General features: G+C 41.0%; 1 protein-coding gene across 1 annotated transcript; it reads right to left on the bottom strand.

Moving 5' to 3' along the window:
• Positions 1 to 31,405: 31,405 nt before the first annotated feature.
• On the bottom strand, positions 31,406 to 141,091 carry LOC121951323 (cadherin-12-like). The gene is made up of 12 exons (XM_042497600.1): positions 140,786 to 141,091; positions 124,378 to 124,502; positions 115,301 to 115,470; positions 105,099 to 105,218; positions 94,193 to 94,360; positions 93,850 to 94,037; positions 74,824 to 75,077; positions 70,306 to 70,442; positions 60,432 to 60,553; positions 60,181 to 60,295; positions 54,095 to 54,346; positions 31,406 to 32,019 (listed from the first exon to the last, which is right to left on the bottom strand). Exons 1-12 carry the CDS (start codon positions 141,089 to 141,091, stop codon positions 31,406 to 31,408), a joined length of 2,571 nt encoding a protein of 856 aa, XP_042353534.1.
• Between the last annotated feature and the right edge of the window lie 3,088 nt (positions 141,092 to 144,179).

Raw genomic sequence — 144,179 nt, 5'->3', positions numbered from 1 at the left:
TTATCTGGTTTCATAGATAGATATAATTGTGTATAGTCAGCATAACAATGGAAATTTATAGAGTGTTTTTTAATTATGTTGCCTAGAGGAAGCATATATAAAGTAAAAAGGATTGGTCCAAGCACAGAACCCTGTGGCACTCCGAAGCAGACCTTTGTATGTGCAGAGGGTTGATCGTTGATGTGAACAAATTGGGAACGATCTGATAAGTATGACTTAAACCACTAGTGCCATTCCTTTAAGGCCAATTAAGTTTTCCAGTCTGTGCAGTAAGATTTGATGGTCAATGGTGTCAAATGCAGCACTGAGATCTAATAGGATTAAAACAGAGACCAGACCTGTGTCAGAAGCGATAAATAAGTCGTTATTAATTTTTGCTCGTGCCGTCTCTGTACTATGATGAACTCTGAAGCCTGACTGAAAGTCCTCAAATAAACTATTATCGTGGAGAAAGTCACAGAGTTGATGAGCAACGTTTCTCTCAAGGATTTTAGAAATAAAGGGGAGATTAGATATCGGTCTATAGTTAGCTAAAACCTCAGGATCAAGACTGGGCTTCTTTAGAAGAGTTTTAATGACAGCTACTTTAAAGGATTGTGGTACATAGCCTGTTAATAAAGACACATTGATTATATCTAATAAAAAGTTGTCTAATAAGGGCAAAACTTCCTTAAGAAGCTTAGTTGGGATGGGGTCTAGCAGGCATGTTGATGGCTTAGATGCAGGAATCAAAGTGTAGAGTCGATGAAGGTCAATGGGGGAGAAATGGTCCAAATAAATTTCAGGCCTTGCTGCCATATCCAGGCTATCTGTGTCCGGAGCCAAGTCAGGTAAGGGCAAGAGGTGATCGATTTTATATCGAATTGTTATAATTTTATCATTAAAGAAAGTCATAAAGTCGTCAGTGCTTAGGGCCGAAGGAATACAAGGCTCTATGGAGCTGTGACTCTGAGTCAGCCTGGCTACAGTATTGAAAAGAAACCTGGGATTGTTTTTGTTTTCCTCAGGTTATGATGAGTAATAGTTTGCCCTGGCATGGCGGAGGGCCTTCTTTTACACTTTAAGACTGTCCAGCCAGACTAAACGGGACTCTTCCAGGTTGTTTGAATGCCAGTGTCTTTCAAATTTTCGCGATTTTATTTCAATTTGCAGATCTGGAGGTTAAACCATGGAGCTAATTTTCTTTGTATTATTATTTTCTTCTTGAAGGGTGCAACAGTGTCGAGAGCTGATTGCAGTGAGCTAGTAGCATTATCGACGAGACAATCAATTTGAGAATGACTTAAGTTAGTAAGAGTATTCTCAGTCGCTGTAAGACATGGTAATGATATCAATGCAGAAGGAATCAGTTTCTTAAATTTAGCCACTGCTGAATCAGATAGACATCTAGAATAATAACTCTTACTGAAAGGCTTGTAGTTGAGTAATAAAAAATTGAAAGTTATTAAATAATGGTCTGACAGAGCAGGAATCTCAGGAAAGACTGATAAATCTTCAATATCGATGCCGTATGCAAGGACAAGATCAAGGGTGTGGTTGTGGTGGTGGGTGGGTTTATGTACACACTGACTGAAGCCAATTTAATCCAAAAGTGTGGAGAAAGCAGAACTAAGGCTATCACTATTAACATCCATGTGAATGTTAAAATCCCCTACGATAATAATTTTGTCTGATTTAAGCACTAAACTTGATATAAGCTCAGAGAATTCAGATAGAAATTCAGAGTATGGGCCGGGGGCGCGGTACACTATAACAAATAGTTGTTAATTAAATTAATTAATAATTGGCTGTAGAGTTTTCAAAGATGGGTGAGAAAGACTAAGAAAAAGGCTTTCAAATGAACTATAGTTTAGCTTAGCCTTAGTGTGAATTGCTAAGCTTGAATCAAAAATAGCAGCGACTCCCCCTCCTCGGCCAGTGTCCTGCGTAACGTGACAGACACGTTGACATCAGCGAAGAGGGATGATCCATTTATCCGGTCTGCAGGGAGGGCATAATTGTTTTAAAGAAATTTAGGAAGAAGAAGGAAGAACTAGACTGCAAAATATGAAAAGGCTTGTACGCAGAAGACTCTGCTCGTGTAACATGGATAAAGTGACTCCAATTTGTTTGCAAGTGGGGGTATCAATAAAGTTATTGATCAGAAGCCTCCACACCTCTCCCTTCGAAATGCTCACCTTTGAGGCGCAGCATCAGTCTCAGTGCAAGATGTTATCCAGTATGTATCCAGTGTTTTTTCTTTCATACTTTAAATTTTTTTCCCAAATATTTTGCTTAACTTTGTTTTACAGTTTTAGGGTTATTTTCTTTTTAGACAACCGTGAATACTTCCTGCAAGATAGATCATCACAAGTCATGCTGAGTGAGTCCAAGGTCTCTGCAAATGTATTTGTTTAAGAATTTAAATGTAATTTATGTAATGATACACTTCACTGCTTCAGATTGTATATGCTGTGATTATAACTACATAACGCTTTTATTGCATTGCAGGCACACCAGTTGTGCACCCCAGTCAGCCGGTTGAATACCATAAGTCTAAATATTTGTTATTAAACCAATATGTTTTTATTGTGTTCTTTTACTCTTGTGTGTCAATCACCTTTTATCTGCTGTATTGACATTTTGTCTTATTGTCTTATTATTTGTCTAAAGGATCTCAAGAGACTTTTGAGTGGAGTCAAAAGTGGGAATTTGAAGGTAAACTACATTCTTCATTTTTTACAGGGTTTCAAACGTGCAAGACTTTTTTTTTAACCATGCGAGACCCTGCAAGATCTTAGCGTCCTTATGGCTGAGGTTATCAGAAACAGTCTCAGTTCACAGACTGCAGTAGGCACTCTTTTGGTTTGTTTTATTTAGGCTTGGAAGAAGCTGAAGTAATAGATTATATTACATTGAGTTCTGATTTAGAGGAAACTGCATTTTGCAGCAGATGAAACAGCAGGTGAGCTTTAATATTTTTATTCCTTATTCCTTTATTTTTTAATTTTGTTTTGTAATAATATATATTTATTGCATGTCTAAGATGTATAGTTTGTATTTATAGTTTAAATGTTACCTTTTCTTAATTATTTTTCAAGAGGCTCGAGTGGAACTGTAAATAGGAGCAGACGCAGTGGTAGAGTCATTTGTGACAAAGGCAGAGCCTATTGTGGTGGAGGGTTCGGAAAACTGTGAATTTTGCAGCAGGTGAAACAGCAGGTGAGCTTTAATATTTTTTTTATTTCTTATTTTTATTTCTTAATGTTTGTAATAGTATATATATATTACATGTCTGAGATGTATAGTTTAAAATCTGACCTTTTCTTAATGATTTCTAAAATTATTTTTTAGGGGCTCCTGTGGAACCTGGGAGAGGGGCAGAAACAGAGGCAGAGAGAGGTGGGAACAGTGACTAAATCGCAACCAGACATCAGAGGGAAATTCAGTGGACTGGAGGATTTGGATTAGGTTTTAATCGCTGGTGAGTATCTTTTTTGTTTGTTTTTAATTTATTTGACTATCATTATTTTAAAAATGACTTCTTTTTTTCATCAGAAGAAGAAGTAGACGCACCACCAGCAGAAGGAGAAGAAGAAGGAGGAGAACAGGACAACTCTTTGCCAGCCTTTGACCTATTGTAAGTGAAGAGTTAACTGAATTTTGTGCATGATATACTGTAGCTCCAGCAAAATATTTCATGCAAAATTAATAAAGAGTCGGATGGGCATTTGAAAATTAGCTTGGTCACAGGGTTTTATTTTTGTTAATCATTGGTGAAAATAACCAAGGGGCTCCGCTCTCTGATCTTCAACATCTAGATAATTTGGAAGAGGCTTTAAATGTCCTGGCACAGCCCTCTACCAGTCAGCCTTGTGTTCAGTTCCTTCAATCGGTAATTGATGCTCTGATGCATGATATTGTTAGACAAAATGATCCAGACTCTGCTCTCATTTTGCCTGAACCCTACAAATTACAAACCCAAAGTGAAACAAACGCAACCCACAATAACCCCTTTCCGATCTTCAGCATCTAGAAAATTTGGTAGAGGCTTTAAAAGTCTTGGCGCAACCCTCTTTCAATCGAAATAGCCTCTTAGTCAATTTAGACTGAAATGACCAACAACCTGGGCCATGCTCCACCTACGCTTAGAATCAATTGCAGAAATAATTTTAACAACATTAAAATTAGACAGTTACTTAATGTTCTCTCCCCACATCCTGTGCCAGATTATGCAGAGTTTTACAATAATGTTATGGGCTCTGCACAAGAGGCAGTGAATAGAGCCTTATTGCATGCAAGGCAGGGGGATGTGGTGCAGCTAAAATTAAGGGGAAAAAGTCTTCAAAATGATGTCTCTGTTATCGTTAATCAAGACAGAGACATGACTCTAAATGAATTTCAAAATCTTCTAGAGCAGGTTGTGCAGGTGGTGCGTAGTCCTCGTGGTGGCACAAAAAGAAAACTCGAACATATTTCAGACAGTAATATTGTTAAGAAGAAAATGCGCTATCTGCATATAGTCAACAATGCTGATAATCAGTTATGCTTTACCATTAACCTAGCGCTTTTGCTGTATCCCAATTTAAACCTGGATGAGGCTACTGTAAGAGCCTGCAAAATACAGAATCAGATTGGATTATCTCCCCATACTCCTGTGTCATTTAACAATATTACTACATTTTAGCAGACCCTTGACTGTAAAAGTAATAGTAGTGTTTTAGAGAGCAGAGGGTGAGAGACATTTTCAGTTTACACTAAAACAGTTTTTCTCTTCCTTTTCAAAAACCACTACTATGGCATAACCTGTCTGAAAGCATTCCTGGGTACAAACCATGTCTTTTAATATTGCTACACAGGTTATGGCCTCCACATGAGGCACCACTGCGCAGGTCGTTGCTTTGTGTGTCATACACCCGACTGCGTAAAACAAAAAGACAAAAAAACAATCATGTGCAGCGACTGTAATAACACCTGCTTTTCTACTCACTGCTTTAATGCACACAAATCATCTAAATATCACCCTAAAGCTGATAAGTGGCTTAGTGAATGTGATACCAGTAAAAAGTATCTGAAGTGCAAATTGACATATTACAAGCCTATCACACTCGAAGTGGCTGTGCACAAGTGTGCCTAAAAAGTGCGCTTTATGCGGCAAGCAAATTGCAGAGGATGACGACAGTCACTTGTGTTACATGCAACCGTTGAAACCAGAAGAAAAGCCTTCTGACAAGTATGTGTTTTACGATTTCGAAACATATGTTAATGGTTCAGGCGACCACATTCCCTTATATGTCAGCACAGAAACTTTGAAAGGCGAGAAATGGGGTTCTTGGGGTGCGATTGTGTTAAACAAATTTTCCAATAATTCAGAAGAAAAAAATATGCCAAATATGTTTTCATTGGTCACAATGCCAAAGCTTTTGATGGTTATCTGCTTCTCAATTATTTAGTTCCTCGTGGTATAACCCCTGCCATAATAATGCCAGACAGTCCATTGAATTTACTTTGACTCTAATTTTTTAAACTGCGTCTATCTCAGATGCCAAAAGCCTTGGGGTTTGCCTCTGAACTAAAAAGTGCTGAGGAAAGTTTAAGTAAAGGTTACTTCCCCAAGTTTTCAGCTCTGAATTGCATTTAAATTATGTAGCCTCCTACCCACCCCCTGAAGCCTACGGTGTAGAACGCATGTCAGAGATTGAAAAGCAAGAATTTGACGCATGGTACGTGACAAAAAAACAGCAGAATTTTTGATTTAAAAAAGAAGCTATAGCTTATTGCAATAATGCCAACAAAATTTTGGCCACAGCATGTTCAAAGTTTTGCAGCAAGTTCATTGCAGAGTGTTAATCCTTTTAGCTGTATAGGGATCACCTCAGCGTGCATGAAAGTTTTTAAGTCAAATTTCCTCCCGGCCAACACATTCCCTCACCTGACAATTACCGTCGGCAAACTAAGAGGTATTCAGACACAGGCATCCAGTGGTTAGAATGGGTGTCACACAACAAAAACTTTCTCATTCAACATGCTGTAAACTTCGGGGAGAAAAAGCTAGGGTGGTACATTAAAAGAGTGTGAGAATTTTTCAGTAGCTTCTATCATGGGTGCCTGCAATGATTCTCCCCTGTCAAAGTCAACCCACTAACAGGCACCACTTTTGAAGTGCTGCGCTCCGCCTGTCAGGAAAAACTGCAAAACTTACAATCAATGGAAATTGTTCTGGTCGAGTTCATCTGGGAGCATGATTGGATTTGAATAAAAAATTCTGATCAGTGTTTGAAAGATTTCTTCAGCAGCCGCACACCTCAGCCTTTGATAACCCGCGATACTGTGTTTGGCTGTAGGACCTGTCCTGCTCGTCTTAGGTACACCGTTGGCACAGATGAGCAGATTCGCGACGTAGATGTTACATTGCTCTACCCTTACATCAACGCCAGCTTTGTTTACCTTATTGGTCACACTGAGCTAATTTCAGACCTGCGATTGTACTTTGGTGTGATTAAAGCCGTTGTGCATCCACCCTGAGGGCTTCATCTGCCAATTTTACTTTACAGAACTAGACACGGAAAATTAGTCTTTACCCTCTGTCGTACATGCTCAGACAAAAACAACCAGAGTGGTCCCTGCATACACAGTGATGATGAGAGGGCCTTATTTTTGATGAGTTTTTGATGGCTCTAGATAGAGGATACAGAATGGGTGAAATTTCTTAAGTTTGGCATTTTGAGCAAAAAAGCAGTTCTATCTTAACATTTTTAAAGACGGAAACAAGAGGCATCTGGCTACCCAACAGATGCCCTAGATGAGTGCAGAGAAAAATATATTGCAGATTACCTTGCTAACCAGGGCATTCAGTTAGATCGCAAACAAATCTGTCCCAACCCTCCCAAAAGACAAATGTCTCAATTCTGTCTCAACAGTTTCTGGAGTAACTTTGCCCAGAGAACCAACCTAAGGCGAGCCACCCTTGTCAAAAAAACTATTTTTGAGTCTTTAAAGTTCTTCTTCCCAGAGCAGTACAACGTCAAATACTTTGCATTTCTGAACGACAAGGTAGCTATGGTGCAGTGGCAACACACAGACAGGTACGTAGTACCTTCTGGCAAAGTGCATAATGTTTTCATGCATCTCCTTACATGGAGATGGTGGCCGCTCCCGAGCAAATTCTGTCCTATGATACCGATTCTCTAATTTACCTGCTCAGACAGGGTGAGACTCTCTTCAAACAGGTAACAACTAAGGACAGCTGACCGATGAGTTGATTATATTACAGAGTTTGCAGCTGCAGGACCCAAGTCTTATGCCTATAAAACAAAATCAGGTAAAGCTGTGCTGTGTGTTAAGGGAATCACACAGACCCATAACAGCTGCGAAAAGATCAACTCTGACAGCGTTAAACAAATGGTAGAGGGTTACATACAATATCCAACCAGAGGCACCTCGGCAAAACATTGTCAGGGATAAAAAAGGCTTCAAATTGGACAATTCATCATTTCAGAAAAAGTTTTAGTTTTAGTAGCGTTTGACAAAAGACACCTCTTGCCAGACAGTCACACTTTTAAGCGGTTGCTCCTCAGATCTTCTTCAGTCTTTGTCCGAGATTGCTCCATATCTTTTGAAAGGAAACATTCCCCTCTCTCGCCAACAGTACCAAAACCTCAAAAGACAAAAAAAATTGATCAGGTTTCTGGTTGACAAAAATATCAGTCTGAAGCATAAACGGGGTGCATTGCAGCAAACAGGGGGATTTCTCCTTCCTCTGCTTACAGCAGCAGTTCCCATAATAGGACAGTTAATAGGAGAACTGACCAGAAAATCAGATTAACCTTGACAGAAGATGGCTCTCAAGACAGTGCAGAAAATGTTTTTGGTTTCGCCTCAGTTAAACCGCCTGACTCAAACTGCCTCAGCAATGAGCAGCAGCAACAGCAGCAACATCATCAGACAAACTGCTGTAGCAGTTATTAATAACTACGTTAAAATTTGGATTTTGCACTCGTTAAAGTAAAAGGGGCACCATTCTCCATTCAGGAGAAAATTAAATCTTAAATTGTGACAGTGTTAAGACATGTCATTACTTTAATCAATCTCATAATCTGTACCGTTTATTCTGTATACATTGATCTTGTTTCTCTCATGAAATAATATCCACAGACAACGACTTGGCGATAAATGAGGATAATTTATTTAGACTAATAAAATGAAGAGTAAATAGATGAAATAGTATGACATATAAAAGGACAGTGAACACATAAAAGGGAACCTACGTGATGTAAATTCAGGTGATGTAAATAATTAATTATGGATGATAGTGGAGGAAATACGTGACCGTCTAAAGCGTGGATGCGCACTGAACGGTGACGTAGAATTTAGAAATTTGGCATTAAAGCTTCGCTATACGACATCAAGTCTGATCACTAGAAAATGTTATTCTGCCTACTTTTGTCGACTTGATTAGACTTCTCCGGGGAGGTCCAGGTCCTCGCGTCACTCCAGGGGAGAGCTGCGGCGCGTCTTCCAGATGAGGTGACCCGCTGAAAGGCGGCGGCGGCCGGGCAGGTGGAGTCGGTGTGCGGCGGTCTTTAACTGGCCTCGGTGTTCGCCTCAGCGAACCGGTAAAAGTCTTTAAACAAAAGTGTCTTTACTGACCAAAAACTGGTATAAAGAAAAGAGTCAAAGAGATTTAAAAGAAAAAGGCTTCAAAAGTTTAAGTTCAGCAAAGCTCTGGTGAGCTGTTGCGGCTCCGCTTATAAAATTGAAGAAAAGAAAAGTTGCGAGCGCGGATGCACGAGACGCACCGCGGTAAAAAGGAGCGAAGAAAAACTTCAGAAGAGAGAAGAGGAGAAGCCTTGAGAAGAGAGAGCTTAGAGAGAGAGAGCGAGCTAGAGAGTCACTCAGTTTTTATCTTTCGATTTGGGGGTGCGGATGGAAGGCGGAGTTAGCGAACTTTTGCACCGAGCGATCGCACATCTGGTATAAGTTTCTAAAAGACCTAATGTAATTTAGGAGACATTTATGTCTCTGAACTTTATGACGAATTACGCGATCTAACCCGTGGTGTATAAATTCACGTATCTCCTCACCACTATAGTCTCATCACAGTAACTTCAAATGCATGTTAGGAGACCTAAAAGTAATTTATAACGTTACACATGATTCTGAAGATCCTTTGCTCAATTTTGTGAAATGACCACGCATAACATAACATTGTACCATGGATCCTAAGAAACTTGGTGATTACTTAGATATAGGATTACTTTTAACATTATACAATGAATTCAAAATACGATGTAACTACAAAGTTGGTTACGAGCTTACTAATAACTAAGACCACTAGATGGCAGTATAGCTCCATTATAACAAAGGGGAATAAAACATACTTCTGTCTATCTGTTTACTGAAGCAGGGAGACAACCTCACCCCCAGTCACAAAGATTAGGGAAGAAAGGGAAATTTTAACTTACAACCTTGGTCCAAGTCATTCTGTCAGATGTTTATCACAACACAGGGTTATATAATGGCTTTACCCAATGTTCGACCTTTTGTTATCTCAGCAGGGGAGGCAATACGATGGTTGCTTGGTATTGCCTGGGTGACCCCAGGAGGTCATTCAGACGCCCTACATCCTGTGATATGCTGATGGGGCCTTCGGAGTGCTTTACCTTCCACCATATGTCAGGATGGAGGGTGTCAGATACTGACACTTTCCCGTGGCTTAAAAAGGCAGAGCGTGTTTGCAGACATCCCCAGGGAGTATAAGTTAAGTTAATTAACAACCCCCTGTTGGATGTTTTGGGTTCGTAAAACAGTGTCTCTTGACGTGTCCCCCACTTGCCCAGGGGACATTGAGCTCAAGAGTTCCTCAGAGGGACAAATGTAATGACCACGCCAAGGCAGTCCACTACACTGCCGAACACAATTTAAATTTGAAGATGAAAGAAATATTAGAGGAGCGAGGACTCAGTCCTTGTGAAAAGATGAAAAAGTACAACGCTCCACTGCGGCGTTACCTTAATCTCATCAAACAAGGGCAGAATGAAGTACACCGCTTGACCTTGACTCTACCGCAAGATGAATTAAACACACTGAATCCGAGGAGATAAAACAACCTAGCGAAGGGGAAGCGGCTGTACAGGAGATATTGAAAAACCTTCCTGTTTGTGATCATGTGATCATCATCAAAATGCAGAGTATGTATTGAATAAACTACCAGAAGCTCAGAGCGGGTGGACTCCCAGAGGAGAGTTTATTTACAGAGGTAGAGCACTAAGAGGTTCCCATATGATCAACCTGATCAAACATCTAACCGGTTCCTATAAGAAATCCAGCGCCCCCTCACCCCAAGGCTGGAACAATTTAGAAAACTAAAATACCAAGAACAATTGCTCACGGAGGATGATGATGAGCTTCCCTCCTCACAAAAACACTTTAGCAAAAAGAAGAAAAAAAGAAAGGTGTCCATTGTGCCGTGTTTAGGGTTTTCCCCATAATATTGCATGATTGAAGCAATGTATTATTATTATAAAGACTCTGTAACGTCTGTTGATGTTTTTTTCTGTATGATTTTATTAAATTCAATAAAACACAATTAAACAGATACATGTTTTGGCTTTTTTTTTCAACAGTCTTTGACAGTCTATGACAATCAATGACAATCTTTAAACAGATGTAATGAACAGGACAGTTTGTCACAAGACCTAATGCAGGGAGGTTAAATACAACGTTGGTATTTTTCAACAAAGTCTGACACCATCACATAATTTTTTATCACGTTGTGTGAGTAGTGAGATATGACATCTCTATAGGATAAATCCACAGGGTCTCTGACATAAGTATTGCACATGCTACAGTGTTGCCTACATATGGTGGATAGTTCATGTTGAAGTTGACGGTTATAGTAAAACATGTCCTGATGATTTTTGAGGAAAGAGAGGATGCTTTTAGGGTAATAGTCAAATTCAGGGCTAAATCCAAAAGAGTCAAAGAAGGTTGTCTTTTCCCCTTCTTCCAGAGTGATAGCCAGCCAGTGTTCATCCAAAGCCCAAACACTGCAGAATATGAGTGTCCTAGGAGTGTTTCAAGTTCACCAGTGTTCATCTTTTCAGTAATACTCCACCAGAACTTCTCGCTTTTTAATTTTCAGTATTTAAATTAAAAACAAAAAGGCCGTAACCCTGCTCAAAATCTTATCTATCGATACACAGAGATAAATCTTTGAGATGTCTTTCAGTGGCTGTGAAGATGTTGTAAAACTCTCTGACATAAATTGAGGTTGGAAGGCTCTTGATGGAATCTGTCTATGGCCTTGACAGAGAGCCAAATACTCCTCATTGTAGTGTGTAAAGTTGAAAGGTCAAAGATGTCTTCTACCCAAAAATGCGTTATTATTTACAAGAGTGATGACCAAATATTTTGGCAACAAGTCTGAAATGACATTATCTTGGTTAAATATTCTGGAAATTTTTAGGGATGGAGTAGGTTTTCACATTTATTCTAGATAACGGGTAGAGCGCGTTGTCCTTCAGCAGGGCTGCTGAATGGCGCATACGCACAGCTGGGGAAACGGCAACCTTTTTCACAAAAAGAGAAAAGAGTGTCCCTTTGAACAAAATGCATCACTGACTCTGGTCAGCTTGATTCGTAGGTCTAAGTTGTTTAAAGTAGTAGTCAGTCGCAAAGGAAGATGTGCAAATTAATGGACCAAAAACGTGAAACTCGCTCGATGTTTCGCAAAAGTGAGCCCTCTGAACAAACCCTCTGTTGGGACCATCTGCCACAACAACAGTAGAGCCCATAGCTCCGGCTGTGTCTTAGTAAAACAGACCCACTGTGTATTGACTTTTCAGCGAATCATCAGAAAAATTTAACAAAGTCTCAATCATGGCTGTAGGGGTGGATGGCGCTTGATTGAGAAATCAGCCTGTCGCCTAGGGTTACATCCACCTGTGAGAAGATTGTATTAACTGGATAGTTTATCACCCACAGCTGGCATCCTGTGCCAAGTTTGTTCCGTCACCGTTGACAATTTGCAAATGCAGATGAAGCAGAGTGTTACTGAGATCCACATAGCGACCGCCTTGACCATGAAGCACAAATTCCAAGGGTGAAAAGTCAGTGATGTTACTTTGACATGCTGACTTTGTTTGATAGAGAGCTGAGTGGGCGGGGCCGCAAATAAGTCCAGCTCCGACATGCTGCATTCTGGAGATTTATGGTGTAGAGGAGCCATCACAATATTTTCAAGTCAAGAGAATATATTGCTGGACCTCCTTCTCGTGGCACGTCTTTTCTGTGCTGATTTGCTCTTAACGTTGGTCTTGCGCTTTTTTATGAGCCCCTACATGACGCCCTGGGGGTCTTTTTCCAGGTCTTCAAGCTAGAAGCCTAAGACTCACGCCATTTTGATCTTCCGCAACTGGAGCTTGTTTTTGAGTCACTCGCCTTTCGACTCTGTTGACTACATCCAACGCAATATTTTGCGCAGCGCTTTAAAGATGAGGCTTAGCAATGGCGAAACCTTTTGTAAGCATCAGTGTAACAAAGCAAAATCATTTTGAAAATATGGATCCCACTCCCTTGCTGTACATCATAGGAGCCCCATGGAACCCAGGCATTCCATTTCCCACTTGATTTTCATAATAACGTACAAATCGATGAAGATCAGGGTGAAGTTCTACTTGCACCATCTTTTAATTATTTTTAGCAAGCTTCAGCATTTTAACAGGCTTAAAATGTAATGTCAAAAACACTTTTCCGTATGTGAAATTTACCGGCTGATTTTGATCCATCTTTATTTCTACACCAAAGTTTTGAATATGTGTTTGTGCTACTGGTAACTACTAAGCCAGGTTAAAGGTTTTAGTGACTATGTCGCCAAATTTCTCCTCTATTTGAACCATTTGTAAAAGTGGAGCTTATGAGTCTCCCACCATTTGTGGCGGCACCAGATCACAGTAACAGAAGAATTGGTACCTCCCGGCTTTTATATCAGACGGATGAGGAGAGTTTTTAGGGCCAGGACTGCATGTGAACCACTCACTTAAACCCAAAATGTATGCCATTGGTGGAAAAAAATGCACTTCATAGCGACTGCTCGCCGTCCATTGAAACACGTTTTAAGGGGACATACATAAGAGTGACTTCAGATTGAATTCTTTTAAGCAACACATTTATTTGTCTCAAAATGATTTCTTTATCATCGTAATAGCCTTCTTCAAATCTTTCCCTGTGGATGGTTAATTTGCTATCGTAATATGTACATTTTTGGGGTATCTCTCTGGAACTCTGTGTTCCCAAGTGTCTATCCATTGAAAAATTGCCTCCTTAGCGCTAACATTATTAAAAGTGTGAGGGTATGAAAATTCTGTAAAAGGTACTTACCAGGGACCCTCCAGGTAAAGATGCTGGGCTAAAGCCACTCAAAAGTCAGAATTGTTGTTTCCTGTATACATGCTGAGTCTGGCGTGAGGCAGACTCACATAAAATTCTTCAGACTTTGCGTCCATGGCTCTTTGTGATTTGTATCAAAAGCTGTGTGCTGCCTCGGCCCAACTATTGAATTACTCTTGCCAATTTTAACAACGCACCAGGACCTACTTTTTACCGTGTTTATTATGCTTGGTAAGAATCTCTTCCACTTACACGGGGAGCTGACGTGGTATACACTCTCACACTGTAAACAGCTCGTCCCTGTAACTTTGCTCGTATTTTTTAGCAAATACTCCTCTGAGTTTGGATAATCTAACAACATCACCTTCCTTTAAATTAATCTTTAATCTGTTTTTGTGACGAAGGGGAAATGTCCCATACAAGTTTTGAAATACCTACGGTTTGTTTTCACAAGTGACTTTGTTCGGTTTCATTTTTATGTTTTGATGATAGCTGTCATTATAAGTTTTTAAGAGATCCTGTAATACATCTACGTAACGATGTGTATTTTTAGCTGTAAAGTATCACCACATTCTAGTCTTTAGTGTACGGTTAAACCTCTCAACCCCGGAAGCTTTCAGAGATCAAGTTGAAAATGGTTTAGGGGTCGTGGTACAAATACTCTATTTCTGAGAAAATGTATCCTGGCAGGTTTATGTAAGGTATACATATCTTGATCTGATAGAAATTTTTTCACCCCATGTACTTTGACTTTACTTCCCGTTTCATCCTGCATTGCCCTGTGAAGACAGTCCACTCCCCCCAAACTGCCAGGATGGGAGGGATTGTAATTTTTTTTTTTCATCAAACTCTTGAATTTCTTTTCCATCTTTCTGCAAGCTGCGTCAATAAAAGAATGACAAGCATCACGTAATACTGCTTCTTTTTATATTTTTTCATTATTTTGTTTACAGTGTTTTCAGTGGCCTGATGTAAAGGAACCGAAAGCTCAAAATTGATGTACCATTCTATCACAGCTTGAAAACAGTTCTCTCAAACAATTTCCCATGGTACAATTGTCTACAATAGCTATATATATATATATATATATATATATATGTGGGATTTTTGGGAACATGTGTGGCAGAAGGAACATTATACGGAACATAGCCATGGACGCAAAGTCTGAAGAAGGATTTTATGTGATTCTGTCTTCCAACGCCAGTCTCGGCGTGTATACAGGAAACACCATTTCCGACTTCCGAGTGGCTTTAGCCCAGCATCTTCACTTAGAGGGTCTCTGGCATGTAGCTTTAACAGAGATTTCATACGCTCACACTTTTTATAATGTTAGAGCTAAGGAGGCAATTTTTGAATGGATAGACACTTGGGAGCACAGAGTTCCAGAGTTTGATGAACACTTAGCCTAAAAATGTACCTATTACGACAGCAAATTAACCATCCACAGGGAAAGATTTGACGAAGGCTATTACGATGATAAAGAAATCATTTTGAGACAAATAAATGTGTTTGCTTAAAAGGATGAACTCTGAAGTCACTCTTAGGTATGTCCCCTTAAAACGTGTTTCAGTGGATGGGTAGCGGTCCCTTTCAAGTGCTTTTTTTCCCCCCCAGTGGCATACATTTTAGGTTAAAACGCTGGTGAATGGTTCACGTGCAGTCCCGGCCCCAAAAACTCTCCTCATCCGTCTGATATAAAAGCCGGGAAGTACCAGTTCCTCTGTTTATGCTATCTGGTGCCGCCGCAAGTGGTTGGAGATTCATACGCTCCGCTTCTACGAATGGTTCAAATAGAGGGGAAATTTGGCAACATAGTCATTAAAACCTTTAACCCGGCTTTCTACTTACCGGTGGCACAGGCACATATTGAAAACGCTGGTGTAGAAATAAAGACGGATCAAAACCAGTCGGTAAATTTCACCTACGGAAAAATGGTTTTGACATTACATTTTAAGCCTCTTAAAACACTGAAGCTTGCCGAAAATAATTAAAGGATGGTGCAAGCAGAACCTCACCCCGATCTATATCAATTTGTAATTTATTATGAAAATCAAGTGGGGAATGGGATGCCTGGGTTCCATGGGGCTCCTATGATGTATAGCAAGGGACTGGGATCCATATTTTCAAAATTATTTCACTTTGTTACACCGATGCTTACAAAAGGTTTTGCGATTGCTAAGCCTCATCTGAAAAACGCTGCGCAAAATATTGCGTCGGCCGGAGTCAACAGAGTCATCAGGCGAGTGACTCAAAAATAGGCTCCAGTCACAGAAGATCAAGATGGTGTGGGTCTAATGCTTCTAGCTCGAAGACTCAGAAAAAGACCCCCAGGGCATCGTGTAGGGGGTCATGAAAAGCACAAGACCAAAGAGGATGAATTGAGCACCCTGCAACCCCTACCTCGCTACCTGCTTACTATATTAACAAACACTCACCCTCGACACTGGTTGGCTATCACTCTGGAAGAAGGGGGAAAGGCTACCTTCTTTGACTCTTTTGGATTTAGCCCTATTCTTTTTTTCCTGGAAAATCATCGCAGGATAAAGAACATTTTTTATCATAACCATCAACTTCGACATGAACTATCCACCGTATGTGGGCAACACTACGCAGTGTTGCCCACATACGGTGTATTACTTATGTATTACTTACGGTGTATTACTTATGTCAGAGAGCCTGTGGGTTATCCTACAGAGATGTCATATCTCGCTACTCAGACAACGTGATAAAAAATGATGTGATGGTGTCAGTTTGTTGAATCAGCGTTGTACTTCACCTCCCTGCACGAGTCTTGTGACCAACTGTCATGTTCATTACATCTGTTTAAAGATTGTCATAGACTGGAATAGACTGTCATAGGCAGTCATAGAATGCGAGATGTAGAAAAAAAAAAAGCCAAAACCATGTATCTGTTTAATCATGTTTTATTGAATTTAATAAAATCATACAGAATAAAAAAACATCACCCGACGTTACGTTACGAGTCTTTTTAATAATAATACAATGCTTCAGTCATGCAATATTATGGGGAAAACCCTAGCCATGGCACACTGGACATCTTTCTTTTCTTTTTCTTTTTTCTATGTTGTTTCTGTGAGGAGGGAAGCTCAACCTCATCCTGAGCATTAGTCCTTGGTATTTTAATTTTCTAAATTGTTCGCGAGCATGTGGGTTAGAAAAAGAGGTCTCTGGAATATTCAATTCAGATAGAGTTTCAAGAAACGGGGTCCAGTCTCTGGGTGAGGGGGTGTTGGATTTCTTATAGGAACTGGGTACTTGTACTTTTTCATCTTTTCATGAGGACTGAGACCTTGCTCCTCTAATATTTTTTTCATCTTCAAATCTAAATCGCGATTGGCAGTTTATCTGATGTTGTTGTTGCTGGTCTTTGCTGAGGCAGTTTGAGTCAGACGGTTTAACTGCTGAGGTGAAACCAAAAACATTTTCTGCGCTGTCTTGAGAGCCATCTTCTGTCGAGGTTAATCTGATTTTCTGACCACTTCTTGGGCGTGGCGTGAGCTAAAACTTTAAGAAAGGGGACATTTTTCTTCATGCGTGTGTTTGTCATGATGATTAGGATTTGAGCAGATACACAGCAGGCCACTCACCAGGTAGTATCCCTGTTCTCAGTCTGAACCAGTCTGGACATTGAGGAGACAAAGTCCATCAATAAAGAAGAGTGCAGTTTCCTAATAGTGTCCTCAAAAATTTCTAAAAACCAGTTTTTATCTAGAGGGAAACATTTGTTGTGCTAGAATATTCATTAGCATTTTATTTCGCAGATATTTTGACAGCACCAGGTTGTTACAATTCAGACTAATGGTGCAACTAAACTCGCAAAGGTCGGTAAATTGCTGGATTTTGAGTTTTCTGCTATTGAAATGCCATATACATCTTAACAGTGGGTCAAGTGTGTGTTTGTCTTACTCCTTCTTTAGACAGAGCTAAAAAAAAAAAAAAAAAAGCTCAAGTGATTGTGCTCGTGAAGGCCAAAAGCAGCTTGCTGCTGATTGTGGCTTTGATTTTCAGCATGGAGATGGTTCATCCTAATTGCCGAAAGTGGGCTTAAACCTGCATATTAACGCTTGCGGCTATATTTATTATTACTACTATTGATATAATAATAGTTAGTAATATTGTTGAATGATATAAATTACATTATTGGATTAATTATTGATGCATTAATGTGCACATCACTGTAATATTGCAGCTGTACTTTATGTACTGCTGGGTTGTTAACGTCTATAATGATAATTCAGTTTGTTTACATTTTGTGTTGACAATCTGATTCTTATGACTAGTGACTTGAGTTGTCACATAATTGTAGTGAATAAAAAGTACAATATTTACCTCCTGAAATGTAGAGGAGTAGAAGTCCTGAGCAGAAGCCCTCTAAATTGGGCTTAAGTAGTACAGGTTGTGAGTACATTTATAAGTTACATTAAAGTGTTTTCTTTTTCAGCTTTGGTCAAAAAATGCTTAATGATAACAGGTCGGATGTTCTTCTCTACTCAATACCAATACTAACTAACACCTACTAATATTCTTAACATCACAATTAAATAATGCTTTTTAGGCAGGCCTACATATTTCAATTTTTTATTGATTATGACTTGTACTGCTGTACTACATGATCAGTTAAGAACCATTCCCAGGACAGGCTCCCAAATGTCCTCAAACCCTATAACACTCCTGCTGAACTCCCACTACAAGCTGCATACTTTTTTTAAACCCTCCTTTTCTGTGTCTTTGTCTCTCACTCCCTCTTACTGTGTATGTGCTTTCAGAACTCAGCTGTATCCCACAGATCGGAATCTGTTAAGACCTCCATTCAGGTTACATGGAAATTGGAAGCATCAGGAGAAACAAAACCCATTCATTTCCGGTAAGATTGAATTAAGCAATTTTGTTAATGTTTTTTTCCCATTTTTTGGCAAGGAACCTATTTTAAACAAGTACACTGCATGTGACCTGCGAACTTGACAGCATCACACAGATTAAATTCAAACAATTTACTTTTCACATGAAGTCACAATATGACTTTCATTAGTTTGAGGACACGCTTACTGTATATTGTCTAGTCCTGCTGCTGTCTTCGTGGTCACACACGGTATGCACCCTCCCATTTACCTCTGCTTTAGCTGTTTATCTTGTTAACTACAGATGGCCTCAAAACAGGCGAAGAAATTGTTAAGCTTACCTGCTAAAGACATTTTACAAGGATGGGGTTGGGCTGTTATATTCCTTAGACCTTGCTACATGCTTCTGGGATTGACTTCCTGGAACTGTAGATGGCAGATGTGCCAGTCACTGAGATTATAAATGTTTTATGTCAAATTAAGTCAATTTTAAGTCACAGTTTGCATCAGAGGGCTTTACAGCATACGACATCCCTCATGTGGACTAAATGGTAGAAACCTCAGGAAGAGCGACTGAGGAGGGATCCCTCTTCCAGGATGGATAGACGTGCAATGGATGTCGTAAATAACATTTAAATTACAGTATTGTCATAAGAGAAAGAAAAAGAGAGAGAGAGAGAGGGAGGAAGAGAGAGGTGGAGAGATGAACAGAAATAATGGTAACAATAGCCTAACATATAACAATATTGATAGACATAATATTAATAAATGCAATTTATGATAGCATGTGATGTTACATAAATATCCTAGGTGTTGATGACAGTCCAATGTGTATATTAATAGTGGAGGCATGACTAATAATAATGGCAGTAGAAGCTGGCGTCAAACAGGATCACGGCATTGGCACAACCAAGGCCCACGATACAGGTGCAGCAACAAACAGGATCACAGCAACAGCACAGTCATGACCACGATCCAGGTACAGCATCAGTGCAGCCACAGAACAAGCACGGCCACAGACATCACCATGATCCAGATCGCAGCCAAGATCTGGGAAAACTACGAAACAAGGGAGCACAAATGCTCCGCGGAAGAAGCCTATATATATATATATATATATATATATATATATATATATATGGGACTCTTCGATTTGACAGAAAGTGGGTTCTTTACTTTGTTATTGTGTAACACTGCGATAGGTTCTGTTTGGCTGTGTTTTCACCTGAAGCCGTCCAGTGGCTTTTGGCATCACATATTATATCAAAAGTACTGTCAACGCAGCGCTACTTTACAAGCTCTGAATGAGAACGGGGTGAAAGATCAGTTATCCTCAAATATTGGCTAAAACCATACAAAAACTGTGACTCAAATTATTGTGCAGTTCTCCATACGTAAATCCCATAACAAAAAAACATGAGTGATGAGAATGTATTACAGTCCCTTTGTTATTTTAATTAATGGAGTGCACAATCCAACATGGCGCCCTGCTGCTGAATACTGTCAACAGTAACAACTAAAAAATAAAAAGCCAAGGACTTAAAAGTGTATAAAACTGGAGGAACTACGAACGACCTGCTCCACACGATGGGTAGAAAGGACAAGAAGAGTCCCACCAGCTCGACTCCCACTGTGAAACGAGCCCAATCCCCGGACCCCCTCAAGGACTCAGCCACCCAGACCGACACATCAAACTGCTTTTCTGAGGGCAGTGGCACACTCACATCCATCAATCAAAAACTCTCCTCCATGGACGTTAGGATATCACTTATCGAATTGCTACACAAGTCAAGTCAAGTCAAGTCAGTTTTATTTATAGAGCCCATTATCACAAAACATGGTTTGCCTCAGAGGGCTTTACAGTGTACGATATCCCTCTGCCCATAGACCCTCACATCACCCAAGGAAAAACTCCCGAAAAAGAACCCCTGTAACGGGGAAAAAAAAAAGGAAGAAACCTCAGAAAAAGCGGCAGAGGAGGATGAGGGATCCCTCTTCCAGGACGGACAGACGTGCAATAGATGTCGTAAATAACAAATGAAATACAGTTGTGGCAAAAAGGAAAGAGAAAGAGAGAGGGGGGAGGGGGAAATAGGCACAGCAATAACGGAAACAGACGCATGTCACATTACAATAACGATGATGATATTGTGGGTGTTGATAAAAGTCTTATGCATATATTGATAGGGAGGTGTCCAAAGGCATGATAGCAAGGAATTTCAGGGTTTAAAACAAAGCCTGGTGTTTAGTCAGGTACACATCATCACTCTCACTACAGAAAACAAACAGTTAAAACAGCATTCAACACTCTCACAACTGAACTGGCTTCTTTTTCTAATAGGACAATAAACAGTTAAAAGACACTGTACTGTACCTTCAAGTGCGATCCATGCAAGATAACCTAATTTTTTCCAGCATCCCCGAGTCCTCTGATCATCCATCACCCCACCCAGAAAACACTACATGATGGCTACTAAACTCAAGATCCAACCTGATGCGCTTAAACACATCACATTTCACCATGTCCACCGCCTCAGAGCTGCAAAAAAGGACCAGAAGTGCCTCAGACCGATAATTGCCAAATTCAAACACTTTTAACACAAAGAGCTGGCCAAGAAGCAGGGCAAGGAACTGAAAGGCTCAAACTTTAGCATGAATGACCAATTTGAAAATGAAATTGATGAAAGAAGGAAGATCCTTTTTCCTGTGAGGAAACAATTTCCCAACCAACGAAGGAAGGCTGTAATCTCAGCGGATAAACTTTTCGTAGATGGGCAGCAGACTCCTTGGCTCTACTAAAACTGACAAATAGATGTCCCCACTTTCTCTTTTCTTTCCCCACTGACACATGTACACTCACACTCATACACCACACGCATGCAAGCCGAATGCACGCACGCGCGCGCGCACACACACACACACACACACACACACCTAATCAACTATTCCAACAACCCCATACTGCTCATTAGTCATGACCATGATCAAATTTATTTAAATGGAACATTTGTGGTATGGGAAATCAGGCAAAACAGTAAAAAATCATGAACTAGCTCCATACAACAAAAACAGATATATGTCTATTACAAGAAACCCATTTAATTGATTCAAGACGCACTATTTTAAAATCTTCACAATTCCCACATATATTCACAGCCAATTACAACTCAAAGCAAAGCGGAGTTGCAATTCTGATCAACAATAAAATCAATTTCAGACATAACATCACTATCTTAGATCTGGAAGGCTGATTTATCATCATCAACATTTCCATTGAAAACCAGCATTTAACAATAGTTAATCTCTATGCCCCTAATAATGACGACCCTTCTTTCTTTCACAACCTGTTCTCAACCCTCAACAACCTACCCAGCAGTGATTTTATCATAGGAGGAGACTTCAACACAGTACTTGACCCATCAACAGATAAATCAACCATGACAGGGCATATTGAAACTCGGCAATAGAAAGAAACTTTAAAACAATATATGGAGGATTGTGGTCTTGGCGATAGTTCGAGGTTAAACCACCCTGATAACAGAGAATATACCCACCTTTCCAGAATTGATTTCTTTATCAATAGCAACTCCCTACACTCTGATATAGAAACTCAAAGTCACCCAAGCGCTGCCATCGACCATTCACCAGTATCATTTAAACTCAACATCAGTACCCTCCCAAAGACAACTTTCAGATGGAGGTTTAACACATCTCTGCTGAAAGACCAAGAATTTGACAGTTATTTTAAGAGAGAACATAGGACACACTTCATAGAAACATATGACTCTCCGAACACCACTGCATCACTTCTTTGGGGTACTGGGACAGTTGTTGGGCATGATAATTTCATACTCATCATACATACGATAAATTGGAACTAAATGATCTTATAAACAAATAACACAATTCCTCATACAAAGACTTAAACCGGATAAATATTACCACAAAAGCAACTCAAGTAAACACCTAGCAAATTTAATGAAACAAAACGAAAAATCAACAATAACAGTCATTAAGGACTCAGCAGGGAAACCTCACCAAGACCCTAAGATATTAATAATGTTTTCAAGAATTTCTATAAAGACTTATACACATCCAACCATTATCCAAACCCTCAAGACATCCATCCAGCATTCGATCGGGTCAACAGGAACTTTTTTTTCCACAACGTTACATAAGTTTGGGCTCGGAGAGTCATTCATTAATTGGATAAGGGCACTACACAACTCACCTATGGCCACTGTCACTACTAACGGTTTGATTTCACAAGACGTCACACTTCACAACGGCACCAGGCAAGGATGTCCACTCTCTCCATCACTTTTTGCATTACTCATAGAACCAATTGCTGCAGCCATAAGACAAAATAATAACATTAAATGTATTAAAACATCATCTACTAAACACAAAATAATTCTGTATGCAGACAATGTGTTACTCCTCCTTCAGGTAGCCTGCTCATCTGAAAGGATGAGTTTTCTATGATGCCTCTTATTCAGCAGTGAGATACTGGTTGATGGTTCAATCAGGAAACGTTAAATACGAGCGCTCAGGTCAGCACAGCAGCATGGACAGAAGTGTGTGACCAAGACCAAACCTAAAATAATGGATACTACTAGTACTAACAGTTCCCCCTTTTTCTTTTTAGCTTTTTTTTTTTTAATACCATAACACCCTTCTCCTAAATGAACCATTACATTGGTGCACTATGGTAACCATTAAATTAGGAAAAACGGACGCACATGAAATGTGTCATTATACGTAACATTAGTCTAAGCCAAATAGGTATCAATCATCATTCAGTCCATATCACTAATAGCATTGCCAGATTATGCAGATGACATTGATGATGATGCGCAGGTTGAGATAGATGTTGATGTTCTTGACCACATCCAGTTGTGCAGTTCCACTGATATTGGCTCCCCTTCTGTAGTTGAATCTCCTTCAGCGTGGCTTTGCTCAGGGACACTCACATGCTCTCAGGGTAGACCGCTTACTGGAACATAGAATTACGCCGCCAATATGATGTGCACACAACACTGGAAAAGAGCGCACCACAGGCAGAGCTCCTCACTCTGCCGCTGTGTGTACTTTGCGTCGCAACACTCTGGATTTCCTTTTCCCAAAGGCTGGTCACTACTAATTGAATCCAGCTGCTACCTGCTGCTGTCCAAAGGGAGGGGTGTTTGTCTCTGGGTCTGAGGTTGTAGGTTGGGAGGAGCTGTAAGTATAAGGTTGCATAGCTACTCCCATTGCTTGCTATTCATCCCACATCCTCAAATTACAGTATCTGGCCCAATGTCCAGGTCTAAAGCAATAATAACATCTGTTTTGTTTCCCACTTCGCTAGGGGGCTGATTACATTCATATCCATGAGCATACGCAGACCTATCTTTGACCTGTGGCGCTATATTCTCTATTGACATCCCTGCCTCTTGCCGGGATTTGCTGAACAGCTACAATTTGCTCTTCACTGGGAAAGTTTGCATTTGAGGGTTATTTGATGTAAATATTCCTATAGCATCTAATTGTCTCATATTTTTTAATAAAGCATTTGGGTTTAGAGAGTATATATTAGGTGTGGACAGTTTTAAGGTATAGCTTGCTTGTTGATCCAAGCCATTTAGAAACATGGATATGAAAAATGGGTCCTCATTCTCAGTGATGTCTAATTTAGCCTGTTCTTTCCAACATTTTTGGAATCTTGTTGCATACTCTGAAATTGGTTCCTCCGCTCTACGTTTACAATTTAGGACTTGAGTTAGATTTCTCTCTTGCGCTGCATTTTTCTTTAAAAACTCATTCAGCTGTTCAATATATAATTCCTTATGTCTTCTATCTATCCATGGAAATTTACGTTCTAAACGTGATTCCCTCTTAACAGGACCGTCATTATCATGATGTCATGTCACATTCTATAATCAACAGGTCAAGTTTAACATTAAGGCATTAGTGTTGTCAAAATGTAATGTACGTCTTTGCCAGACATCAAACTATGCATTAAAGCTGTTGTTCACCAATTCATAAATCCTGTCGGATTAGTCAGTGGCAGAGGAGCATCTTGTATTATTTTGGAAATTTCTACCAGGGTTAATCGTTTTTCCATGACTCTATCAATTGTAAATAATGGTGTCACAAGATTTACACTACGCTCTTTTGACAAAGGAAACACTTCTCTGTTTTTCTGTTCATGAGTAAATTGTTTGGTAATGTCATCAGCTTGATATGCTGGTGGTGGAACAACATTATCTAATTCTGGATGTAAGGATTGCAAATTATCATCTGTTTGCGCTTGCTCAGTTTTCACGGTGGTCTTTGGCAGAAATAGGGTCAGGGTAGATTTTTTACTTCTTCCCTTTTTCTCTGACCTTTGACTGTTTCCAGGCCACTGTTTGCTCATCAATTCCCAAGCTTTGAATGCATCAATCATATAGTCTCTATCCCAATTTGGATTTGGCACTGCAGTAATATCAATAATATATCTGTGAATTGAATCTAATTTAGCTTTGTCAAAACTGCCCTCTTTTTGGAATTGCTGATCAGTCCACTCTGAAATGTCTGTCAAAAAGGGTTCAACAGCCTATTTTATTCCTAATCTACTCTCTCATTTGGTCTACCGGTTTAGTCAGAATATTCTTTAAATAAGGATTTGTCTTTAATGGTTTCTTCATAGCCTTCCTCTCCTTTTTAGGCAAATTATGTTCCATCTTATTTTTAATATTAACAGTTTGTTTGCATTTCCCTGTCTGACTGGTTTGTGACCCCATAATTCAATGTACTACACTTGAAATTTAACACACATATATTTTCCACACACAGACAAGATAAAAATATGATACAAGATAGATACTTACGAGTCCTGATCAAAGCTTTGTAGGTTTTAATGAATACTATTATAAATTTAGGTATGGAATGGGTTACTATGAGTTACTGTGTATCACCGCAGCTTGATTGATCAAGACTCAAGCTTAGTTGCTTTAGGTCAACGATAATGTTATCTAATGCCTGATATCTCCACAAAAGATACTCATTCTATATCTCATAATAATAACAACACAAAGTCACAAGGAGGATTACAGGCACCAAATCTTGAACTCTATTACATATCCAATCAACTTAAGTATTTAAAATAATGGCCCTCTGAACTGGACTCACACTGGATAGAAACAGAACAGACACTATGCAATAATATCAACCCATCAGATCTCCCATACATCAGTCAATCAATCAAATATCACTTGTCACTATTTCCAAAATATTACCACAGCAGCAGCTCTGACAGCTTGGTGGAGAGCTCTTAAAATCACTGGCTCCACTGTCACACTATCCACCCACTCACCAATCTGAAACAACAACCGACATCATTATCAATTATATAAACCACTAAACTTCACCACATGGAAAGAAAAATGTATCACATATATCGGTCATATCATATCCAATTTTGTCAGTTTTTAGCATCTTATCCAGCATTTTGACATTCAGGACAACCAGTATCTCCAGTACATGCAGTTAAAATCCACTATCCTCTCAAAACTGAATAATACCACCAACAGTAACGCTCAATCCACCCCTATAGAATCATTTGTGCAAATATCTGGACCTTCTTTCCTAGATTGTCAATTTACTGCTTTTTATAATGTCTGAATTCCTCGCATCTACCTTCATTGTAAAGCACATCTACTGTTATATCACATTTTGGTCACAAATTTGTTCAAATCACTGTTAGTAATCCATCAACCTAACAGGTGGACAGGTGTGGCATACCAACATGCTGATTGATGGCTCTCTTTTATGTTCTTTATCTGTGTTTTGGAATTCCCCCACTAAGGATCTACAACGCATTGTATTATGTTATTACAGTCATGTTTTCTAGCTAAAAGGGGTGTCCAGATCAAGTTATACCCATGTTTTTAACCATCTTAAAATAGTCAAGGTGTTTTTTTCAGCAGGAATGTAACGATCTGATATTTTCCGCTCTATTTTCCTAATACAGCTGTACATTGCACACTAATGATGTGTTCAAACTGAACGCAATGTAAGAGTTTTGCGTGGCAAGTTTACATACCGAGTCAATGCAAAGATGTGAGTAGACACAATTTCATGCAGCGCGCTGCGATGGATGTGAAGCCTATCAGTGTTGAGATCTAGTTGAGATTCTCTTGACATTACTGAGATTGAGATATAAAGGATAATCTGTGTCACTGACTGTGGTTTTACTGTGTTACACATGGTAATTTACTGCACAGAAACAGAACAAATAAGGATTTGGAGGGTTTAGAGATTTGTGAGCAAAGCTATAAAGTTACATGTTAATCTCTGAAAATATATATCTGTCTTATGTCTTGCGTAAGCTATTTTGTTTAGTTGTTTCATAGCAAAATGTTCTGAGTAATAAGCTGGTCTTTTATTGTGGAAAGTCAAAACAAAGAAGGGTGTGTAAGGTGCTATTGTGAAAGTCTGACAACTAAAAAAGACTGTTAGCATTTTGGTTCACTCTGCTTCAGAGCACAGAGATGCCATGTTTACATCCAGTCTTCTGTTGTATTTTACTGAAAAGCAAGTTAGCTGTTAGCCGCCTCTCCTAGCTAACACAACCACAGCTGTTGAAAATTTTAACCACATTTGGTGTGAACAAAGCATTAGAGTAGACTTTTTTTCTTTTTTTAAATTACAATCATCCAGTGTTTATGCCTGGTAATTGTGTACCTCTGCAATGCATTGCAAAGGTCTCATAATGTATGTGAGTCATTGTTGACTTACAATTTTCAGTGTTTAGGATGTTTAAAGCTGCTGGCTGCAGGCCTGCAGTGGTCTTAATAGCAGCTCCCTGCTGCTGCTGGAAACAAGGATGATGAAAACACTGAGAGACCAGAATGGCTGCAGAACGTAAGAGTTAGTGTTGATTTTCTGCGTGTTCATCAGTATGAGTGACACCTTTCAAATTACACATAGCTGCTTTGAAACTAACTAACTACTAACATACTGCAAGTACAGCATCCTCTATAAACATCATGAAGGCCCTGCTCTGTATGCTGGGCAGAGTGAATCTAATGGGTCATTTCCACTACATGGTACTTGCTCTACTCTAATCCACTCTGCTCGCCTTTTTATGGTTTTCAATTAGGACAAAGTACCTGGTACCTGGTACCACCTTTTTTGGTACCTGCTCTCCTGGGGTTCCAAAAAAAGCCGACCGGGTACTATTTGGTGACTTGAAACACTGCAGACTACTGATTGGTCAGACAGAATCGTCACTGTGTCATTGCGTCATCGCCCACGAAATACCCTGAACAGCACTAACAGCAAAGCTATCGTTGTCACGATCCCTGCTCCTCTCCCCCTTCTCAGTACTTTTCCATTCACTCTCCCTCTGCTCCCTCTACCTGCTGACCACGCCCACTCTGCCTGCTCTGCTCACTCACCTCCAGCTGCAGCTCATCAGTAATCAACCCTGTATATAAGCCTCCCTCACACACACACTCGTTGCCAGATTGTTCTTTCGCGTCATGCAAGACTCATTCTCCTGCCAGATCTTTGAAAGCCGACCCTGCCTGTTCCCGACCTGCTCTCTTCGCCTGATCCCCGGTAAACCTACCTGCCTTCTGTCCCCGACCACGAGTTCTGTTTTGGCGTTCCTGATCTGCTCTGCTGGTAAAGACTTCTCCGCCTGTCCCGACGATCCTCCTGGTCCATCCCCATCGGTACCGCTGCATCATCGGACTGCTCACTTGGTTTCGAAACCTCCGCCTGCTCCCGACCACGCTTCCGCCTTCTCCTCGACGGTATCTCCACACGTGCTGTTGAGCTGTTGGGCTACGGGGTTTCCTCCGCATCCACGCCGAGTGACGTAAGCTTCGGTTCTTCGCTTCGATCTCCCTCCAGAGACTTTGTTGTGGGTTCCGACCCGAAGAACGAACTGTGTGCAGAATTACTTCATCTTGCTTCGTGTTTGATTTGTGCTGGGCTGAATAAAAGTCATTACCAACTAATCCTATTTACCGGTGTACTGCATCTGGGTTCATACAACACCCGTTACAATCGTGGCAGCCACAGTTTGTGTTATTTTTTTTACTTTCCCAAAATGGTTACCAGAAAGATCACACTGTGGTTGCTCAAGGAGGTGCAAACGTTCCTCACATTGCTGGCCGATGAGCGTATCCAGCGAGTGCGTGTCTGTGTGGATGAATTGTTCGAATTATGGGGGAGCTAAGGGGAGCTCAGATCACCTGAAAGCCTCCCTTGAGATGTTCAGGGGGGAGCTCTAAAAAACTGTTCTCTTTTGTGTTGTAGATTATGTTTTCTGCACAGAAAGTTCCTGAAATTATAAAAAAAAAAAATTATAGAAGTAATATGTAAATGTGTGTTTATTCGCTCGTTATATTCCTTTTTCGAACATCTGTCTCCACTATATATCTTCTGTGTCTCTCCCTGCTGCGGCCATCTGTGCGTGAAGCGGTGCTGCACTCAAATTCCCACATTTACGTAGCCACATGAACTCCTCACGTGCTGCCGCAAACTTTATGAATGTGACATGTTGTAGTAGTGGTGTGCACTTGAAAATGGGGCTCTCCTGAAAGCCACTGTGTAATTCGAACCCTGTGCGTATGTGTGTGCAGTGTTGAAACTGACATCATGGCAGTGTCACATGGCTACACTGAGGCGGTACTATCTTCTAATGGAAAACGACCCCCAGACAAGTACCCGATACCAAAGGCGAGTAGAGTAGAGCTGGTACCATGTAGTGGAAATGCGCCATTAATGAAGCATATACAAAAAAGGACACAAAGGTAATTTTTTTTCAACTGATCGGATCAAATCAAAGCCATAGGCTATGGGTAAATGTCACTTTTATCATTGTATGGCATGTGTGCTGTGGCTCAAGTAGCAGAGTGGGTTGTCTAGTAATTGGATGGTTGGTTGTTCAATCCCATGTTCCAAGCTACTGAACCCCAAATTTCTCCTGGTGGCTGTTACATCAGTGTGTGAGTGCATGCCAATAGTAGAAAACTGAGTAGCAGATTACACCTTGTATGGTATCCTCGGCCACCACTGTGTGAATGTGTGTAAATGGGTGAATGTGACTCTTAGCATAAAAGTGCTTTGAGTGGTCGAATGACTAGAAGAGCTCTATACAAGTGCAGTTCCATGTATCAGTGCATGGACAGTGTTACAAGAATATTCTTAAATGTTTGAAACTCATTCCTACACTTGACTCAGCATTTTGACTGATGTGAACAAACAGGATCAATTAGTTCTGACATGCTCATGAATTCTCTGCCCGTGTCATCCCCCAATCTGAATTCACCTGTCAGACTGATGTAATAAAATCAGGTCCATCTGTTTTTATTTTCATTCTTAATCTGTGACCAGCTTTGTCTGGTGATGCTATTTCAAAATATTGGCTCAGCTTCCAAAGCGAATGCAGAACAAATAAAGTGTATAAGCTATGGCTCACAGAAAATAAGTTCCAGAGTTTTCAGTGTATAAAAACTGATACCAAATTTTATCCATGAAAAAAAACATTTTTCAAAATGAATCTTTGAATCTTAAACTGTCGTGAAATAAGAAACTGGACAACACAATTCCATAGCCAAGCAGCTCGGAGGCTGAACTTTAAGCCAAGTGCTAACATCAGCATGTTAAAGGATCATTTTGGATTTTTGGAGTGGGGCTGGGTGTTGGCGTGTTCCCTGTTTGCAGAGACAGATGGGACTACCACCCCACAGCTCAGCATTGTGATGCTGGATAGAGGGGTGGACAATAAAACATAGTCACTTAAAAAAAAAGCATACCTAAAAAATGCAATATCTGTCTAAGTAGACACTGTATTTACAGTGTTTTCACAGCTTTACTTTGCCATCACACAGCCCTTTCCTTTGGCACTATATTTTCTCAACAGCTTAGCAGCGGATTAATATGGTGAAAAGTGGGGCCTCTGCGTAGGAATACAGAAGTTATGCAGTTGAGATAATGTAGTGCTAGAGAAAAGTGCTGTGTGATGGCGAGATAAAGCAGTAAAAAATCTTTAATGTGGGGTGGGAGCCTTGTCAGCTGCTGTATGTAAGACACTAACTATACATAAGTATCTCATACAGCCAAAATCCTTTACGATTCCTGTAACATTGTGACAATGACAGTACTAACATACGGATGTTTCCCATGGTCACCACCTTAGTTTAGCATAATAGCATGATAACATTTGCTAATTAAAAGTAAACACAATGTCCAGCTGAAGCTGATGACATTAGTTTTGCAGGTATTTGGTCAAATAAACTAAATTTAATTGCAAACCAAATTGCAATAAAAAAAAGACCTGGTGATGGTGTTGGATGTAAAGTTCAGGAATCACCATCCTGATGGGGAGATGGATGTCTTAAAACAAATTCTAGGGCAGAAGCTGCTTGAGACATTTTACTCTGAACCAAAAATGAAAAACACATGGATGGAGGTGCAGGAGGAAGTTCAGGGATGGCCAAAGTTATTTGGAGTCATACTCTGGTAATATACTTACTGGTATTGCAAAGAAAACAGCATTTGATTAAATGTTTTGATTAGACTTAACCCTTTGAAACTTGGATTCTGAACAAAATATTAGAAGTCTATGAGCAACTGAAAATGGCCATCCAAATTACCAATAATTTAGTAAAATAAATACATAAATGAAATAGAAAAATAAATAATACAGAAATAAAAAAGTTACAGGAAAATAAGCCAAAGGAAAAGAAAAGTAAGTTTTTTAAAGTTTTTTTTCTCCAGACATTTCTTGCCAAGTTACTCATTGCCTTTCTTTTTCTATGTTATCAAAAGAAATCAAACCAATTTTCTCAGGCTTTATAGATTTACACTGATGTTGATCCAGGTTCTAAAGGGTTAAGGATGACATGTTGAAACCACGTTAGATGGATACATTTTTATTAGTAACATGAATTACAATACATGTAAACATATAGTACCTCAGGCACTTTGAGGAGCTATCAAGTTTACGTCTTCGCACAGCTGTAGCTATATTCTCTGCTCTGTAGCTAACCAGTCCACATCTCTACCTCACATGGACAGCTTTCTAAAACATCCTTACACCATTCTAGCCAGTGCCTGTCACAGTAAAAAAACATGTCTAGAAAAGTAAACTAATTCCCACATGGCCTCCTGAAGTCCCTCCGCTGTCCAGTTTCCTCTCAGCTCTCCTCGCTCAGAGTCGGCGGCTGTCTGTCCAGAATGCTCGCCAGTGTTTTGAAGGGCTGTCCCCAGTCACCAAGGGAGCTAAAGTCTCCTGAATCGTCAATGACCCATGACTCCTCTATGGAGCTGAGTGAGCCAGCCACAGAACCATCACCCTCGTAGGCGTACGTCGCCAGAGAATCATAGGGTGGGGCAGCATAACCCTGCTGAGTGTCCTCCAGTCGCTGGGCGATGAACTCCTTGACCATCTTAGCATCACCCTCAGTCACTCTGTTGCGGGATGGCAGCGAGGACTTGTTGTTGACGGCAGTGATAACGCTGGCCGTTTGACGATGGATGTCAGGTGAGCGGACGTCACTGCAGCGGCTGCTGAGATGCAGCAGGACCCCGTCTCCGTAGCCATTCTTCTCCTTCTTGGAGGTGGTGCTGTGGGTACTGGTGCGCTGTGAGTGTGTGTGGCGCAGAGTGCCCATGTCGAAGGCGTGAGTGTCAGCCTCCCCTCCGCCCTCGTCGTCATAGTGAATGACATTATCACGGATGTCCTCTTTTGATGTCATCAGGGTGTCCTTCTCTTTGTGGCGCCTCTGGCCCATGTATAAAGCTGCCATGACTGCAAGACACACAGAGAAAAGGTGATGGGTTAGTGGAAAATATCTAAATGTGTCCATGACACTTTGTCACTATTTTCTCTATCTTCTGCATTTTTAATGAAAAATCAATCTTTCTGAAATTTTATTTTATTATTTTTTTGTTTGTTTATGTGTTTTATAATGTTGTGTCTTGTATATGCAGGCCTAAGGGTGTGTATTGTGAGTATTGCACTGTTTTATATATTGTTTTATGTATTGGTATGTTTTTCAAAACCCAATACATAAAACAATATATAAAACAGTGCAAATTATTATTATTATTATTATTATTATTATTATTATTATTATTATTATTATTATTATTATATTGTTTTCACTTAGACTTATCACTGAGTCAGGTACTACTTGATGTTACTGAAAAACTGTATGTGTAAAGTTTTTGTGATTAATATATATTTTATATTATTCTGAGAATGACGGTTTTGATTGTTTGGATTTTTCTTTCATATCATGTCATTTAGTTATTTTTTATCCAGCTTTTCTATCTGTGTTTGTTTGTCAGCAGACAAATAAAAAAGCTAAGGTGTCACAGTGTAAATTATGCTGATGGTGAGGTCTCACAGGAGGACACTTTACTCGTGGGTGAGATCCGGGCTAATCTGCTCTGCTCTCAGTTGGACTTCATATGTGAGACATACAAACTGCCAAACAGTTAGAGGGAGCCCTGCTGCTCAATCAACTCTCACAATTCCTCTCAAAACATTGTTTACACATTTGTCCTGGGCTTTTCTCTAAAATGATGCTGTGTTTCTTGTCTTGTAGATGCACACTCTCACATTTTGACATGAATATACAACCTTACAAACAATATAAGGGGGTGTATTGTAGGATGCAATATTTATTTTCCAATAGTTCTGATGACTTGAATTCTTTCGGTCTTGGCATGACAGAGAAAAATCTGCTACTGCAGTCATGCTGAGGTATATCTGTGGAGTGCTACTCCACAGATATACCTATATAAAAAACATTATCTTGTACCCCACCTGGTTTTGTTCCAATGTATATCTTATGTTTCCTCTCATGTCCTCAATACCAACTCTGCTGACATCTGCCAAAATGCTTTCACTACTGCACAACCAAATATGTCCAAAGATGATGTTTGTAAAGAACTTCAACAATGCATGTTGAAAGCTGTGCTTGATTCTTAACCACCAACAAACATCAGGAAAGTCAAACCAACTTGCAAAGAGTTAAATAAAAACACTGCAGAGAAATGAACATAAATGGAAAAAGGACTGTCTGGTGGTGTAAAATAAAATTCTAAAAGTCCACTTAATGCAAACAGTAAAAGAAGCTGTGGTCCTTCAATATCTCCAAGATAATTACTCTATAATTGTGATGACCCCGGAGTCGTGCTCCTGATCATTTAAGCCATGCTGTGGATAGTCCAGTTGTTGCTTCTTCCTCGCAGTCAGCTAGCCTCACCACCTTGCACCATTTTTACTTTTATTCTCTTTGCACCTACAACATGCACCACACTTAGTCACAGCACCCACTCACCTGCAGACACCACTGATGCACACATTCACATCCCATTACCTTTTCCTAATTTTTATTAATAAATATTGGTCGGTTTGCCTTACTTTTGAGCGCACCTCTTGTATTTGCTGCGGTTTGCTAGCCAGCCATAACAATAATAAACCCCCCTCCTTACACACAAACTGGAGCCTTCTTCAGGATTTGTTTTTTCTTTCTTTCTTTCTTTCTTTCTTTCTTTCTTTCTTTCTTTTCTTTCTTCACCAACAAAATATTCGAGATTAATCTCCATATTGGTTATGTCAGTGGTGACCTCAGCCCCTCTGCCTCGCTCAGTAAATCTGGGGGCCTTTCAGTAGAGCTGAGGGAAAATGCACCACTGGTCACAATGATCTAATCATTGTTAATCACTGTGAGCACCGCCTCTCACATCACATGGTATCAGTTGATCAGCTGTTGCAAAATAATATTCAATACAGCTTTAAATAGTTAGGAAATGCGCTGTCATTACAAAAAAAAAACAAACAAACAAAGAAAAAAAAACGTTTATAGTATCTCCTAATCAGTAGTGCAAATAGTGAGGTCTAAATCAGTCTTTGCTATCCTGGAAAACACTAATCTCTTGGAAGACTTAAATTATTGTATCTGGCACATGGTAGGTAGAGGGTTAAGCTTAAAGATGTGGAAACTGATTGGTGCTTTGTTGGGAAGTTGCTGTCCTTGTGCACGGTGAGCAATGAAACTGTATAACACCAACACTTGTGCTTTGCTTTGCACAGTATTTTCCATTGCAGAAAAACACAAACAAGCCTCTGTGTGTTGAGGCTGATATTTGAAGCAGCCACTAAGGAAAAGCCAAAGAATGGATTAGTGAGAACAGAAGGTGACTTTAGAATGTGTCAGATGCACAACACAGACCAAGACAATGCTATGGATGAGTTTCTAAATTTGGGCTCATTCAGCATCAGTGACCAGTCTTGTTCAGAAAGCCAGTGCTGCCTGAATTTAAAGCCGTGTATTAGAGGATACAGTGAGGCACATCTGTTATTCAGCCTTCCCTCACCATTATAATTGGAGTGGATGGAATAATAGAGATGCCTGTCTACGTGAAACAATTCAGCAACACCACAGTCTCCATCCTCCAGAACTGACCATACAGCGGAATCAGTACCTCTGAAGCAATTCAACAAAAACAAAAACATAACATTATAACCTTTATGAAGGTAGGTTTTTTTGAATAATGTTTTATTTAGCTGTGTAATAATTTGGTAACTGAGTGCAAATGAGGGCAAAATACAATAAATTCCAGTGTATTGTAATACAACTCCAATTCCAAAAATGTTAGGGTGCTGCATAAAATGTAAATAAAAAATGGATCTGTAAGTATTTTTTGACCAATAATAAAATAAATACAGTACAGAAACAAATATTGAATGTGTCTCTTTGTCTTATTGGAATAAGCTGAAATGTCCCTGAAAAAGACATTGTTTCGATGGTAGTTGCTCCAAAACCTGTATGTACCTTCCAACATGCATGGTGCCTATGCCATGGGCACTAACACTAACACTCGATCCAACTTTTTTGGAACATGCTTCAGGCATCAAATTCAGATTAACTATAAAACCACAAAGCTTGACAGTTTGAACATTCAATATATTGTCTTTGTGCTGTAGTCAACTGGATAAAGGTTGAAAAAGATTTGCAAATCATTGTGGTGGGAAAAAAAAACAACAACAGATCTCTCAAAAACTAGAACTAATAGTTAAAATAATTATAACTGGAGGGTATAGGAGTAACCTTATGATCAGACGCCAACCTCTATTTTCTCTCAAGTAAGTCACTGGCAGCCCTCCATGCAGATATGTTATGTTATGTCATTCTTACGTTGAATCTGCTTCCCCCATCTCCCTCCATTAGAAAACCAATCATCTGATCCGTGAAGCAGATCAGTGCACAAAGAGGAAATTCACAGAGAAGGAAGCACAACATACCCTTGGGGCATGTGCTACAGAAACTAAACAAGGTCACACTGTCAACTGGGAGCTGGGTTAATGGAGGCTGCTGGTATTTACTACAGTATCTTGATGTTTCAGCATGTTCAACTCTGTGGGAGACTTAATAGAAAAAGAGCTTTTGACTGCATCAGGGGCTTTCTTGTGAACTGCTGGCTGCTGGAGGAAATAAAAATCTTATAATACAACTGAGGATTGTAAAGAGGAACTAATGCTGTTCCAGAAATAATCAAAGAGGCACAACAATAGGGGACAAAGTGTGCAAACTGCTTGCCAAAAATCAGCCTGTTCCTATTCTGAACTTGTTAGATACTGCTGTTTTGATAGTGCTTTCGGCTAACGATCCCGGTGCAAATAGGCACCTGCCTTTCATGTCTGCATGATACATCCCTGGACGATATCTGTTGAGAACAAGGCCGAACAGATCCACTTGCGGTGTCATAATTCACCACCAGACAGCAAATGCCACATCAGCTATAGATATGCATGATATGCCACAGAATGGTGTCAGGTTTTATGGCTGCCAATCACAACGTAATGTGAGGGTGCCTATAGAGCAGATGGGAGGGGTGGTGGATGGTCCAACAAACAACTGACCTTCATGCAAGAGTTCAGTGTTCTCTTTGCATCTGAATGTGATGTTTGTTTCTACACCTTACCGTGTGCCTCTTGGTTGCCATGTACTTTGGTTGCCATGTACTTTTGTTGTCTGAACATAACAATGTGCAGCATCATCCCACCGGGACCACGTGCTGACGTACTGTGGGTAAGCGTGATACCTCACTTGCATGAGGTGCATCTTTGTCTGTGCCTCTGGTAGCGTCTCTGTGCTACTCCTATGAGCGATTCCCAGCTAATCTTCTAACTTGTTCCTTACTTTGGCTGCTTTGTATTTGTCTGTGACTGAAAACTCACAGCTGTCTTCTCCTTGCAGAGGTTTTTTGTATTCTGTTTAATCACACAGCCGCTCACTCACTGTTAGCCCGTTAGCTACTTTAGCATGAGCTCTGGTTAGCGATGGCTTCTCCCTGCTCCTCTCCCTCTTCTGCTCTCTCCTGCTCAGTGTGTCAGATGTTTAGTTACTCCTCTGTCTCCTTCAGTGATAGTGGTACCTGTAACAAGTGTAGTTTATTTGCTGCACTGGAGGCGAGGCTTAGCAATCTGGAAGCACGGCTCCCCACCATGGAAAAATCCCGCTTTAGCTGCGGTGGTTAGCAAGCCCCCTGTAGCCGGTGAGGACCGACATAGCATAGCCTCTGCTAGCCGTCCCCCGGCAACCTCCATGCAGCTGGGAGGCTGGGTGATTGTCCGATAGTAAGCCGAAGCCCACAGTACACCACCCACCCCCCCCCTCCCGTTTCAAATAAGTACTCCCTGCTCAGCGAGACACCCGCTGAGGACACAACCCTGGTCATTGGTAGCTCTGTTTTGCGAAATGTGAAGTTAGTGACACCAGCGGCCATAGTCAAATGTATCCCTGGGGCCAGAGCGGGCGACGTCGAATCAAATTTGAAGCTACTGGCTAAGGCTAAGTGTAAATACAGTATTATTCACGTCGGCGGCAATCGAAGGTCACTAAAATTAACGTAGAGTCGGTGTGTGAGTACGCAAAGATGATGTCAGACACTGTAATCTTCTCTGGACCCCTCCCCAATGTGACCAGTGATGACATGTTTAGCCGCATGTCATCACTCAACCGCTGGTTGTCGTGGTGGTGTCCAGCAAATGATGTGGGCTTTGTTAATAATTGGCTCTCTTTTTGGGGTAAACCTGTTCTTATCCAGAGGGATGCAATCCATCCCACTTTGGATGGAGCCACTCTTCTCTCTAGGAATCTGGCTGAGTTTATTAGAGGCCCAAAGCCATGACATCCCAGAGTTGGGACCAGGGTGCAGAGTCGTAGTCCAACACGCTTCTCTGAGCTTCGAACACAGTCAGACACCCATAATGTAAATGTTATAAAAACAGTGTCTTTCCCCCGACCACTTCATTTGTTTAAAGCTAAAATAAATAAAAGGGGAGTTGTACAAGAAAATCTCATAAAAATTATTAATACATCTCCTGCCAAGGAGCATTATAACAGGAGAATTAAATGCGGACTCTTGAACGTTAGATCCCTATCAACCATGGCTAATTTAGTCACTGATTTAATATTGGATAACCATATTGATTTATTATGCCTCACCGAGACCTGGCTTTGTCCTGATGAGTACATTAGCCTGAATGAATCCACTCCTCCTGGTCATATAAACGTTGCGTGGGGCACTGGCCGAGGAGGGGGAATCACTGCTATTTTTGATTCAAGCTTAGCAATTCACACTAAGGCTAAGCTAAACTATAGTTCATTTGAAAGCATTTTTCTTAGTCTTTCTCACCCATCCTGGAAAACTCTACAGCCAATTCTATTTGTTATAGTGTACCGCGCCCCCGGCCCATACTCTGAATTTCTATCTGAATTCTCTGAGCTTATATCAAGTTTAGTGCTTAAATCAGACAAAATTATTAGCATAGGGGATTTTAACATTCACATGGATATTAATAATGATAGCCTTAGTTCTGCTTTCTCCACACTTTTGGATTCAGTTGGCTTCAGTCAGTGTGTACATAAACCCACCCACCACTACAACCACACCCTTGATCTTGTCCTTGCATACAGCATCGGTATTGAAGATTTATTAGTCTTTCCTGAGATTCCTGCTCTGTCAGACCATTGTTTAATAACTTTCAATTCTAGATGTCTATCTGATTCAGCAGTGGCTAAATTTAAGAAATTAATACCTTCTGCATTAACCTCATTTCCATGTCTCACAGTGACTGAGAATACTCTTACTAATTTAAGTCATTCTAAAATTGACTGTCTCGTTTATAACGCTACTGCCACACTGCGATCAGCTCTCGACTCTGTTGCTCCCTGAAACAAACATTGCGAAAATTTGAAAAAAAACGGCGTTCAACCAACCTGGAAGAGACCCGTTTAGTCTGGCTGGATAGTCTTAAAATGTATAAGAAGGCCCTCCGCCATGCCAGGGCAAACTATTACTCATCATTAATTGAGGAAAATAAAAACAATCCCAGGTTTCTTTTCAACGCTGTAGCCAGGCTGACTCAGAGTCACAGCTCTGTAGAGCCTTGTATTCCTTCAACCCTAAGCAGTGACAAATTTATGAGTTTCTTTAATGATGAAATTATAACTATTCAAGATAAAGTCAATCACCTCTTGCCCTTAACTGACCAGACCCTGGACACAGGTAGCCTGGGTATGGCAGCAAGGCCTGAAATTGATTTGGACCATTTTAGCTGTAGACAGATATCTAATCTCCCCTTTTTTTCTAAAATTCTTGAGAGAGTGTTCGCTCATCAACTCTGTGGCTTTCTCCAAGATAAAAATTTATTCAAGGGCTTTCAGTCAGGCTTCAGAGTCATAGTACAGAGATGGCACTAGCAAAAATTAATAACAACTTATTGATTACTTCTGATACAGGTCTGGTCTCTGTTTTAATCCTATTAGATCATTAGATGCTGCATTTGACACCATTGACCTTCAAATCTTACTGCACAGATTGGAACAGTTAATTGGCCTTAAAGGAATGGCACTAGCCTGGTTTAAATCATACTTATCAGATTGTTCCCAATTTGTTCACATCAATGATCAATCCTCTGTGTATACTAAGGTCTGCTTCGGAGTGCCACAGGGTTTTGTGCTTGGACCAATCCTTTTTACTTTATATATGCTTCCTCTTGGCAACATAATTAGAAAACACTATATAAATTATCTTTGTTATGCTGATAACATGCAATTATGTCTATCTATGAAACCAGATGAAACTGATCAGCTATCTAAACTTCAAACATGTCTGAAGGACGTAAAAGCCTGGATGAGCCATAATTTCCTGATGTTGAATTCAGACAAAACGTAACAAAGTAATTGTTCTTGGCACAAATCACCTCAGAAGCTCCGATGTAATTTCTCTAGATGGCATTACCTTGGCCTCTAGCACAACTGTAAGGAACCTCAGAGTTTTATTTGATCAAGATTTATCTTTTGGCTCCCATATAAAGGACTGCTTTCATTCACTTGCGTAACATCGCAAAAATTAGACATATCCTGTCCCAAACAGATGCTGAAAAATAAGTGCGCACATTTGTTACTTCTAAGCTGGATTACCGTAACTCCCTATTATCTGGTTGCCCCAGCAAATCTATGAAGTCTCTTCAACTGGTGCAGAATGCTGGTGCACTTGTACTAATGGGAACCAAGAAAAGGGACCATATTTCTCCTATTTTAGCTTCTTTGCACTGACACCGTTTCCACTTTTAAGGGTAAACTTAAGACCTTCTTTGATAAAGCTTATAATTAGGGCTGGCTCAGGTTGCCTGGACCAGCCCATAGTTAGGCTGACATAGATTTAATCTGCCGGGGGACTTCCTATGATACGCTGAGCTCCTTTTATTTCTCTTACTCCCACCATCTGAAAATCATGCATGTCTGTTTACTGCATTACCCTTACTGCTAAGCTTCGCCTTATATCTGTGACAGCCGTTTGCAAGCTTAGCTTAGCCTCAGTAGTTTAGCTTAGCCTTGCATCTGTGACAGCCATGTGGTACTGTCACTACCTGGGGCTCGCCATTATGTAGCCTGGGTCTGTTTAACTGCACTACGCTAATCCCATAGCATTCCTGCTCCCTTGTTTCCTAGTTTTCCTGGATCCTGGCCATAACCTTGGCTGTGCCTGATCATGGTGATAGCTGTGCTGGCGCTGTGACCCTGCCTTTGGTTGTGCTCGGGCTGTGGCTGCACTGATACTGTACCCCTGCTCGCCCTGATCGTGGTCTGGTCATGGTTGCGCCAATGCCGTGATCTTGCTTTTGGACACCTCTCTATCAATATACACAAGACTCTTATCATCACTCTCAACATCATCATAGAGTGCATTTACTAATTTCACACCTATCGTTATTGTAATATGACATGCGTCTGTTTCCATTATTGCTGTGCCTCTCTCCCCCTCTCTCCCCTCTCTCTTTCTCTTTCCTTTTTGCCACGTTATTTACGACATCTATTGCACGTCTGTCCGTCCTGAAAGAGGGATCCCTCATCATCCTCTACCGCTCTTCCTGAGGTTTCTTCCTTTTTTTTCCCTGTTACAGGGGTTTTTTTTTGGGAGGTTTTTTTTGGGTGATGTGAGGGTCTATGGGCCGAGGGATGTTGTACACTGTAAAGCCCTCTGAGGCAAACCATGTTTTGTGATAATGGGCTCTATAAATAAAATCGACTTGACTGAACCATGTGCCTGTGTTGATATCATGGTCGCGGCATCCCGGAACATAAACAGCAACAGAGGCAGGATACCTAGAGCTTAATATGTAGACGCCTAAGTCCACTGCAAAGCGGGATCAGAACATGTTGGAAAAATCCATCCACTGAAAGCCATGCACTTTTTAACAGCTTCCTTTATAACCCAGGTTAAAGGCAATATTATGTTAGTGGGAGCATGTCCCTGAAGAGTTTTACAAGTGTAAGAAATGTACACAAAAGAGATAATCTAGAAAAACTAAACAATCACATATACTGTAAAATAAATAAGGTCAAATAATGTCAAATCATCCATGATTTTTGTTTCAGCAGGATCAGCAGCTTCACTGTGCCCTGCAACAGATGGGAGAATAACTCTGTGTTAGCATTAGAGGAGGATTTATTTAGTGTTTTGAGAAGAGGAGTGGGAGGTGGGGTTGTTGACACTGTAAATTACTAAAATCCCTCCAGGCTGGAGCACATAGCTGCTTTCTAACACTACAGACAAACATACAGCAGCTACTGAGCCAAACACAATTGAGAAACAAAGCACTATAAAATAGAGCTGATGGCCAGCAGCAGCTCATCATGAATAAAACAACTGCAGCATCACCATTACATCTCTTTACTTGTAAAGTGACAAGCTCGTTAAGTTTGTTATTTTAACCCAAACCATTTAATTTTTTATAAATCTAAACAAGTTTTTTTGTTGTCTAAACCTATCATCTCCTTCCTTACTCGCCTGTGCATCCATGACAATGCCCCCCTTACCTGAAAGAACTGCCCACCCCACAAACCTCAACACGATCCCTCCGCTTCACACACTCCAACCTTCTTCATCCCCCCAAGGACTAAGCTGCACACCATGGGGGATCTGGCTTTTTGTTCTGCTGCCCCTCATCTGTGGAACGCCCTCCCTGACCATCTGAGGACACCACAGATTATTGGGTGTTTTAAAAAAGACTCGAAACATTTCTGTTTAGCAAAACTTATGACTTTTAAATGACTTTGGTTGCTTTTATTTTTGGTTGTTTTTTTTTAATGTTTTTTACGCTAATGGTTTTATCTTGTTGCACTTTGAGATTTGTTCATTATTATTAATGTTATTGTTATCATTATCGTATTTCCAGTGTTGAATGCGACAGTTCCGTGAAGACGTGAGTTTATTTTGGAAGACACTGTAACATTTGACAAGCAGGAATTGACACTGATGGTCTAACTGATGCTAGATGGGTAGAGTGCCATAGTTTGAAGCATTGGGTGACTGAAAAGTGAATATATGGTGAATATGACAACCTTAATATGGTCATATCTACTGATTACACCATAGTGATTAGATGGATAAGCGCCAGTGATGAGAGGGACTGAGTGAAAATATAAACGCTAACCTGTGTTAGTGAGCACTTCTCCTTTGCCAAGATAATCCATCCCACCTCACAGGTGTGGCATATCAAGATGCTAATTAGACAGCATGAACATTGCACAGGTGTGCCTTAGGCTGGCCACAATAAAAGGCCACTCTGAAATGTGCAGTTTTGCTTTATTGGGGGGGTCTAGGGGGGTCAGAAAACCAGTCAGTATCTGGTGTGACCACTATTTGCCTCACGCAGTGCAACACATCTCCTTCGCATAGAGTTGTTTAGGTTGTTGATTATGGCCTGTGGAATGTTGGTCCACTCCTCTTCAATGGCTGTGCGAAGTTGCTGGATATTGGCAGGAACTGGAACACGCTGTCGCATACGCCGATCCTGAGCATCCCAAACACCCACGCCCTGAACAGTGAAAACCGGGATTTATCCGTGAAGAGAACACCTCTCCAACGTGCCAGACGCCATTGAATGTGAGCATTTGCCCACTCAAGTTGGTTACGACGAGCATGCAGATGAGCTTCCCAGAGACGGTTTCTGACAGTTTGTGCAGAAATTCTTTCGTTATGCAAACTGATTGTTGCAGCAGCTGTCCAGGTGGCTGGTCTCAGACGATCTTGGAGGTGAACATGCTGGATGCGGAGGTCCTGGACCGGTGTGGTTACACGTGGTCAGTGGTTGTGAGACTGGTTGGATGTACTGCCAAATTGTCTGAAATGCCTTTGGAGACAGCTTATGGTAGAGAAATGAACATTCAATTCACAGGCAACAGCTCTGGTGGACATTCCTGCTGTCAGCATGCAAATTGCATGTTTCCTTGAAACTTGCGACATCTGTGGCATTGTGCTGTGTGATAAAACTTAACATTTCAGAGGGGCCTTTTATTGTGGCCAGCCTGAGGCACACCTGTGCAATAATCATGCTGTCTAATCAGCATCTTCATAAGCCACACCTGTGAGGTGGGATGGATTATCTTGGCAAAGGAGAAGTGCTCACTAATACAGATTTAGACAGATTTGTGAACAATATTTGGGAGAAATGTGTCTTTTGTGTATATAGACATTTTTTTAGATCTTTGAGTTCAGCTCATAAAAAATGGGAGCAAAAACAAAAGTGTTGTGTTTATATTTTTGTTCAGTATAGTAAATGGACTGTACTTGTATCATGCTTTTCTAGTCTTTTTGAACACTCAAAGTGCTTTCACAGTACATGTGACATTCACACATTCACGCACACATTTACACACTGGTGGCCGAGGCTACCGTACATGGTGCCACATGATACTCAGTAGCCATTCATACACACTCACATCTATCTTTCCCAAGGGTACAATCAAACCACTGACATTCTGATTAGAGGATGACTCGCTCTACCTCTGAGCCACACTAGCATATAGTGTCATGACAACCACCTCTCTTAAAGCCAAGCATGTTCACTTACGAAAACAAGAGGATATTGTATGCCTATTTGGGCTCATCTGTTGAAGTTGTCAGTTTTAAATTCCAGGTAACTTACAATCCAGTCCATTCTCATTCTAAAGTCATCAAATACTGCTGCTCTGGCAAATATTTTGCCATTAGACACCAAAGGTAAAAGCTACTAGTTGGCCATACAGCACCTGGTGGGGCGGTATTATGTGCCACTGGAGGAAGTTCCCTGACAAAGTGGCACTATGTGACAACATGGGATGAGAATGTGTTGTTTGATTACCTGGTCCCTCAACACCCAGGGCATCCTAAAGAAGGCACAGCTGAGGCTGTACTGACGCACCTGAAGAGCTTTGTATGGAAACTGAAGTTACCATTGAGAATGTGCTTGCAGGCTGCATCACAGTGTGGTTCTGCAACCTAACTGCACAGAAGTGTAAAAAATAAAGGGACTGCACTAAAAAAAGGGCAAAAACATTTGCAGGCCTAAAACAGACCTCAACCTTAAAATATTTAGGCCTTTCCAGTGTGGCAGGACGGCACAGCTCGTCTCCACTCATGTTAGTTATGTGCTGGGTCAGGTGGATAGCTGTGTAGGCTCGCCCCTTTGCTCCCCGCCCATTGAGTGATACTGGGCTGGGAGCAATTATCCAATTTCACCAGCGTACTGGGCGAGGCCAGCCAAAGCTATATATGGGGGAGGGCTGCGCCTCTCAGATGTGCGTCCTCCCACCTCATCCGGAAACCTGAGCGTGTGTGTCGGCAGTGTGGTTTGGCGTGGCAGAGTTTGATCCACGTGGCTGTCTTGAGACGTAGGTCGGCGCTTCTCCTCTGCTCACTTTGCCAGGTAGGCTCGGACACTATTACTGCGTCTCTGGCTTGTATTGGTGCCGTGTCTGATGCGCTTTCTGCTCTCCAGCAGAGTTGGCCTGTACTCTGGCCGGGGGTTGGGAGTGCGTGGCCTCAGAGCCGTGCGCAATAATCCGTGCACCGCGTTGGGAACCCTCAGGTAGGCTGGCTCGTTTGTGTCTGGCGTGTCTCATGCGCTCTCTCGGGCTACACGTTTTGTGATTCTGGTCTCTGTTTGCTGTTAGCAGTTATAAAGGTGGTTGGTTGGTGGCTATCTCTCCTGTTGCCTGTGACGCTGCGCCCTCACTCACGGGTATGTATGCGTGATTGTTTTAATCCATCTAATTGCAATTCACGTATTAATTTTAGTCTGTATCACAGCAGGTGGCTCCTCCTCTGACGTGGGCCGCTGTGCTGCTGCTGCTGTTCTGTCTACCTGCTCTGTCGCGGATTCGCCGCAGGAAGCTCTTCACTCTTTACATTTGTGTCCACTGTTTTCCGTTTTGTTCTTTCCTTTATATATAATTGTGTGTTCAGCGTGTGTGTGCGGTCTCGCACGCCTGGAGTAAATCCCTCTGGATGACCCATGAGTGTTGCCTGCACTGTATGTGGTGTGGATCATGTGGAAGTAACACGCAGCATAGGACTTAAAGCTGCACTAGGAGGACTGATCCACGCCAGTTAACTTTTTAATCATTGGTTGATTATTGTTTCTTTTGGTATTGTATTTATTTATATTTATTTTTATTGTGTATAGATTTTGTGATCATTGTCTTCTGTAGACTTTGTGTTTAGTTATTCAGTTATTTTTGCATTATTATTTAGTTCTGTTTTTTTTTTATTGTTTGGTTTATTGGGTTAACTGTGCGTGAGCGGCAATTGAAGCACAATCAACCTTGGTGGTGACCTCCTGGGCCAAGCAGAGTGTGGTGTCGGGGCAGTTTTGGTTTAGTTTCGTTTTCCTGCCCTCTTGCCTTGATTAATATCTGCCTCTCTCTCTTGGACAGGAGCTGCTGGGTTGGTGTGGCGAGTGACTGATCCCTGCGGTGGTGGTCCCCTCACTCCCTGTACAGTAGTGCACCTGGGTGTCAGTCGATGGTGTGTGGTTTCTTTTTTTCTTCACGTGTGGTGTGTATCATCAGGACCCTTCTCCCCCTCTCAGTCATCCTCGCCTGGTGAGCCCTCAGCCCTGTACCTAGCACATGCACTTTATTGGCAACTCAACCAACCTGTTAAGGTGCCCTGGGGGATTGTGTAATATTTTGCCACGTATTATTATTACTATATTATTGCTTGCATCACCACTGAGATTTGTTCAGCCTTTTAACTTTTGACATATTGTTAATAAACTTCCTTTTGATACCTTGTTTTGGAATCCCTCAGTCTTTGGTGCCTCTCAAACCTGGGTGACCTTGTTAATATTAGAGTGGTGGTTCCCTCTGATGTATTTCCTGGGGGTGAAATTCCCCTAGGTGGCGTTGTTGGGCACTCATTAACTAACAAAAATCAGTAAATAAATTCAACCCTCGTAGCATTGCCACATTCTTGGCGTTGTCGGGCACTTATTAACTAACAAAAATCAGTAAATAAATTCGACCCTCGTAGCCTTGCCACACCAGCAAATGCCAGAGTGCATTAATAAGCATAAAATAGAACTTGTTCATCAAAAAATGTTGAGATTTTGAGATCTTGGCTATGCTCCCAATGTCCTTGAATCCTAGAAATGCCCTTGCAGAAAATGCAGAAATTTGTGGTGAAAACATTTCCCAGAATTTAGGAAATAAAATGTTTGACACACTAAGTTTTTGAAGGGAGGTAGGGAGCAGACCCCCTGCTTAATATGTGTGCCCCCCCACCTCAGCATCTTACTGTATTTGTACTTGACCTCTGATTAAAATTTTAGCTTTGAATGTCAGCCAAGATAGTTGCTCAGTAATGTTACCTTTAGCTTATAAAGACCTTAAAAAATCAACTCTGCCTCCTCTCTGTCGATCTAGAAAACATCATGCATGCCTCACTTCCTTACACTGCGATTGTTGTAACTCCAGCAGCTGCGACCCAAAGAGCTAGAACCCTTTCAATCAAGACTAAGGCCTTTTAATTCACTGACTTAAGTGGGCAGCTGTGGCTCGGGAGAAAGAGCATGTTTTCTATTAAGATCAACAGTCCACATGTTGAAGTATCCTGGACAAGACAATAAACAACAAATTGTTCAGGTGGCTGCTCCATCAGTGTGTGAGCGCATGTGAATGATAAACTGATGAACAGGTGGCACCTTGTATGGTACCCTTGGCCATCAGTGGATGGATAGTGTTAAAGCACTCTGAGAAGGTAGCTTGGAAAGGTACTATGCAAGTCCATTTACATGGTAAGAGAAACAGACATGTCTGATAACTTTAGTATTACGCTACCAGTGCTTGAGGTCTGCAAAGATGGGCCTTAAAGTTTTAAAGCCTTTAGCCTTCATGAGCCTTAATGTATCCTCTGATTCTTAGAGAGCAACTTTCTAACTGTGTCAAATCCTGACAGAAATGCAAAGGTGAATTAATCAGCTTTTATAGTCAGAGCTGCTGTACTTGAACTGCTGGCCTCGGGAGGCTGCCATCTTTTAAATCCCTGCCTAAAAGACATTCTTTTCAATTGATTTCTATCATTTTTGGACCAAAATTACATAAATCAATTGAAAAAAAAATCAGTCCTTTGACACTGCATATTCTTTTGTTTTCTGTCTGTGTCACTTATTTTGCTACATATATATGTTTTCAGACATGCCATTTTAAAGACATTTTTTGGCCTTTATGTAATAGGACAGAGAGTTTGTCTGAAAGGGGGAGAGAGAGGGGATGACATGCAGCAAAGAGCCAAGGTCGGAATCAAACCCGCGACCACTGCGGTGAGGACTCAGCCTCTGTACATGGGGTGCCCACTCTATCCACCAAGCCACCCAGACATGCCATTTTAGGCCCAATTATGGACACTCTTCAGTAAATTAACACTATGCAAGGATTTTTCAGCCTGCTCAAACCCCTTTCTTCATCCACAGCAGAATGCATCATTTCCACTCTGATATATATGAGGAAATGTCTCTCTGTCTCTGTCAGGCAGGAGGAAAAAGGTGGATGTTATGTATTAGCAAATGTTAGCACATCATTCCTTGCATTCTTTTTTTTCCTCTTTTTCAGCTATACTCCCTCTCTAAAGAGGACACGGATAAAGAAGGCACAATGTCCTCGGGAGGTTGCAATTTTTCTCTGACATGCCATCAGTCAGTCCACACAAATACAACACACACACACACACACACACACACACACACACACATTGTGGCAAAAACCAAGATGCATCTCTCATGGAATGAATCAGTTGTGAGAGCAAGATGAAAAACTCCTTTCACGCTGCTTTCATATAACTTCTGACAGACACATTCAGACACACAATGAGAGTGGTGCACGTGGCCCTGTGTGGTTGGACATGTGGTTACGTAACCACAATTCTCTGTAACAGCAGCAGAAATAAAATGAGATGATCGTAGGAAGGAAGAAGTGAAAACAAAAACAAACAAAAACAAAAAACAATCAACCTGCCTGCATACCTCAACACCTTCCTGTGATAATTAGAAACTTGTCATGCATTTTTAGCACTCTCTAGTGTTACACTGCATGCATTGATTCACTGTTAATATGCCTTTCCTCTGTATCATCAGCTGCAAGCCATTTAAGAATATGAATTTTATCACACTTAAAAGTTTAATCTGGATTAAAGAAATTATTTTCATTCCAGGTCAGTGAGTTGTAACAGACAAGTGTTGTGTCATGGTACAGTTAGTCATCCCAAAACACATTCATAAAAAAGCAAAAAATAAACAAAAAAAACCCAACACATTTTTATACTGTAATCATACAGGATTTAAAGATGGTAATGGTAAGGACTATACTTGTATAGCGCTTTTCTAGTCTTATTGACCACTCAAAGCGTTTTCACACTACATTGTCACATTCACCCATTCACACACAAATTCACACACTGGTGGCCGAGGCTACCGTACAAGGTGCCACCTTCTCAGTAATCATTCACAAGCATACCGATGACACAGCATTGGGAGCACATGACACAATTGTTCCCGATGACACGGCGTCGGGTGCAATTCAAGGTTCAGTGTCTTGGATACTTTGTCATGTTACCCGGAGGAGCTGGGGATCGAACCGCTGACCTTCCGATAAGAGGACGACCAGCTCTACCTCTGGGAACATTGCAGGGAAAGGATCAATACAGTACTATCAGAACACTGTACACAATGTATTAGGGCTGGGTAAAAAAATTGATTCATCAGTGCATTGCAAAATGTTTTTTGACAATTCGGTATCGATTCATAAAATTCCTGAAATTGATTATTTCCATTGTAATGAGGCTGCGCACCTGTGGGGGCAGTGTGAGTGCCGCCGGAGTGTGATTGATGTTGTTCAGAGGCCCTGCTTGACCCTCAAACTGTCTGCTGTTTATTCATTAAAATGACGACAGTGGTGCAAGTTAGCGTTGTGTTAAAATCAGCCCTGACAACATTAAAAGCCGACGTTTGGATACACGAAGTCGATAGTAGTTACATTGTGTGTGAGCCTCGTGAGTCAGTGTTTAAACACTGCAACAATACGACGAACCTACATAACCATTTGAGCTGACAACACGCAGTTGTTTTGCAATCTGTTGCTAACGCTAAAGCTGTGGATCACACACAAATGCAGGTAGACAAATCCTGCATGAATGTTTATTACTGTAGCAGCATAGAGGTGTTTATCCGCTGTCATTTGCCGCTGCTGGTAATGAGCGCTGCTGGTGGCCGTGATGAGGTGGGCTGGTATAAAAGTGGCATTCCTCCCACCTTCCGTGCCGGAGGTTGCTTGGCCGACAGGGCGACTGCCTGTGCGCTGCTCCGTGCCCCGTGTAGGTGCTGCTGCATTTGTTGGCCGTGGTAAACGCTGGTCGCTGCCCGGAATTCTCTCTCTCCCTCCTTCCTCTCGTGTGTGTCTGTGTGTGTGCCGGCTGAAAAGGTGTTAATGTAACCAGCTGATTGGGGCCACTGCTGTTTTTGTCTCCGCTGCTGCTTGTCTCCACCGCTTCTGCTTTGCCCTGCTGCTGCTTGGCTTCCACGGCACAGCGTGAAGGCTTAATTGCTTGTTCAAACGTCCTGTGCGTGACGGCTGCTCGGCCGCACGCCACAGCCGAAGCACAATTTTAAATATTGTATGCATGAGTGTGTGAGTGTGTAAACGTGTGGATTACTCGGTTACTTTTGGATTATTTGTATGGGTTAATTTGTATTTTTTTCTTTGGATTAACCCTGATTTTGGCTACTTATGTAATGAATTTGTTAATTAGGTTAAAGTGAAAGATTTTCTATATGTAATTCGGTCATTGTTGGGTTTGGGTTTGTTTTCTTTTCTTTAGCCTTCCTTTTTTTATGACTGGTTACATTTGTTTAAGTTCTGCTTGGGCAGTTATTGATTGATATATTTTGTTAAATTTAAGCTTGCGACCTGCCCATTAATTATAATTTTTGTTAAATTCTGATTTATTATTTTTTTGTTTTGTATTGTTCTGTTGCAACCCCACTAATTTGTTTAGTTTCCCTTGCTTTCAGTTGCTGAAGGCCGGTGGTGGCGGTGCTGGTGTTGGTGGTCTCCCCTGTCTGCTGTGTCCCTGGGAGTGGGTTTCTTCACTGAGAGTGTGTCTGTCACGTGTGCCTGGTGATCTAAATTGATTCCCTTTATATATTTATTTATTTTTATTTTTATTTTTGGTGGATCCCTCCCCTGCACTAGCTCTCGTTCATCCACTAGGCCTCAGCCCCGATTAAGTTTTTTTCCCTCCCCCCTTACTGTGTGAATGGTTGACCAGTGCTTTTAACAATAATTATTTAATAAAATGTGTTTTAATTTTTGGAACCACGTCTCCTGCCTTTTGAGTTAACAAACCTGTGTGCCTTAAGTTGTAAAATTAATTCTCTGGGTGAAATTCCCAGGGTGGCGTTGTCGAGCCCCCTTTTTCTGGTAACAATATTATTCTTATATTCATTCACCGCCTCCTCGCCACATTACTTTTGTTAAGTTCGGCACAGGCAAAAAAAAAAAATCTGTACTTTAAATTTATTTTAGTTTTAATGTTTACTTAATAAAGATAATATAATGGTAAAATAAGTTTTGGTGTGAGTTTGTTCTGAATCAATACAGATAATGCACACTTTATTGAACACATATCAGAAGGTATTCTAATGAATTATCTGGGTATTTCTGACATCAGCACACATAACTGAATAGATATCGACGCAACTGGATCAATATCAAATCGAATAGAAATTGAATCGAATCATGACCCAAAGAATCGAAATTGAACTGAATTGTGAGGTTCTTGCAGATAGGCTGGACAGAGGGCAACCAAAAGGCAGCCAACAACAGAGGGAGGAAAGTGAGGATTAATTGCCCCAAAACTGTGGACATAAACAGATGAACAGAGTTTGACAAAGACACAGATATGGTGCTGGGACAACTCTTGTTGGGCCTGTTGACAAGAGGCTCACGGCAATCAAATACAGCTTGGGGCAGGAAGGATTTTAGGCCCATATGAGGAAGGTGAAACATGTTATAAAGCATCCAAGTTGACAGGAGAGGGAGATAGCAGCAGTGTGGGGAGACCAGAGAAGGCTAAAGAAGGAAGAGAGAAAAGATTTGCAATGGTTGTCAGAAACACTATGACAGTGATGAAAGTTATGCAGCATAAGATCCAGAAAACCATGGATGTGCTGGTGCCCCACCTCATAACTCGCAAATCTCAAAGGATCTGCTGCCAACACCCTGGTGTCAGACCAGGGTTTGGGTGGGTGGAGAGTGTACCATAAGCAACACTCTAGAAGCTTCTGAATATTGTGTAGATGAAGGAATGAAGACCAGAGGGATGGATGACAGCTGAGCAGTGCTTCTGTTCTAAAGCAAAAAGATTCCACGAAGCTTCCACATTTCCACACATCTCTCTTTCGAACATGGAAGGCAAGAATTTCTTGGCTATCATAGCACTAACAATGGCCAACTGCATGCTGAAGAACAAGCACCTGTATATAGCAGTGCAAAGGGGGGAAATCCTGGTTGATTCAAGGTGTCTAGAGCAGGGAAAGGAGAGTGGAGAGAATCTTGCTGTTCTGTGGCTTTACCTCACCAACTGTCCATTTCACTAAGCTAATCACCACAATGATGCAGACACTCCACATACCACAGAAAATCCCCAAAATCCTGCAGGGCTACTTTGACAAGTTCAAAATTAGGTTTACACAAAGACAGGTGTGGTCTGACAGTGGGTGAACATTATCAGTTATTCTTTTCAACACACCCATCCATATGCCAGTTAAGTCCGCATAAAGACCAGATCAGTGGATACACAACCACCAACAAGGGCCTCCATGCACAACTTGACCATTGCAACTCAGCAAAAACTCATCACATGGGCCAGAATGACCTTTATATCCAGCAAAGAGCAAAAGAGAGGCAACATTGGTACTAATTGGTTTAAATCTGGAGTGCAATGGATTCTTACATTGATGGAGAAACAAAAGCTTAAGGAAATGTTTTGATAATTCCCTTTGTGACAAGGCAAGGCTTGTGTATGAATAACAACAGAGAGGGTCAATGAGTGGATGCAGAGACTGAAGAGTGAGCTACCTGTTGGTACCAACATGGAGTTCTACCCAGACTTCTCTGGCCTCTCCTGGTGTATGATTTTCCAATGACTACAATGACGACAATGGAAAGAAAGATTGATGTACGCAATGGGACAAAATTAGAGTACAGTTGCCATCCCAGGGCCTGACTGAAGAGTATTAGGTGACCAAGGCAAGGAAGATCAGCATACTCATGAGCAGATGAGATGATCAGGAAGCTTGGATCCAGATCCAAAACGAAATGAAGTAGTCAACATCAGCAGTGAATGAGGCACAATCCTGGCTTTGCTAAAATGACATTTTAAGGGGCAGTAGCAGCAGAACCCCAGTGTATTAGCTGTGTGACAAGGGATCCCATTTCAACTGAAAACAGACAGATGACAAGGGAGAGGACATAAAAAAAATAGTAGTCAGAATGACAAAGCAAGGCAAGTGGGCACCCTAGAAAGGAGTCCTGGAGATTTTGGGCTGATATCTTGATAATTGAGACTAGTAAGATGAAATTAATTCTCTCATGTCTATGGCCTTCTACCAAGTCCAGAAAACCTCCTCCAGACCAAAACAACTTCCAAGTTGCAGACTATTTGGACAACTTACCACCCTGAAGCACTTATCTTAATGGAAGAGATCACTGACAGATGGAAGGTAAAGACAGAGCAGGTCCACCTCTGACAGCAATAACATCAGAGCTAGAGGGGGAGGCCAAGAGGATCAGGCCAAACTAAAAGAACCACCAGTCATCCAGTTTGTCAGAAACAAGAGTGAGAGTGGGATCTATGACAGGGAGCAGCTTACAGGGAGCAGCAACAGACTGGGGGCTAAGCACTGACCTCAGGGGGATTACTGGTATTTCTCAGGCCAGACTTAATAATTTTGTCTAAAAGCCAGAGGAATGGCATTATGTTGGAGCTAACAACTCATGGGAAGAGAGGACAGAGAAAGCTTTTGAGCAAAAGCTCGACCAGGTACTGGTGAAGGAATGTACCAACAATTGATTGAAGGGGAAATTGTATCAGTGGAAGCTGGGACAAGAGTTTTTCAGGGCCGACCAGGAGCAGCATAGCCAGCCCATTCTCATTCCAAACTTATAAATCAGTGTCACTTAATCACTTTTGGCGTAAGGACACGACGCTAAAAGCCACCTTTTGCATGCACATGAAACACCGCTGTGCAGTGTCAGGTGAGAATGTGGCCGCACTGAACCAGCCATGGTTTTATTATACACTGGCAGATGGCTGGACACCTGGATACCTCTTCCCCTAAACCCTAACCATCTGTGCCAATGTGTTTGTTTGATGATGTTTTGCCGTTGGTTGCCATGTGCTATTGTTGCCGAAACGTTACCACGTGCAGCGTCATCCCACCATATGCATTTAGTGACATTACAGTAGTGCCATTGCTAAAGCGTAAACAGCAGACGCAGAAGGATACCTAGCGCGTAATATGTAGACGCAAATGTTATTTTTAGCTTTGTATGTGTGTGTGTCTGTTTGGAAAGTGCAATGCAAATGAAGTATGATTGATTGTATCCGAGCATTTTTTTATTTTTTTTTTCTGAACAGTAACTTCTGAGCATGGCTTATTGTTATCAATCAAGAGCCTGTTTTTTAATAAGTGTATGCAACTAATAACGAAGGTAATTCTTTTATTATTATTATCATTATTATTATTATTATTATTATTATTATTAGTTATTCGTTTTTTCCTTTTTTTTGTTTTATAACCAAAATAGTTGTCACAGGAAACAGACTTGAAAGAAATGCCAGTACACAATCTGACACTGAGGCTTGGCTGGACAAAAATGGTCAAATGTGTGATATAATGTGCTGCTTTCAGTCTTTGAACAGTGTTTGGGTGTTTCATCAGGTCATTATGTTGGAGTAATATCATAGAGGAAAGCCTAGCTTACCGATCAGCAGAGCTACACATAGTAGAATAGCCATCAGAGCTCCAGTGCTGAGGCCTACAGGCAGGAAGATGGCCTCAGCTGAGCAGGTCAGCAGCGAGCCTCCTGTCTCACAGGAACACACTCGGATCGTGAGGGTGGCAGTGCTGCTCTGGGCAGGGTAACCACTGTCTTCAACCACAATAGGAAGAACATAGACATCCTGCAGCCGCCGCTGGAAGTGCGGCCGTCGAGTCACAATGCCAGCAGTGTTATCTGGAAACAGACAGAGAGTGGTATTAGATCACTGACTATGTCCCAGATAGTAATTATTTTCACAGTCTCACTGCAAATCACACCAGCCTCTGAAAAACCTGATCAACACCTGATGCGTATACCAAGAAATCACATGCACAGTAAGTTGGAGGAAGTGGCATACACATAGCTGCACTGTTAGCCTTTCCACTTTGATCATTACTTTCAATTTACAATAAATGTAAGGATTGGGATAACTTTAATCTATCATTTTCTCTTGTCAATAAATTCCATGTGAGGACAAAAACCAACAATGTGGTACCTTCTGACTTTCCTTGCTCTGTCTGAGACTTTCAGCTTCACCCTTACATCATTTGCTCTCATTATAAGAGAAAATGTTGCAAGCATTATGATTAAAGTGATAAAAGGATTATTATGAGTGTCATATAATAATCCAGTTCACAACCACTGTTAAGAGCCAAGGTCAAACTAAATCAATCTAATCAGCCTCAACCAGTTCAACTAAAACACAAGAAACTTGTGCTCCAGAAAAGGATAAGCACTCAATGAGGATCATATGGTCACTGATCAGCAATTATGACTTAAATACGAATGCCAGAGACAGGTCAGAGAGAGTCAGACCCAGGCTCTATTTATGCAGACTCCAGGTAGTGACTGTGGTGATGCTACCTTCCCTAGCACATGCATCACAATTGCCAATAAACTACAACTCACATACAAGACTCAAACTAAGGGAAATAAGGGTGAATTGGATTAACACAAAGAGACTCAAGCAGGCCCCTCCCACTCCTAAATACCCTCACACTAAACATGTGAACATGAAGCCTCATAAATCATTTTATTTATTTTCTGAGCCCACTAGATGGCGCTCTCTGTTAAGCTAAAAAATTGAAAGCACATAGACTTGCCATTTATTAAGCCTTTTTCTTTAAACCAAGAATACCATCTTGTTGGCTCAAACCATAAGAAAATGGTTTGTGTGGCTTAATTTGGCCATCACTACCTCACACTTCCTGGATTTTCTCCTGAGAAGACTAATTAGTGGATCTCTCCACCTGATCTCAAGGAGTTGTCCGTTCAGTGTATCCCCCTGCTGGTCCCCAACTACCATTGTTCCTCCTAATCCAAATCCACTGACTGGATTTTACTGCCTCATCTGACATTTCCCTCACTGTCTTCCTCAAACTCTGACCCCTTACTCCCAGTTCCCCCAGGAGAGAGATAGCTGATCAGTAGAAGAACTGGACACCAGAGTCCAAGATGATGTCTCCTTGGTCCATGAAGTTAAAATGAGATATGTTCACAGGAATAACCTTCAAGGTCCAAAACTCCATAACAAAAAAGAACAATATTTGAGCTTGTCTGCAGTCGGACGTGTCCTGTCAACAAAAACATGTTTGTTTTGGGGCATCTCTGAAATAACTTATGCTGTCATTTTGTTGACAGTCTCAACAAACTATTCCATTTTAATTATCAGCAAATATTTCTCAGTTTCAACTGAAACATTTGTAACTGGATCTCTCAAACTAACATTTAGATTCATGGACCTTATTGGATGCACTGCATGGGCCAGAAGAAAGCACTGCCCACAAAAGACACAGCTGTGCTGAAATACCACAGTATTCATCAAATGAACACGTGCACTTGAGACATTTGAACCACTTTGTGTAGAATATACATGAGATTGTATCATATTTTTATATATTTTCCTGTAGTTAGTACGTTGGTGTTAGCCCATCCATTTTTTTGTTGCTGGGCTGGAACCATGATGTGGGGCCCCAGTAGCAATAAAAAGAAGGTGAAATACCAAAGTTAAAAGACAAAAAGATAGAAAAACATTCTTAAGGTATCATGTACAGAAAGTTTTTGAGAGGGCACAGAGGACAGAGATTTCTGCATGAAAAACTGTAACTACTTGTTTGTTTGTTTTTTGTTAGTGGGCACAAAAAATGTTGACAGTCAGGTGTTCACTGACAACAATTTCCTTTTGTTTTCTGCCAAAATATCCAATCTTGCAATAAAATATCTACTCAAAGTGACTACAACATTAATTAACTTGTCTAAGGTCCTGTTTGTACCCTGGCAGCACTCACTCAATGTCAGAAGAAGATCATGGTCTTTGATAAAGAAAAGGCTACAGTTGCTTGAGGGGGGGGGGCATTTAACCATTTTTGTACACTTGTGTCTTCCCAGTGGGGCAACACACACACACAGCTTGTGCATGTTGGAGGTTATTAAGATTTCAAGACATATAAACAGAAGGTGTGTGTGAATGGTTTTCTCTTACCATGTCTTCAAAGGTTTTACAGGGTATTGACACCCAACAAGATCAACACTATTATCAACAAACATGATCTTTGGGAGGCGTGAAACCTGCAAACATTCAAATGTAACAGTTACACAGCAGGAATTACAAATCAGGCCACAGTTCAGTTAAACATTTCTGTGACAGAAACTAGCAGCTTTCATGGCAACCACCATGTGGCACACTTCCTGTTCCCCAACACAGAAACAGGAGCATGCTGCCATATTCCCTACTAGAGGAAACAAAAGATGACACTTCTTACAATTGTGTGTGTGTTAGTGTGTCTGTGTGTTAGAAAAGATACATTGTCCCCCCGCTGAACATGAGATGACAAGGTAGAGGCCGTTCCTGTTACACACACACACACACACACACACACACACACACAAACACACACATTACCAACAGTGGACAACCATTTCTAGTCATAAGAAAAAATGAAATAAATTATATCACAGCAATAACAACTTTTTTTAATGTTATTTTATATTAGGTTAACATTTTGCTGTTACTATATGTGGTCATTATTATCATTGCATTCCTCTTCACCAAATCCTAATCATCCATGCGAATGTGATTGTTTAATGATGTTCTGCTGTTGGTTGCCATGTGTAGACAGAAAACAGACCTTTGTGTGACACTTTTTTGAATAGTCCCCCTACAGTATTTGTAACAGCTGAACAGCTTATACATTAAGATTCAATTACTCGATTGCTTCAACTTATCTTTATATGTTTATCTATTGAGCTTACGTAACAGTTCACTACATATTCTGAGAACTTGAGCTATTCTTTCAATGTGGCACTTTTGTAGACTTATGTTTTGAATTTTCACATGTACTTTTTAGATAACATGTTAAATATCTACAGACTAATGTGAAACAGTTAAATGTTAAAATACTTTAAAAATTATTTTGGGAAGTCTAGCAAAAGTCTAATGTGAGATGTGTTTTGATTGATTTTAAGAAAAAGAAACAATTTTACTGCTGACCCTTTTATTTCTAAATTTATCAGATTGTTTTTATTGTTTTGTTTTTTATTTTCTTCAGGAGACTTTCCTTCAGTATACCTGTGATATAACCCTCTCCACACTCTGAAAGCCTACTGAGTAAGCCAATCGCATCCTTGGGGAATATGAAAAAAAGGAGGTGTATTTGTCATTAGTCATTAAAATCCTGGCTGTAACTCTGCAGCTTACCTTTTTGCTGAAATTAACATAAATGCTTATGAGGTTTTGGATATGATTTTAGCACGACTTAAAGCATGACCGATAATGGGCTTTCAGAATGTCCCCTGCTGACTTTCCATCCACTGTTACTGAAAGTGTAACATTGCCATGATCCATTGGCAGATAGGAATACAACACTACACTCACACACACCCGAGTCACGCTTCACTTCCCCTCACTGGCTGCAGGCCTGTGTCTGACTCTATCAGACATGATGCTGACTGTATATGATCTAACATACAAACAATGGTTGTTGGTGAGGTATTGCAGGGGAAAACAGAAAATGCCAGGGAGGGATTTGTATAAGCTGATCATCCCTGAGTAACATTCAGAGGCAATAAAGACAGAAACATTCTTCATTCAACAGGCAAGGGGAACGGTAGAAGATAGAATGTTCTTTTTGTTGTAATAATAATAATAATAATAATGATAATAATACATTTTATTTATCAGTGCCTTTCACAACACTCAAGGTAACCTCACATCCAATAAAACACACAACAATAAAATTGATGTTAATTAAAAAAAAAAATCTAAAATCCCTGTTACCAAGTGATAAAACCACTGAAAAAGCAGGACACTGTTAAGATCCTAAAAAAATCTTATTTTTGTTGGTGCACTTGTACCTCCTACAGGTTGAGCGTGATTACAGAACGACAGTGGATGGCTCATCACTGGCTGGTGAAAGAAGCATTCGTCATGGGGATAGCAATTGTTTATATATCACACAAAGGCAGCAGCGAACTACAGCACTGAAGGAATCAACTTGCACTCAACATAGAAAATAGAACAAAGAAGAATACAAGATTCCCAAATGCCAGCCTGTCCTCAACTCGTTAAACAGCACTGCTTTTATAGTGCTTTTGGTGTAAGATGTTGACGTCAAAAGGCACCTTTTGTGTCTGCATGAAATGCTGCTGCACGGCATCAGTTGAGAACATGGCTGGAAAAAAAACATTGCTAGTGTTATTATAAGCCAGCGGACAGCACCTGCCGTGTCTGCATGATATGTGTATGGACGAGTCATATGAAAATATTGCACCTGTCACGTCCACATGAAATGTGGCAGGACAGCAGCAGGTAAAAAACACTGCCAGTAACAAAGTAATATCAGGAACATGAGGATGCCTATAAGGCAGGCAGGAGGGGAGGCAGATGGTTCCCACAAACATGATACTGAACCCCAAATTGCTCCCAATGCTGTGACATTGGTGTGTAAGTGTGACTGGGTACTCAGAAGCAGGTGGCACCTTGTACGGAAGCCTCGGCCACCAGTGTTTGAATGTGTGTGTGAATGGGTTAATGAGACGTAATGTTAAAGCACTTTGATTGGTCAGAAGACTAGAAAAGTGCTACACAACTGCAGGTTCATTTACCATTTTAAGTTAAAAATATCTGTCATTATGTTCCCCACAGTTTCCTACTCTGTCTCTCTGCTCAGGTTGCCAGTGCCAGCCCCTAGTAAGGCTGACATAGGTTTAATCTGCCAGGGGACGGCCTAGGATACACTTAACTCCTTTTTTCTTCTCTTGCTCTCTCCATCTACAAACGCTCATGTCTATTTACTGCATTACACTAACTCTGTTGCCTCTTCAGAGCATTCGTGCTCCCTTGATTCCTAGTTTTCCCAGATCCTGGCCACAATATTGGTTGCGCTTGATTGTGGTGATAGCTGTGCTGTTGCTGTGACCCTGCCGTGCGCGTGCTTTGGCTGCACTGACACTGTATCTCCAGCACGTTTTGATCATGGTCTTGGTTATGCTGTTGCTTTGGTCCTGTCTGTGGCTGTGCCTATGTCGTGGGCCTTGGTTGCGCAGATGCCATAATCTTGCTTAACATGACCTTCTACTGCCATTTTTATGAGTCATGCCTTCACTATCAATATATGCATGAGACTCTTATCAACCCTCTCTCTTTCTTTCTCTTTCCTTTTTTGTCATTATTGTAATTTAAGTGTTATTTCCGACACCTATTACACGTCTGTCCGTCTTAGAAGAGGGATCCCTCCTCAGTCGCTCTTCCTGAGGTTTCTACCATTTTTGAGGATAAAGCTCTGCAAAGCTGGAGGAAGCTGCAGATTCAGCTGATTATTCTCTGTAGGTACATCACTTCAAGTGACCCCTTTTCACATGGTCACATTGTTTTTGCACAGCCATTTAATATTTTGTTGTTGATACACACTTAACCTAAAATGTGACTTAAACCCACTCTATAGTATTTTGCAAATTAAATAAAGTAGTAATACGATCAAACCATCACTGTAACCGTCTTCCTCTTTCCTTAAATCACTCTTCTTACTTACTTCCAAAATCTCGAACAGTGAAGTTTCTGTTGCGAAGCTCTTTGGGGGTCTTGAAGAAGAACCTCTGTCCAACAGGAGGAAGATCTTTGTCCACAGCACTGACTGTCTGGATCACCTGCTCACAGAAAATAGGATTTAATCATAAGAGCATGTGACTACAATGTGAGGGACGATTATGTTGTTTTGATAGTGTTTGTCCTTTTCTTCATCACAGTAAGCAGATGCTTTCAGGTAGATAGAGGTGAGTTTACCTGTCCCACTCTGGAGTTCTCACACACAAAGGTATCTGCAGGAAGTGCCAACTCAGGAGGAAACTCGTTCACATCCAAGACGTTGATGGTCACTGACACTTGATTGGACAGCAGAGGGTTGTCTGTAAGAGTCAACAAGAAGTCATATATGACTATAAACATCAAATCCAACACACTGGCAGTCTATCAGAGTGACCTCAGATATGATCTGATATGATGGCTGCAGTGTACATCCTCTGACACATAGAGGCATCCAAGAACCTATACCCTTAATAAACCTTCAGAACTAAATACATAACATTCAGTTTTAAGTAACTGAGTATTAACTCAGTATAATAATAATGATAATGGATGAATAATAGGTGATGTCAAAGTAGCTGCGACCATGATTTTTACAGTTTATGTTCACAACATACTGTACTGAACACATATGTTGATTTATTTGCTCTGGAAATTTCAAGGACTGGAGAAACAATGGGCAGATCCTGTGACTTTACACACAGCTGCTGCGGTGTTCTGCGGATGCCTGAAGAAACATCAGTTTGATTTGGCCACTAGATGGAGTCAGATACTAATACAGCATCACATGAGCCGCAGCTTTCTGTGTTTGTGTGTGTGTGTGTGTGTGTGTGCGTGTGTGTGTGTGTGTCTGTGTGTGTGTGTGTGTGTGTGCACGTCCTCATTTCAAACACCTGTCAGTTAATCTTCTCCATCAGACTGGATCATCTAACCATTTAACTTACAGTCTTGTTTTTGTCTCTGTTATATAAGCATTTATATTGTAGTTCTCTTTAATGATGGAGCTGTGACCCTGCAGCCCTCTGCCTCGTCACGCAGCTTACAGGAGGAAATCATATTGTGCACACAGTCACCATGACTTAAGCTGCTCGCTCCAATTTATTGAATTTAGTTTCCAGCACAGTAACTCCAGCTGCAGCTGCACTCACCTCGACACGCAGACAACCGAGGAGACAGAACCAACTGCAACTCAAGCTAGACTGCAGCAGATACAGCTGCCCTTTGGTGTTTAAATAGCCACCATGGTTTGTTTTTATTTGGTTTCTGTAACATAATTTCAAATACACAATTAAGAGAATTTTAAATACAGTTTTCTTGACTTTTTTCTTCAGTTTGTGGGACATTTCTTGCAAAGTTGCTCATTAGGCTCTGTCATATTTTTTAAATAAATCACTCTAATTGTCTCACATTTCAGTGGTTTAAATGCTAGTGAAAGGCGTCTGAAAGCAGAGCAAGAAAATTGATGTTGATTAAGGTGTTAAAGGGTTAATTATGCAAGACAGAACTTTCTTTCTTTGCACAGTGCACACATTGTTAGACTGTGTGTGTACTTCAGGTGAATACATGGTTGAATACATGACTTGCATGTCCAACCATTACTCCAACCATGTCCAACCATTTACTACAATTTGCATTCCCTGTTCTGATCTTTTGGTGAAGGTAAAAGCTGTTTCTCCTCTAAGTGCTAAAAAAATAAATAAATAAAAATGGCAAAAATAAGATGGAAGACACCTGGGGAAACTCCATCTTCTAACAACGATAATGTGACACGAGCACAAGTGTTGCAGAGCTGCCACCAAATACATCTGGTGTGATCATTTTTTTCAACAACAGAATCTTGCTTCAGTTATGTGATCATTACAGTAAACTGCAACATTGCATTAACTTCAGGCTACACTTCCTCCCAGTGTTAATATTCAGGCTGCAACTGGATGTTGTCACAACCTGACATGCTCCCTTCATCTTTGTCATTCCTGTGTTTCCTTTTTTATTTTGGTAACCATTGTCTCATTTCAGATCCAGCTTCCTGTCAAGTTTTCTTCCTTTGTGATTGCTTCCCTTGCCCGAATGTGTCTCACCTGTGTCTCATTAGAGTATTTATATGTGATTGTCTTCATCTTTTTTTTTCTAATGCTTTCTGTAAGTTTATGTTGGACCATAGTGTTCTTTTTGAACATCCTTTTTGCCTGTCGATACCGAAGATTAAGCCTCAGTGGCTGATCGCCTGTGTACCAACCTGAGCCTGATCAAAGACCCTGCACCTTTATCCAAGTCTGCTTTGCGAGTCCAGTTTGTGCTGGACAGATATGTTACCTTTAGAGGCGCTGGGTCATTTATCATTTAGATCAAATGTCAAAACGTCTGGTTTTAGTATGCATGATTTTTAGTTAAATGGCCTGTATGTATATTGTGCATTTATGTAACCCGTAGGAACTGTTTGTCACATTTTAGAAGGTAGAAGGTAGACAGTAGATTTATTGGTCATTTTTTTTAAACAAAGTTTGAAAAATAAAATTACATTTGTCCTTGATCCTGCCACATCTTTGGAGTTGAAAGATGAGTTGATTATTTATTTATTTATGTATAATTATAATTATTATTATTATTTATGTGCTTTTCGTTCTTTTTTTAAAAAAAATGTTGACTTGTTAGAAAATTGAGTCATGTCAAAAAATGTATGCAGATCTGATGATTGAAACAAGCAAATGGGAAACATATCGGCCTATTCTATAAACACAACAAACATTACGGCTGTCACAGGAGCGAGACCCTGCAGCCCTCTTCTTTTCTTTCCCGCAAATTGGCACCATTGAATCATCTGCTGAATTAGTTATGAAGACTTCATGTGTGCTGTGTAGCATTGATGCACTATTTACACAACCATTATTGGATTACTGTTAAACTGAAGAAAAGATAGAAACATGATATTTCTTCTTTCTGTTAGGATTTCTATGCAGAGTTATGGATGTGTATGGAGAGACAAAGATATCCACAGGAAGCTAAAATCACACTGAATGACATCACTAGTGTTACGTGTTCACATTTGACTATTTTTGATTTTGTTTTTTACTGAATCTGTTAATTGCCAACTAATTTAGCTCAATGTGTTATATTTCTACTCTTTTGTCATGTTTAGTTTAGGTGTTTTAAAAGCATTTGCACATATTGTGAACATAACAGCAAAATACAAATTAAAATTGTAATTTCTAAAAATGACAGGCAATATTTATCTGAATTCCTTATTGACACAAGCTCTACAAGCGGTCAGAGGCATGTGTGGATTTTGTTTTAACACCTACAAACAGATCAGAGCTACTAAAATAGGCTGTTCATGAATGCCAGAATACGTGTGAATTTCCTTCTGAGACTACTGGACACACAAATTTGTTCTGCTCACAAGTTAACGGTGAGGTATGTTTACCTCACCTCTAACCCTCCCACTCATTGGGAGGTCATTGGGAGGCATCCTGTGTCTCGGTCTGTTACAGACCGCAGACTGCCTTAAATTATTGGAGGAGCACAGTAAATATTTCTTCCCCCTGTAATGTTGAAGTCATACTTAAAGTGCTCCGAGGTACAAACGTGGTGACTGTTTCAGAACTGATGAGTAGACTGTGTTGTGGTCTCCCATCCCTGGATGTTTGGATTATGTTCCGTTGCCATGATTCATCTAAATGTGCGACAGAAGAGCAAAAGTTTTTCAGGATAAAAGGTCAAAACAGAGTTTCTCAACATCCATGATTATACTTTGGGCCAGGTACATTTACAGTTGTACACCAAGCCTACGAAGTTCAGCCAGCTGCAAAATATTGGTCAAATAGCCATTTTTGGTTAAATCTGCACATCCAGGGTACAGTAACAGCTAGCTAGCAGACAGTGGATCACGGCCATAAAACAAAATATGAATGTTGTTGATTCCACCTTCCTGAATTGGTGATGTCAATGTAAGAGGCAATTTGTAAATTATTATTTTTAAATTGATGTTATTTATTTATTTATTTGAGAAAAAAATGGTGTTAACAATTATTTTGAGATTTTGCAATGAAAAATATAAGAAAAAAAGTTCTACATTCCATGTCTTTACATTTTCAATACTTTTTAAAACATGTTAATATGAATTTGGGCCTTGTTTTTTGAAGATCTGTGGGACCATTTAAAGTAAGTATTGCAGCACACTTTCATAGATAAACACCCCTGTTTTCATCTGCTGCAAACTGTAATCATGTTTTACCTCAGCATTTGCAGTTTACAGTACAGTTTCCTCCAGAGACTGTGTTTTTGGCCTTGTTGGAACAGTAGATGGACACTTTTCCAGAGTGGGATTGTTGTTTAAAAAGAATGAAGGTAAACTTGTCTAAAGCATTACATTTATCCTTGTGTGAGCTCCTTTGTCTTAAAATTAAACTAGAATCAGCAGTGATGAGATCTCTATTTTTTTAATTAATTTATTTTTTTGTAAATCTCTCTTAGTTTAAAGAAAGGCTTTCGTCCAAAACAAAACAATCTGGTTAAATCTTCCACTCAGTGGGCACATCTTAGAAGGAATCGCTGGACAAGACATGTGCAACCATCCCACACCCTACTATTTCACTGTCAGACTGTTAGAAACTACACCTCTACTGATAATCATACCCTGCCATATTACACTCTGTTCTCTCGCGTTAGTACACAGAGATGATCTTTAAATTTGCCGACCCCATGGGGACTCCTAATCTGTTTTACACCTTGTCAGCTTGGAGCTGAACACTTATTATGGGGTGTCAGAGCTAAAGCTTCAAAGCTAAACTGGACTGCTAGGACTCTTGTTTACATCATATACAGCTGTCACTGCTACGCATATCCTAAAATTCACTCTGTTACCCTCATGTCATTCCAGTTCCAGCCACCCCTCCTGTCCTGCAGTAAGGGTCATCAGGGTATTCATATGACAATTAGTGTAGCCGACAGATGTGCTGTATCTGCATCTAAATTTCAGAATCAAGAGCGCCAATAGTGGTTCAGATAACCATGACCACATGCCCATACAAACACAAACAAGTGATGGCAGATTGATAAGAACTGATGATGTCATCTATGCTTATATTAAATCACATTGTGAACATCATTGTTGATAAAGGCCATTAGTGTCGACTAGGAAAACTACCATGTTTTTGTTCTGTAGGCAGGAATGAATTACCAAAATAATGTGCACATTAGCAGTGCCTATATGAGGCAGAAAGATATATTCCAGAGGACACGCGCATATTTTTAACCTTACAGCCAGTGGGATTCCATTACAGATTTTAACTGGTAGTCATGTTTTGAAATGTCTGCACCAGAGAAGGCTTTTTCAAAAATCTTAGTTTAAGTGACCTAAGACTTTCAGAGTGTGGATGGGAGGTCAAACCGTAGAGGAAACTCTTCTCAAAAATATCTGTAAAACACAATTGTGAGATGACTGTGTTCCCACTGAGCGATGTTAATAATTCTTTTCCCAAAACCTCCCAGCTTCAGTTTCCTGTCATTGGTGGGGGCCAACTGTGTGTTGTGTCTCTGTCTTTCATTCACATTCATGACATACAGTAGCTGTAGTTTGTATCATAAATAGGAGTGAAACATCAACTTTACAAAATGCTGTTATGCACATTAGATGCATAAGTGGCATCTAAATGACCCAGCGAGGTTGTTTTCTTGCAATATCTTTGTAATGAAAAGTTGTTATTACTTCGTATTCCAGCTATTTTTCAGAAAACATGTTATCAATATCATCCCATTGAAATTTTTAACTTACCTTTTATACATTTTAGGAAATTGTAGTTTTTGTTTTACTACCCCAAGCTTCCATAGGTGGGTCAAAAATAACCCACATTCATTTCCTATGGAATTTCATGGGAACCTTTGATTCTCATCAACTGTGACTGTCAGGAATGTATATTTTGTGGACCACACAGAGTATATCATAAAGCTGTGTCCGAAACCGTCCCCTATCACAGACATAGTGCACTATGTAGTATTTTCACCATTTTGTAGTGGTGTCTGAATTCTCTGCTGTTAATTTCATCCATTATATAGTGCACTATAAAATGCCCACAATGCACAGCAAATTTGAGTGTACATATGATGTACACTACATTCAACTCCCGTCTACCACAATCCAATGCGGTCGTGTAAAATTGCAGCGTAGTGTCCGAAATCTCGTTTGGTTATTCCCTATATAGTGCACTATTTGATACACACTACATAATGAATAGTGAGTGACTGAGTGAGGGGATGGTTTCGAACACAGCTTAAGTGTCAACCCTGAGGAATATTATTTTACACAGCAAGATCTGATACTTGTAAGTATTACTGTTGGTTTTTTTTTTACCTCAGAAATGTGTGTGCATGTCATTCATGACTACTGTGTGAAAGAGTGTGTGTTATTATCATGTACCGATAAATTAGCCTACTTTAGAGTACTGCTAGGTATACAGCTGAAATGGTCCTACAGATGCTAGATGAAGAGGCAGTTACTTACCTGTTAAAAATGTTAAAAAAGTGAAAAATAAAAAATGTTTCAAACATAATATCATTCTTGTGTGGACCGAAATATAATACAAAATATGATAAAAATTATTATTTTTAACCAAAATGACAAAAATGGCATAAAAACTCACTCATGCATCTAAGGGTTAAGACTTTTAAGTCTCATACTGATTTATTAGTCAAGTCATTCATTGTGTTTCACACATCAATGAACATGTAATGATATGTGAACAAGTTGGGATTTGTTTTGGATAAGCCACATGCTTAAAATGAGCCTATCCAGTAAAACTCATACTAACATCAGATAACTCTTCATCCAGCAGGTGATGCTGTTTCACTGTCTCTAAACACACTAGGATTCACTCACAGGTTTTTCAGCATTGGGATCAGGAGCCCGTGAGCAGCCCTGATATGCACATTGAGTGTCGAAAAGACTAATGTTTTGAAATTTGATGTACTTGTACAAAATAAAGTAAACCCTAATAATTAAAATATAAAATTGAATTGATGCACCTCTAACCACTTCTGATGGCACGATATGATTGAAGATAGATGACAAGATGATGAGATAATAACTCGTATGCACAAGATTAAAAATATAACCTTAGGGCCTTTGAAGGCTTCAAAGTATTTGCGTATTTTGCAGCTGGAAGTTTAATGTTCCCTGCAGGGTATTGATCATTATTGATGATTTTTTAAGTATCAGTTCTCATTTTGTCTGTGTATTCTCACAATGACGCACATGATGGTGCCTGTAGATCATGCAATACACATTCTTACAAACAGTTTCCGACTCTTCCATGGAACAGCATGAGGCAATATCACACCGACACATGAAAGAATGTGCCAACAAGGAAGAATAAGACAAGGTAGAAAATCTGTGTAGCAAGGGGACACTAGGACTCGGACACAATCGGTGTAAAGACAAACACATTTCCAGTTGGTGGTGGCCTGCAGATGATGTGGTTCTGTTGGCTTCACCGCACTGTGGCCGCAAGCATGCACTCACGGATTCAATGAGTTTCCTCTGAGGGTGGCTGGGCTTAGCATTATCCCTAATTTCCACCAGATCCCTGTTCAGTCCGGCTCCAATCCATCATGGCAGACAGAGCAAATAGATTACGCTCTAATCTATGTGTTAACTTCCACTGGCTCCACTGCATTGCGAATCGACTCCGTTCCAGTAGTAGTAATAGTGGTACGGAGCCTTGCCGATTAGATACGCAGGGCTCCTATTTTTGCTGGATGCCAGAGCACTTTCAGCCGAATTAAACACATGGCAGACAGGGTTTCAGACAGCGACACAACATTAAAACATACGGTTAATTTTCAGAATAAAACACACACGTATATATCTGATTGTATTTCAATTAACTACATCAGCAAAACATCACCATGAGCAGAACCAGGCCTGGAGTTAACAGGTCAGAGGTTTTCAGAGGTCACTACTGACAACATGGATGAGAATAAACTAATTAAGAAGGTGGAAAACCACAAAAGTATACTTTTTATAAGGACAACCAAAGGAAATGGCATGGAACACCATATTGGCAGTTATGGGAGTGAATGGATTTATTACATCTCCTCATTCTGTACTGATATAATGCGCGTGCTTCTATAATTACCACGTGAACTCCTCAGTCCTGGCACTCCAGCTGATTCGGCAGTGCTGCGCTGTGCCCCACACTAATCTCAACCGCTGGGAGTTGATGGATGAAGGAGCATGGAGCAAAACCACAGCTGAGCTGTTCCACAATGCACATGCAAGCAGTGGTAATCCTGGGTTAGAGATAAGGTGAGGAGCTAAGACTTGGAGTAGAGGTGCTGCTCCTTCCCATTGAAAGGGGCCAGTTAAGGTGGTTAATGCATCTGATCAGGATTCCTCCTGGGCACCTCCTGTTAGAGGTGTTCAGGGTATGAACAACTTTTAGTTTGCCCTGAGGCACAACACACTGGAGAGATTATGTATCTTGTCTGGCATGGAAACACCTCAGGGTCCCCCAGGAGGACCTGGAAAGCATTACTAGGTAGAGGGACGTCTGGAGTGCTTTGCTTGGCCTGCTGCTCCCTCACCCCTGCCCAGATAAGCCGAAGAGAAAATGGATTGATGGAATTCAACCAACAGGTTTGTTAGATCTCAAGGAAAATTGGTCATGGACCTGCACTTGTAAAGCGCTTTTCTAGTCTTACAACCTATCAAAGCACTTTTTACACTACATGTCACATTCACCCATACATACACTGGTCACTGAGGCTAAGTTACATGGTGCCACCTGCCACAAAGTAAACATCACACACGCTCACACACTGATGCAAAACCCATCTGGAGCAATTTGGGTTTCAGTATGATGTGCAAGGATACTACCAGAAATTGAACGATCTTCCAATTAGTGGACAACCCACTCTATCCCCACACAAAACATTGACTATAATCCAAGATTTTGTTTACAAGAAAGCACCATAGGGCATCTTTACAGTTATTGTGTAATTGTGCACTGTGGGCCCTATGCAGAGCACAGCAAACAGTTCTGTCCAGCTGCGTCCTCAGCTGACGCCATCCAGCGGCTTATCACGTGGATGCCAAAGGTGACTTTTGGTGTTGGGATTATTCACCAAAATCACCACAAAAGCTACAGTATTTGATGATTTTTAAATGAGAACAGGCAGGATATACTATAAAACAAAGCCCCTTGAAATAAATTTGAAATTTGTGATATTGGGTTTTATGAATTGACTGGACTCTACATTTATCTTGAAAAGTTTTCATTTATCAAAAATTAATGGGAAATGTATCCAGTTTAAGATTAATTAAGAAGAAGAAGAAGAATTCTTTATTCTCACATGTACATTGTACAGCAAAATTATCCTCTGCATTTTACCCATCCTTTATGCAGCAGCTTCTGCCAGCACTTTGATCAGGAGCACTGACAGGTGTATTGACCTAACATATTTGTTTTTGATGGTGGTGGAGGAAACCCACGCAGACACAAGAAGTTTGTGACACGAACCCTGGGACCTTCTTGCTGTGAGGCAACATTTCTAACCACTGGGGTCAAGGTCAAGGTAAACTTTATTATCGATGAGGGGCAATTTGTTTTACAGCCAGCAGAATAAGGTCTGGGACAAGGACAGTAAAATTTACACAACACAAAAATTATGGATAACATACAGACAGGAAGTTACATTATGCTATTTATGAGGCCAGAGGTAGCAAGGACAAATGAGTTCTTGTGTTTCACCGTCTTGCACCTCGGCAACATGTATCTGCGACCAGATGGCAGAAGCCTGTGATGTTTAGATAGAGGGTGACTATGGTTGGCAAGGATGGACCGAGCTTTCTTAGTGGCTCTGGCACTGAGCCACTGTGCAGCCCCACATATGTACACAGGCTGTGGATTGTGTGGAAATTTAAATATGCAGTGAAAGCAGACTCCACTGCCACAGTTAAAACTAGATCAGAGGTGGATATTTGATATTACAGATTGTAATGTTAAGAAGTGAATGATTTCACATTGCTTTCTCTGTTGCTATATGTGCTTTGTTTCAGATGCACGTTGTTTTGAATACTTACTGACTTTGGTTGCCACCACAGTGATGTTGTGCTGAACAGCGGTCTCTCTGTCCAGGTAATCATTAGTGGAGATGGTTCCTTCAACAGTGTCGATGTCAAAACAGCTGTCCGACTCTGTCTGCCACACCAGGGAATACCTGCAGAGATCAGAGCAGTCCACATGCGAGGGCAGAGTCAGGGTGAGGGGCTGGGTGCTGGGTATCATCACAAGGCCAAGAGGTGAGACATGCTCTCACTCCCCCAGAAGGGGACAATCCAGAAATCTTTCACCACACCAAATCGGCCCATTTGTTCTGGACTCTCATAGCTACAGTATAACCCACTCAGATCAACACATCTACCTGAATTGTTTTAAACCAGAACATTTTTAACATTGTTAAAGCATGTCTCTGCCAAGTGTTGAAGACCACAGACAGGTCCTCCAGCCCATTCTCATTCCAAAGTCATCAAATACCACATTTTTTTCAGTGATTTTGGTGAAAGATCCTGACACCAAAAGCCACCTTTCGTGGCAGTATAATACAGCTGAGACTTAATTGTTTTCACTGTAATGATATGCCACCAAATTGACAGACAGCCGGACAGCTCCTGACATGGCAGCATGGCATGCAGATGGGCGGGTCATTTTTTGAACATGGCTGGTCGGAACCTGACGCGTCCACATAATGCCTTGCTGGATAGCATCAGGTTGAAATGCTGCTGGTTACAATGTTACATCAGCAGCACCAAGGTCCGTATAGGACCTTTGGGGTGGTGGATGGGTCCAACAGACCCTGGACTTTCATGCTGAAGTCTGGCATTCGCCTACCATCTGAATGTAATGTTTTTTTCTACACCTTCCCCTAATCCTATCCGTCCTTGCCTTTTTTGCCTTATCCTAAGCATGTGCTTCTCTTGTCGTCCTGGCATTGGCTGCCATTTGCTTTTTTTGCCTAAACATAACCATGTGCTTTAGTTGACATCCCAACACGGGTAGCAGCATTCTGGAATGTCAACATAAGACACAGAAGGATACCTAGAGCATTATATGATGACTTGGGTTGAGAACATTCTCATAAATAACAGAAAAGGCTGTTTGTCTGTGCCTTCAAAAGTATCAATATGACTGTTCAAAAACGAATCATATGCCTGTTTTTTGATTGGCTATTAAACAAGTAGAACTACTTGGTGAGATGAGGGATAAAACAGGAAAATATTACTGTCATGGTTTCAAGAAGTCAATGTTGGTATAAGATCGATTTGACCATTAGTCTACAGGTTATGTTTATGCAAATAATTTGACCCCAGATTCAGTATGATACCCAATATAACTTTTGCATCTGGCTACTAAAGCAGAATTAAAATTCTAATATTAATGATTAAGTTAAAGGTTAAGATGTGACAGAGAGTCTGGTTTTGGGTAGATACCAAAAGAGTCAAAGGTGACTTGGAAAACAAGGCAGGATGTGTTTACTTTAACACTTAAGCAAAACCATAAGCTTTCCCAAAGAGAACTGTGTTGTTTTCTATGCTCACCATCCACCCTGACTCTTCCTTATAACAGATGGCCGGTGTGAACATATAACTCTTGTTTCACATAGTGATACATTGCCAAGGAACATCCAGTTCATTCCTATGGCTCATTTTAAAACATAATTACAAACTGAGTAATAGACAAGATTGGAAGAGACTGGAAGTGTCTTATACCTTTTCCACCCAAAAAAGTGTGTTTACACTGGAAAACCTGCTAAAAATCAGCTCAATGCTAGTAGTCCAGGGCTGTGTATATGACTTTGCAGCAGGCAAGCATACCTGTGTGCGTGTGTGTGTGTGTGTGTGTTTGTGTGTGTGTGTGTGTGTGTGTGTGTGTGTGTGTGTGTGTGTGTGCATGCGAGAATGGGTGGTGGGGGGCCTGTGTGCCATGTTTCCACTTCAGGGACAGGCAAAAAAAAAAAATAGGTTAGTAAACAGTATAAAGCAGCATGGAGGCCAGTGAAAACTTAATGGTGGTTACTTTGTTATATCCCTTCCGAGTGTAGTCTAAATTTTAAACTTGGTGCAAACTAATAAGTATCAATATTATGCAATATGTATTTTGTGGTGGTATTCATTGCATCTCACTAGTTAGGGGTTAAAATTAGCATGTTCACAGGGATGTTTGGTCTCTGTCAATGCTGATCAGAGCTATAGCGAACTGATACCAGTACCACTGCAAGGTTATTTGATGCGGTTGTGAATGCAGATTGTTACCTTTCCCATTACATTAAAAAGCCAGATGTTAGCAGGTCTTAACAGTTTTTTTGTGCAGTAAAAAAGGGGGCCTTATATTCCCATGCTGTTGACTCAATCACACACCCTAACCTCATCCCTAAATCCCATTTGCGTAGGCCTTCTCAAATTTATCTAATGAACAAAAAAGCTTGTTGTATTTTGATCACTACAGCTGTCTACAAGCAGCGCACATTTCACTTAAGCTATACACGTGTAATTGCAACCCAAAACCTTTCAGACTTCAGGTCTGTTTTCTTTTGTTAAACATATATACTACAGTGACTGTGAGTGCTCAGGTGACCTACACAGAAGTCCTGTCCTGCTGACATGCTGCTTTCACTTTGCTGCCTTTGGAGACAGTTGACAAAATAATCTCACCACAAAGTCACTTCTTTTCACATCTGACTGTCTGTTGGTGTCTGTTCTGGAGCTTTTGTTCAGAAAGTTGCAAAGTCGTCACAGAGTTCCATTTTCCAGAACACTTTACTGACTTTTCAACCTTAAGAAGAACTTTTCATCTCAAGGTTGAATCTAAAGGTTTACTTTGGTCTGTGTATTGATTTACTGAATTATTACAGCTCTGTCGGTCTGATTGTCTGATTTAACTTTTACATTTGAGCTATAAGAGTGGATGATTCTAACAGGACAGTGGCTGTGAGTGATTTAACTCTGACACAAGAGCATGTTTGACAGCAGATATGTGATTATTTGATAACTGTTTGTGTTGTAAAATGCATCATTCCTCCACAATAAAAGACTCTTTACTATAGCAAAATAAACCCATGATACATTGCATTAGGCTGTTAATTCCCAACTCTCTTGGAATGGACTGCATCAGCTATTTTTCAATCCATCACTGAGTTTGTGTATAAAGTTCTTCCTAATTTGTAGCTACTAGCAGGTGTCAAAGTAATGTTTTATATATATATAGTTTTTTTCAGAGATTTCAGCAATTAAGCAGTGAGACTGAGAGAGAAATAAAAAGATGTGCCAAGCTGACCATACCAGCCAGTCATTATTATTCAGGAATCTCTTTCTTGTCTTAAACCAAACCTCCATAACTTTCTTAATTACATAACAGTACATTATAAGGTAACATCATTAATGGGGTGCTAATTCATACGATATACAAACTGTTGTGTGTGCATTTTCGTAGGGTATCACACAAAATGTTCCATGGTGATGTGTTGGTTATTTTCAAATATGTGAGTACGGGATGCTGATTGTAAAGTTGTGCACTCTGAAAGTAGCACAAACATTTCTCCACATTTAGCTCTAATACATAATCAGAGGTGTGAATTTTTCAAAGTTATTTTGTCATCAAATTTAGAGCAATATTTGTGAACTTGCTCACTTATTTCATGGAAAATATATTAAAGATAATATCACTGTCAAATAAAAATGTTAAATCTATTAAATGTGATTTCTAAATGTTAAATGTTATATATAGATGTTGAATGTCAGTCAGTCATTTTCTGTAACTGCTTGTCCTCAGAAGGGTCGCGGGGGGGGGCTGGAGCCAATCCCAGCTGTCATCGGGCAGAAGGCGGGGTACACCCTGGACAGTTTGCCAGACCATCGCAGGGCCGACACATAGAGACAGACAACCACACACGCTCACAGTCACACCTAAGGGCAATTTAGAGTCACCAATCAACCTGAGCTGCATGTCTTTGGACTGTGGGAGGAAGCCGGAGACCACGGAGAGAACCCACGCAGACACGGGGAGAACATGCAAACTCCGCACAGAAGGGCCCCCGCCCAGACCAAACCCCGTTCCAACCGGGAGTTGAACCAAGGACCCTCTTGCTGTGTGCTAACCACAAAGCCACCGTGCCGCCCTAAATCTGTTAAATGTGATTTCTAAATGTTAAATGTTATATATAGATGTTGAATGTTTAATCTAAATGTTAAATCTAAATGCTAAATGTTACATCCCATATGTGAGTTTAAAACCCACAGAATTATTTAACTGACAAAGTGTAAGCTTATTTATTTAAACTGTTTGGGGTCATATTATTAGCTTATGAGCTTTGTCAGGTTTAGTTTTGCGATTATTCAGTTGATGTTAGGAAGCAATAATGTTATAACAGAGCTCGGTCTGAACTTAGGAGTTGTTAGTGTATGACCGGAAATTCAATATAACTAAAATGTTAATACTAAACTAAATCATACATCGCACTAAAACAATGCTTTAGTTCCCTTGTGTCCTCTAACAGTGGCTGTATGCAGTACAGGCTGCTGTTTATAGAATGAATTCCTGTTTACCTGACAGCACTGCTGCTGGCGTCCATGTCCTGAGCAGTTACAGAGCCGATAATGGTTCCTGGAGGAGTGTCCTCATACACGTCCAGAGAGTAGGAGGACGTGGTGAAGACAGGGGGCTCGTCCACGTCCAAGACATTCACCTTGACTGTCGCTGAGTCCTTAAAGGGCCCTAGGTGGAGGAAACGGGGGTCCAGCTGTGGGTTGGATGCCTCCACCTTGAAGGTGTATGACTTCTTGGTCTCATAGTCAATAGTCTGCGGAAAAAGCAGAAGAAAGATATGGAGAGATAAAAATGATGATTTTTATCTCTAACTGATATTTCATTGTATGAACCTTCATGGCATCTCCACAGGAGCCAGACATTTTTCAGTCATCTGTCTACGTTCATCTGTCCACATCCGATCTCTGGTCCAGTCGCACCATGGACCCACATATCAGTCTGACAGTACATTACATCGACGAAAAATGGAAATTGCGCACCAGAGTGCTCGAGACAGCATATTTTCCATCTGATCACACTGGAGAGATGGTCGGACAGGGCTTAAGAACGATGCTGTCTGCATGGGACATCAGGGAAGAGGACCTTGTCGCCATAACAACTGACAGCAGCGCCAATATTGTGAAAGCTGCCCAGCTCAATGAATGGACGCGTGTGCAATGTTTTGGGCACTGGCTGCACCTGGCAGTCGGTAAGTGCGCAGATCTTAATGGGGATATCTTTTGGTACTGACCTGCTGTTATATTCTGTGTTTTTGTGTGTTCAGTTGTATAATGTAGGACATATTAAATTATTAAATTATGTCTTTTCGACACATAATAGAGCTACAGCAGTAACGTTTTAGCTATAGAATTACAATTAAATGGCTACAGCTATTTTTTCTATTTTATTGTGTGTATTTTTAGTAGCTGGGCTAATGTAATGATTTTAGACTTTGTTGTAATTGCACTGATCTGTCATTTAAGATGAAAAGCGCAATATGAATAAAATAAATCATAATAATAATTATTATTATTATAGGTATTATAGGTCCCCGCTGATGACAAGGCATCAAGGCATCTTGTTCCAAAATGGTCAGACCTGGATGTCTTGGAGGCCGTAAAGAAAGCTCTCGCTCTCGCTGTCGGGCGAAGAGTATGTCACCATCTCATCTGTGAAGCCTGTCCTACACATCCTCCATTCTAAGCTCTTTGTAATATCCATTTTTAGAATTTGTTTATGAGATTGTAGGTTTAATACTTTGTGTTTGCAGGAAATTTAAGTTATTTTATACTTTTAAATGCATTCAGTCATTCTCATTTCAAGTAATCTGTGCTTATCAGCTGTTCAATAAATCTTAACAACTCAAAGTACTTAATTTGTATTTTCTTCATTTATTTTCAGACATTGTAGTTTTACAGTGCTTTACAGTCATTTAAAGTGGCAAAATAATTGCAATAAATAGGTCCAGGGGAGTCATACTATCAATATAACTGCCACACCTCTATCTAATGGCCAAACTTTTTTTTGCGCAGGGGGCGCAGTGGAGTAGTTATCAATTTATCGTTATCGAGGTGAACTGCTCAATATATCGTGATATTGATTTGAGGCCATATCACAGTTGGACAGATGGAACCTGTTGTGTCCACTGTGATACAGTGTCAGGTTTAAATGCTACCAGTAACAATGTGATATAAGGAGAATGAGGGTGCCTATAGGGTGAGCGGAGAGGTGATGGGGTCCAACAAACCCCAAACTCTAATGTGGGAGTCTCCCTGACTGAATGTAATGTTTTATTTCTACATAAAACCATGTGCCCTTGTTGCCTAATCCTAACCATCCATAACAGCATACGTTATCGACGTCCCAGCATTGGTAACCATGTGCTTTTGTTCCCGAAACATAACCTTTTGCAGCATCATCCCACGATGTGCTTGTGTTGACATCATGGTAGCATCATCCTGGACATAGTGAAGTTTGACCTTTTGGATATAAAATGTCATCACTTCTATGTTCTGTAAAACATTTGTCTAAAGCTCTGTCATAACTAGCATAAGAAAAAATTCTAATCAGTTTATTTTTCAGTCCATAGGTGACACGTAGGTGTCAATTTTGAAAAAAAAAAAGAAAGAGATATCAGGACACATTGACCTTACCCAAAGTCTAATCAGTTCATTGTTGAGTCCAACTGAGCATTTGAGCCAAATCTTTAAAAACATTTCCTCAAGGTGTTCTTGATATATTGTGTTCACAGGAATGAAAGTAACAGTAACCTTGACCTTTGACCTATGGCCACCAAAATTTAATGGGTTCATCCCTGAGTTAGAGCTGATATTTGTGCCAAATTTTAAGAAATTCCACTGCGTTGATGTGAATGGGACAGGGCGATAACCTGAAATCATAATGCCCCCAGCTACTGCTTTAGCCAGTATGGATGCATAGAAAATGCCACCTAAAAAAGACATTTTAAAGGCATCTACACAGCACCTGGTCCAACAGATGAGTTGCTATCTACAGCAAAAACAAAGCTGTGGATCGGCCCTCACTGTTGAACACTTCCTTTGTGATACCATGATAACCTGCCTTATTGTTGCATCCCTAACATGACTGCCTCTTGATAAATTATTTCTTCACAGTAGACACTTCAAAGGGCAGCATATTTGGTTACTAATGCCCAATCAGTGTGAAATATGCATCGCTCAGTCATTGATTTGGACACAGAAGGGGTTGATTTCTCATTCTATCCCATTCTTATCTGTTTGGGAATGCACAGGAGAGAAATGCAGGAGACAGCCACTTTGATATGGAAATGTAGCCGCAACTGTACGGAGACACATTCATATACATATCAAACTCAGTGATCACTTCATGATGTGAAACCAATTCACATTCTGAGCTCCTCTGTGTCTCTGTACAGTATAAGCACTACTGTAAAGTGAAGTACCAGCATCTAGCTAGAGTTTAATAGTACAAGAAGCTTTTAAACATGTATTTCATTAGTATGAATATATATGTAGTGGTACTAATAATATTTTACTGTGTATTTACATTGAAAGCCACAAAAACTAGAGTCAAATTTATTTCACTTATTTGTGCATTAAAGCTGGTTCTGATTCTGACAGCTGAGAGAAAATAATCATGTCACAAACAAACACACATCATCTCTGCTTTTAAACACACCTTTCACCCAGTGACCTTGTGGGAAAGAAACATATTGTGCTTTCCCACAAACAGCCCCCTGTCAGTCATGACGAGCATGTGTCAGTGTTTTCCTGTGGCTCCACACTTACATATAGGCAGAGTAGGTCAGCTATTGAGTAGAAAACATGTGCAAATAGATTTTCGCATATAAGGAGAAAATTATTTTAATTTTGTTTACAGTGTTTATGTTTTTTATAGATGGAGGGAGTAATTAAATGCGCAAAATATTTTCAAGAGCCAAATACATTCATAAAGCCTATTGTGCACTGTATACAGAGAATTCTAATTCAAACAGCACATCAGTCTTACAGACATGTTGGTCAATGATTGCTCTCCATCTTTTTTAGGTCCACCAAATATGTGCTTAATTTAGGCCCTTATGTCTATTTTACAAATGTTCATGATGCTTTTTATTGTTGGCTTGCACAGTGATGGCATGTGGCTGCGGGTCAATCATTAGGTTGAAAGATTAACTCCATCCATCCATCCATCCATCCATTTTCTTCCGCTTATCCGGGATCGGGTTGCGGGGGCAGCAGCCTAAGCAGGGAAGCCCAGACTTCCCTCTCCCCGGCCACTTCGTCCAGCTCTTCCCGGGGGACCCCGAGGCGTTCCCAGGCCAGCTGTGAGACGTAGTCTCTCCAGCGTGTCCTGGGTCTTCCCCGGGGCCTCCTACCGGTGGGACGTGCCCTGAACACCTCACCAGGGAAGCGTCCTGGAGGCATCCTAATTTGATGCCCGAGCCACCTCATCTGGCTCTTCTCAACGCGGAGGAACAGCGGCTCTACTCCCAGCCCCTCCCAGATGACCAAGCTTCTCACCCTATCTCTAAGGGAGAGCCCAGCCACCCTACGGAGGAAACTCATTTTGGCCGCTTGTACCCGCGATCTTGTTCTTTCGGTCACTACACAAAGCTCGTGACCATAGGTGAGGGTAGGAACGAAGATCGACCGGTAAATCAAGAGCTGCGAACCGATCCAGTGAGAGCTGAAGGTCACGGCCCGATGAAGCCAACAGGACCACATCATCTGCAAAGAGCAGAGACCCAATCCTCAGGTCACCAAACTGGACCCCCTCAACACCCTGGCTGCACCTAGAAATTCTGTCCATGAAAGTTATGAACAGAATCGGTGACAAAGGGCAGCCCTGGCGGAGTCCAGCCCTCACCGGAAACGAGTTCGACTTACTGCCGGCAAAGCTCTGGCACCGGTCATACAGGGAACGTATCAGGGAGTCCGAAACCCCATATTCCCAGAGAACCCCCCACAGGACTCCCTGAGGGACACGGTCGAATGCCTTCTCCAAGTCCACAAAGCACATGTGGACTGGTTGGGCAAACTCCCACACACCCTCAAGGACCCTACCAAGGGTCCAGAGTTGGTCCACAGTTCCACGACCGGGGCGAAAATCGCATTGCTCCTCCTGAATCCGGGGTTCGACTATCCGGCGGACCCTCCTCTCTAGTACCCCCAAATAGACCTTACCAGGGAGGCTGAGGAGTGTGATTCCCCTGTAGTTGGAACACACTCTCTGGTCCCCCTTCTAGAAAAGAGGGACCACCACCCCAGTCTGCCAGTCCAAGGGCACTGCCCCCGATGTCCACGCAATGTTGCAGAGTCGCGTCAGCCACGACAGCCCCACAACATCCAGGGCCTTGAGGAACTCCGGGCGGACCTCGTCCACCCCCGGGGCCCTGCCACCGAGGAGCTTTTTGACCACCTTGGTAACCTCAGCCCCAGAGATAGAGGAGCCGATCCACAACGTCCCGAGTCGAGGTCAGCAGCGCCCCGTCCCAACCATACGCAGTGTTGATGGAGCACCGCTTACCCCTCCTGAGACGCCGGATGGTGGTCCAGAACCTCTTCGAAGCCGTCCGGAAGTCGTTTTCCATGGCCTTGCCGAACTCCTCACACGCCCGGGTTTTTGCCTCGGTGACCGCCGCCGCCGCACTCCGCTTGGCCTGTCGGTACCTGTCTGCTGCCTCCAGAGTCCCACAGGCCAAGAAGGCCCAATAGGACTCCTTCTTCAGCTTGACGGCACCCCTTACCGCCGGTGTCCACCAGTGGGTTTGGGTGTTGCCGCCCCGACAGGCACCGACCACCTTACGGCCACAGCACCGGTCGGCCGCCTCAGCAATGGAGGCACGGAACACGGCCCACTCGGACTCAATGTCCCCGGCCTCCCCCGGGACATGGTCGAAGCTCTCCCGGAGGTGGGAGTTGAAGCTCCTTCTGACGGGAGACTCTGCCAGACGTTCCCAGCAGACCCTCACAATGCGTTTGGGTCTGCCAGGTCTGACCGGCGTCCTCCCCCACCATCGGAGCCAACTCACCACCAGGTGGTGGTCGGTTGACAGCTCCACCCCTCTCTTCACCCGAGTGTCCAAGACATACGGCCGCAAGTCCAGCGATACGACTACAAAGTCGATCATTGAACTGCGGCCTAGGGTGTCCTGATGCCAAGTGCGCATATGGACAGCCTTATGCTTGAACATGGTGTTCGTTATGGACAATCTGTGGCAAGCACAGAAGTCCAATAACAAAACACCACTCGGGTTCAGATCGGGGGGGCCATTCCTCCCGATCACGCCCCTCCAGGTCTCACTGTCCTTGCCAACGTGAGCGTCGAAGTCCCCCAGCAGAACGAGGGAGTCCCCAGAAGGAGCACTCTCCAGCACCCCCTCTAAGGACTCCAAAAAGGGTGGATACTCTGAACTGCCCCATGGGTAAAGGCCCGGCCACCAGGCGCTCGCCATCGAGCCCCACCCCCAGGCCTGGCTCCAGGGGGGGGGGCCCGTGACCCGCGTCCGGGCGAGGGGAACTCCGGACCATTGGCTGTCGTCATCATAGGGGTCTTGTGAGCTACACTTTATCTGGTCCCTCCCCTAGGACCTGTTTGCCATGGGTGACCCTACCAGGGGCATGAAGCCCCCGACAACTGAGCTCCAAGGATCACTGGAGATTAACTCAACAGTCTATAAAATCTCCTATCAACGTTTAGCTTGCTGCTAGCTAGCTAGCCAGGTCGAGGTTTTAAAATGTAAATATCAGTATACATTGAGGAAAAAAATAACTCGATGCCACATCACTAGACATCAGTAATACTCTTTGAATGACAAAACTTGGCTAAACCCTGAGCAGCACCAATTAATCTGTCATGATTGGCTGCCATGCAGCCTCCCTCCTCCCCTTCTGTGTGTGTTCTTCCTGTCTGCATATCCTTTTGTTTCCTAACCTGTGTGTGTGTGTGAGTGTGGGCGCGGTCTTTCCCTGCAGGCTGGGCCAGGTGCAGGCAATCTCTTGATGAGCTGGTGGAGTACTCAGACCTATTTGTCGCCAGAGTATTACTCCTACTATGTGGTAAATGTTCCTTACGGCCTCAAAGTATATTTACCTGTCGTTTCTCGAGTTTTTGTTTTTTTGCCTGTGTGGCTCATATATTGTGTTTTTCCTGCCTCAGAGTCACCTCAACTCCATGCTTTGCGCTCCAGCCACTTGTGTATCTGCCTGCCTGCATTCCTGCCTGCCTGCCTGCCTGCTTGCTTTCCTCGATATGCTCACCCAAGCACTAAAAGCCTCACAGAGAAATCACCTCACCGTGGTATGAATTGGTTGCTTTTGTTTGGTGTGATGATACGCGACAAACGGGTTGCTGTAGTCGCGCCGTTGACGTCATCAGTGTGTTGACACAGGAATAACGCAGGTGTACCATTAGCTGTTACCCGCTAATAAATGGCCAGATAAACGCCGAAGTGAGTCGACATAGTCCTCATCTTTCCTATAACAGCGACCGTTCATGACATGGTGTCAGAAGTGGCCGACAGGATGCCTGCACAGTGTGAATAATGGCAAAGTTCGGACCGCCAGAGCCTTTTGACTTCACCCGCCCGGCTGAATGGCCGATGTGGCGCCGGAGATTCGACCGCTTCCGAGTGGCGTCAAAGCTGGATAAAGACAGCGGTGAAGTGCAGGTGAACACGCTTCTCTACGCTTTGGGAAAGGAGGCAGAGGCCATTTACGACTCTTTCGTGTACGACCGAGCCGACGAAGAAGAGGAGGGAGCCGGCGGGTGTCCTCCAGAGCTCGACTACGAAACGGTAATGGAGAAATTCAGCGACCACTTCGTGCCCAAACGGAACGTTATTCATGACAGGGCGTGCTTCCAAATGAGAGTACAGAAGCCCGGTGAGTCTGTTGACGCTTTCGTCAGAGGACTGTATGAGTTGGCACAGTATTGTGAGTTCAAAGGGACAAAAGATGAACAAATCAGAGACAGGATTGTTATTGGCATATCCGACAACGAAGTCTCTCAAAAGTTGCAGCTCGAGCCCGACCTCTCGCTCGAAAGAGCTATCCAAATAGCACGCCAGAGTGAACAAATTAAGCAGCAGAACGTGAGCCTGCGTGCGGATTGTGCAGTGGATGCAGTGAGACAAAGAAAGCAGCAGTTTCGCGCTAAAAAGAGTGACAATGACGGACAACAGTGGCAGAAACAAGAGCAAGGTGAGCAAAGAAACCCTGTTGCATGTTCTCGCTGTGCTAGACCACATGGAAAAAAACAACCCTGCCCAGCTAAGAATAAGAGGTGCCGAAAGTGTACAAAAATTGGACATTTCGAAGCAGCCTGTCAAACAAAAATGCTGAAAGAAGTGGCAGTGGTCTCTGACAACACATCAGAGGGGGACGGGGATATGTTTTTCCTTGGTGCAGTGACTGAAACTAAGCCAGCTGTAATCGAGCAGCCAGACACTGACGATGAGTGGCTTGTGGAGCTGCCTGTAAATGACAGCATAGTCGAATTTAAAATCGACACAGGCGCTGACATCACTGTAATGTCACAGACTGCATTTAACAGACTGCACCAGAGCCCAAGATTGGTCCCAGCAAAGAAAATACCATTAGTCACCACTGTACTTTACCTCACCAGAGGTAAAGTACAGTGTATTGGCAAATTCCTGGCCAAAACTCAGTTTAAAGGACAGAACTACCACTACTGGGTTACTGTCATAACGGGCCCGTATGCTCACAACCTATTGGGAGGGACTGTTGCCAAGAGGATGGGGTTGGTCAAGCACATTAATGGCGTCGACACAAACATGTTAGCCGACGTGTTTGGGGACATCGGCCTGCTAAAGTGTAACCCTGTGAAAATTGAACTGAAGGCAGGTGCCGAGCCCTACATTCTAATAGCGCCACGACGCATCCCATTTCCTCTTCTGTCAAAAGTGGAGACAGAACTGAAGTGCATGCTCGCCATGGGGATGTGCCCCGATGGTTCCAGTGGAAAAGAGGAACTGAGACAAAGTGAGGGTGTGCGTCGATCTCAAACGCTTAAACAAAGCCATGAAACGTGACCGTTAAAGCGTGTTTTCCACCTTGGACGCTTCCTGTGGATTTTAGCAAATCCCTCTGGACGCAACCAGCCAAAAGCTGACAACATTCATAACCCCGATTGGCAGATTCTGCTTCCGAAGGCTGCCATTTGGAATTACATCAGCTCCAGAAATCTTCCAAAGACAAATGTCAACACTGCTGAAGGGTCATGAGGGAGTTGTTGTGGTGATGGACGACATACTCGTGTTTGGAGCAAATAAAGAGGAGCACGACAAGCGTCTGAACGGAGTTCTGAGGACCGTGAAAGACAGCGGCTTGAAACTGAATAAAGCAAAATGCTATTTTGCAAAGTCAGAGATAAAATACTTCGGTCACATCATCAGTGCTGAGGGCATGAAACCAGACCCTGCTAAAGCGAAAGCTATCACTGACATGCCAAGTCTGACCAACTTGGAGGAGCTTCGCCAGGTCCTGGGTCTCATCAACTACATCGGGAGGCTCCTGCCTGATCTCTCCGCGAAACTGCATCCAATCACTTGCCTGTTGAGGAGAGACAGCGAGTGGATATGGAGTGACGCGCAAGAACAGGCATTTGCCGCTATTAAAGCCATGCTGGTGTCAGCTCCAGCTCTTGCTTAGTACGACGCAAACAGAAAGACTGTCATCAGCGCCGACGCAAGCAGCTTCGGCTTACGAGCAGCACTGTTGCAAGAACACAGAGACGGCTTAAAGCCAGTGGCATTCTGCTCCCGCACGCTGTCCAAGGCAGAGAAGAGATATTCTCAAATTGAAAAAGAGTGTCTGGCAGGCGTGTGGGCGTGCGAGCGGTTTGCACACTATGTGCAGGGCATGGATGGCTTCCGCCTGCAAACGAATCACAAACCCCTGGTGCCGCTCATAAACACATATGACTTGGACAAAGCACCTCCGAGGTACCAGAGACTCCTGATACGGCTCTTAAGGTTTCACGTGGTAGCTGAGCACGTTCCAGGGAAACAGCTGGTCGTCGCCAATGCTCTCTCCCGGAGCCCGCTGGCTGACGTGAGAGATGAGAGCACAGATCAGGAGGTGCAAGCATATGTCGAGTCCATCGTAGCAAATGCACCTGTCTCATCACAAAAACTCGCACAGCCACACAGCATGACACAGACCTGCAGAGGATTGTGCGCTTCATCAGGTACGGGTGGCCGCCAAAATCAATGCTGTCACCATCGCTGCATGGATTTTACAATGCAAGAGCACACCTCTCAGAGACTGATGGCTTAGTGCTATACCAGAACCGGCTGGTCATCCCTTCTGCACTAAGAGCAAATGTGTTGAAACTGTTGCATGAGGGACACCAAGGACTGACACGGTGCTGTGCACGTGCCAAGACGTCTGTGTGGTGGCCGCGCATCGGTGCTGAGATCACACAGACAGTATCCATGTGTGAATTCTGCATCGAAAACAAACCTGCTCACAGACATGAGCCCCTCCTGACCACACCCCTGCCCGAGGGCCCCTGGCAGCGTATTGCTGCTGACTTGTGTGAATCAGGAAAGGAGGATTATCTCATCGTGACAGACTACTATTCTCGGGACATTGAAATCGCTCACCTGTCTACAACATCAAGCCATCAAGTCATTAACCGGCTCAAGAGCATGTTCGTGAGGTGGGGCATTCCCTTGGAACTAGTGAGTGATAACGGCACTCAGTTCACGTCCGCAGAGTTTCAAGACTTCAGCCGGGAGTATGGGTTCGTACACACGACATCTAGCCCCCATTACCCCCAGGCTAACGGCGCTGCGGAGCATGCCATACAGACTGCAAAACACATCTTAAAGCAACCTGACCCACATCTTGCTCTGATGTGCTACAGAGCAACCCCTAGTGCTGCGACAGGGGTGAGCCCAGCTTCGGTCATGGCTGGGAGAGAAATCCGAACAACACTTCCTATGCTGGAGAACAAGCTGCGATCTGCTCCTGTGGACCGACAGCAAGTCCAGCAGAAGGACTTCCAGACCAAGTCTGCTTACCAGTTCTTCCACGACCATCATCATTTTGCACTGCCTCTCCCTGCTCTAAACCCTGGGCAGGACGTCAAAGTAAAACTGGATGGAGAGAAGGGGTGGAAAACATCCGCTAGAGTCCTCGGGAGGTGCAGAGAGCCACGATCTTACATGGTTGAGACAGACAACGGAGCCGTACTGCGTTGCAACCGGAGACATCTGCAGGCTGTTCCACAGTCTGCTGACCCACCAGACCAGCAGCCGTTGCCACCTGGGTCTCCTGTGCAGCAGCCCAAAAGCCCCATACCTGTGGTCTGTACTGGCCTCAGAAACCAGGTTGCTGATCAGAGACAGTCAGACTCAGCTGCAGAGTGTGCACTACAGAGCTCACCTCCATGCAGTACCGTGCAGGTGACTTCCAGAGGTCGTGAGGTCAGAGTTCCTCTCAGATATAGAGACATCTAAGAGACTCAGACCTGCTCAGTTTCACACTAAGTTCAGTTCATCAGTTGTGTGAGAGATAATTTGAGTACAGGATAATTTCTTGTTTAATTTGACAGTCTAAAGGAATTATATGGTCAAATTTGAGTATACATATGACATATTATTTGTTGTTATTTCTTGAGGCAATGTGATTATTCTTTAGTTAAAAGAAAGTGAAATCTTAATTTTAAAGGTCACATCCCTGTTGGTGTAATACAGCAACCATCTAAGGACTTGTTGGACTGTTCTGCAAACTCTGATAGGAACAGCAACTGTTGAGGGCAGAAGCTGTTGTGTTCTCAATATTCATGTTTATGTGTGAGATATGCATCTTGGTTAAAGTATGTGGGGTTAACCACTTTAAGGGGGAGATGTGATGATACGCGACAAACGGGTTGCCGTAGTCGCGCCGTTGACGTCATCAGTGTGTTTACACAGGAATAACGCAGGTGTACCGTTAGCTGTTACCCGCTAATAAATGGACAGATAAACGCCGAAGTGAGTCGACGTAGTCCTCATCTTTCCTATAACAGCGACCGTTCATGACATTTGGAAACACGTGGAGACAGCACAGAGCAATTCCATCTCACGTCACACAGTGTGAGCGGCCCAGCTTCATTCACCTCCCCCCATCTACTCAACTTGATGTCCAAATAATCACACAATCAGTTGTTTCTCTATATGTCCATCTGACAGAACAGAGGTGTGCTTTACGGTGAATAAGGACTGTGTGATGGTGGCATTGTAAGGTGCTATCCTGTTCCTGCTGTGGATCACAAGCCTATTCTCATTCCAGACTCGTAAAATAGCACCACTTTGACAGTGCTTTTAGCGTACGAATGCAATACTAAAAGCCTTGTTATGGGTTTGCATGAAACATTGCTGGACAGCTTCAGGTGAGAACGTGGCTGGACAGAACTGGTCGTGGTGTTTTTGTACGCCAGCAGACGACTAGAAAGCACCTAAGAACATGGCCACGGAACCTGCTGCAATTATAAAGCAGCAGCCAATGATGTAAGAAGTCACAAAACAGACTGAATTACAGTGTACAGGTTAAAGAAGCTGATGGGATCACATTTCACTGGAGTTGCACCTTGTATATTTGTGAGAAAAAAGCAGAGGACTGGCAAAGAGGGCCAATGGCCAATGTATTTTTAACATTGAGCCTGATTACCACTGTTCAACACCTCTGTTTCTATGATTTTGTCATAATCCAGACAGCTTGTAAATGAAGATGATTTTTTCTAGTAAGGATCGGACAAGTTATTTATTTTAACAAATGTATTTAAATAAATGATAAGTCAAATATTAACTTTTAAAAATGAAATGTTCAATTTATTGTGTTGAGAAGTTTGCTGTTCACTGCTTTTGGCATTGTGGCATACAGACTCTTCACCTGTCTCTCTTTTAACTATATTCTTTCTTTGTGTTCAGTGTTTATCCCTCTGAACTCATTACAGTCAGCAAATCCTCTTAGACTGAGGGACTGCAGACACGCTGCAGAGCAACTTCACATGATGAAAGAGACACCAAGTGGAAGACAGACCTAGACGGACTGAGTAAAAATGTCCTCTCTTTCCTAAAGATTCAAATAGCTGCACTCCAGAGGAACAAAGTGTCTCCTGACTGATCTGAATTTGTCTGGTGTAGACCAGTAACATGATAAAAGTGCGGAGAGTTAGAACCTCTCCAGGATCGATAAAATTCACTCTGTTTTTCACTTAGCCGACACACACCTGTAGGGTTAAGTTAGGGAAAAGGGAAAGGGAAGAGAGCTGATTGGCAGCAAGGGAGCCAGGCAGGATTTAACTGATTGGCATCATGCCACAGAGAGAGGAGAGGAACAGAAGACAGAGAGAGGAGAGGAGTTAGTGTCTGATAGAACTATCCGATAGAACAGCAACACACAAATTGTTACAATAATAAAAAAAAATAAAAATAATTATTGTATCATGATATTTCCGCTGCCTGTGTGTTCAGCTCAGAGGTATGCCCACTTGTCCTTAATATTCTTGTTGCCGGTCATGTGGACCATCAGTTAGCTTTTGTGAGATGATGCTAGCAGCTACGGAACCATTTCAACACCACTGAGCAAGAAGAGTGATCAGAGAAGAAAAGAGCAAAAAAAGACATTTAAATCACACCATCACTAGCATTGTTTTCTATTTCTAGATTAGCTGTCTGTTGTCTCTGGACACCTGAGGAGGCTTTATGGATGCTGGCTGGCTTTGAGCTCTTGGCTACATGTCAACATTCTGCTTCCTTTAAAGTCACACTCTGATTGTTCATCGCCCAATACCAAGCTTTACTCTCAGGTAATGGCGTAACCTGCAAGTATTTTTTTTGACCACTTGGAATCAGTGCAACATGCCGTAAACACAACACTGACGTGTTATCACCTCATAACGTTGATATGTTTTGGCAAACAGATGCCTAATTACACCTCCAGCACAAAGAGCAACATAAGCATTCATTTTCAGTTTTGTTTCTGTCCAGCTGATGAATGTCAGTCCAATATTCACTCTTCTTTTATCTCTCCACTGACAATATGTTCTCACCCCAAGTTGTCACACGTTGCTGCTCTGCAGTGGACCTCCATCTCATGTTTTAGGTATTCTTCTGTGTCTGCGCTTTACGTTCCAAGATGCTGATACTGTGATGTCAGCACAAGCACATGGGCTGATGCTGCACATGGTTATATTTAGACAACACAAGCAAATGGCAACCAATGCTGGGACGTCAACAAATGCACATGCTGACACAAATGGTTAAGATTGGGGGAAAGAGGCACATGGTTTAAAAAAACCCCATCACATTCAGACAGGAAGCAAACATCTGACTTCCACATAAAAGTACGGGTTTGCTGGACCCATCAACAACCCCTTCCACGCACCCTTGCGCTCCTTACATTGTCATTGTTGACAGAATTTCAACCTGAAGCTGTTATGCAGTGTTTCATGCAGAGAAGCCAGGTGCTGTCCCGCCCTCCACTAGTTTATAATAACACCATGAACGCTTCTGTCTGGTCATGTTCTCACCTAACTATGTCCAGGAGCATGTCATGCAGATGTAAAAGGTGGCTTTTGGAGTTGCAATCTTTTGCCAATAGCACTGTTAAAGCAGCAGTATTTTACAAAATTCAGAACGAGAACGGGCTGCCAACTTCTGAGAAACTCATCTGTTTCTTTAAACACCAGCTAGTCTCACTGTGCCTGTCTGCTGTATGCTGAGGACAGTGGCTTTACCTGAAAACAGCTGCTGCTGAAAACAATACTGACCATGAGCTATGAGACTGAACAAATTTTGGAGCACTGCATTAAAACAATAAGCTGAAAGAGGCTAAAATGCATTTATGCAAATATGCAAATGAGTGCGTCCTTACAGAAAATGTTCCCATGTTCCCAGTCGAAAACAAAACAAGATAAATAAAATCGAACAAAAAAACACCCTCAGTTTTCTGAGACATTTCAAACTCTTTAGATTTTGTCCTGTAGCTACAATATTAACAAAACTAGCTAATTAAAGTAAGATTATCCAAGAAGGAATCTTGTTACGTTAGTTAATGGCTAGTCCTTAAAGTTGAGAAAGGAGAAAAAAAATTGGAAATATACTTTCCTCCTGCAGCATTCTCCTGTCCCAGGCCCCTTTCAAACCGATGACCACAGGCACATGTATGCACTTCATACATACTGATTAATCTTATTTCATTGTTTCATTTCAGAGTTGTGCACAATGCATTCACTCAACTCCCCGCTCTCTGTTTCTCTCAGACCACAAATATAAACCAGGATTCGCTGTTAACCACCTCATCTGACTTTCACTCTTTTTAAACTATGTCCATTTCTATTTTACAGTGTCTAAAATAGTGCAGATGGGTTTACATAGCAGTTGATGGAAAGCCTGCTACAGCTCACACAGACTCTAAATATTGCTCCTGGACTCAGCTCAAAAAAAAAAAGTGACTGCTTCGATCATATCAGAAGCACCAGAGGACATCAACAGGCCTGAACATCAGTCCGCTGTGTTGCCACACTCTTTCATTAAAGATCACATCCGATGCTTTTTGAATATTTTGCATTCCAACATTATTATTATTTTTAGGAAGACTCACAAAACAATGCTCATATTTATTCCCGAATCAAACTTTCAGCCTGTAAATAACAAAGCCGGCCTGTCAGCCCGACGAGTCTCAAGGCTCACTGAATCTGAAACTGTGACTTAATGTTTTCCTTTTGAACACTGGATCAACTTACAGTCATGTCAAGTTCTTCAGTAGTTCAGTGCACATGAAAAAGCTCCATGTCCTCATTCTGTAACCCTGCTGAATGTCATTTCCCTTTTTATGATAAAGTGTTTTGGGGGAAAATGCATCAGGTGTCTCCTCAGAGCCCGTTTGTGTCTGTTGCCACTCAGATCTCCTTTAGTGCTCTAGCTGAACCTCTCGATAAATTCCTGTTGCTTCAAACAGTCTGATGCACACAAACACAGTGACACTGAGACTTCCACCTGCAACAGGTACAAACACACCAGGGACATGTTGTATTGAATCTACATGAAATATTATAATGTATACAAGAAATGTATAGTAAAGCATGGCCTCCAGTATGCAAAACTTATATTTGCACATACATTTAAAATGATTACACTAGACCTATCATGACTGAAACATTTCTGTCAGCTGTTATGCAGCCCATTCTCATTCCCAAGTCATCAAATACCATTGTTTTTGCACTTATTTTGGCGTCAGGTCCCAGTGCAAAAAGCCATTTTTTCACATCTGCATGATACACCGCTAAGCTGCAGCTGAGAACATGGGCAGACAGAACTGTTCATGGTGTTATTATGTGCTGGCAGCTGGCCCTATGGTACCTTCAATAGGTGCCTCCCCCAGATTCATAGGTTGAAACACTGATGGTAACGACATATTATAAGGAGAGCATGGGCCCCTTTTGTGCAGGCAGGCTGGAGGTGTGGTGGATGGGTCCAACCAAGTGGGACTTTTGTCCAGTATTCACTTTGGGGATATCCAGGCAGATGGAGGAAGAGTTTAGCACAGTTAAACACATACTACCTTCATTGTTTTGATATCCATTTAATGCTACATTTCTATTTAGTCGACACATACGTCCCCCATTTTTATGTAACTCACCTGTTTACATGTCATTAAGGCCCAGAGTCACACATACTCAAGGGCGGGGCCGCTTGAGTGACAGCTCCACCCTCTTGACCAAATATGCTCAAAAACCAAAATGGCGATGGGTGAAATGCTGAACTCATGGCTTTTAAACGCCAAACCACAAACCAGAGGGTGACATCACAGTAGCTACATTAATTTATACAGTCTATACAATAATCCCAGCCTACCTTTTAACCCCTACTCCTCTCTGCTCCTTGTAACCCTTCCAGTAATAATACCCTGCATTCAGAGAAACAGTATCTCATCCAGTTCCAAGGGCTGATTGAAAAATTCCCACACAGTTCACACACATACACACATGGAGTGACATAGAATCTGGGGGAGGCACCTATTTGGAAAAAGCTTTTGAGTCAAACTTAAAGTCAGGGTTTTCTCAACTGTTTTAATCCCCCTTACTTTTACAGTCTGAAGGCAATATGTGAAAGTAATGTAACGGTTTCATAATCATGTCCACTTATGCTTGACGACTGCCTCTTTGTTTTAAAACAACAAGCAGGAATAGAACAGAGCTGTGGATTTCTGGCCTCTCTCATTTCTAAAATAAGAGATGTAGCAAAGATTCGTGCTCTGAGAGTAGTTGCCGTGTCTGTTCTGATTTAGAGGACAGTCTGACATAAAAGCAGGCGCAGCCCTCTGATGTTAAACTGCTTGATGTGATGTGACATGTGCGCTGTGTGTTCCAGTGTGTGTTTCTCAGTGGGTGTGTATGTAAGTGTGGAGATGGTCTCCCTGTGGATGGAGCATTTAACCAAGATTAAGTTTTGTCAAGTCCTCAGATGACTCCTTTTGGAAGAGCTCCGCTTTGAGATCTGATTACTCATTAAAACCTTTATGAGGAGACATAAAATCAGTGAAACTAGCTGCTGTGCTCGGTCTGGAGCCGGAGTCATATGGTCAAGTTTACGCTTGAAGAGAAAAAGTAATAATAATAATAATTCTTATCTGTCTCCCTCCTCTTCTCTTTTGTTCCTTTGGCTATTCTCTACGCTTTCCTTTCTTTCTTTTCTCTTCACCATTCTTCTAATATGTATCACACATCTTCAATCATCAGGGGGATCCAAAGGCTGACACTGCAAATTCAGGTCTGTTTTGTGTGCAGGAGAGTGCGCGTTGCATGCATGAGTATGTAAGGCATTATCTAGTCTAACAGCTTGGTTCAGTGGAAGGTTAAGAGGGAGAATGATTGGAATCACTGCCAGATCAGCACAATCCTGCCAAAATGCTGGTGTTAGCAAAATTTGCCTTTGGTCCTTATTTATTACTTTATTCTATTAAATTATTATTATTGCAATACTTAATTTTTTTTTATTTGCATTAAATTTTCTCTTACTATTTTAGGTTTAGAAGAAGAGACCAAACCAAATTCCTTCTATGTAAAAACCTAATTGTCAATAAACTGTGTTCTGATTCACATGGCTAACTTCAAGCCACTTGAAATGTAAAGCCGCAGACAGAAAAAGTGAGCTTGATGTAGAGTTACAGTATGGAAAGAATTCATGCCGAATAGCTAGGAGGAGAATTACAAAAAGACTTCACTCTACACTGAAACTGAGGTAAGCAGTAAAATTACTTTTATATATAAAATAATAGAACTTTCATTAACTTAAGTCAACTTAGCTAGAACCGACAGTGTTTTAATATTACATATTACTATTTTACATATAGTGGACAATAAATGGTTATCTAGCTTAACTTAAAGCTTTAAGCTGGGATACATTAAGCTGTTATTTAAGACTAGTTTGTTTAATTTGGGGTGTTAAATGCACGAAGTATGCAAAATGTAATTGCTTAACACTTTGATTGTCAGGTCTTGTCATTTTTAAATGACAGCTGAATTTAATAGATGTGCAACACCTACTGTTATCAAAATGCATCAGTATTCTGTGTTGGAAATGGTTAGGGGCTTCAAGTATTTTCTTTCCATATGTATCAAAACGGTAGATACAAACTATTATAAATATAATTTATCATTAGGTGTCTATTGTAAAGTTGGTATGCTCCATTCATCATGGGGCCTCATTTACTTGTTGAATTGTGTTGGTTTAAGATAATTATGCAAATTTCATATCTGAATGAATTAATCACATCAGACAAAATCAACTGTGTTTCACATAAGGTTCGTTCTTTGGCGTGATTGAAACTAGTATACAATGTTTTATTTGACTAAAAGTCAAGTCAGTTTTATTTATAGAGCTCATTATAACAAATCAAAATTTGCCTCAGAGGGTTTTACATCATATGATATCCCTCTGTCACCACCAAACAAACATGGTCTTTCGAAATCAGGACTCAGACAAAGACAGATTCGATAATATGCTGAATCTATACATCATGGATTAAACAATCAGCTCTCATTAGCTAGAATGATTATCAGTTGGTTTAGCCTGATGATGCATGAATCCTGGTCATATTTTGAAAATACCAATATGATGTCAAATAGCCCTCCATGTCTACATATATCATTTAATAGGTATCATTCAGCATCTGATCTTTACTTTCCAGAATGTCACTACCGTGATGTCAATACAAGCACATGTTGGGATTACACTGCGCGTGATTATGCTCAGGCAACAACGGCATAAACCAATACCAGGATGTCAACAAATTTCCACGTTCTCATCTCAACTCATGACATGTTTCCCCTTTGCAGTGCACTTTTTATGTCTACATATTACATGATTTTACACCAAAAGCACTGTCAAAGCCTCAGTATTTTACACATTTGGAATGAAAACATGCTGAAAATCCATAACCCAATGGATCATCATGCATACCATGCTGGTGCAGCACAGATATGTCTTTGTGTAAAAAAAGAGCTAATATGCAGCTGATGATGAGTGAATGTACCTTTTTCAAGACTACCACTCCCTCTTGACTTTGGTCAGAGGAGATGATGTCAAACATGTTGCCCTCATCTCCTGGAACTATGGTGTAATCCACCTCTGCATTGCTGCCAGCATCCAGATCGTGGGCCTGAATCCGACCCACTGCTGAGCCAACTGACGCTAACTCTGGCACCCGCAGATGGAAAATACCTGACAGAAGGAGAGAAGAAGGAGGGAGTGAAAAGCAATTAATTTAAGAAAGAACATGGACTAATTTCATTCATGCATTTTTACAGACAAAGCAAAGATTCATTCATCTATCCAAACAACCAGCCAATCAGACATTATCGTTGTGACTTTCTTACTCTTAGCAAAGCGTGGTGGGTTGTCGTTGACGTCGCTGAGGGTGATGTTAATGGTGGTGGTGGAGGCCAGCCCCCCTAGCTGACCTCCCATGTCCTTTGCCTGAAGTAGAACCTGGTACTCTGTTTTCACCTCGCGGTCCATGTTGGCTAGAGCTGTCCTGATCACTCCTGGAGGAGAGGGGGATTGAAAAGGCTGCTCATCATGATATTTAGACAGATACAGGGTACTCTGGATTTAACCTTCATTAGGTCAAAATTTTACAGTACTTTGCCTGCTGAAGTCCTGTTTCATTCCTCACACGACTAATTGGGCCTAAGTGCCCCCTGCCTCTCTGTTATCAGTGTTTGATCAGGACTGAGAGAGCTTAGAGTTAAAAAATTAGCAAAGACATGAGAGGAGTCAAAGAAGGAATGGAATTGATTCAGGCGAGGGCAAAGATTCAGCACTCCAGGAGAGAGGACCGGAGTGTCCTAAAGGTTTCTTTGACCAAGTGAAGGACATACTGTAAGTTGAGTTGAGTTCAGAGATTTCTTGGTTTAATGAAGTGGTCAGAGAAATGCAGCGCCGTGTTCTGTGCAGCTTATCAGACAAATAAGCAAGTAAGGCATTGAGGTATGTTTTACCTGTGCAACTATCTGTATCTAAACATTATTACACAAAGTGATTTTACCATAAAGTCTAGAGCATATCCTAAAAAACAGTACAAACCTCATTCTTGAAACTGTAACATATACATTTTAATACACAGGGCACCCTTTTGTGTCTCCAATCATACAGGGCTGAAAAAGCCTGTTTTAATTCTGAAGATGTTAAATGCTGTTCATTTTGGAATTATTTCGTTGTAAGATCCTAAAAGCCAACCCTCTAGCTGTATGATATGCCAACATGTAGCATCACCTGAGAATGCAGCCAGACAAAACCATTCAAGATGTTATGATACACAAGCAGACGGCCGGACGGCACTTGCTACAGCAGCATGATAGGCAGACGGGCAGCATCAGCTGAGAACACAGCCAAACAGAACTGGTTACATCTGCATGACAAGCCACTGGACAGCATCAGATTGAAACTCACTGCTGATAACAACATAATATAGGGAGCAGGCTGTTCTCTATAGTGGGATGGGTGGTGGATGAGTTCAACAAACCCTGGACTTTCATACGGGAGTCTAATGTTCACTTCAGAATGCGATTTAAAGTGATCACATTATCAGAAATTGTGAGGTATTATGAGGAATATTGGATTTTACCGTAGCAGTCTTCTAGTTTGGCACTCAACAACACAACATCAAGACTCTTATGTAGCCTACAACCCTGTGGTGGTGATTCATGTTTCCCTCCAGTTTTCCTTTGTTTTGCCCTCCAGTTGATATCGCGATGTCATTGTGAAGTCGACCCTAAAAGGGTCTATATAAGGTGAATCAGCATAATCCAACATACACACTTGTTTAATTACTTCTGATGGTTCATGAGTTAAAAGCCATCGCATAAAACAAGTTATAACCAACCACATGATGGCGCTGTCTGTACCATCTTTTAATGTGTTAAGCATGTCCAGAGAGGGCACCTGTCCATAACGTATGAATACTTTCACACTTGCAATTGTTAAGATTTCAGCTTTCAAACATTCTTTCCATAGAGTCTCAATTATAAATTGTAATGCTGTATTTAAAAAAATGTATATGAAAGTATATGAAACCACTGACAATTGTTGAGTTAAAGAAAAGTAATAGCATTTATTCCCTAAAATGTATAATTTAATGTTAAACAAGTATCAGTCCAGAAGTTGATAAACACCAAAAAATGGTGACATAATGATTAAGTATAAAAAGTGAAGAGAACAAAAGTGTAAGAGCTGTAATCACATTTGCATCTGGACAAGGCTCTGAGATAAAAGGATCCATTTGCAGTACTTCACTTCTAAAATGTTGATTCCGGCCATGTCCAGCTCAGAGGAGACCTGGGGGCATGCCCAGAACACACCTGAGAGATTTTATCACCTCTGGACTTGTAATGCTCATGGAAAGCTGCGAAGAGAGAGGTTTCTCTGGGTCACATTCATGCTACAATTCTATGCTCAACAATTGCTCTGCACTGGCAGAGGTTTTGGAGGTAGGAAGTAATGAGTGACTCTGTTACATGGACTTAAGTAACTTGAGTAAATTGCTGGAGTAATGCAGCAGACATTTAGCTCCTTTAACTCCTGGCCTACCTTTTGCTGTTTTCCAATTATGGAGTTATGGAGTCAAATAATGCTAGCAGCTAATATTTGCAGTCCACTGTGCAGAGAGCCGTGAGAATGACGACTGGTCTGAAGTCAGTGGGTACATTAAAGGCTGAACTGACAGACAGCACAGAGAGAAGTGTTCCTGTTCAGGCCATTCTCATCATGAAGTTATCAAATACTGCCACTTTTGCAGTGATTTTGGCATAATATCCCAATGCCAAAAACAAACTTTCATGGGTTGCATAAGCTGAGAACACAGCAGTATGATACACGGATGGGCAGCACCGATTGAGAAAGCAGTCAGATGGAACCTGTTGCATCTGCATGATACACCACTGGAAAGTGTCAGTAATTGCAATTTTTGACCTCTCTTTCGTGACAGCATAAATTCATGAATTTTAACATGTTAGGCTGTCATCCTGTACTCCTGGCTTCAAAGTTTTTGTTTTTACCATTTTTTGTTATTTTCCACCATTTTCTCATTTTTGGGATATAGATCAATTGGATGCATGGTTAAGAATGTTCTTTTTCAACATATTGTAGAGCACTGCAAGCCCACTGAATAAATATATGTAACCAAAATGATGTGAGTGTGTTGGTAGGGATGCCAGAGTGTGGTGTGTGTGTGTGTGTATTGACCAATTGTTGTGTGTGTGTGTGTGTGTGTGTGTGTGTGTGTGTGTATTGAAACATTGTTTTGTGTGTGGGGGGGACCAAAATACAGACACTGAAATCCCTATGGAGAAACATGGCTGAAAACCTTTTTTGAACCCATGGCCATTTTAGCATAAAATCATTCAATTTTTAAGACTTTAAAAATGAAGTACTGGCTTCAAAATTTTATTTTTTAGTGAATCATTTTCTTCACATTTGACCTGAAGAACAAATACATGCTAATTCCCTGCTTTCAGCTATAGGCTATTCTACTGCTGGTCATATTTCCCACCGCGCTGTCTCTCTCCCACTCTGTCTGTGTGCACAGACAAGTGCATCATTCCACCCACTTACAAATACATGCACAGTGGTCTTGGGCATATTGCAGCACATCAAATGTGCCACCTTAGCGGGGCACCAAAACAAAGTGGGGTGTACTAGTGCTGGCACAGCCAAATGTATAAATATGTGCAGATATGGCTTTTAATACATTTAAATATTGAAAATATTTCTCTTTTTTTGTGTAAAAAGAAATCAATGTTTTTGCTAATAACTGACATATCCCAGACTGCAATAATCCCCCTCAAAGAAATGTCCTTAGCATTTTGCATATGGAAAATAATTACTCTATTTTGTGTTTTTCTCCTTAAAAAACAGTACCATTATATAAAGAAACTGGCATTTAAAGGGTAAAATTCTGAAAATTATTGATTATTTGGTATTTTTGAACAGGTCTGAAGTTGTTTAAGATATTTAATAAAAAAACAAACAAACATATAACTGTATAGTATTTTTAAAGCAGTTCTCAGAAAGATCCCATTTGAGGACCTTGGGGTATAAGAGTGAGTTTTTGTAATTATCTGACCCTGCACAAAATTAAAAAATGCATAGAAATCAGTGTTGTTGCCAATCATTGACATATCTCAGTATGCAATAATCCCCTCCGAAATACTCTCTTTAGCATGTATCATATGGGAAATAATTATGTTTTTTGTGTTTTTCTCATAAAAATCATGGCATTGTGTAAACAAAGTGGAATTTAAAGGGATAAATTCTGAAAATTAATAATCATTTGGTATTAATGTGGTATTAATGAACAGGTCTGAAACTGTTTAAAAGATTAAACCAAAGAAATTGAAAAAAACTATATTTTTGTATAATATTTTAAAGACGTTTTAGGAGGGTCCCATTTTGGGACCTAGGGGTCTGAAAGGGAGTTTTTGTGACTATTTGAATATCTACAAAAACTAAAAATGCATAGAAGTCAGTGTTGTTGCTAATCTCTGACATATCCCAGACTGTTATAATTCTTCCCAAAAAAATCTCCTTAGCATTTAGCATAAGAACAATAAATCCATTTTTTTTCATTAAAAAACAATGGCATTGGCATTTAAAGGGTTAAAATCCTGAAAATGAATGGCTATTTGGTATTTATAATTTCTGTTTAAAAGATTTAACTAAAATAAAATGGGAAATAATATTACTGAATAGTATTTTTAAAGCAGTTTTAGGGAAGCTCCCATTTTGGGACCCAGGGGTTTCAAAGTAAATTTTTTAAAGAGTGCACAGAGGGCAAGAGCATAATATGTAGACAGAGAAGTCCACTGCAAAACAGCAATATGTGACAATTTGGGATGTGTTAAGGGTGTTTAGTTTATGGTAAATGGTAAATGGACTGTACTTGCATAGCGCTTTTCTAGTCTTTCTCAAAGCGCTTTCACAGGACATGTCATATTCACCCATTCACACAGTATTGGCAGAGGCTACCGAACAAAGTGGCACCTACTAGGTAATAACCATTTATATACATGCACATCGGAAGCAAATTGGGGTTCAGTATCTTGCCCAGGGATTACTTTGACATAAGGATATGAGGAGCCGGGATCAAACCGCTGACCTTGTGATCAGAGGACAACCACTCTACCTCTGAGTCTTTGTAACTCTATTAACAAGTTATCTTATCATGGTCACTGACGTAGTCTGACAGAAAAATAGAACATTGAAAATTCTGAACAGGAAAACAACAAAAAAAAAAACCCAAAAAAACCAGACTAGTTTATTTCATTACTCTGCTGAGGAAGCCACCAGCGATTATGAATGACAGCTCAGCTTTTCTGTCACCCAGTATAACAGCTAACATTAACAGCCTGCCATGGCAAGCACATACATGGACCGAGCTAGCAGTGTCCACAGCTTGCAACATTGGCCCTGCTGTGACTATGACCATCGAGGGGACAAGTGATGGATTGCCTGTTGGGACTATGAGCAACCAGCGTACCTCGGGATACTGCCTCGGGATTCTGCACCCTGGGGACCTATTATAGTACAGAAAATATCCGGCTTTAGTATGTAGGTTTGGAATTAAGTGAAGGACGTGCTCTGTCACCACCATGATTTACTTAATTGCCAACTCCAAAACAACTGGTTTGTGCCAAGGACACTCACCTTAACATTACCTTCTGCTGACTGGCTTAGTTTACTGCTGTTAATGCAAACTTCATCATCACGGAACCATGAATTTATCATAGGACTTATCAATTGGAAAACCCAGCGAGGATCACAAAAAGAATGCAGAATGTAGATGCTTTCTTTGTTGCACAGGTCAAGACGCTTTGACAGAATGGATGCTTCTCCTGCCCCATAGTTCCTTACTTTAAGAGATTACTGTTCAACAGTGAACTCCTGGGGTCAGAGCACAATGAAACCTTTCTGGGTCCGCTTTAAAGATAGCAGCAGAGTTTGGCCCCTTTGATAGGAGCACATTAAACATAGCAATGTGGGTATCTACGCCCTCCTATTTATCCTCAACTGTATGTGAAGAATTGTGTAATCATGGTGCATTTTGCCAGATTTATGCCGATGATAAATAGAGCTGCACTTGTATGATGCATCTCGAGTCTTCAAACCTCTCAAAGCGCTTTTACATGTCACATTCACCCATTCATACACTGGTTGCCTGTGCTACTGTGCAAGGTGCCACCTGCTACTCAGTAACCATTTACTCACATCTCTGAACAGAAAACTCTCTTGAGATCTGTGTGTTTTTATGCATGAATCATGTACTGTATTTTGAGCTGTAATGTTGCTAATTGTTTTTCTTTGTAATATTTTTTGTTGTGCTTGTGCTTTGTTGTTTTAACTTTTTCCTTTGTACATCACTTTGTAACATATTTGCTTACTTGAGGAGCTGGGATTGAACAGCCAATCTTCCAATTAGTGGATGATCCGCTTTACTTCCTGAGCCATGACTGCCCTGTATTTTGTAAGAATCGCACTATAGTTCTTTAAATTCAACAAACTGGACTGAATATTTGTGCATCTGTACACCATGAGGGCCTATTTCTTTTTCTAAAAAATACACTTGATGACTATTAGTGAAGTGTTAAATATATGCACATTTTTGGTATGCTGCTGTCCTGAGTTCTATAGGATCAACAAAGCCTGATTTGTTGAACATTTGATCTTGATGATGATGGTGATGATATCTCCAATCTGGTTTTGAAATCATATTTAAGCATTGATGCCCAAGGGCAGAGATGATTAATTAATTAATTTGAGAGCGGACAGTGCAGGTTCATGTACATCACCATACAGGTATAGTAAACAAGCCGGATTATAGCCATTGGCTAATTTCTATCTGTTGTCCCTGGTAGATGTTCCCTAAAAAGAAAGAACTAAAAGCACATTTATTACAAAAAATTTACATCTAAGGAAAGAACAAAGGTAGACATTTCCACATACATAACATATTATTGAACATTCCCTAAGTATATTGGAGAGGTAGATATTTCAGCAGAGGTAGGCATTGCAGCATACTGAACATAACAATATTGCACATTTCCTAGGTATGATACACCAATAGATGCATTATCAAGTGCTACTTCTTGCATAGCTAATGCGTACAGGTCTGAATAGATTGTAGCTAGTTCTTTAGATGGACTTTAAAAGGGCTGTAGGTGGGACACTCTGACTGTGAGTGGCAGGCTGTTCCACAGAGTGACACCCTTGACAGATAAAACACTCTGACTAAAGGTGGTACGCCCATAGGGAATGTCACAGTCTCCTCTCGAGAGAGCTCTTGTAATGCTGGTGGATGTACGATTATCTGAACATCGGTTTATGAATTTACTTAAGGGGGATGGGGCCAGTCCATTCGAGACTTTGTATACCAGACAAACTTGTTTAAAATGGATGAGAGGATTGAAGGTCAACAGTTCATGTTTAACGAGTAACATGAGGTATATAATACTGGTATGTTGATGGCTTCCTGTCAAATATTTTCAAGGCTTCCTTATGGATTGATTCAATTGGTTTTAGGGTGGTCGTACTGGCAAATGACCAGCTTGTTAAGCAGTATTCTATGCAGATAGGATCGTGGAGTTTAAAAACATTCCAGCTGCATTGCCTGCCAAGTTGTTACTAATATGTCTGAAGCTCTGTAAATAAAACTTTAAAGAATTGGAGAGGTTTTTTTGTGTTCAGCAGAAGACATGATTCGGTTAGCCAGTTTTGGGTAATGGACAGGGCCAGTGTAAGGGTACCTCTGACTTCACTGATGTTTTCAGCCTCACTGAGGATCACTACATCGTCCGCATACATTATGGTTTGAATATTCTGACATAGACTTGGTAAGTTGTTGATAAATAAAGAAAATAAAGTTGGCCCAAAGACCGACCCCTGTGGAACCCTGGCACAACTACCAAGGCAGGAAGATTTATCACAGTCACGTATTGTTTCCTGTCACTCATGTATGAGGCAAACCAGTGAATTTTATGTTCTGAGAGATTAAACTGAGTCAGCCTGGATAATAAGACTTCACAGAATTCACAGTATCAAAAGCTCTCTTTAAGTCATGGAAAACAGTCCCAACATTTGCATTCCTGTCCAACACATTTTTTGTCTTTTCTAAAAACACACATATGGTCGTTTCAGTCGAGTAATGGAGTAAACCCAATTTGCATGGGGTGTAAAGGAGAATGACCCTGATTGAGATGTTTCACAAGTTGTTTAGCGACCCATTTTTCTGCAATTTTAGTTGTAATCGGCAGAATACTGATTGGCTGATAGTTGGATAAATTTGTCTTTTCCCCAGATTTAAAAAATTGGGTTATTGCAGCCACCTTCCAGACTAATGGCAGACATGAGTGTTTGAAGGACAGGTTGACAAGATGAGTAATGGGGCTAACTAAACATTTTTTATGTTCTTTTACAACATCAGTGCTAAGACCAAAGGCGTCCATGGCTTTGGAGTTTTTTAGACCTGTGATCAGGTTAGCCACATCTGAGTCAGTTATTTGTCAGTTATGAGTCAGTAATACTGGAAACAGGTTTATTGTGATTGAGAGGACTGTTGGTACATTTAGGAGAAGTGAAGAGTTTAGTGATCTCATTTACTGAGTTCACAAAGAAAGTATTGAAACTATTTGCTAAGATGACAGGCTTCTTGAACAGGGTGTTGTTTATATTAAGTTCCAGTTTGTTCTTGTTCTGTTGGTGTTGACCTGTAAATTTTTTAATGTTTTGCCATATCAGTTTACCATTACCATTTGGCTCAATGATTTTTAGAAAAAAATCAGCCTTGGCCTTTCTCAGAGTTTGTTAATTTGTTTCGTATGGATGTGAATTTTTGTCAATCAGTGACCAAGACAGTTTTTAAAGATTGTTTTAACAATGCATCTCTCTTACAGATAAGCCTCCTGCAATCCTCATTTACCCATGGTAATGAGTTACCTCCCTTTTTCCTAGCCTCCTTCTAATGGAAAAATGTCCCATGAGCTCTTTGACTGACCTATTCAACAGATCACAAGCAGGGTCCACATCTTCACAAGCGAGTACATTGGCCCAGTTGTAGTTGTTTGAGGCTGTGGCAAAATTTTGCTGCTGATTTTTGGGTATAAAGTGAAAATAAAGTGAAGTGTTAATATGGTAAAGCTACAGTACTTTTACTTTAGGCTGCGCTACTCACCTCTAATGAGACTTTCTAAGGCACAGTGATGTTTTGATCTTGTTTAGTGGTGAGTTGTTATGAGCTGAACTGGGAAGAGAAGTATGGTATGGGGAGTGTCAACTGTAACTGAACAGTACAAACTACAAGTTTGGTGTCAAACTTATGATCAGGACAGAAAGAAGGAAGGACACAGAACAATGCAGAATAAACTCATCCTAGCTGCCAGTCCAAAGCCTTTCGTGTCCGCTTTGTCTCTTTCTGTGTGCATTTGAGCACAGTTAGAGCATATAAAAAAAATACCTCCTGGACTCCGATTGTCTTCTTTTTTCTTTGTGCTCCTGCTGATCTTTCACTGTTTGATGTGGATTGCTGTGATCTTGGCCACCTTCTGCCCACGTACTGAGACAAGGCTAACATCGCAATTGTGTCTAACATTGTGCAAGGATAGTTGTTTTCATCACTTCAGTATATAATCCATTTAAACAGATATGTCAGATGTTGAATTCATGTAGTTACACAGGTTAGAGAATGCAAGTGTAGCAGAGAGAATCTGAGTTAGAAAAAAGTAGGTCAGCTCCTCCCCTTTCCCAACCCCCTTAAATCGGCAGCCTACTTAAGACACCTGTGGCATGAAGGCTGCCTTTCTCTTTGTCTGTGCCTGGTGGCTGCCACATGGTCATGTCTCTGAGTTTACTGTCTGTTGTGCACTGATGGCCTGGTTGTGGTGGTGTCCATTAAAACGGATTTGAGTGGTGAATTGTTCCAGACTGATTGAAGGACATCAGGGTAATTGTAGTACCTGCTCAGACACAATCAGCTGCTGTTTTGTTTTGGGCTGTTTTGTTTTCGTTCTGTTTGCTCTGTTGAGATGAGTGTTTGTTTTAGGTAGTTTTGTAAGTGTTATTAAAATTTGCCTTTTTAGCTTGAACCAACTGGTTTAATACAGTTTTAACCATTTCTTTATTAATATTTCCTTTTGTCCCCCTTACAGTGCAGTGGTTGCTGGCTAGCGGTGGAGGCTAGGCACTCAGGGTGGTTCCCAGCACCTTTCTGTTGTAGTGATAAGGGCACTGGGACACGATAGTTTGCACCCATTTGCTGTGTGTTTGCTGTGAGTTCACGAGTGGTGGGTAAGTGCACTCCTGGGACACTTCCTTTGGTAGTTTGCCTCCCCCTTGCTAGCTTCCACTCACTCCCCCTTTCCCTTGTTTTTTTTGATAGTTTTAATAATTTACTTTGGAAGTGTTTTTATTAATTGAAAAGAGTTAAGAGCATAAATTGTAATAAATTTTCATACCTCCTCCTGTAATTTTGACCCGCATTCATTGCTCACTACTAATTCCTTCTTTTCCCTCCACAGACACTTCCAGTTTTAATGATTATTTATTTTTTTGCTTAAATAATTAGTAATAAATAAATTCTGATTTGCTTCTGAACCACGTCTCTGTCTTGTAGTGCTTGAACCTGTGTTTGCCTTACTGCTTAGAACTGGGTAAAACTCCTTGGGTGAAAGTCCCAAGGTGGCGTTGTCTGGCTTGCAATTTGTATCATTCTGTTACAGCCCCTTTATAATATAAAAGTTCCCACCACCACGTCGCCACACAAGGTTAGGTGGCTTGTAAAGGTCCCATTTGAAAAAGGAAGCTGGTCTCAGTTGCTGGTGGTTTCCAGCATTCTTCTGCTGTTTTCACCAGTAATACTACCTGTGTTCAATGCAGTCTCTACTCATACAGAGGCAGGATGGTGAGGCTCGCTGTTTCTCGGGGTGAAACTGAAACATGGCGCTCCATGTTCAGAGTAATTACTGCTCGGTTGCGAAGTCTGTTAAAGGACTGAAAATCCGTATGTCCCTTTTAGAGCTTGTTTTAGCATTCAGGTGCAGGACTGAGGAGAGGCTCACTCTCTGAACCACTCGCTGTGTCATGACTGATTGAATTTCATGCTTTTAAAACACCTGAGTGCGAGCTGTGGGTTCATTCAGAAGTCACATATCTATCATACAACTATATGAATAATCCTTGGGTTATTATGGAAGTTGTAATGATAAAGTGCAAACATAAATGTTGTTGTCCTCTCACCTGTCTTTGGGTCCACAGAGAAGTATGGCTGGCCGTGAAGTATGCTGTAGACGATACGTGCACTGTTGCCATATGTGGGGTCATCTGCATCTGTGGCAGTCACCTGGGTCACATAAGTTCCTGAGAAAACACACACACATACACACACGCAAACACACGCACACGCACACACACACACACACACACACACACACACACACACACACATAAACACGTTATATGGTTATGTCTCCCTTCTCAACAGAAACATACATGAAATCCTCTTTGCATTGAAAATCAAAATCTCGATCATCTTATCAATGCAAAATTATTATGTATTATCTTATTTTCACAAGTAAACAAAGGGTTATATTCTTCCATTAATTCATGAGACCTCAGATTATTACTGTTTGGTGATAATGAGATATTTCTATCATGTTAGTATGCACAGCACAGGCGCTGCTGTCTTGGCTGATGCAGTGTCAGATCCAGGAGATAACTTTCTTAATCATACGTACATCAGAACATGTAGTCACACCCTGTTTTACACACACTAGTTTCAGTGTGCTTACCTTGATTTAGTCCAGCACAATTAGTGCACACACTAAAACAAGTTCAGAACAACTCCTTTGCAATAGGTACAGGTAGAGGTAAACAATACTAACATGAAAAAGGGGAATTAGGGCTGGGCAATATAACCTTCACGATAATTATCTCACCATTTTTTGAAATTAACAGTGATAGTTTTAATACATCTAATTAAACCACCCATACACCCATAGAGGGGGGTGGTAATGCACTTTAAATGCCAGTTATCACCGCTATTAACTGGAAGAAGGAGAAGAAGAAGACAAGACCGGCCACTTTTTGCCTGCCACTTACAGCAATGTTATAATGTGACAACAACATTCAGCATGTGCCTTACATTATCGTTAGTCAGATTCTTTTGACAACTGATAATGTCACATCGTGATGAATTAGCCACATAACCTTAGCTACTGTAGCTGGAAAGTGGACTTATCTAATGTTAATGGGATGTTAGCATGTTAACGTGACTGACTGGCTACTTCACCAGAATGAAATGACATAAAGTGACTAAATGTAACATGAATAAAACTTTCATACATTTTCGCCTCAGAAAACATGATGTCAGATGTACCTAATGGCATCATCAAAGTCCATCTTTTGTTATTGTTTTGATTGAGAAAAGGCAGAAAGGACATACTGTTGGTGTAAAAGTTGAGTACAGCTGAGATGGGTTTTTTTTTGTCTGTTTATTTTGTTTACTTTTTTGCTACAACATTCAGAAAATACTCTTAACCAGAATTAAGATTTCCTTGTCTATACTTATTTTTTTTCACTGTTAACTGTTTTGAATCTTTCTCTGATATATGAAATGTTCAGTTGTTACATGTGTCATATATTCACAATTACAACTCCAACATAGCTGACTACGCTTTTGTAGTCTTCATTGTGCAGCATTGTATATGACTGCAGATTTGTTGATGTGTGGCTCATTGGGATTCACTATGATATCATACCCCACTGTGCACAGAACACAGTGGGACTGCTGTTGCATTCAACTTTTAGTGGAAAGGGGATACTGATGACATAATTGTGAGGGTTATATCTTGCTAAAACTTGCTTTAAGCTATCTGTTACATGGCTTTTAGGTGGCAGTATGGTTTAGATGACAGCTTGTGTTAATGCCAAAACAGTGAGCTTTAGAGAAAAGCTGATTATCTTCCATGTGTGGTTGAACACCACTAAATCCAAACTAATGAAGAACAGACAAAATCAAATTTGCATGGTAGCAATGATATAACACTTGTTTTGTCTGAAAAACCTAAACCAACGGCACACACATGTACATGCAATGTAAGAGTGTATGAGTTTTTAATGGACTGGGGATAAGGTTTCGAGGTTTGTCAGTAGGACACTGGGGATTGTGATTGCATGTATTAGTGTTTTTTGTTTACTGCAACAGTGCAGAAATCTAGGTTGCTGCTTGGTACTCCACAGCAGACAAACCCCTCAAAAAGATAACAGCATATGATCATCACTCTGGCTGGTTTATCTATTGAAGTTCCTGTAAAACTGAGACCAACTCATGTCCCTCAGTCTTGAGAAAAAAAAACACTGTCATGAGGGAGAAGTATGAAAAGCAAAGGGTGTGAACCAGTTCAGTCTGATGTCATGTGTTATGCATAAAGATAAATGTGTCCAACTCGACAGGCTGGTTTCACCAGCATGTCCATCTTAGATGGTCCTGACTTGGTTTAGGACCATCTTCAGCCAGCTACAACCAACTAAAACCAGCTATCCGCGTGAGCTGTTTTTTAGCTGGATTTTTCAGCAATTAATATTCTTACCAATCAAAGTTTCAATTAATTTTTCAAATGATCAATTTGAACTCCCTTTCCTTTAGCACCACTGTGAGCTTAACATGTAGTTGGAAAGAAATGTCTCGGGTTACCATGAATTCAATTGAAATTTCAATGACAACGGCAATCCTTTGACTTTTGGTATGTGGCCAAATACCTGCAGAGCTAATGACATTACTCACAATTACATCAGTCTCTGCCACACCAAATGTTAAATGTTAATTAGCAAATGTTAGCACGCTTACATGCTAAACTAATAGTGAAAATGGTAAATATTATACCTAACTGCGACACATTGGCATGTAAGTTTTGGCATTGCATGGCATGGCATAGCATGTGCGGCGCCCCGTCAGGATATTTTCTGACTCATCAGATTTTTTTTTTTTTTTTTTTTTTTTCAGACTGTGGAAACCCCTGTTCTGAGCCACAAAAGACACTATTCTACAACTCTGACATGTCCAAGTGTAAGGCTTTTGGGATGTTTGGACATTTTTGATTGTTATTTACGATTTGTTTTTGCATGGTTTTGCCTTTAAAGTTTGATTAAGCTAAAATTCATATTCTAATTTTTTTGTTAAAATTGTGAAAATACTGGCAACAAGTACTTGCAATGTGGAGGTAGACTGTTCAACTGCTTTTCATCATCTCTGTGTCAAGGATGTTTTGGGTGGGCCTAAAACCCTTTTTTGATGACACCCTGGACCAATACTTAACATAATCCCTCCCCTTCTGTAGAAATACAGCAGTGTTTTTTGGTTTACCCCCTGTGTGTGAGCGTTGAGTTTGGTATAAACCAGTTGCATGTGCATTAAATGCTGAAGGACAGCATCAGGTAATAATACTGCTGGTAGTGACGTGATGTAAGGAGTACAAGCGCACTTATAGAGTTGTCTGGTAGGGAGATGGAAGGATCCCACTAACAACAGACTTTTGTGTGGGAGTCCAGAGTTTGCTTCCTGTGTGGATGTTAGGTTTTTTTTTCTTTTTTTGCTATATCTAACCATGTACCTCTTTTGCCTCAACCTAAACATCCATGACTTTGTTGCCTTATACTAACAATGGTGAATGAATTGTGAATTGTAAACATAAGGATCATGCTGTTTAATCCCACAATTAGCATTTGTTGACATTTGTTGGCGTTCCCAGGCCAGCTGAAAGACATAGTCTCGCCAGCGTGTCTTGGGTCTTCCCTGGGGTCTCCTACTGGTGGGATGTGCCCTGAACACCTCACCAGGGAGGTGTCTGGGAGGCATCCTAATTAGTGCCCAAGCCACCTCATCTGGCTCTTCTCAACGCGAAGGAGCAGTGGCTCTACTCCGAGCCCCTCCCGGATGACCGAGCTTCTCACCCTGTCTCTAAGGGAGAGCCCAGCTACCCTACGGAGGAAGCTCATTTCAGATCTTGTTCTTTCGGTCACTACCCAAAGCTCGTGACCATAGGTGAGGGTAGGAACGAAGATCGACCAGTAAATCGAGAGCTTTGCCTTTCGGCTCAGCTCCCTCTTCACCACGACAGATTGGTGAGAATCAGCCCCTCCAAATCGGTGCAGCGTCCGCATTACTGCGGACGCTGCACCGATTTGGAGATGCTGATTCTCATCCCGGCCGCTTCACACTTGGCTGCGAACGGGGTTCGACTTTCCAGCGGACCCTCCTCTCTAGTACCCCCGAATAGACCTTACCAGGCAGGCTGAGGAGTGTGATCCCCCTGTAGTTGGAACACACCCTCCGGTCCCCTTTCTTAAAAACAGGGACCACCAACCCAGTCTGCCAGTCCAGAGGCGCTGCCCCCGATGTCCACGCAATGTTGCAGAGTCGTGTCAACCACAACAGCCCCACAGCATCCAGGGCCTTAAGGAACTCTGGGCAGGTCTCATCCACCCCTGGGGCCCTGCCACCAAGGAGCTTTTTGACCACCTTGGCAACCTCAGCCCCAGAGATGGAGGAGACCACCCCGAGTCCCCAGGCCCTGCTTCCCACCGGAAGGCGTGTCGGTGGGATTGAGGAGGTCTTCAAAGTATTCCTTCCACCGATCCACAACGTCCCAAGTCGAGGTCAGCAGCGCCCCGTCCCCAGCACACACAGTGTTGACAGAGCACTGCTTCCCCATCCTGAGACGCCGGATGGTGGTCCAGAACCTCTTCGAAGTTGTCCGGAAGTCGTTCTCCATGGCCTCACCGAACTCCCACACCCAGGTTTTCGCCTCGGCGACCGCTGTAGCTGCATTCCGCTTGGCCTGTCGGTACCTGTCTGCTGCCTCAGTTCCACAGGCCAAGAAGGCCCGATAGGACTCCTTCTTCAACTTGACGGCATCCCTTACCGCTGGTGTTCACCAGCGGGTTCGGGTGTTGCTGCCCCGACTGGCACCGACCACCTTACACCTTACCGACCGCCTCAGCAATGGAGGCACGGAACATGACCCACTCAGACAATGTCCCCTGCCTCCCACGGGACATGGTCGAGGCTCTTCAGGAGGTGGGAGTTGAAGTTCCTTCTGACAGGAGACTCTGCCAGACGTTCCCAGCAGACCCAAACGCATTGTAAGGGTCTGCTGGGTACGTCTGGCAGAGTCTCCCACAGCAGTTCAAAGATATGTTGTCTGTGGAACCAGGCCCAAAAAGGGATAACATTTTTTGGACTTTTTTGCTGCCAGTCCCTTTATGAGATAGTGGGGGAGATGGTCCACAAAGTTGAAGAACATGCTTGGGCACTGGATCAAAGAATGCCAGACACCACTGCAAGAGTGAGCAGAACGCCCAGGCGCTTTTGCCAAAGCATGGAACCAGAGGCTGTGCTGTGCAGGTACAGTGATTTGGCAATGCAAGATTTACGAGGCTGTAGACTTGGTGTCAGCAGAGCTGCAGAGACGGTTTGATCAAGAGAGTATGACAATAGCAGCAAACCGAGAGAGGGCAATTATTGCGGCTACAGGAGGAGAAACTATGGATTTGGAGCCCATTCAGCTTTCCAAGGAGTTGGATGCAGACCACCTTGATCTCCAGCTGAAAATGCTTGGCAATGTCACCAGAGCATCTCGATGCAACACAGTGAAAGATGTAGCTTCATGTGTCTCAAAGCTCCATCCGCAAATGAGAGCCCTGTTTGCAGAGGCAGGAAAACTCATACAATTGTGCCTGTGTGTGCCTATATCAGTGGCATCATCGGAGGGCTCATTCTCCAACTTGCGGAGATTGAAAACCTTGTTACTATCCAAAACGTCAGAGAAAAGACTCATGCACCTGTCCCTGATGAATGTGCACACAGACATTTTGAACAGTTTCAATCAATGCAATCAATGCACCTCTGCACTCATGAGTGACTTTATTTCATCAACACCTGAGCACCAAGCCACTTTTGGAGTCATATAAGTGAAGCATACAGGCAGCCAAGGTACAGTCTGCTCCATTAAGTTGGGCAGTTATTTTACGTTGATAACTGTGCTGCAAAAAAAATTATTTGGCTTTGTTGTTTTGTGCTTTTGGATTGCTTGAAACTGTGCATTTGAATATGTTCTGGTCTGCTGTGCAGAATGTGTTGATGGCCTGTTTTTATTTTACTAAACAGGCAGATTTTAAAGACTGGCACACTTTTTTTCTGGCTTCAGTGAATATGGAAATGATAATTTATGTGTGTGTGTGTGTGTGTGTGTGTGTGTGAGTGTGTGCGTGCATGCATATCTGTGTGTGTGTGTGTTTATGCATGCGCGGCTGTTGTCTGTGCCCTGTCATGAAGCCAGAGGTTTAAATACTGCAATGTATTTTTTGATGGTTGAAATACTGTGTGTTTTGGATATGTGTGCAGTGTTCTGATTGAGTTAACCTAAAATAGTATGAAAAATCTTCTCGTTCACAATGTGCAACGGAGTGTGGTGACATATGTTTGATCCATATAGCAGTAGTGCATTCTATATTAGAATGTTACAATATTAAGGGATTTTTCACAATACATGCCTTTAGAAAAAAACTAATTAAAATCGATCCATATTCAAGAAGATCATCATGTTGATTATATTCAAACACAAAATGCAGCTCTTATCACAGCACCCCCAACTAGAAACATTCTCCTATGGCCCTGGTTAAATGGTAAATGGTAAATGGACAGTACTTTCTAGTCTTATTGACCACTCAAAGCGCGTTCACACTACATGTCACATTCACCCATTCACACACACATTCACACACTGGTGGCCGACGCTACTGTACAAGGTGCTACCTGCTACTCAGTAGTCATTCACACACACTCACACTCCGATGCATTGGTAGCAATTCAGGGTTCAGTATCTTGCCCAAGGATACTTTGACATGTTGCCCAGAGGAGCTGCGGATTGAACCGCTGACCTTACATTACAACCCACTCTACCTCTGAGCCACATTTCAGCCTGAATGGGCTACCCAGCAGATCTTTCTGCTCACTGCTGTGGGTGTTTGCTTTGAGCTGTCCATGCACACAGGTCTTAGTTGCTAACATCCATCGTTGCACAGTGGTTCATTTTTCTGCTTTAGGTGTGGGTATGTTGGTGTGCTATTGGCTAAGCAGCAACAGAGTCTGTGGCTTTCAGGAGCGGTGGAAAGTTGAATGCATTTTCACATAAAGATGAAACAGCTGCATTTGCCTCATTTGTCTGTGGTTTTTTTTTTTTTTGTTTGTTTGTTTTTTGTTACCCATTTGATGGCTGGCCCCCAGGAGTTTTCTCACCACACATAAAAAGTTTAGACACACCTTTAAAATTAATAATTTTTTTGACCCTTTGAAACCTGGATCACCATCACTTTTCTTATGTTGCATGCAGATGCCTTTTACAAGTATTAAAACCTGCAAATTGGTTTGATTTCTGGGAAATACACAGGGGAAAAGGGAAAAAGACAATAAGCAACTTGGCAAGAAATTAGTGGATTTAGAAAATAACTGTTTTTTAAAAAAGCAAGGGAAACCTTTCCAGAGAACTATACTTAGATTTATCATTATTTTATATTAAAAACTATTTTTACTGAATTATTCTACTCTTTTAAGCAGTATTTTCAGGAGACTCCTCTTTATGTGAATGCACATACATGATTTACAATTTGTATGTTTGTTTGTGAACTGTGACTAAATATTTTTTTGTTTTCTTTTTCTTTCCACTTGCAGTAGCAATGTATAGTTCAAATCTGAATAACAATTCAAAAAACAAACAAACAAACAAAAAAAAACTTTGACACTCCTGCTTAAACAGTGACAGAAACCAGAGCTGGTCCACGAGACAGCACCAAGCTTCCAACCTGTTCAAGAATGAGAGCCAATTTGGTGGAAGAGGGCTATGTATGAGAAAACAGCACCTCCACTCTACACGGAGAAAACATGTCTGCATCTGCTCCCAGCAGCTCATTCCTCTCAGATAGGATTATTTTTTTATTATATGGATACTTGTGCAGTTTACTGGCATAGCTAATCCGCTATACAGTTTGTTGCTATATTCCAGTGCAACAGAGACATAATGGGGTCACACTTGTGTTCTCTTGGAGCACTTTGGGCCTCAGCTGAAGCATTAACAGCTTAAGGCCTAAAGACCTTGACTTAAATTACCTCTCAGTAATGGTATTTAGCAGACAGATGGGCTACTAAGTCTGCCTTAGTGCACTGTGTGTGTGTGTGTGTGTGTGTGTGTGTGCAGCAGATACAACTTAATAAATCCAAATTGAAGCAAGAACTGAGCTTAACCAAACACCTCAGAAAATAAAACCATATATGAATTCAATAAATGTGACTTTAGTCAACAATTCCTCGAGTGATTTCAGCTTCTCTCACTTTTAAACAATCAACAAAAGGACAGCTGATTACAGACAAAACATTCTTTATAATAATATAATCAAAAATCTGTGTGCAGTTTGCTTTCGAAATTATTTTACATTTGTTTTTGCTGTTGTTCACAATTGTTTCCCTCTGGTGTGGATCCATTAGGACAACAATGCCATCTTCTCAGTTCATCCAACACATACCAAAATAAGATTTCTCAACAAATACCTGTCACATTTTAATATGTTTAGTGTATTCAAGGTCCCATGAGAATGAATCCCAATGCACTTTGTTACCCTCAGACATTTCCCTTGATGCTACCAATGCACAAAATGACCATGACGGTCACTGCATCTTCTTTCCTCTGGAGTTATCCTCATGTGAGATTTTATACTTTTGCACAGCAAAGTTCAGTTTTCCATGACAGTTGCTGTGGATGTTTGTTGCCCTCGGGGATGAATGCTAATGCTGTTGGTGTTTTCTGACAAAACTGCTGTTGAGAAATCAACTCATTTTGACTAACAGAGGAAGAGCTTCTCTGCTGGAGAACCTTTACGCACCATGTCCATTTTAATTGTCGTAAACTGTTGCATGCCTAAAAAAAGATGTTGTTGATGTCCTGTTGCGTCAATCATGTTTGCACCCTGTCTCTGAATGTTTTGTCTGTCATTAAAACTCTCTGAACACATTTTTTTTTTGTTTTTCACACCCTTCAGAAGCTTGACCAAGAGGCAGTAAATAATTGTGCCAGCAGGACACATCTGTGACTAGAGAGAGCAGCGGAGCGCACAGAATTTTTTCATTACTCAGATAGGTCACTTTCAGCAGGTCAGCAAGGTAGCAATTTTTTTTGTTTGTTTTTTTTTTCCTGCATGAGGGATTTTTAAAAAAAGAAACAACACACATCCAAAAAAAAGTCATTGTCATGTCATTTTTCAATGTGGTTAATTGATAGATACTATTTAAACCTCCCTGAGATCCACATTGGGTCTTCTTTACAGAAGGTATCCAGATACAGACCGACCACTTGTTGACACCCTGTGGAAATGGTGTATTATCAAGTTTCATCACCCTCCTCAGAGGATAAGAACATCTGAAGTGCTCACATTTGTTGAATAAGGCTGGTAAAAAGGCAACCGTTGTAAAGATGTAGTATCCTCAGATATGGTGAGAACATTGCGCATTATCAGTCTCTCCTGGAAGTCATTCGTAGTGTTGAGGTTAAAAGGTGCATCCAATAAAGCCATAAAGATGCTAAAGCATTTGCATTTGCATTTGCTTTTGCATTGATACAGACAGAAAAATTATGGCTTCTCTGCCGTTTTCAGGCACGAGTTGAGGTGCTTTATTACACCACTGCTACACAAAGAACTACTTAATTAATTTTGTTTAGTTCCATTTACTGGAGAAAGTATAAAACAACTACAATAGCCTACAAGCTCTTAATATCCAGAGGATAATACATTTAAACAGTTGCTCTCACCTCACATGCATGGGAATATTCCAGCTTTGAAAAGCTTATGTATTGTGTTTCATAGTAATCACCTAATACAGGATTCTGAATCTCATAAGGTACCATTTCTTTGTAATAATATAATATAATATAATATAATATAAACGTTCACATTTTGAGTTATAGTGTCATTGTAAACATATTAACTGTTTTATCTGTCATCATTCAAGAGCTGTCAGGCTCAAACATCTAAAACACAATATAGTTCTATGTGGAACCTCCAATGGTTTATAACACTATTTGACAAAGGTGCTGTATAACACCATTAAAAGATGGGTGCTATTTAGCACCAAAATAGGTTCCCCTGTGAGCCAAAGAAGTACTCCTAGTTTCTTTAGCATCATTTTGCACATGGTGACAAAGCTGGGAATGAGACAAGTTGTCTTTACTTGATATTTTGTTACAGATTTTTGTAGCCTATCACAGTTTTTCTGTTTGAAAATAGACATAGCTCATTGAATGTTTGGCTCATGTAGAAGATAACAATACATACATCAGGAGGGACCTCATGTAAACTCATTGACAGCTCTTGTCCTCATGTCTCAGCAGTCTTACCTGTTGGAGACATTTCGGGGACAGTGGCACTGTAGGGACCATCAGTGAATCGTGGCTCGTTGTCATTGATGTCCTGCACCTTGATGATGAACTCAGACTGCGGCTCCAGAGGCAGGCCTGAGTGGATGTCAACAGCCTGGGCAGTCAGCGTGTAGTACGACTTTTCCTCCCTGTAAACATGCACCACACATGCACTGATGTTAATATGTCCTCTCAGCAGAGACTACATGGTGATTAAATGAAGAGGCTTCACGGTATCTGTTGATGGTATTTAGGTTTCCACATAATTTGGATGTGAGCTTGTGCTGATGCTAACACTGTGGATTTTATCTTCTATACGTGTTCAGCTCAGACAATAAATGAGCAGAAAAATACCAACTTACAAATGATGCTCAAATCAAAAACCAACTAACAACACACACATACTGCCCTGCATGAACAGACACTGAAGATGAGGATGGATGGCTCTCAGTGTAATGGGAATGAAGGTTAAGGTTAAGGTTTTTGTTTTCCCTTCAGCTTATTCTGCTGTAACTTGAGTCAGTGGTGACCATCAGATATTTTCTTATCGAGCTTCACAACCTTCCCTTTTAAAATTTTATTCGAGGCAACACGCAAAATTTTCAGGGCATAAGCTCCAGCACTGTGATCTATCAGGCCCCATTCTAGACTGCTTTGAATGGGGGGCCAGCAAGAGATGAGGATAAGTCACCAGTGACTAGGTTTTACCTAAAGCTAAAGTAATATGTTCACAGTCAACTTTAAACAGTATCTAGTTTATTTCATTTTAAATCAGTCTTCTGTTTCTTTGTGTTAAAAAAAATCAAATTCATCCATATCCAGCTCAGTTGTTTTGGCCTTCTCATGAGCCAGAATCACAAAGTGTCTCTTTCTCTCATGCAACATTGTGCAGGGTAAGGACAGGGGACAAAGTGAAGAAAGAGCTCTCACATGCTGCTGATACTTGGAGCGGTTATTAATAACAACGTTAGAATTTGAGTTTGCACTCATTAAAATAAAAAAGGATGCCATTCTATATTAAAATTAATTTTAAATTATAACCATTTCAAAACACGTTCTTACTTTAATCAATCTCACAATCTGTACCATTTATACTGTATACATAGATGTTTCTCTCATGAAATAATATCCACAGACAACTTTGCAATAAATTAAACCTTTTATTTAGGCTAATGAAATGGTGAGTAAATAGAGGAAGAAATATGGCATATAAATGAAGTTAAACAAATGAAAGGAAAACAAGGTAATTCAGTTCGTTTGGACAGAGGGAGGCACTTTTAAATTATTATCTTGGGTTTACTTAAAATTAATCCAAGAATGTCTTTACTGACATAAATCACATGTAAATGACAACTTACAAATGACCTTTACAAATGCAAATGGTGTGTGTGTGCGTGTGTGTGTGTGTGTGTGTGTAGTAGTGTGTGTAGTAAAACAGTGAATTTAGTCTAATCAGGTACATAGGTATTGATATATACACCAAAAAAGTGTGTGTGTGTTTTTTTTTTTTGGGGGGGGGTTAACGTAATTTATAATGCAACTTTGCAACCCTGCAACTCTTCATCACCTGCACTAGTCTGTATTAGTTAGAGAACAGTATAACTTCTTCTACAGCTGCTAATAGCCCACCATACATATCCAAAAAACATATCCAAAATAACAGAGCAGCAAGACAGAGCTCAGCATGGTTAAAAAGATGGCAAAATGATGGTGAACAGTTGAAGAGGCGCTGGAATCATTTTTTTGAACGAGCGGCCTTGTGACACTGCAGCTGATTCTCATGACAAACAGGTGATACAGCAGGAGGAGGACAGGCAGGACAGCGACCACTGAGGAGACATTAGGTGAGTGACTCTGAGTGAATTAAATGTTAAAATTCAAAAATATAAATGTGTAATGCGCCACAGTGACTATGCCTGCTGCTCAAGCCCGGATATATTTGTTCACCAAAGTGACTCTGATGTTGTTTTTTTGTATTTTATAGAAAACTGTGCGATGTCTCCAAGACTAAGGGAAAAAACAGGCAATATGACCTGATGCAAGTAAGATTTCAAGAAAAAAGCTGAATGCACTGTGCTGAATGTAATCAGAAATGTCTATCCATAATATCTGTGTTGTGTTCACACCATAGAGCAGTACGAATTGTACTGTCTTGACCAAAGTCTTTAGTAAATGTATAACAATAATAATAAATAAATAATGATAATATTGTAATGCTACTGCTATTAATAAAATAATAATAATAATAATAATAATAATAATAATAATAATAATGATGATTACAATGAGTGAGGGATTTAGTGTCCAATCACAGGTGATTTTCATTTCGAATGAGGTTGGTTTCATCCAGTGGTTGTCTGTGGGGAACCAGCCGGGTCAGATGTGAGTGTCATTCATATGCTAATTAGAGCCAATCACCCTCCGACCCCCACCCCCATCCTACCCCCACAGGAGTCTGTTTCTGCAACCCGTGAACTTTGCAGTGAACGGCAGAAAACTGCCAGGAATCAGGGACATTCGTGGGCATTTACAGGCCCAAAAATCTGACTTTTCATGCAGTGTGAGTGTACCATATGTCCTGCCTTTAGTCATTTCAGAAGGGGGGAAAAAGGACCTGAGAGGGTAGACGGTGTATGTGTGGATTGGGACAGCAAAGGGAGAGGTAGACAGAGGATTGAATTTCAGAATGAGGATCATCATCTATTTTGTTGTACTTGCTCAAATTCTTGGTAGAAATGTATCTTCAGTCCTCTACACCCAACGTCAGTCCTTGTGTCAAAGAAAGGTGATAAACAACTATTCTTGCATGTCTGAGTGATCCCAGGAGGTCATTTGGATGTCTTAACACCCTGTTGTGATAGATAAGACCTCCAAAAACACTCATCTCTTACAACATCTTTAACAGGAAAGTGTCAAAGCTTCAGTTTTGACACTTTTTCTGACTTGAAAGCAGAATTTGTTTGCAGATGTCAGCAGGGGAGTCTCAACAGAGTTAATTTACAACCCTCTGTTAAGTTCTCTGGGTTCATAAAACTGTATAGTGATAGTTGAGCTGTGGAGTTTTCCAGAGGGAAAATGAAAAGACCACGCCAAGGCAGTCCACTACATACTCCAACCACTAGTGCAGTTACAAAGAGACAGTGGAGCTCAGGAAAGGTTTCTGGAGATGTTTGCTAATAGTGCAGAGGTCTGCAACAGCAGAGGTTAACTTTTTTTCCAACATGACTTTCAACACAGATCTCATTAGAAAGGCTGTCACTGCATGCAGTACCTCCCAGCATCTGCAGGGGCTCAACAAGGAAACATCAAGAAAAGAGGGTGACTGGGGGAGAAAACCTGGTCTCCATCTCCACAAAGGCCTTGTCCAGAATATTGAAAGGAGCTCTGTTCAGAGCTTGGCTTGGAGTCTCAGTGGTTTCGGAGTGGCCCACAGTGAACAGTACAACACTGCCTGTGAGCTGAGAGCTCATTGTTTTCTTCCTTTTGGCTGCTGGAGCAGAATTCTCCATCGCAAAACTCAGTGAGCCATCATCTCTAATCTCCCTGAGAGCCTGCAGAGATGCACGGACTACCTCCCCAGCATGGCACAGGTCAACAGAATGTGTCTGTAGAATGGCATTTGCAGGCCTCAAGGCAAAAAGCACTTTTAGGAGAATTCTTCCTATTTCAAAGAAATAGTGCTTTCTCATCATCATCATCAACAACTCTGCTTCCTCTGTGCATATATCCACTGCTGCTGCACTGTCGTCCAAAATCTCAGAGGGGATTCCGAGAATAGCATCCTGATTTTCATTGAGGCACTTTGTCACATCATGGTGACTTGTCCACCACATCTTGAGCAGGCCTTTCAGGGAGGGGAAATCATAGTTTTTGGCCACATAATAGTGTTGGAAAAAGGAGTGCAGTGATCCTGACTGATCAAAAAAAAAAAAAAAAATGGCACATGACTGCCTGCATTGCATGGAACACTGCTACGTGCAGCTGATGCTTGAATTAGTGGATATAGGGGATATTTTTACCTTATCTTTTTTTGCAGCAAGGCCAGAGCACCAGCCCTCATCCACTCATAACTGCAGCTAGTCATACCATTGACTGATGATCTGCTCTGCACTGTAGCCTGAGTCAGAAAGATGCTTTTGAATATCAGTTGATATAAATTCTTTATCCAGCTGACTCAGATCAAGCAGACCAGTCAGGTGTTCCTCGAAAATACCACCACACACAAACCTAATCATGGTTGACAGATTTTCCACATTGCATCGGTCTGTAGTTCCATCACTTTTAAAGCTGAACCCTTCATGATCTGCATTATTAAACTTCATTTTAGTCTCATTTAATACTAAATTAGCTGGTGTGTCAGTTATTTCATTTTGAATTTTTTGGATGTGTAATTTGCATTTTGAGGAATACTTTTCGTAATTTCATTAAGTTTGGGGTCCTTCCAGAAAGTGTATTTAAAAATGTTTTAGGAAGAGGCTAGCAGAAAAATCCTGTTCAGCATCATCGTTATGTGCCCTTTCCAAGCTGCCACGAAGAGGAAGCTCATTAACAGCAAGGACCTTCACTACTTCTGCAATACTTTTCACATAATATCTAATTATTTCAATCTGGGTGTGCCCCAGAAAGTTTTCAATAGTTTCGCCAGTTGATCTCCCTTTGTTGCATGTAAGACCAGGCTGCAGCACTCTTCACATGATCATGGCAAAATGCGTGCTGAATCCCTTATCTTCCTCCAGTGCACTTTTCCAATTATTAAATCCTTGCTTGGTGAAAACTGTATCTCTGTCATCAGATGTGCCGAAGTTGCGACAGCAAAAACAGAAGCACGCATCAAGCCATGTAGAGTACTTAAGCCTCGGTCTCCCATGGTACCAGGCCGGGTTGAATGCACGTGCTTGGGCAACTAGGCTGCAATGCAGCTCCTTAGGATGTACTGGGTTGAGGAACGGGTATATCAGACTCCGTGGAGCTTGCCTTTGTAGACTTCTGCTCTGAAACAGTGACATTGGGGTGGCAAGGTTTAACATCAGAAATCTGTGCATGATGACTGAGAGAAGGGGAGAGAGAGAGACAGCAAAGCCTGCTGAGGGAAGACTGAAATCAGGGGAACAAGTCGTTCGTACGTTCAGTCAGCTAACCACTGACTTACTGGATGCAACTTAAAAGTAATGTTTGCCTGATTTAACTATCAACCACCAGTTGGTATGAAAATCAGATTTCCTAGAGAGAGGAAGAGGAGAGCAATCCAGAGTTTATGTTAGCCAAACTTTTGTCACCTCAACTTCACCAACCTTTGAGATGTTACTAAGAACAGAAAAAAAGTTGGAAAAACAATAAAGGCCAGTTTTGGAAGACAAGAGAACTGTTTGGTCTTATGAGGAAGTGAGTGAGTTTCCCACCCTTTCTCCTCCCATGTGACAACTTGCCTCCTCCCTTCGTCTGTTTCCCATCAGCCTGATTGTTTAAGCCTATTAGCTTGTTAATGTGTGAATTATACAGCAGCTGTCCACAGTCATCACAGCAAGCAGCATGGTATTAACATGCTCAACCAGCTGATGTTAGCTTTATTATACCAGCTAGTCTCTGGACTAATGTGCAGGATCGGCAAGGTTAGCTGGACATGCTACACACTCTCATTATTTAAACGTGGCTTTTATTATCTTTGTTAAACAGACACACAAAGTGAGCAAAGATGAGGAGCTGCAATAATTCCATCTGTTTCAAAAGACTGATAAAGAGCATAGAGCGTATTAAATATTTATGGAAACATAAGGATGTAGAATTTGTTTTTGTTTTGTTTTGTTTTTTTCTTCCTTAACATTCATACGCAATCACAATTTGGAGCCATTTGGGATTTAGTATTTTGCTCAAGGTAGTTGGACATGTTCACTGGAGAAGATGAGGATCAAACCGCTAGCCTTTCCATTAGAGGGCGACCCACTCTGTCTCCTGAGCCACAGCCACCACACGAATTCTTTTATTTGTAGCTTTAGTGATATAATATACAGCGAGCTTTATGCAAGATAACAATATATGAACAAATTTTCTCTTATTTTTGCTCATATCCCATTGATTTCTGGGATTCACCAATGTATTGTTTTTGTTTTTCTCTTAGGAAAGAGAAAACTTTGGTCCAGAGTGCTTGTACCAAAATAGGAGAAAAACATCTTGCTTTCACAGCCCACAAACTGTTGTCAAACACGAGGAAAAATAAGTTATACATTTGAGGAATATTTAAAAAATGCATGGATATTATTTAATCAAAATTAGACTATGTTTTAGAGTAATTAGAATGACTGGATTAGTAACTTTCAGGGCTACTATACTTGGTGCACTGATCCTAATTACTGTATTTCAGTTACTGTGTGTCCCTCTGCTGACCAGTGCTGGAATGTAACTAAGTACATTTACTCAAAAACTGTTCTAAAGTACAAATTTGAGATAACTTTTCTGTTACCTGAGTATTTTAATCTCATGCCACTTTCCACTTCTACTCCACTACACTTTAGAGGGAAATATTGTACCTTTTACCACTCTTACTGCACAGACTGGAACACTTAATTGGCCTTAAAGGAACGGCTTTAAGCTGGTTTAAATCATACTTATCAGATCGTTCCCAGTTTGTTCACATCAGTGATCAGTCCTCTGTGCATACTAAGGTCTGCTTCGGAGTGGCACAAGGTTGTGTGCTTGGACTAATCCCTTTTATTTTGTATATGCTTCCCCGAGGCAACATAATTAGAAAACACTCTGTTAATTTACATTGTTATGCTGATGATACGCAACTGTATCTATCTTTGAAACCAAACATGTCTTAAGGACATAAAAGCCTGGATGAGCCGTAATTTCTTAAATGTTGAATTCAGACAAAACTGAAGTGGCCCCAAACACCTCAGAAACTTGTTTTCTAAGGATGTAATTTCTCTAGATGGCATTACCTTGGCCTATAGCACAACTGTAAGGAACCTCAGAGTTTTATTTGATCAAGATTTATCTTTTGCCTCCCATATAAAACAAACTTCTAGGACTGCTTTCTTTCACTTGCATAACATTGCAAAAATGAGACATATCTTGTCTCAAACAGATGCTGAAATATTAGTACACGCATTTGTCACTTCTTGGCTGGATTACTGTAACTCCCTATTATTCAGTTGCCCCAACAAATCTGTTAGGTCTCTCCAACTTGTGGAACGGGAACGGGAAGAAATAACGGGAACCAAGAAAAGGGACCATATTTCTCCTGTTAGCTTCTTTGCACTGGCTCCCTGTTAAATCCAGGACTGAATTTAAAATCCTCCTCCTTACTTACAAAGCTCTAAATGGTCAGGCTCCAGCCTATTTGTTGCAGCTTATAGTTCCTTACGAACCCTCAAGATCACTACACTCTGAAAATGCAGGGTTACTTGTGGTTCCAAAAGTCTCCAAAAGTAGGATGGGAGCCAGATCCTTCAGCTACCATGCTCCTCTTTTATGGAACCATCTTCCAGTGTCGGTCAGGGAGGCAGACACCGTTTCCACTCTTAAGGGTAGACTGAAGACGTTCCTCTTTGATAAAGTTTATAATTAGGGCTGGCTCAGGTTGCCTGGACCAGCCCCTAGTTAGGCTGACGTAGGTTTAATCTGCCAGGGGTCTTTCTGTGATACACTGAGCTCCTTTTCCTTCTCTTACTCCATCTGAAACCCCTCGTGTCTGTTTACTGCATTACGCTAACTCTGTTGCCACTCCGAAGCATTCCTGCTCCCTTGTTTCCTAATTTTTCCTGGATCCTGGCTGCAACCTTGGCTGCACTTGATCGTGGTGATAGCTGTGCTGGTGCTGTCACCGTGCCTTTGGTCGTGCTCGTGCTGTAGCTGCACTGATACTGTACCCCCAGCTTGTCCTGATCGTGGTCTTGGTTTTGCCACTGCTGTAGTCCTGTCTGAGGCTATGCCTGTGCTGTGGGTCTTGGTTGCACCAATTCCATGATCATGCTTGACGCAACCATCTACTGCCATTATTATGAGCCACGCCTCCACTATACACGGGACTCTTATCAAGACCCACAATATTATCTTAGAGTGCATTTAGTAATTTTACACCTATCGTTATTGTAATATGACGTGTGTCTGTTTCCGTTATCGCTGTGCATCTCTCCCCCTCTCTTCCCCTCTCTCTTTCTCTTTCCTTTTTGTCATGGTTGTATTTCAGTTGTTATTTACAAGATCTATTGCACGTCTGTCTGTCCTGGAAGAGGGATCCGTCACAGGGGTTCTTTTTCGGGTGTATTTCCTTAGGTGATGTGAGGGTCTAAGGGCAGAGGGATGTCGTATGCTGTAAAGCCCTCTGCTGCAAACCGTGTTTTGTGATAATGGGCTTTATAAATAAAATGGACTTGACTTGACTCACTACTATTATTAGGTAACTACTTTTCAAATCATGATTTTTGCTCACAGACAAAAAAAAGGAAAACACAAAAGTTTAGCTTAAACAGTAAGCCGATTAATTAGAAAATTAATTGGCAACTGTTTTTTATAAACTTGTCATTTTCCATGCAAAAAAAAACCATTCCATGGTTCCAGCTTTTTATATGAACTGTATGTATGATGACTTGTTGCTTTTTCTTCTAATTAGGCAATTTAATTTGTGATTTACTACTTTTTGCATCTGTAATTTTACTTTTAATACTTCAATACATTTCCCTGAAGTCACATTTACTTTGTTTAAATTAGCGTCTTTGCACATGGCAACTATCCTGCCCTTATATGGTGTTAGGGGGCATTACCTGTGCTAATAGGTGATGATCAATAGGATCATAGAGAACAGCTGGTCAGAGCAGATTTGGGTGGTCATGAGCATTTGGTGCATCTGGAGTTGACTTCTGTTATATTTTCTCTCACCAGATATTTAAGAGAAAATATAAGATAAATTTAAGGGAATGTTGCTGCATGAGGCCCAGTGAGTCATATATCCATAATATAGATAAATCTGTGAAAATTAGGTGATGTTTATTTCCCTCTCAGAAGACCCACATTACACTTTGAAAAGTATTTCTGTTTTGTTATTATTGAGCACTGACCTGTCCAGCCCCACCAGTGCATGAATGTCTCCTGTAGTCTGATCGATGGTGAAGATGGACCCTGCTCCTTCTCCTGACAGAGTGTACTTGACTGCATTGTCTCCGTGGTCCATGTCTGTGTGGAGCTGCAGCAGGAAACATACATAGAGAGGCAGAGGACATTAAAGCACAGCTCCTGGATGTGTTGCTGTACAGCAGCAATCAGTCACTGTAAAACATTATTTATTTATGAGGTCAAGGTCATGTGGTGTTTACTAAATACCTTCAACAGTTAAAAAATAATTATGGTCATTTTCAGCATTTGTTTTCTCTAATGAAGCTTCTTAAAACACCACAGAGACCAAAAATTAATTAACATTTCAGATTCATTGGAAACTCATAAAATGCTGCCACTTTGACAGTACTTTTAGTGTAAGATTGCGACACCAAACCATGTCACTGGCTGCGGTGTTATTATATATGCTAGCAAACAGCTGGCATATGGGCTCATACCCACACAGATGCCTTGTCTTGACAACACAGCCAAATGGAACCTGTTGTGTCTGCATAAAATTCAGTGTCAGTGTCAGGATGTGCATTTGTTGATGTCCTGGCATTGGTTGCCATGTGCTTGTGTATTTAATCATAACCACATGCAGCATAATCCCACCAAGTACATTCGTTGACATCATGGTAGCGCCATCCCACAACAAAAACAGGAGACCTAAAACGTCATATGTAGACACGAGAGTCAACTACAAAGTGGCAATATGTGACAACTTGGGATGAGAACATAAACTGTAAAAGAACCTGCACTTGCATAGTGCTATTCTGATAATTTTGACCACTCAAAGCACTTTGACACCACAATTACCCAATCACATACAGTACTTATAACTGAGGCTACCATACAAAGTGCCACTGGCTACTCAGTTTTTATACATTCACACACAGTCAAGCAGCAATGGATCACCTATCAGGAGCGATTTGGGGTTCATTATCTTGCCCAAGGATACTTTGACATGTCGACTGGAGGAGCCAGGGATCAAACTGCCAACCTACCGATTATTCTGTTTATTATTATGTATGTTTTTGGCTTAAGACATATTTTATGCACATTTTCTGTTGTGGAAGTCATCATGTCAGTGTTGTAAAGCATGTGGTGGTTAACTAACACATGCCCCTTCAATACAATGGAACGAGATCTTTTGGAAAGTGAAAACACAATAGGAATCATGTCAGCTGCTTTTGGTACTGCTTGAGTTCTGGTTAAACTTATGCGTTAGAGTAATATCTGATTAGAGCAGCAGGCAAATTATCCAAAGTTTACTCTCTTTGTTTTTCTCACATCCTGCATATGAATGAAGAATACGAAACAGAGTAAAGTATAGATGAATTGAAGTCATAGCTGACTGTGTTAAAAAGCAGCTCAACTATATCAAACCATCTGTGTACAAACTCTTAGAGCTCATGTAGTAGAATCCGAGTCTCATTTATCCAGCGGTGTGCTCAGTACCTCCACACTTCCAAACAGACAGACCTTTCTGACAGGGAACTGAACTAAAAGTGAAACTTATCTGTATCTCTCTTTTCAAAGCAGTAATTTTACCTCTCTGAACACAGTGGCTGTTGCTCTACTGCTGCATCCATCGCTTTTATTTGTAAAACACACAACAACACAAAAAAACAAACTGATTGACGCAGCAGAGTTTAATCTTCAAGCATCAATTCAGCAAGAAAGCAGCAAGCTAAAAACTGTCAATTCCTGACTAAACATAAAGCTTTGTTTTCATATTGAACATTTTGTTTGCTGTTTAACAGTTGCAGTTTGGGAGTGGTGTATTTTGGAGTGTACCTTGAACCTGCCCATATCTGTCCCCAGATTTCTGGATACAGATTCATTCAAATTTAGACTTTTGTTTTGTTTTGGTTTGGTTTTTGGATTAATTGGCTTGAAAACCACCTGTTATGGAACATGTTTATTTTATTTTTTTTTTCAGGTCATATATTGTACTGCTCACTGCAGTGTGTGCATTTAACTCCACTGGATCTGTTTGACTGTATTACATGCATACAAACATATCAACTAAACAACAAGGTCACAGTGAATTTTCCTTTAATAATCACTAGCTGTCTGGGAGGTTTTCCTAAACTGCCAAAGGATCTTCATATCTTCATAATGAAAGGCCTCATTACCTTTTATATGACAAATCCAAGTCATTAGTGAACTCCCGTTGGTGGACTGAATTGGGACATGTGGAAATTATCTATAGATGAATAACAATTTGTGGCAGTTTGTTCCAAATTGTACACGAAACTCTCAATTGTGAAATTGGATTTTGAGCTTTTTTATGTAAAAATGATCAACTGTAACCCTGTGAAACCTGGATTGACATCAGTTTTCAGTTCAGGTGCCTTTCACAAGCTATTGTCCCCTTTGAAAAGTGAGCAAATTGGTTTGATTTCTTTTGAAAAAACAGAGAGAAAAAAAGAGCAACTTGGCAAAACAGTCCTAAAAATTAAAGAAACTTGACCTAAAAAAACCTTTTAAATATAGGGGGGATTATAAAAAAATAATCAAGAAGAATAATTATAGATATCCATAGGACTATATCTATGATTATTTTATAATATCTTTATATTTACAGTTATGTTACAGAAAAAATATAATAAAAGTTTTTTGCCAATTTTGGGCCCATGTCTTGTTAAATTGCTTGTTGCCTTCCCCCTATGTTTTTGAAATAAATCAAACTTTGCTCAGGTTTTAAAGGGTTACTTGATGTTTATAGGTGAGCCTGTGTGTTGTATTAGTGAGCAACATTCCCTGCAACTGAGACAGACCGCAAGTCATGCAAACAACTTTAATATGAAGGATAGTTAACTAATGACTTTCAATATTTCACCCTGAAAGGAATGGATCATTGCATTAATAAATGATATTCAATAAATTATTATTATCAGCTTCACACAGCAGCACAGACAGCAGCTCTGACACATATCTAATTAGGAGTCTCTCAAAGCAGCAGCATCCTTACACCAACTTACATCACTTCATCTCACTGTTTAATCAGCGTCATCTATTCTTTGAGTCAGTCAAAACAGGAGGGGACAGTGATGAGCTGGACGCTTGTGGAATGATTTCAGAAATGAATCCTGATATTTTGTGCTGACTTTGCTAAAAAAAAAAAAAATTAAAAAAAAAACCCCAGCTATCCTGGTTTTGATTGGGTACAACACAGTAGAATGATCACTTATTCAAGAGTATTTCAAATGTTTATTGTGCTTTAATAAGTGCACGTATTTCTCACTATGATATATGTTGCTGTTGGTAGTTCTACATGTGAATAATCTTGACTTTAAAGTCATGCTTGCTTGTGATGAATGCTGATGACCTGACAATCTGACCTGGAATGCTCCTTTAGTTGAACAGTCATGGCCTGCAGTGACAGATGGGAGTGCCACTGCAAAGGTCAGGCAGTCATATGTAATGACAGATAGAAGGTAATATATCTCTGCCCCAAAAGGCCACAAGAGCTGCACACACATCCTGCTGGGAGACAAACAAACTCAGTGACTGCACCAACACAACCAACTGTGCTGTGTTAGGAAGGGAACCATAAGGAGAAAGATCTCAAATTAAAGCCATTGTGTAACTTGGGTTTATTTATTTATTCATTCATTTCTGTTTTATGCAACACATTCTAAAGTTGTCACATACCACCACTTGGCCAGTGATCTTTCACATCCACATATGATGTGCGGGTATTCTCATGCATCTGTTGTTGACATTCAGGGATGGTGTGTCAATTTGAATTTGTCCTTTTGACTCTTTGAGACCTGGTTCTACATCAGTTCTCTCTCTTCTCTCTGCTGCGTTAGGTTACCTGAAGTACATATTTATTAGAATATATATATATTTTTCATACTAGCACTTTTTCAGGTATTTTCTTTTTTTTGTTCTTTTGCCTTTCTTTCTTTTAATTTGATTTGATTTTTACAAATTCTTGAGGGTCATTTCTTGTCAAGTTGTTCATTGGTTTCTTTCCGTGTTTTTGACAGAAATCAAGCCGATTTGCTCTGGCTTCAAAGGGTTAAAGACAGTGTCTTACAAAATACAAAAAAAAAAAAGAAAAAGAAAAACAACTCCTGCTTTTACTGAAAATGTAAAGTGTCTGCTCATTAGAAGCTTACAGTTTTTAAAAAAAGCACATTGGTAAAACACCTTGTATTTATATGAGCAACATTGTTAGGTTTAGAAGAAACAAAAAAACATCATGGTTTGACTTAACATTCACACAAGAAGTGAACATTGGCTCCTGGCTGAAAGTCCGGGGTCTTTTAGACCTATCCACCACCCCTCCTGCCCACTCTATAGGGACTTTTTTAGATTTTTTTATTACATCATTACTGGAAGTGTTTTAAACTGACATCTATCATGCCAACGCTAAAGGTTGCTTTTGGCGTGTCTGATGCCAAAATCACTGACCAAGCGGTGGTATTTGATGAGTTGGGAATAAGAACTGACACTTTTATGCTGCATGTTTACATGTTGTAGATTAAAAATCATTTATGATCCAAGGTCAAGAAGAGATAAACAGGGTGAGGAGGAGAAGACAATCCACTAACAGTGCTAACATCAGTAGTTTATCTTAAAGAAAAATCCACACAGTTTAAGACAAATAACCTGTAGTATTTTCTGTGAGCTGACTTAAACCCATTGGCAGGTCTATGAGTAAATAAATAAACAACAATGACCAATAATTTTCCATTTTCATATTGCATTTGTGGGAAATTATTACAATTGTGAAAGCTTAAGATTTTCACCTTCCCACAACCGTAGCAAATCCCTGCAAATGTAATAGTTATTAAATTTGTGGGAAATGTATTATATTTGCGGGATTATTACAATTAAAGCTGCAGATTTGTATTATGTTTGTGGTCTATTACGTTTGTGGGCTGTTATTATATTAATGGGTGTTACAGGAGAGTTTTCCCTTTGATGAAAGGACAGTTATAGATTGACAGGAAATGTGGGAGGGGGAACGATACACCACAAAGGGTCACAGGCCGGAATCAAATCTAGCCGCTGCAAAGGCATCAGCAAATGGAACGCACAGACCACCATGTAAGATAGAAGTTACCCCAGTTGGCTCAGATATCAACAAGATGATCTGTCAAGGTCAGACTTCAATTCATTCCACAGCCAGCTAGTTCCACTCATCCACAGTCAAGCATGCAACAAGCACAACTCGCTATTTAGTGAGATCAGGGTCAGAACATACTCTCACCACCAACAAACCACTCCAGAATTCACTGAGGACCAGACATAGACCACATTCAGACAAGAACAGCCCTATGTAGCCCGGTCTGGCCTGACACTCTTGTCTCACTACAATGATTCTCTGCGTTGTGTTGTGTAGAAGGATGAAACGGGGACCATAGCTCTCTTGCCACTGGAGCAGGATTTATTTGCATGCCAACTCTGCACAAAATGAAATAAATTCAGTAAAGCAACTTCATATGACTGGGTATAAACATGCACACCTCTCCTCAGCAGGGCCACTAGCCATCTGAACTAATGCATGTTTTAATACATTCATACAGTTATTTCACAAAAACATAAAGAAAAATACATTTCAATATTTGTCTGATCGTATAGTGTAATTTCCTTTTGACAAATTCTGACTGTAAAGTTCCTTTAAAAGACTATTTTTATACTCAAGAGGGGCCATTTTGTTTGTTTTATAATGATCAATATGAATTTAGACACATATTATCAAAAATACAAAATCATTTGTGTTAAATAAAAAAATGAATACATGAGATAAAAAGCAAACAAAAGAACTCACATACGAATGAAAAAATTAGTGTTCAAAGCAGGCCCGGTCACCCGAACACTGCAGGTAGGAATAATGGAATAGGAATGGTTCTATTTTGTGGGTTTTCGCTCTCTGAACTGGGGCCATGATTTGTTGCATTGTGCTGTACTTTGCATATTTATTTTTACAATAAAATAACATTTGTAATACCATTTTCAGATGTTTTTAATGTCACTGAAGGCAAAATCATAACAGTCAAATCACTGTTTTGCTTGACAGACTCCCTTTCACAAAAATACATTTTTCTCAGCTTTCTAGAAAAAAAAGTGGTCTTTTTGATGAAACTAGCCTCTAATTTCAGATAAATCAAGAATGGAACAAGGTGCAAACAAACATTTTTTTTCCATGACGAAAAAGAGAGTTTCTTCTTTCATTTGAGCTATTTGATGTTTTCAGAGTCTTTTTACAAAACATTCTTTGGGTCTTGAAAGAGGACTCAAAATGGCCAGAAAAGCTGGCACAAGCCACTTTCCATTATATAATAGCACTGACACTCAATGAGTTAAGAGCTGGATAACACAATTTAAATACACACACACACACACACACACACACACATACAACTTACATAAACACAGAGTCCTGCTGGGCTTATATTCTGGAAATACAACCTTATTTGTCAAAGATGACCTGTGAAGACACAGGTCCTGTGAGCTTCCACCTCAACCTCTACCGAGAATATCTAGGTTGTCTGTGTGTGTGTGTGTGTGTGTGTGTGTGTGTGTGTGTGTGTGTGTGTGTGTGTGTGTGCACGCATCCGCAGCACATGACCTTTGCACAGTCTCCAGTCAGGGTGCAGTGAATATGTGCTGCCCTGACTGAAGGAATGGTTCCTGTGGAGGTGCTCTGAGCATTTTACATTTTCTTCCTCACAGTCTTCTTCACTCCCTTACTGCTCTCTCCTTTTTACTTCTGCCCTGCTCATCTTCATATGCCTGTCTGTAATTCAAAACTGAACAAAAGGTTCCTGAATATCTTCATTCTATTAAGATTTTAAAAGCTTAATAGAAGTTTTTGGGGTACTGTCTTGTCCAACAAGCTTACCAAAATAAATTCCAGCAAACAGTGCCTTGCATTTGAGTATTTAGCCCCTATGCAATTTTCCTATGTTGTTGCATTACGACCTGCAATTTAAATGGATTTTACTGAGTTTTCTTTGAAAATGACCAACACAATATACAGTCAATTTAAAATAAGAAAAGTTTTCCTTTATTTGAAAGGACAAGGGTCAAGGCTAGAATTGTACCCTCAACCCCTGCAATGCGGACATAGCCTCTACCTACTGAGTTACTGGGCGCCCCACCTTGGCTACTTGTTAACTTACAAGCTGTGCATGTGTTACGTTGTAATTGTGTTGATCCTTTGGTCTGAGCAGGACAGGTCTGCCATGATCTTCTCCACCTGGCTGCATCCACAAATCCAACCAGAGGTTTAAGCACTAAGAGCCCCGACTCAAACTCCACGTGGCATAAGGTCATCAGATTCCCTCTGCCACCCTCCCTTCACGCAGCCCTGCCTCCTCTGGTGATAATCAAGCTGTGACCCTGCGTTTAGCACCAACAGCAGATTAATCAGGAACCCGAGTGGAGCCGAGTTTACTCAGTCATACAGGCTCCCCAGGCCTTGCACGTGTCACCCTTCCACTCTGCCGTGGAGGACTTTACAGCTTAAACATGTTTGCATGTTAACTTACCCTCTCTGCTCCTAACAACCACAAATATGTATATTCTCAATCAAAACAGCTGGTGTTGTAACAATCATGCACACCTATCAGCCTGAAGATGTCACATTTTATACATCGAAGATGTCAGTGTAGGTAATGTAATGTTCCAAGCTCATGCTTCTAGTTCAGCTGAACAGCTCTGAGATCTTTTCATGGAATTTGAGGTGAGCCTACTGACAGTGACAAAAATGCTCCCTCCTCCACCTCCACATACCTAAACTATAGAATAAGCAGCCCTCAGACCTTGCTAGTTTGCTAAGCTCTTTACATCAGCTTATTTCCTTTCTCTGTCCTGGTGTGTGTGTGTTGTTTTTGTTTGTTTGTTTTGTGCATGTGGAGTCACCAGTGTTTTAAATCTGTGCCATTGATAAAAAGAAAGTCACAAAAAAACAAAGGAAAGCTGGGGTGAGGTCCTGTGAATCCAGTTGATATTTACAATAAGTGCTTTCAGCCATGAGGATACAACCAATGCCTTGTAAGAATCCTGCATACTCAGAATTTTACCCTTAAAATCAGGATATCTGTGCATCACCAGCTCCAGATTTCACTGTTGTACCATATTTATGGCAGTTCAATTGCAGACACATCTCTGCCATGAACTGTTTTTACAGTTTTCTATGTGAATGATACCTCACGTGTCCTTCACATTTGTTTTCAAGAAATGAATGACATAAAACAGTCCAGCTCGCAGCCCCTTGCTGCATGTCATCCCCTCTCTCTCCCACTTTCACACTGCTGATCTGTCCTATCTAATAAAGGCAAAAATGCCAAAAAATAATCCTAAAAAAATAACAAAAAAAAAAAAACAAACACTCTATGCTGTGATCTCTGGTGGAGCATAAAGCATGTGTGCTGCCGAGGCGAGTTATATTATATGCAGCTAATAAGTCAACTCATTCACACATCACTGTCAGGTGCTGTGCTCCCTCACATGGAGTGACAGAATGTAACAAAGTGGAGGAAGCATTTGCTGAGTATCAGTTCATTATTTCATCATCATGATAATGTATGTGTGAGTCATCCACCTGATGTACAAACGCTGCTGGAGGTAAACATTACTCACTTAAACCTTTATGGTAAATGAATCACAGATGACACAGGAAATGCAGTTGCATTACAGCATGACTCCAGACTGTTTAGTTTACAGAGGTATAGACTTTATTAACAATCTCATGGTTCCAAAACAGAAAAAAGTCTCATTCAATCACCTCAGCCATTACATCATCCAAACTGTTCTATGATCAGGCTAAACAGTGACTGCAGATTGAGACTTTAAGGAGCAAGATAGAAAAAATGATGTGAAAATCATCATGTATTAAAAAATTACCCTAAAGAGACAAATAGAGGTAGCTTCCACCCTAACCTGCACCCAGGATATGATTTCAGTTGGACTAGCTGTAAGGATCTTTCTATTTAACCCCTTAGAACCTTGATCCAAATCAATTTTGTTTTGCTTCATTAGCTTAGCAGGTTAGCAGTGGGAAGATTATCAAGGAAGCAGAGAAACTCTGTTCAAACTTGTCATCTGGACCAAAAGAACACATTGCAGTTTGAGATGTTTTGGCAGGGGACTTTTGTCTGCTCGAGAGTCCAGGCTGAAAACTGAAGGGGGAAGAGCTTCTGCAGTCAGGTCCCATGGTTCTGTAACAACCTGGCTGAGGAGATAAGGGTCACTGTCTTTGTTTAAGTCTCTCCTAAAAACGTACTTCTATCAGAAAGCATCCTGATTTCCTGAGTTGCCTCTTTATTTTATCGCTTGCTTACTGATTTTAATTGATTACTTACTTACTGATTTTTTTTTTAATTCTCCCTGTGATTAAAATGTGTGATTTTATTGTAAAGCACTTTGTTATTGTGTTTTGAGAGGTGCTATATAAATAAGGTTTATAATAATTATACAAATAATAATAAGAAAAAGAAGACAGAAGAAGACATATTATTTTTATTATTATTATTATCACTACACATCCAAATATAACATATGTAGGGTTTTAGAAAAAATAAGTGCAGCCTGCAGGAGAACAGAAAACTGTTCTCTTTCTCTCTGACATTAAACTGGATATACGTTGATCTAGTAGGTGTCCTGTGATAGTCCTACTTGCCCAGTGACAGGTGGGATAGTTTCAGCCATACTTGCTGTTGGCTCTCTTGTATGTTATTTCCAGTAAAGAGTCATACGTATTAAAAGTGTGTTTTCCGATTTACAACATTGGAAGACAGCGATTAGGCTGCTAATACATATTTCAAGTGTTTACATCTCTCCAGTCTGATCCCAAGCACGCAGCGACCTTGTTTTGTTTAGATGAAGTAACAGAGGTGCATATTTAATGGCTTCAGTGTGGACAGAGAGCTCTGGTGTGTGATAGTTTGATACTCACTTTCTGTTGGGACACAGTGTCTGCTGAGTCATCTGTGACACTTGGTAAAATTCAATTAACTGGTCTGGTGTGGTGTTTAGTTTAGTATCAAACCAGTCTGAATTTTTTTACACCAGCCCAACCCTACTTGACACCGTATTTCTCAGGGACATAGTACTGATCAATACTTTCATGCATTTCATTTCTTTACATTCAGTTTCATTACAAATAAATCACTGTTTGTTGAAGAAAATACTTCACCTGTGAGCTGTGATGTTTATATGAGGCTCATACTGTATATCAAAAGGAGACATGTGCAGTGGAGCTCTGATAGTATTGATGTGCTGATGTGTGTGAAGCTGGCAGAGCTGGACAGAACACAGCTGCTGTGGACAGGAAGCAAATAGTGTCTGCACTACAGCACAAGGTGCTGGCATTGATTATAAAGTGCTGATTGGATCAGGCATGACCTGAACCTCACAGACTGTTGTTGATTGTGAGAGCACAGCAGAAACAGACAGACGTGTTACTGAGTGGACACATTGGATCTGAAGCATGTCTTTTTTTCTCAATAGAGAAGCACCTATCAACATCGGCAAAAGTTGTATGGAGTTTGGACTGAATGCAGTAAACTGCAAGAGGATCCCCACCAATTGCATACGCTGAGCTGCCAGTCAGACCATAGGGAAGAAACGAAACCGAAAGTGCCAGATGAAGAGAGGGAGGAGAGCTGGCATCAAGGCGAGACTAACCCGACTTGGACCGAGAGCTATTCCTCTACCAAGCCTTCTTCTGGCTAATGTCCAGTCAGACGAGTTGTGATTGAGGCTCACTCAGCATCGGGAAATCAGAGACTCTGCGCACATCTTCACAGGGACATGGTTAACCCCTAATATCCTGGATCAAGCTGTAGCACTGAATAGACAGACCCTGTTGGGAGCCATTTGCACACAAAATGCAAATTCAAAAAATGCGCTGCAGGAATTGGATGATGCCACTAGCAACAACATGCACAAGGAACCGGATGGAATTTTCATAGTAGCTGCTGATTCATCCTTCAACTCCAAAGATGTAGCAGGATCAAGGACAAATGAAATTTTGTTTTGTACATTTTTAAAAAATTAAAAAAAAAAAAAAAAAAAAAAAAAAAAGAAAGAGAGATAAATCTACCTTCTACCTTCTAGCTCAAACTCCACTGTACCTGCTGCTAGCATGGCTTAAGGATCCTTCTCTTGCTGTAGCAGATTGGTTGTATCTATGTATTCAAGCTTTGGGGACTATTGTCATGAGAAATCATCTGGTTTTTTTAATTTTTTTTTTGTTGGGTCAGAACAACTGAACAGTTGGTATCAACACTGACTTGGCTACGTAAAGAAAAAAAAAGAAAGTCCAAAAGAATGGTTTCAAAAAAGGGGAAACTTTGGACCAAAAAACTGTGGTGTAAAAGACCCAGTGTAAGGCACTTAGGATACTTTGAAAAACATAAATGGCCTTCAATTCCTAGAGCTGTAAACATAAAAAATACACCAACACCTATCGGCTTGTGTCTTCATGCCTAGCTTTAGTGGATCATAACTTTAATCAAAGCATTAATCTGCAGATGTTGCATGTTCAAATTGAGGCCAACCTTCTCTACAGATGTAAGTTTTGAGCCATGACAAAGGCCCAAACTGCGTCCTGCAACAGAAGGGCTTGATGTATTTAGCGGATTTCCAAAAAGCTTGCAGCCCCTTCTGGCTGCTTCAGAGGGGTGAGGAGTCAGGTTTTTTTTTTTTTTTTGGACAATTGTGAATCACTGGAACCACAAGAGGTACTTAAGCATACAGTCAAAGTAGATAAGATAGTCCTTTCAAATAAAGGAAAATAGATAGAGAGAGAGAGAGAGAGCAAAGATATAACAACCAAAAACAGAGTATCACAGTCTAAATGTGATAGCCTGTTTATATGTAGACTATATACCATGTATATGTGACTGTATGCATATACCAGTACCAGTATCTGTTAACTATTAATTGTCTCATGAAATTGTGATCATTACACCACATTAATTGAATAATGCATCCATGACTTAAACAAGCTCATCTAAAACCATAATTAAATGAATCTAGGCTTGTCTAATAAAAAAGACCAAGTGTATGTGTGGGTTCCGGCTTGCGAAGTCTTCATCCAGGTCTTGATCAAGTTCACTGAATAAAGACACCAACAACTGTCAATTCTTCAGCTATATTTCAAGAACTAAGACTTATTATTACTCAATCAATCAATTATTCAACAACAGTCAAATGAGGCTAACTCAGTTATCAACATATAAGGGAACAGCCTCTCAGCACATCAAATCGCACACTGTAATGTTAGCTCATGAGCTGCCGCCAGTCTATTGAAGTGGTCAAGTTGGTGGAGTTGTTGCAAAGATGTCTGCAAAACTGATGACATCTACAGAGCCGTTCTGAGCTCCACTTTATACTGTCAGGGACATCAATTGGAGTTGGTGAGGGAAATAGCTTCTTAAAACTAACTCTGACTCTTCTCTCGCGAGATGATTAGAAATAACACAGCAAAGAATATTTTGCTGTCTTGGCTGCAAATTATTTCAGATCTCACTAAGATTTTAACGTGGATTTCAACAAAAAGGTGGTGATTTTATATATGTTAGCCTGTTTGACAGATTCTTCAATTACCAAACTACTTTAACAATGACTCAATTATTTCTTGAACTTGAACTTGAGTATTTTACTGAGAACAGGACAGCAGACAACTTAGATTGATGCCACTCCTACTGTCCCAGCAGTCTATTCCTCAGCTCCAGTATATTAGTCCTGTCCCAATATTTATGACCCTGCCGTCAAGTGTGACACTGTATAGAGCAAGGCCATTATTTCAATGAAGAGTGTGTCTGCACTGTCTGCTGAGCACGCTTCCCTGATTCTCAGACAGACTCCGTAGCCAAAGGTTGACCCTGGATGTCCAATGACATTGAGTCAATCATGTTTATGAGCTCACAGCAACACCGAGTTTTTTTTTTTTTCTTGATCCTAGATTTAGAGTTTCTTCTGAGGCCACAGAGGCTAAGATATTAGCTGCCAAGATACTCCATCAGTGCTTGTCGGGAGGTCTACATGATGTGTCAACAATATTGTTGTCAAGGCTTTTATTTTAAAACAGCAACAGGAAAGGTTGAGTATTTGTATTTCCTCATGTCTGTGACAGATTAAGACATTGAAACTGTAGTGAGAGGTGGTATAAAGTCAGTATGACTATCAAACGACCATGTTCACTGTCTATTTCTGTTGAAAACTGCACACATCATGTGGAAAAAATGGTGACACTCCGTTTCTCTAGATGCAGCAGCACTTGAGCAGCACTGTAGTGAAGGCAGTGTGGCTGCTCTGACCTGTTAACATAAGCACTGCGGTGGTCATACACTGCTCAAACAAGCAGTGTAGCTTGGGCATAAGGCAGCACAGGAAAGTGTTCAATAAGCAATTATTCAGTTGTAGCTTTGGTCTGTGTAAGAGATGCAAAGAATATTTTCAAGTTTCATTTTTAGTAGTTATGAAAGACATAACGACCATTTTTTTGTCTGGTTGGGGAATCCAAGACTTAATTGTATCCCCAACTTCTAAAAACAAACCTATACCAGCTAACAAAATAATACTGTGATTGTATTAATCCATCTAATATGTGGTATTCCAGGATGCAGCTTTGCCGGGTGTGCAATGATTTATCCTGCACTTATGCAAACTATGCACATTTGTCTGTGTATTGTAGAAAGACCGGTAAGCTCCATGAGCTTTGGGTACTGCTTTCTGAATGACACAAGAAGCCTGAAGCCTGCCTGACTCTCCAAAGGCACTAAGCCTTCATATCGTTGGACAATTGTAAAACTGGGCCTACATGCTTAAGCGGACAGTATTAAAGCCTGGAGTGTGCCATTTCATATTTCTACAATTCTCATTAATTCATTTTCTTAACTGCTGCTTTAATCACAATAGATATGTGTTATATGTGAAAAATGAGATTTCTCCATGTGTGTCAATTGACCACTTGTGATCTGATCTTACTTCCCTGCTCTAAATGCAAAAACCTGTACATCATTTCCATTTGCAAAGACCAAATGCTTTGTTATTTTTAACTGGTGAAAAGTTTGTCATGCCATCACCACATTTACAGCATTAATATTTTAAATGGGTATAAACATACTTCACTGTAGACCTGCACGCACACATTCATTTGTTCGCCCCCACCTTGCTCCCCTCTCTCTCTCTCTCTCTTTCTCTCTCTCTCTCTCTCTCGCTCTGTTTATCATTAGACCAGTACACAATGTGGTCTCTCTGCCTCCAGCTGGTGAGACACACAAACAGTGAAAAGGCTACCTGTTAGCATCACACAGCTAACATTACATAATCGTAAACAAACCATAAACATTTCAAGCCATTTCGATGCTGTTGTGTGCTGCTTGAGGCTATTTAACAGCTGCTATTGTGTTGGCTTCTGCCAACCAGACATTGGTTGAACTGACCATCCTTCTACCAGCAGCCAGCAACAGAGAGTATGCTTATCTGGTGGGTGACATCAGTTGAGGAGGCACTACTTCAACGTGGCTCAGGAAACATCTATAGACATGCTCTGCTGCAATATATGGCTGAAACCATCTCTGATACCCCTTTCCCTCCAAAAGTAAGTGCATGCAGCTTTTTTCAAACACAATAAAACTTGCTAAAAATAGGCTATAGACTGCTTTCTCATTATAAGTAGGGAAGCTGTGTACACAGCTCTGCAGCAGATGAGTATGTCTTTCTGTGTGTGTGGATTGTTTTGGTGTGTCCATTCAATGTTGGAAAACAGGTTTGTTAACAGAAGAAAGCTGCATGGACAGAGGTCTGTAAGACTTTGCAGTGGTTACTTCTTTTGAGATATCTCTTTCTTACCCAGTCTCTCTTTCAGACTTGGTGCAGACTTATTCAGATTGATGTTCGAGCACTGCTTAGGTGAAGATGGATAGTAAGTAGTAAGTAATAGCATAATTAGACCTTGCTGGTTAAGGAGCTGAAGTTAACGCTTTCACTTAGGTGTTGTGTTCCAATCAATGCAGATAAGAGATGGAGCCGATAAACCCCTGTGACAAGTCATTTGACCCGAGTGTCAATGTAGATTGTACACTCTAACACTGCAATATAGACGTTAGCACCGGATGATAGCAGCTTTTCTGTGCAGTGAGAATGAGGCTTGGATGTGGACTGAGTGATTGGATCTCAAGATGTGGTGAGCACACATTGGGTGCATTTAAACCTGCACTTAGAGTTTCCCACTTGTAATGTAATCACCTAGGACACATGTTAATAATGGTTGTAAACAGGCCCAGAGATATTATTGAATGGTTTGGCTGGATAAACTTTTTGTCAAAAGTGTACCCTGACTGGGTCCTTTGACCTCCAGTGTTGTCCTGAATGACTAAGCGATGCAGCCATTGATCATGGAGGCACTGTCTTCACAGAGAAGACTCACACAAGTTTGCATGTTCTCCCCATGTCTGCGTGGGTTCTCTCCGGGGTCTCCAGTTTCCTCCCACAGTCCAAAGACATGCAGGTCAGGTTGATTGGTGACTCTAAATTGCCCTTAGGTGTGACTGTGAGCATGTGTGGTTGTCTGTCTCTATGTGTCAGCCCTGCGATAGTCTGGCGACCTGTCCAGGGTGTACCCCAGCTTCCACCCGATGACAGCTGGGATTGGCTCCAACCCCCCTGCGACCCTTATGAGAACAAGCGGTTACAGAATATGACTGAAAACATGATTGTGAGATAACTGTGTTACCAAAGCCAAAGCTATAATTTCCATTGATGTTATGCAATTTCTCCTCTGTCAATAACATTCCTAGAAGCATGGTCATGGATGTTCAAAACATTAGTAGCTTTATTTCTATTGCAGCAGACCACACTAGCAGTCATTATTTCCAATCCAAGGCCACGTAGGCATGTTATGGAGTGATAATGGAAAGGCAAGCCCCTTTTAGTGGGAGCAGCCACCTATGAGGGATTTCTGGGAGGTGAATCACAGAGGAATTGTGGTTTGCGGATACAATGTTAAATGGCCATTGGCTTGACTTTCAAAATATACCATATGTTAATCACCACACAATATTGGTTAATCAAGCAAGATCACTTTGTATTTTTTCCTTTCACCTTTAAGTGGCAGGACTGTCATACAGTTTGTAGACATAAATCAAGTCTGAACTATGCAGGCAGAACTGATGTATTTTCAAAAACAGATGGTAAACAAGCAACGGAACAACAGCAGGCATTTCCTGTTTACTGAATTTAACTTTACAATCCTACTATGTGATTCTATGATGTTACATACAGCCTGTCTGTGTCCTTTCTATTAACCTTTTAATGGCCCCCTCAGTTTTAAAGCTGCACTACAGTTGAAGCTGGTAGACAAACTTTAAAGGTCAGATGTGAACATTTACTCACTTTCCCAACATACTGAGGTTCAGATCCCATGTACTCCTCCAGCACAAAGAACTGGTTCCACACCCATCCTCTTTTTGTACGCTGCACCCTCGACCTCCCGTGTCTCCTCAGCCTCGTCCTGCCCTCTAATGATGTCACTTCCTCCAGAGATGATCTCACAGGCTTAGCTCCAGCCCCTCCCCTAGCTGACATCACTGCAGCCTTCGTTTTGCTCTGGGGCAGAACCTTCAGGGGGTTTTGGGAGCTGCAGTCCAACAGGAAGCAGGAGCCCAGCAGAAACAGAGTGACATATTCCCTTGTGATCATCAGGGAGGATCGCTGGTAAAAAAGCTTGTGGAAAGTTCAAAATGCTGGTTAATCCCACGTTGGAAATAGACATGCATCCAAACCTGAATGTTCCTTGCAGGCGAGCATCTGATAAAGTGTTTAAATTCCAATCTGATCCAAGGTGATGAACGGAACTTGTAAACTTCCTGCCACTGCTGATGTGTGAGAGTTGCTGCAGATCATTCTGTTGGATGAAGCAGTGAACAGTCTGAGGTTTTGTGCAAAGGCTTGTGTTGAGAATAAAATGTCTTTGGTCTGTTTTTGTGATTTCCAGGTGATATTTGGAGTTTGTAGAGGAGCCAAGAGGACCACCTTTTCTTCTCTTCACTTCAGTCCTCAGATTATACACCTGCAATGAAAGAAAAAGATAATAATGTTATGCATCAAAGTTCATTACTGACTGTGGAGACATTTGACCATAAAACCAACTGTTGTCATGTCAACAAAGAATGTCTCATGATGACAGCTGTGCTACCTCCGTGACAAGTGAGCAGTTTCAGTGTCAGTGTCTTGATCCAGTGATATAACCTTTGGGTTGGTATTGGTGAGTAATATATATGTCTTTTTTTTTGCCGGAGGATGGGGATTGGGGATTGGAGCAATTTCTTTCAAAAATGTCAAATATCATTTTAGACAGCTTGGGAAAATGTTCAGATAACTATATTCATTCTCATAATTATGTATTTTAAATTATTTACAGAATATTTACAATTTTTAAGGATTTTTCAGGTCATCTCCTTGTTTTTTATGTTGTGTGTGTTTGTTTTCACTTTGTCATCGTTGTTTTCTGGTTTGTTTGTTTGTTTGGAGGGTTTTGGCTAATTTGGCTAATTTTCAGGTATTTTTCTGGCACAAAATTAATTTCTCCTTTCATTGCTCATTGCCTTCTTCAAATGTTTCTGAAAGAAATAAAGCCAATTTACCCAGGTTTCAAAGGGTTAATGGACTGAGTTAGGGTCTTGATGGCAGCTATCCTTCACAGAGTAACTGCCAGGCTGTAATATCAGTACATCTTCAACAAACTTTTTGCTTCATCAAAATTAATTATTAATCAAATGATTGGATTGGTCCTTGCCTCGACCCTGTGATGTCAGAGCCCGAGTGAAATGACAAAAATATAATCAAGATTTTTCCACTTGGGGCCAAAGCTTCATTTTGTCCAATAAACATAATTAGCTCAGTTCTTTACCCTTATATTAGCTGAGCAGGAAACATGCATCTGCTCTATGAAACACTGAAACACTGGAAGGGAACAGCTGACGCAACGTCTGCTCTTTCACATTATCGTCATTTATTCCAGACGTCTGAGAGTGATGTTTAGTGTTTACTCAGTGTGAATGACTGCTGTCACTGCTGCAGTCATGTTCACCAGCATATCAGGCCAAGGAGCACCGATCTCAAATCAGATTACAGGGTTCTAATTAGAGAAGGGCTTTCGCATGCAAAGTTGACAGCCTCTGTAAATTAGTGTGACAGCTGATGCTCGGTACTTGCATGTGCAGGAGTTGATGAAGAGGATGTTTGCTTACGCAGGACACTTTGTTAAAGTCTCATTATTTCTGTAATGCAATAGGACTGTCTTCTATTGTGTTGTATTATACCAAGAAATGAACAATTAAAGAGAAGACAAGACAAGAAAAGACAAGATGACAAGACATGACACCACATGACAAAGACTTGAATGTCCTGTTGGGGAAAATTTTCCTTGGCATCACTGCATCTTTGCAGTCATTCATATAATAAAAGTTGGAGCTGTCAGCATTAACACATTAATTGCAGTGTGATTTAGGTCCCTACATAACACTTTTTTTTATTTTTAATTGGGTCAATCACTAGCCAATATTACTGTCTTTAAAAGACTGTACTGAAATGAGTTTTAAAGCTACAGTAATGGTACTGGTATCAAATTACGAGACCTGGTTAAGTGGTGGTTTTCAGGAAGGGCAATGATCCAAAGTTAGGTTGAATTTGGGTAATGAAACACAGCATGGCCATTTTAAAGGGGTCCGTTTACCTCTGACCTCAACTTATCTGAATGAAAATGGGTCCTGTGATACCAATGAGTCTCCCCTTCATAGACATGCTGATTTTACTGTCATTGTCATTTGACAATCGTGTAAAAATGGTTTACTCTTTTAAATATTGACTTTAAAACTGGTTTGAAATGCAAAAAAATGGAATTGAAAACATGATAATAAAATTTGATCAGTCATGATTACCCAGTAAATCCCAGATTTTCAAAAAGTAATCATTTGACAGGCCTAATTAACCAACAATTAAACCAACAGACAAATAATAGCAAAAAAACAACAACAATATGACACTTTGGACCAGGATATTGCACGTGCAACAACAAACTGACATGAAGAATTGTAAATGCCAATGTAAACCCTATGAGAAATTAGTCAAATTAGCTATTAGCAGTTCCTCTCAAAAACATTCAGGAAAGCTCTGGGGAAGTCATGAGTTGGGTGTTCATATTTGTACATGGATCCACAAGTCTGCTACATGTTCACATTAAAATGATAAATTATAGTATTTTTTGGATTGAGGAGCAGATGAGTCACATCTTTTAGTGAAGTGAACACGCTCCAGAATGTCTTTGTATGAGATATGTGGGACAGTGGACCATTGCAAGTGCAGTGTCCACATGAAAACAAAAATGTAAGATATGTTTCTAAAAACACTAGGGCTATATTTGTAATTGGATTTTGGTTTTGGAGGTGAGGGGAGCGTGGTTTTGGATATATACCGAAAAACTCATCTATTTTTAATGCCAGCATCAATGAAGTCTACCTGGACAGAACCTGCTTTAGTTTCCAGTATGTTTCCCTTGTCAAGGGCCACTGAAACATACTGACAGTTTGACCTGCATTCAACAGTTTCTGGTTGCAAACCCATCTGTGAAAGCATCACAGTGCATGTATGGAGCATAAAATGGTGAGACAGCAATCAGCAGGACTAAAACAATATTTTACTGATCCACTTTACTGAGCCCTCCACCAGCCGTCAGAACAGAAGTAGAGAGGTTCATTGATTGTTGGCAGTGAACATATGGATTTCAGCT

The sequence above is a fragment of the Plectropomus leopardus genome, chromosome 12 (genome assembly GCF_008729295.1).
Source record: "Plectropomus leopardus isolate mb chromosome 12, YSFRI_Pleo_2.0, whole genome shotgun sequence".
In the NCBI taxonomy this organism is placed as follows: domain Eukaryota; kingdom Metazoa; phylum Chordata; class Actinopteri; order Perciformes; family Serranidae; genus Plectropomus; species Plectropomus leopardus.
This window is presented reverse-complemented; position numbering and strand designations above follow the sequence as displayed.

Coding starts and splice junctions, on each gene's coding strand:
- LOC121951323 (XM_042497600.1), bottom strand. CDS start 141,091: ATGATCACAAGGGAATATGTCACTCTGTTTCTGCTGGGCTCCTGCTTC. Junction 105,219..115,300: donor CCCCGAAATGTCTCCAACAG/GTAAGACTGCTG, acceptor GTGTTTTCTCAG/GAACTTATGTGACCCAGGTG. Junction 94,038..94,192: donor CCCACCACGCTTTGCTAAGA/GTAAGAAAGTCA, acceptor TCCTTCTGTCAG/GTATTTTCCATCTGCGGGTG.